The sequence below is a fragment of the Ciconia boyciana genome, chromosome 1, assembly GCF_034638445.1.
Source record: "Ciconia boyciana chromosome 1, ASM3463844v1, whole genome shotgun sequence".
NCBI classification, from domain to species: Eukaryota; Metazoa; Chordata; class Aves; order Ciconiiformes; family Ciconiidae; genus Ciconia; species Ciconia boyciana.
Genome location: NC_132934.1, coordinates 48,673,794 through 48,817,972, shown reverse-complemented (window position 1 = coordinate 48,817,972; position 144,179 = coordinate 48,673,794). Strand labels below are relative to the sequence as shown.

General features: G+C 40.5%; 3 protein-coding genes across 3 annotated transcripts; all 3 read left to right on the top strand.

The window, feature by feature from the left end:
* The first annotated feature begins 4,256 nt into the window (after nucleotides 1-4,256).
* LOC140648188 (uncharacterized protein C12orf50 homolog) lies at nucleotides 4,257-13,498 on the top strand. The gene is made up of 10 exons (XM_072854236.1): nucleotides 4,257-4,543; nucleotides 6,897-7,061; nucleotides 8,757-8,834; nucleotides 8,924-9,037; nucleotides 9,831-9,905; nucleotides 10,695-10,814; nucleotides 11,001-11,204; nucleotides 12,015-12,104; nucleotides 12,193-12,284; nucleotides 13,257-13,498. The coding sequence occupies exons 1-10, from the start codon at nucleotides 4,378-4,380 to the stop codon at nucleotides 13,320-13,322; spliced, it is 1,170 nt and encodes a 389-aa protein (XP_072710337.1). The 5' UTR covers nucleotides 4,257-4,377; the 3' UTR covers nucleotides 13,323-13,498.
* Nucleotides 13,499-25,231: 11,733 nt separating this feature from the next.
* Nucleotides 25,232-35,532, top strand: LOC140647040 (uncharacterized protein C12orf50 homolog). Its single transcript, XM_072851761.1, has 10 exons — nucleotides 25,232-25,421; nucleotides 26,468-26,617; nucleotides 28,977-29,141; nucleotides 30,839-30,916; nucleotides 31,006-31,119; nucleotides 32,775-32,894; nucleotides 33,081-33,284; nucleotides 34,096-34,185; nucleotides 34,274-34,365; nucleotides 35,338-35,532. Exons 1-10 carry the CDS (start codon nucleotides 25,232-25,234, stop codon nucleotides 35,401-35,403), a joined length of 1,269 nt encoding a protein of 422 aa, XP_072707862.1. The 3' UTR covers nucleotides 35,404-35,532.
* Nucleotides 35,533-46,817: 11,285 nt separating this feature from the next.
* LOC140643105 (uncharacterized protein C12orf50 homolog) lies at nucleotides 46,818-85,045 on the top strand. Its single transcript, XM_072848630.1, has 9 exons — nucleotides 46,818-46,899; nucleotides 48,570-48,719; nucleotides 51,083-51,247; nucleotides 52,946-53,023; nucleotides 53,113-53,226; nucleotides 54,884-55,006; nucleotides 55,194-55,397; nucleotides 57,168-57,259; nucleotides 84,938-85,045. Exons 1-9 carry the CDS (start codon nucleotides 46,818-46,820, stop codon nucleotides 85,043-85,045), a joined length of 1,116 nt encoding a protein of 371 aa, XP_072704731.1.
* Nucleotides 85,046-144,179: the final 59,134 nt, after the last annotated feature.

The following is a 144,179-nucleotide window of genomic DNA, read 5'->3' as shown; positions in this document are numbered from 1 at the left end:
TCCGCCGCCCAGCCCGGCCGCGGGCCTGGGGCAGCTCCGCTGTCCACAGCGGCGGCTCCCGCCGTGGCAGGGCCGCCCCGCCCCAGCCGTGCTCGGCGCCGCGCTGAGGCGGCCGCGGGGGGGCCCGGTCGCGCGGCCGGTAGCCGTTGGCGGTGCCGTTCCCCTGGGCGGGCAGCCTTTCCTCGGGCTGTCTCTTCTGCTTGCCAGGGGGCCGCACGCCCGGGCCTGGGGCATGGGTGCCCTGTCCCCGGGGTGTGGGCACCTCGCCGGCTCTGGGTTCGCCTCCGTCGGGACAGCTGCCTCCTGTTGTTCGCCAGCCTCTCTGCCTCGCCATACAACCTTGGCATGTGTGGTGGGTTGAGCCTGGCTGGACGCCAGGTGCCCGCCAAGGCCGCTCTGTCACTCCCCTCCTCAGCTGGACAGGGGAGAGGAAATACAGCGAAAGGCTCGTGCGTCGAGAGAGGGACAGGGAGAGATCCCTCACCCATTACCGTCACGGGCAAAACAGACTCGGCTCGGGGAAGTGATTTAATTTATTACCAATCAAATCTGAGTAGATTAACGAGAAATAAAACCTAAATCTTAAAACACCTTTGCCCCAGCCCTCCCTTCTTCCCGGGCTCAACTTCACTCCTGGTTTTCCTCTCCCTCCTGCCCCCGAGAGGCGCAGGGGGACGGGGAATGGGGGTTGCGGTCAGTTCATCACACGTTGTCTCTGCAGCTCCTTCCTCCTCACGCTCTTCCCCTGCTCCAGCGTGGGGTCCCTCCCACAGGAGACAGTCCTCCACCAACTTCTCCAACGTGGGTCCTTCCCAGGGGCAGCAGTCCTTCAGGAACAGACTGCTCCAGTGTAGGTCCTTTCCATGGGGTACAGTCCTTCAGGAACAGACTGCTCCAGCATGGGGGGTCACAAGTCCTGCCAGCAAAGCTGCTCCAGCGTGGCCTCCTCTCCCCATGGCTCCACAGGTCCCACCAGGAGCCTGCTCCGTCTTGGAGCCGGCTGGCATTGGCTCTGTCCAACATGGGGGAAGCTTCCAGCAGCTTCTGACAGAAGCCACCCCTGTAGCCCCCCTGCTATCCAAACCTTGCCACGCAAACCCAACACAGAATTCATTCTTCTGACCGTACCTTCTTCTGTGCCTCCTTTAGGCACGGCTATATGGCTACAAAGAGCCCCTGTTTGGAGAGCTCTTGGCGGTGTTAACAGTTTCTTCCTCTGGCTGCTCCTGCCCGCTGACAGTTTGTTATTCCTGGCCCTCCTCTGCTTTCCTGAATTTTTCCTGAAGTGACTTCGTACTTCTCCCCTGGCTTGGGTGCATCCACCGCTGAGCCAGCCTTGTAGCGTTGTGCCCGTGGAGTCACTGGCACCTGCTTTTCATTTACACATCTGCCACCCATCCCACTGGCAGACCAACAGCGTACAGTACAGCTGTGCTTTGGTGATTAGTCCCTCCAGTCCAGTGGTGGTGGTTTGTTTTTTGTTTTTTGGGGTTTTTTTTGCCAGGGAACCACCAGCCACATGCACTTCTGGTGGTCCTACAATCCACTAGTCCTTGTTCTTGAATTCTGCCTTGTATCTACCTCCCTTCTCTTTGGCTCCATCTGGAGCCTCATTACTCTTCAAGCGATGGCATCCTTCTCCTTTGAGGTCGCGGCTCCTTTCCCTTTCTGCACTTCCCATCATGTTTTACTCCTCAGTTCCCGGGTTCTGATCTAACCGTGCTCTGAAGTGTTCATCTCCAAGTCACTGATGTCACTCAGTGCTGTACATTTGACCCCATGTCCTGGGGATCACAGCATGGCCTACCATTTTCCAGGACTGAAACTTCATGTGCCCCCTAGACATTTTTTGTTCAGAGGCAGCCTGGGACCTGCCTGAGAACAGAGGTGTTAATTAGGGACACCAGTGTAGGCTGTTCGTTCTGCTTCAGCTGTGGCAGTGGACATCATGGAAGCAAGAAAAAGCAATGAACCCCAACAATGTAAGCAGTTAACAGCTAACAGTGTACTAACGGGAAGCAGCAAGTTTGCCCATCCAAAGAAAGAGGCGCAGTAAGAAAAACCTTGGGCACAAGGCTTTTGGTTAAAAAGAGTCAAGAATAAGGTTTGTCTTTGTGGTATCAAAGATTGCTTTCTAAGACCACAGCTCCTACGGCAAGAAGCTGGGTATTATTTAAGCCCTGCCCAATGGGTTTGTTCCATTTGACGTTCAAGAAACACCGCAATGGGAGACTCTTTGAAACGGTCCGATTTTCCATACTTTCCTCTGAAGCAATGGAGACAAAGGAAGATGTTCAAGCTGGACAGGTCACATAGCGCCATCATGCTAATGTCATGAGCTGGAGGAGCCATTGGCAACTGTGGAATGTGGCAACTGTAACATTCTATACCGGCTGGCAACTGCCTTCGTCAGTTCAAGCAGCCCGGAGAAGGTACCACTGCCTTCGTTCAAGTGGATTTTGCTGTCTGTTGGAGTTTTGTTTCGAAAAAGCAGCAGAGCTAAGGTGGTGAAGGTTCCGTTTTTGAAAGAACACTACTGGTTTCAGGATAAGATTAGGGTTTGCCTGACTGTTGACAGCTTTACCGTTTTCATGAATGTTCTGCCGGTATTAAGAGAGTGGAGGAGAAGCACAAGAGGTGACAATGGCTGCAGCTGGGAGTGACCGCTATTTCCACTGTTCTTCCCCTACGCACAGGTAAATGCTGTAGATTTGAGCGTGGTTGGTATCCTTGATTTTCTTGAGATATCCCTGTTGAAAGGGAGGTTTATTATGTAAAGTTAGCAGTTGATCTGTCGCTCTGTCTGGGTCATGGCCGCATCTGGAGAGCAACTATCTGATTTTCAGAAGTGGTGAGAAGAGCTAATGGTCATCTAAACAATGGAGAATTTCTCCTGTGAACTGGGCTCAGGTACTCAAGGAACAGCCAAGTTGAAAGCTGTGCATAAAGACCACTCATCACTTCCTTATTGAATCAACATTATATTGATTCCGAATAAATCGGCCATGTTTATAATTTCTGCTTCCAGCGAGTACCTGAATTTCTGCACAATCAGTTATTTAAAACCAAGTCCTTCAGAATGAGTTGGTCTTTGAAAGAAATCTTTATATTCCACCGGGTGAAAATCCAGGGGTGGGTGTAGGGCTCGTCGTTGCTGCATGCGTTCCAGCATCGGGGATTTAGGCGTTAATGCCTGGGAGATGGGCTTTGGCTCCAGACCCCAGCGTGTCTCAGTGGATGGCCCAGTTGTACTGACGACAGTCCGAAAGTGGCGTGTTTTGGAGATGCTGCTCCTAGACCCAGGTGTCAATGTCTGGACCTGGGTGAAAGTTACCTTCCAATATTCCAATAGTTTCAAGCCTGACTTTGTTTGCCTTTAAACAATTACACAGAAACTTGTTAAGAAATAACCGGCAGCCTGGCATTTACAGCTCTCAGCTGGCATGTAGTTCATATCCCGGACATAAACCTGAGTTTCTGTGTTCAGGGTAATGGTCATGAGCACTTGCCTCTTTGGAAGCAGGAGTTTGTCATGAGCGTGAGGAAGATACCTCCGGTTATAAGGATAAGTGAATTGCATAATCCGAGAGGATGCTAAAATCCGTAAACTTTAATAAGGCAGAGGTACAGAAAAATGATTTCAAGTGTGACTAACAAAGTGACTGTCGTTGTGAAAGTGCTCTCTCTGCAATATCGTGCAGACTTTTTAGCTGGCGACGTATTGATCAATAGAGGGAGAGCAGCGCTGTGATAATATGTATGAGTGAAGCAGCAATAATTACACAAATATTTCAACAAATCCAGGTAGCTCTTCTTTTGTCCCATTAGGCTTTTGTTTGTCGTCTATAAAAACAGCGGGGAGATGGTGTGAGCAGTGTAACGACAGTAGTCTCAGAACATCGATTCCCAAATTTTTAGTTTTCCAGTTTTTGTTGGGAATCTTTCTGGGATCTGTTTCTCACTCCTTATTTTCCCATAGGCCCATGTCCTTTAATAGTAAGAGAGCACTAGTGCAAGATGTGCGCTTGTGCAGCAGATTTCATTTGAGATTGACCCGATTATCCCATTGCGCAGGAAAGGAAACTCAGGCCCCTGTCAATTAAGTGACTAATAGATGTTTTTTCTTCCCAGCATCTCATGAAGAGCCTGCAGTACAGTAAGTAGACTGCTTTACTCCTATTCTTATCCAGGAACAGTTTGGCACCATGAAAGCTCCATTCACCTGACTCGAGATCACTTTAGAGGTGTCCGGAGCTTCAGATAACTTTAAAGATAACTGTCACTGCTCTAAAATAGCAGAGCGTGGTCCCCCAAAATCCGAGTCACATGTACTAGTCACAGCAGTGCACCATGTACTAATGCATTTACTCCATTTTTATGGTTATACTTCCAGTATCTGAAAACTGTTTTCTCCTGCAGAAAAAGTACTGCAACATCTCCTGTTTCTGGGAAACACAACCCTCAGGCTGTTTGAGGATCACTTGTGCCTTCCATCATAGCAAACCTCGTAATATAAATGGACTGTTTTTGCCACCTAGTAACAGTGAGTAAAAATATTTTCTCAACAATTTCTTCATTAGAGTAAGTAAATACACAAAAATGTCCTTCCAGTGCTTCCTTCCGGTGCTTACGTGATATATATTAAGGTGAAGAAATGTACCGTGGCAAATCAGTCAGGTATGATCTGCTGTCCCGGCAAGCTCAAGGCAAAGCAAGGAATTGTATTGGCATTTGCACAGGGTTGCCACGTGAATATTTTTAGCTGTCCTGTTACGGATCTTCCTAAGTATCAGTGACGTGAAAGATGCGGTCACAAATGGCAATTTAGGTTGCTAAGATCCGTGGAGTAAAAATGTTGCTTTACTTGGGTATTTGCTCGATTCAGTCTCTCTAGGAGTGAAAACGCTTAGTAGGCAGGCAATCATTTAAGAGAAATGAGGAGTAGCGTGTGTGGTGGGGGAAGGAGGTTGGCAGGGCCAGTAGTAGCAATACCTGTTGACAGAGCACAGCATGTTACATGGATGAGACAGCCCTTGTGCAGATAACATGAGATTACAGGGCTGTGTGTGCAGATGTATTTCCAGTTCATCGTTCTGAATACATTTGTCAGGCTTGAACATTGGATGCAGGCCACTGAAGTCCAGTAATAGTGCGTAAGGCAGTACAATAGCTGCAAATCAGAGTACTTCTGGAAAAACCCACCGTTACAATTTGGGTTTTTTCCTCAGTCCTTTCTAAGGGGAGCTCTTGTCTACCAGGGGGCCTGGTAGACAGCTGGAACCCGGAACAGGGTAAGAGTCCAGGGCAGGGAAGCAAGACAGATGTCAGAAATGGGGGAAGCAGGAGTGAGAGCAAGTCAGCATGACTTGTCATAGATGCGTGAGCAAGTGGACTAAACTCTAGGTGTTCCTGGGCCTTATCTCCAGAGCTGTGGACAGGTGTCGTCAGAGAAGGCCAGAAAGAGCTCTAGTCAGAAGCAAACACCTTGTGTTCCTGGAATTCCCTAGGAAAAGGCAGCCTGTCATATCTGGGCGTGTTGAGCCTAACTAACCCCAGAGGACCAAGGCAAGAACTTGAGCGCTGTTTCTAGGAGTGTCCATACTGCTTTTAGTGCAGTTCCCACATCCACAGCAACGGCCCGGGACAGCTAGTGCTGTCGTAAACACCACGTCGGCACGCTGTTGGGTGTGGTGCGAGTCAGAGACGATGCCCAAGAGGCACTATGGACAAGGGCATCCTGTTTAAGAGCAGCGTCCAACGATCAGAAGGAGAAAATGGACCCAACCCTTTTTCTTTTCACTGCAGCATGGATCAATTGAAAGGCCGTGTGCTCCACAGCAACATTGCAAACATTAAAACTGCATTTATTCATGTCAATACTTAGAAATCTTGTTCAAGTAATTTAAGTTTAATTTGGCTTACACTCCCGGAGCTCATAATACCCTGTTCTGGACACTGAAAAAGGCTCTATCAAGTTCAAGTGCTGTAGCTTACTTTCTCTTGCATGAGAGACAACAAATCGGATCCACAGGAGTGTTATTTAAACTGGGTTTAATATGACAGACGTGCTGTCATAGGCAAGCAAGAGATGCACTAGAATAACAACAACTGGCATAAAAGAAAATGCCCATGCTTGATCTTACTCCTTTAAAACTGGAAAACATATCCAGCATCGATATTTTTCATATAATGCACAGAATCCTGATTGTATCTATAGTTGCAGCTTGGTCAGCTTGAACAATACCAATAGGCTCACCATTTTTCATCACTTTTCTTTTCAGCCCATTGCATTTCCTGGCTCTCAGAAAATGCTATCCCACTAGTGAAATAGTTTTGCTGCAAAGATGATGGGTAGATATAAACTGCTAAGGAAAAGAATAGCTTTCCTGATCTTCTGATTAAGTGTCAATTATTTTCATGAACTTCATATTCTTTCTCAAAATCTACATTTTGTGCTTCGTAAAGAGAGTTGTGATTCAGAAAATGTTGATAGAAAAAAAATGCCCACAAGCTCAGAATGGGTAATCCTGTGCTTAGCACTGCTAAATCCTTCAAAATTGATGCCATGGGGAGCGATACAGGCCTGCCTCTTCTTCAGCATGTTTAAACTATTTTCACCAGTGGGGTCCCAAACTCATTGACTCCCTTCAGCACAGCTATTACTAAGCACACGTTTCCCTGTGTTGTAAGTATCTACCTGTTGTTTCATACTTTCTGTAGTTGGAAGATGCTCTTTTGCCAACCTCCGCAGAAGATTTTGCCTAAAAGGCACAATCTGTCTATGGAATGATTCCTTCAGTCTGATCATCATTTCAGAACTCTACCGGCTGCTCTGCACCTGGATTTGACCTTCTAGTTCCCTCCCAATAAAATAAATGTAATGTTCTCTTCTGCAGATGCCCCATTGCAACAGGGTGTCCAAGAAGGGATTCTGCAGCCAGCCCGTCGTCAAGAATCACTCAGAAAGCAAGAGAATATTCTACTACCAATTCACCCTCCACTGATTATAAACCTCAACGATGAAGAGGACGATGAAGAGGACGATGAAGAGGAAGAGAACTGTAAACAGTTTTTTCTTTCTTTGATGAGGAAGTAGAATGGGTTTTTTTGACCCTCACAATGTACTTCACAGTTGATTTATGATAATAACCCTTACATGTTTAGAGAAGAGTTGTTGTCAGGTTTTTGACATAGTTTCCAGCTAATCCCCAAAATCTTGGAACTGGTACTTACCAGATGTGAGCGAGGCAACACGTTCTAAGTCCTCTGAAGTGCCTAGCTGTATATTTCAATTGTGGTATAATTCACATACCTCTTTTTCACAAAATAGAGTTGGAAATGTGATCCACGCTTCAGATGGCCATCAAATACTCTTCCAAGTATCTCAGAATTTGGGGATGAAATTACAAGTTTAGGAGGTAGTTCTTTTCTGGGAAACACACTTTTGAACAGGGGCTGTACACACTCATCACTGAAGGCGAAGTCACAGGTTTGGTTACAAAAGACAGTTGTGTGACTTTGACTTAAATCACTTGTTTGACTGATTTCCTAAACTCTGTAGGCAGTCTCATTTTATGACAGAAAGTAATCCTTAATCGGCAAAGAGAATCCATACAAAACTCTTCACTAGTTTAAATGAATGTGTATGTGTATCTATTTTTATATATAGATATATATCTATATTAGCTTTTTAAATGTAGTTAAATGTAGCGGATTGATGCATGGACTCCGATCGAGGGGTAAATCGAAGACCCTTTATTGAACTATTACATGGCTTATATACTTTCTAATTGTTTGTACATGCGCTACTGAGAGAACTCTTATTGGTTTATATGTCTTGTTCACGCGTCCTTCATGCGTTCCTTCAGCTAATACAATTGGCTATCTTTTGCAACTTTGCAGTTCCTTTCTTCACAACAAAAAATCACGCGCTCGCCTTATCTCTCTCCAATGCTATCTGCTCCTACTCCTGACACACAGCCTCCTTCCCTCAGGCATAACCCAAACTCTCAGTACTTCAATCTTGTTAACCCTTCCACTCCTGCTATGCCTAATTCCTCCTCAGTTAAACGGCTGACTGTATTTCACTTAGAGATGAGAGCTTCATAGGGAAGGACTGAATTGCACATTCCCAGAGAGTGAAAGTGAGAGAACAACCTACTCTCACGCGTGCACTCCGCAAATTACTGTGCTCGTTCTCAGGCAGCCCCAAGCTGCTTTTCACCTTCCCCTGCCCTTCAGGTTGTCTGGCAGGGCTGCCTGTTAGTGCTTCCTAACTCGGTTTCCGTCTGAGTAAGCCACATGAATTTAAACAGTCTAAAAGTGGGGCTTTGCTGATCTTAGTAGCCTTAACTGAGACTGATGAGAAGCACTCACATCACCAGCTCTGCCAGCAGGCATTACGGGAGAGTAACTGTGGGCAGAGGTTTTGTGACAAGCACTCCCTGGAGACGTGTTTAATCACAAGATTTCCTCTTGAGTGTGAAAGATTATTTTGAAAATGAGTACTGAAGATCTTTTTGAGTTGTTTTAAATCAACACACGGTAGCTTCTTAACATGTGTTGGAACTGCAATTCCATTGCACTTGGAAATACCTCATATTAAGGAATCATTTTTCTGTCCAGAAGCAGAGGTTGCACTCAGAAAAAAAAAAGCCCGTGACCAAAATGAAACCCACCATGATATTTGATTATTAAGAATTGTTGAAGGTGGTTGTATAGATAGCTAGTAATCTTTTGAAAATTATTTCCTACAGACGTTTCTGATTGGGTGCCTAAGACTGATGCAGAAATTGAAGAGGAAAGAGCAATAAAGGAAATATGCTATAAATCTGGTAAATATGTAATGAGTCACTCTTTCCTAAACAGCAATGCTGCCAATATAGTAAACTCGGGTTATTTTTCCTTCTTGGGGTATGTTTAGGAGAGTATTACGGGATTCAGTACCCTCACGAACACCAGTCGACAAAAACTGTGCCTTCACCTCGGAACAATGAGCTATTACCCTTGGAAGCTACCGAGCGAGACTTGCAGAAAGGCAAGTACTTGTCATCTTCTTGGACAATGCTTACCGCTTTTAAAATTACTGTTACAGGGAGAAACTATTACATAGTGTGCCCCTCCTCCCCGCTTGTTTAATTTAGTGACAATAAAAGAGAGCATATGAGAAAGAGCATAAAAATACTTCAGTAATTTTTCCCCAGAGGTAGATAGAGATATATATGTAGTGTCACACACGTGGTGACTACCTGCGTCGACTGTAGATGGAAAAGGTAGAAATGGGCTATTAACCCTACGTGTACTTTCCTGAGATACACAACATAGGTCTTTCATATCATTTGTCTTCACCATCAAGATTTATGTACTCTAATTTTAACCATCCTCAGCTTAGGAATGTAGTTTAAATTTCTCACCTAGGCTCTCTGTTGCAAATGGAGAGAGCCAGGCACTCTCAGGGGGCTATTTACTGCATCATAAGATAGTGCCAAAGAAAGGTGAGACAAGTCCCTTTCCCGGAGGTGCTCCATGCTCTCTGCTGGCTGTCTTGGGTGTCTAGGTGACGAAATGTCACGATACATCACACTTTCGTATAACTAAATTTAGATGAAGTAAATACCACCTCTAAGTCTCTTATAAAAGGTAAGAAGAAGAGAGTTCCGTTTTTTTTGAATACTGGTCTTTATCCAACATAATTAAGGTCAAAGGAATACAAATTCATAAGTATTTACCTCCCTTATTATGTGTCTCCTTCATTCTTGACCAAGTGGCATGACCAAAAAAAATCTGTAGTAGATTTTATACTGAGTAATTAATATATAATTGCATTGTAGGCGAGAGTTATGTTCTTACAGTAACAACGCACCAGAGGAATCAGGAGATGAGTCATGAAAAATTGCTGGGCAGAAGTATGACCTGCTACTTTTAATAAAAAAGAATATTCTTGTTTGTTTTGTGTAAATTTCAGGAATAAATTCTTGATGATACTGTTTTAGGTAAAACAGATTTGAGTAGGATGAGGTGCTAATAAAAAAATGGGAATGGAAAAATTGTCTCCATTGCCAATACTACAGACATGTGAAGTCATGCTTTTTTGACCAACGCTTATGCCAGCCTCAATTGTTCAGTTGCATTTGGCAAAATTATTTTCGTCTCATTTCTACATTTAAAATGTTTTAGATGTATTTAGACTATAGACAAGGAAATCAGTAACAAATATATGAACAGAGCTTTTAATATATGTCTTGAATTAGAATTAGATAAATTCAGAGAAAAGGATAGAGATGTTTCCCCAAAGCATTTCTTCTACTGAGTTCTCTGAGGCTTTTGGTACTATGAAGACATGCATCTTGAAAATACCATAAATTCAGTCAGGTAGGAGTCATAAACTTCAGTCATGAAAAGTGAGCAGCTAAAGAACAAGCAGGTAATTTGTAGCTGGTTCTTTACTTTGGGGCCATAGTCTTCCTTAACCTGCATATGATGGTATTTTCTTAGAGAGCATGAGAGGCATACCTCAGTTACACAGGACAGGATCCAAAAAACTAACAACAGAGAAAGAAGAACATAAAAGGAGAGGGTAAAGGAAATTGCACTAAACTAATCACTAGCTCATCAGGTAGGAGGAAGAGAATGGCAGTGCCATTCCCTGTGCTTACACACAAGCAGCTACAACTTTCTTTCTGTTGCCTTTCCAGGTGATGGTAATACAATTCCTACAAAAATTAATAATGCAAAAGGAGAAGGAGGGAGTTCGGAAAGGAGAGCACCTACAGAGAGTATTCCCAGACCAGATCGTAGATCCTTTGGAAATGGAGGTAATATACTTTAGCATCAGCTTCGCGTTGCTGAACATCAAGCGATAAATAAAATACCCGAATATATTTGGATTGGGCTATCCATAAAGAACATGTTTTTAATCTTGTCTTCCAGCCTCCAGTCTCCTGCACTATGTCAAATTTTGAGTAACAGCACAACATTTTTTCTTGTTTTTTCACTTTTAGGAATTCACACTTCAGACCCCAAAGTAAAACAAGGTTACCAACAAAGGGGTCAAAGTAAGGATGATGAAACGGCTTCCTCCATTCCTTATGTGAGAGAAAGTGGAAGAAAGACTTATTTCAGTTCTTCAGAACCTCGAAGATCAGCATACGTCGTCTACCGTACTGTCACCGCCACTCAAGAACCAAAGCTCAATGGATCTGCAGGTGGGCTCCAGCTTAAAATGGAGGACTCTTAAAATGCCGCAAATATGCCTGTCTGTATTGTGCTGCTTTCGATTTTGTCCCTGCAGGTGAATATTAAGTTATTTAGGCCTAAATACGGGCAAGAGTACGTTTGACCCAGCATAATTTTCACACGTAGATTGCAGCAGTATCCACAGACAGAAATGTAAAGCTTTCTGAAGCTCTACAATTAGTCAGACAGAATATTCATCAACACTAATTGAGCCACCTCCATAGCAGGAATTAATTTCTCTGCCAACAAAGAGGCATGAATGCAATGATGTGCTGATGTGCACAAATATACCGATCCCCACTTTTACAGCATCTTGTATGTGACTCATTCTTTTGAAATATTTAATAATTTATTGGTAAAAAATTTAAATACTCATAAGTTAAGAAAGTGATGTCATCTTGCCCGTTTCAGTCATTGCTCTTAAGCTGGGCTGAATCTCCATCTTGAGGTGCCTCCCTGTCTTAATTTCCAATAAAAGGAACCTCCTTCAGACAGAGTAACCCCTACTTTCAGTTGAAGAAAGTTAAGTGAAGTGAATCCCAACATCACTGCTTCTTCTCGGGGACGAGTAGTTGTGGGTTTTTTCTGTTTTCTTTGAACGTTTGCTTTGATTCAATGTGGGCAGACGGCTATGGAGATTACAGGGAGAACATTCTTAATGTGAAGAATACATTTTACCAAATTTCCAGGTTCAAAAAGGATAGAGCATTTCAGTAAAAGGTGATCAGCATTCTTGTCATAAGAACAGCCATTACCATTTTTGCTACCTTTCTTTGCAGCAGTACCTGAGCCACGTGGTGGGAAATGCTCCAGACAAAAGAATCAGCTTGACACAAAGAGAAGATTTGGGACCCAAATGGAAAACTATGGTAATACTTACATGTTGGGAATAAACTGAAAATTGTAGGGGTCTTGTGCAATTACTAACTGGAATTAATGTGTATGTTTTTTCTATAGACAAATACACTTCAGGATCTTACAACGCACCAACTTGGAGGAACAGATATCCACGTGCAAAAACCTTCTCCAAGTTTAAAACAACCAGTCAGGTAACTGCTTGATAGAAATTGTGACAGTTCAGTCTTTTGAGCAGAAGCGACATGTCTCTCCCCACCTAGAAAATGTACGATTGCTCTTAAAACTTCCCCAACCAAACCCCGCAAGATTCTAAGCAATGCTGAGTAGTCCGAAAGAGCGGAGCATAGTTTCGTTTGTTTGCAGACATGTAATTTTGCCTGTAGAACTAACCCGTGATTTCTAATTTTCCACAATCTTCCTGATACGAAAGCAAAATAGGAAGCTGCCTTTAAAGCGAGGAGCTACAAGAAGTGGGTTTTGGCTTGTAGCACTGGACAAAGCGCAGTAGAGGCTGTATGAGTGTGATCTATTTGTCTCTCTCTTTGATTGCTCGTGAAGCGTCTGCAATAGCGGAACGATGCTCAGCCGAGGTCCAACTTCATAAGGGGACGCAGGCTCCAAAACATTCACCAGATGCCCTAAGGACCATTCATACATTTTACAGCTGCCTTGAAAGCAGAGATTAGAACCTCTATCTCGTGTCCCTCGGATGAATGGCCAAACCCTTGGTCTGCACTCTCTGCTTCGTTGTGACATTTCCTGCTTCTCTCCCATCTCTGTGTCCCCCACGGACGTAGCAGGGCAGTTCCATACTCAGCACGAGGCCGTTTTGATTCCACTCTGAGATGTAATTCTGTAGAGGTACCACACAGATGCAAAGCACCAAAAACCACCTTCTGTAACCCCTCACCAGGCTTGCTACCATATTTGGTTTCTTTGTGCAAGTACCACATGGTTCTCAAACATCTGCTTGGGAAGGTTTTAGAGGAAAAAGACTTGAAGGGTACCTTTTGGAACATGGGTGAATTAGATTAGGATGACAGTTTTTATTTCTGTTGCTTCTAGAAGTGAGGAAAGTTTACTTCCTAAAATGTTTCTGAAAGAGCATATAGTTTGACTCTAATAAACGATGCCCAAAATGTTCTGTACATCTATTTTGACAGCAGAGCCAAGAAGACATGGAAGTGAATCAAAAAGGAGAACGATATGTGGACAGGAGAAAGAGATGAAGTGAGTGCGTCAATTCTAACTTGAAGTAAGGAAATTATCAGCTAGAGATCCAAAGATGACAACAATGCAAATTCCAAAAGAAGACGTAGGAAGTACACTGTAACACTTAGAAACTGACAAAAATGGAAATTTGTGTTTAAGAAGAATGTTTGTATATTCATAAATGTAGCTAAGAAAAATAAAGATGCATTTTGTTTGACCTACACTATTTGCCTTGCTTGTAACAGGACTGTGATTAGTTAAAAGAAATTCCCCTGAGCTTTGACTGCCTTGAATTGACAAGCACCAAAGTATGCCTTGTTTGAACTCATCGTTCAGCTTCCAAGTTATTTGCAGAAAACTCTGCACCTCAAATCAACAAAGCATCTTCCTCTCTCCGATTCCTACCCCCGACTCCATCACCGGCAGCGCCCTGTGCACGGAGGAGGGAGTGATCCACAACACAGCTAGCCTGAGCAGGCGCAGGCTGTGCCGTGCCGTGCCGTGCCGTGCCGTGCCGTGCCGCGGCTGAGGGGACGGGGCTTGTTTAGCCTGGAGAACAGGAGGCTGAGGGGAGACCTTACCGCTCTCTACAACTACCTGCAAGGAGGTGGTAGCCAGGTGGGGGTCGGTCTCTTCTCCCAGGTAACAAGCCCTAGTGTAGTCAATCAGGAGCTGGTGGAAGGCTGGGACTTACGTGAAGTTGCTAAGAGGGATTCATGCTGGAATGTGGAACGTCTAATCAAGCATGACTGTCCCTGGGAGTAAAGCACATCCTGGAGAAAGATGTAAGCTAATTAAGATGATTTTGGACAATCTGAAACTGCAAGCGGAAGTGTGATAAGAAGCACCCTTTCATGAACTATCCTCATTAGAATACTAAAAATCACACCCCTTGAGCCTGAGACCCCGGCCCAAGCAGAGACCCCTCACCTTTCAGCAGGCGCAGAATATTCAAGTAGCACTCCAGCTCTCAGTTGAAATAAGAGAAATGTAAACCAATAGAAAACTGCTTTGTGTAATTAATTATGCATATGTATAACTAGAACATATAAACATTGTACCTGCACGACCGAACTTTGTGCTAGCTTTGTGGAATGACCACCTAGCACCCATCTCTGCGCAGACATGAAAGAAAATGCCTCTGCCCTGTGTGTATAATGGTGTCTCGCACACCAGGTAAACCACCTCACACTTGTGGGATAGCAGTTTTGGTGACCCAGATGGGACTGCGCTGTCAGCCTTGCCCGATTTGTCTTGCCGCATCCTACGGGGAGAAGAAGAGACCTGCGTGGACTCCAGCGCGCACCGACCTGTTGATGGGGACTCCTTCAGCTCCTCTCCTGCAGTCGGGTGGTAAGCGACGCAACGGTGCAATGCTACTGAAATGAGGTATATTTGGGCGGGGGGGATATGAGAAGAGTGGGATAGGGGCAAGATCTCTCAGGAAGCAGGCAGCATTTCTTCTGTTCTGGGCTCTGCATAAACGCATCAGGAACAATATGCAGCCGTAGCATAATGTTGTTTGTTTCTACATGCTGTTCTGTGCTGAGTAATGAAGGGAGACGTCCCTTGTTTTGGTTTGTGTATGAAACGCTGGGTTTTTTCGGGAGCGACATGGGCGCTGCTGCTTCCCAGGAGGCACCCCTTTGCTCTCCTCTACGGTGCATCCTGAAGAATTGGAATAAATTGCGGGGGGATCCCATGACTAAAAAGAAGCTAAAACGATAAGGTAATCAATGGTGGCCACAATACCAATTGGAAGATGGTAAAAAATGGGCTGAGAATGGATCCTTGAAACATGACACTATGTTGCAATTAATGTTGTTTTGTCGGAGAACTGAAAAATGGGATGAAATACCTTATGTGGATATGTTGTCTGCATTAAGAAATGACTGGAATATTAGGAAGAAATGTGGCTTAATGCATTCTAAGCATCAGATTGGAATATATGCGCTAAAAGAGAAAAAGGAACAATCTTCTTGTATTGAGTCGAAACAATCCAGAAGGAATGTATAGTACTGTTAGAACCGTAATGAAGACTCATAATCCCAACTGGGGAGACGTACAGGCTCTCCTCGAATATTTGTTTACCACTGAGGAGAGGAGAACGATTTTAGAGAAGGCTACAGAGGGGCTGATCCAACAACGGGGGGGAGGGGGCGGAGGGTGTGTCTAATACCAACATGTACCTCCCAAAAGAGGATCCGGAGTGGGATCCAAACACAAGTGAGGGATTACAGAGGGTAAAGGAATATCAAAAGTTCATTTTGTATGGGATTCAACATGGAGTGCAAAAGCCTAAGACTTTCTCTAAACTAGATGAAGTAAGGCAGGGGGAGAAGGAAACCCCATCAGCCTTCTATGAGAGATTGCGTGAAGTAGCTCGAAAATGGACAGATGCGGATTCGGAAGATGACAGCAATTCAAAGTTATTTAACATGCTGTTTATTGGTCAAGCGACAGCAGATATAAGAAAGAAATTACAAAAGGTAGACAGTGCGGATGGCATGACAATCTGAGTTATTGTCAATCCCACAGCAGGTGTATAAAGTTTCCCCAGCTGTTCCAGTCAAGCTGGGGAATGAAAGAATAGATTTTTTAACTGATAGTGCAGCCACACATTCTGCTGTAACTAGTTGTAGGGGACCCTTAAGTAGAACTAAAATAAGCATTGTTGGTGCAACAGGGAAAACAATTTTAAGGCCGTTTTGACAACCTATGCAATGTTCACTTGGAAATACGACATTAACTCATGAATTCCCTTATATGCCAGAATGCCCCCTACCACTGCTTGGATGGGATTTACTCTGTAAACTGAATGCACAACTAAATTCTTCTGAAGACTCTGTTCAGTTGCCTATTCCTGCCCGGAAAGCCCAGAGATGTTTGCTAACCGAGAAAGATCCTGATGGAGAAAGGAATATTCCAGAGGAAGTACTGAATGCGGTCATACCTCTGGTGTGGGCATCAAAGATGCCCGGACGAGCAAAGAATGCGACCCCGGTAAAGACTGAACTGAAACCAGGAGCTCAACCGGTAAGAAAGAAACAATACCCCATTAAGCTGGAGGCCCCAAAAGGATTAGAACCTATAATAAGCTTCTTTTTAGAACACGGATTGTTACGGGACTGTCCATTGGAATTTAATACTCCCATCCCACCTGTAAAGAAGCCCCATTCTTCTGAATATAGACTGGTACAGGACTTAGGAGAAATTAATGCAAGGACAGTAGATGTCCACCCTGCGGTTCCAAATCCATACACCCTCCTTACGACAATCGCGAACAGGAATACTCCCTTCACAGTGTTAGATTTAAAGGACACCTTCTTCTGTATACCTGTGGATGAGCAGAGCCAGACCATCTTCCCCGCTGAATGGGAGAATCCAACTACAGGACAAAGGACACAACCCTGCTGGACTGTCCTTCCCCAAGGATTCAAGAACAGCCCTACCTTGTGTGGTAACATACTAGCCAGAGAATTGGAAGGATGGCAAAATGATCATGATGCTGTAACATGGTTGCAGGATGTTGATGATCTGCTAAGTGGTTCTGACAGTTATGAGGCATGTCTGGAACCCACCATCAGGTTGCTCAACCTTCTGGGCTTGGCAGGCTATCGGGTTTCTAAGAAAAAGGCTCAGATTGGGAAACAAAAAGCTCCAATATATGGGGGTTGAACTCACCAAAGGACAGAGAGAATTAAGTACTGAGAGAAAAGAGGTGATTTGTAGAATTGCGCTACCTACATCAAAGAAGCAATTAAGAGGATTCCTGGGAATGGCCGGATAGTGTGGCTTATGGATTCCCAATTTTGGGCTAGTTGCCAAACCACTGTATGCTGCTGTGAAGGGACCTGAGGGGGTTCTCGTAGGGTCACCTGAACGTAGGAGAAGTTTTGATGAAATTAGAAGGAAACTCATGGAGGCTCCTGCTTTGTGACTCCCAAATTTGAGGAAACCCTTCCAATTATATGTACATGAACGACAGCAAGTGGTATTAGGAGTTTTGACACAAAAATTGGGGAGCTGGAAAAGACCGGTGGGATACTTTTCAAAGCAATTAGAGGAGGTCGGTAAAGGTTGGCCCGCTTGTTTGAGGGCAGTAGCGGCTACTGCAACTTTGATGGAAGAATCTCAGAAACTGACATTAGGACAACCGATTACTGTGTTTGCACCTCATGCTGTGTCTTCTCTCCTTGAGAATAAAGGGCATCCTTGCATCTCCCCAGGCAGGTTAGCTAAATATCAAGCTGTGCTGCTGGAACAAGAGGATGTTGTCATCTCCCTGACCTCTGCTCTAACTCCTGCTACCCTGCTCCCGATTTCCGAATCCGGTGAATTGCATCATGACTGCTTAACCACCATCGAACAAGTGTATTCTAGTAGGCCTGATCTGCGAGACAATCCCCTACCGAATGCAGAACTGGAGTTATTTACTGATGGGAGCAGCTCTGTGTTGGAAGGAAGACGGAAAGCTGGATATGCAGTGGTAACACGTACTCAGGCCCTAGAAGCTAAATCTTTGCCTAGTAATACATCTGCTCAAAAGGCAGAACTGGTTGCACTAACACGAGCTTTAGAGCTTAGTCAGGGAAAAAAAAGGCAATATTTACACAGACTCTAAGTATGCATTCGGAGCAGTGCATGCACATGGGGCAATTTGGAAAGAAAGAGGACCTTTAAGTTCACACGGGACTCTGATCAAATATGGGACAGACATAATGAAGCCCTTACAGGCAGTCCTTCAACCGAAGGAGGTTGCTACAATGCATTGTAAAGCGCATCGGAAGGCAAACAGTGAAATCACAAAGGGAAATCGAAAAGCAGACCAGTTAGCAAAAGAAGCAGCATTACAGAAATCAAAATTTGAAGGAGCTTTAATTCCAGTACCCCATTTGGAATTATCGCCCCCACAATATACTGAGAAGGAAATCAATTGGCAGAGCAATTAGATTGTTCCAGAAATGATCAGGGTTGGTGGGTGACACCACTGAAGCAATTATTACTTGCTGAAAGATGATGGAAATTCTACTCGAGAAACTGCACCAAGAAGCACACTCGGGAGCAGATGCGCTAGTGCTTATTGCCAAAAGACACGTCATTGGGCCAAGAATGCAAAGCCTAGCAGATATAATAGTTAAAAAGTGCGCTATCTGTTGCGCCAATAACCCCCAAATTGCAAAGAAAATGACGGGAGGAGTCGTAAAACGAGGAATAACTCCCGGGAATACTGGCAAATAGGTTTTACGGAATTGCCAAGGTGTAATCTATATAAATATTTATTGGTAATGGCAGGCACCTTTTCTGGTTGGCCCGAAGCTTTCCCTAGTTGCACTAACAAGGCTAGTTGCACTAACAAGGGATTAAAATTTTACTGAAAGAAACTATCCCCAGACTTGGTGTTCCAGAAGGTATATCCTCCGATAACATACCCCACTGTATTGCAGAAATAGTGCAGGGAGTTTCTAGATTTCTAGACATTAAATGGGATTTGCATACCCCTTGGAGGCCACAGGCCAGCGGCAAAGTAGACAGAATGAATCAAACTCTAAAAAGACAGATTTCTAAAGTGTGTCAGGAAACTCAAATAAAAAGGGGTAGATATTCTACCCATAGCATTAATGAGAGCACGAATTACACCCAGAGTTAGGGAAGGTGTTAGTCCATTTGAGATCCTGTATGGGAAACCACATCGAATCAATCATTTAACCCCGGAGCAAGACCAAATGCGTATAAAGGGACAGGCTGTAATTAAGAGTAGTTGATCTCTCTCTCGCAGAATCTATCCTCCCTGCATAGGTACCTAAACCAGAAGACTCCCATTTCCTGGGACACGCCAGTACACCCATTCCAACCAGGGCACACGGTCTACGTGCGAACTTGGAAAGATGAGCCCTTGAAAGAAAAGTGGAAAGGACCTTATACAGTGCTATTAAAAACTTATGCAGCGGTAAAGGTGAATGGGATCGACTCCTGGATTCATTATACTAGAGTAAAGGCGGCACCAGACCAGGACAAGGGGACCTCTATGCCAACTGCAGAACTGAAACTCCCACTAACCAGGGACTGTCGATGAATTGTATCAAGGTTTTTCTTTGAGAAAACTACTACTGAAGTTACCCCTAGGACACTCTCGGAAAGTGTTATTAATTTAGCATGGTTACAATGAAAATTGTATCTGTGACATTGATTAACCTAGCATTTACTTTTTTTAACAGAAATCTAGTCTTAAAACTGATCCAATCCTTTGGAAGAATCCATAACGTGATTGGAACGTTATGGAAGAATCCATAACGATGAAGAATCCATCGCGTGAGCACCTCAGGCGAACTATCCTCATTAGGATACTAAAAGTCCCACCCCTTGAGCTGGAGACCCCGGCCCAAGCAGAGACCCCTCACCTTTCAGCAGGCGCAGAATATTCAAGTAGCACTCCAGCTTTAAGCTGAAATAAGAGAAAGGTAGACCAATAGAAAACTGCTTTGTGGAATTACTTATGCATATGTATAACTAGACCATACACAAATCGTACCTGCGTGACCAAAGGTTGTGCTAGCCTTGTGGAATGACCACCTAGCACCCATCTCTGCGCAGACACGAAATAAAAGACCTCTGCCCTGTGTGTACATTGGCGTCTCGCACACCGGGTAAACCACCTCACACTTGTGGGATAACGGTTACACAACAGCAGTGTCCGTCCACCTTTGCAGTAGGCACTGCACTGTATATATCTGCCTCTAACGCCTGTCCAGTTAGAGTTGCAGCCGCCAAAACTTTAAATGGCTGAAAAGAAGACAGGCATTTTCAACCCTCATCGTGGCTATGTTACTGCCTTGTGCTCATGTGGATTCTTGCTCCTTGCAGCTGGTCTCTCTGCTGTGTGGAGCTGAAAGTCAATAGCACCGTGGTAGTGCAACACACAGACCAGCGGAAGGCAAGGCGGCAAGAGCAGCCTGCTGTTCAATACTTAGGACCAGTGCTGTCAACTAAACACTCTTCCGCTTACAAAGGGCAAAGAAAGAAGTGGTCCGGCAGTCTGAAACAAATATCCAGCCACAACTAGTCCACGTTTCTAGGAGGACTTCTATAGCTAGGACTTCTGGAACAGTTTCACTGCAAACATGTCATCAGTTCTGTTTGGATTCAACTATTTTTCTCTAGAGTCATCACCCTCCCTCCTCTCCCCCTATAGCCAGTTGTGACTTGTAAGCTGGTCACTGGCTCTTTCTGCTACCAAAACGCAACGCAAGCCCTTGTTTTGCAACAATCTCAAAATAGAACTTGGAATTCATAAAATGAGAACCTTCTACATGCTTTTGTTACATTACACGGCTGTTTTCTATTTTTGTAATCATATCTGTAACCATAATATACAGCAGATATGAAGATTTTATGAAGACTACATGAAAAAGAAAATTTTCAGGGTAGTGGCCTTCCCGTTGGCCTTCCCACCACCACCCCCCTTCTCCCCTAGCACTCATAACCCCCTGTATTATCCTGGCCTGCGCTCTGAAAAACAAAACAAATAGCACATACCTGTGCCAGAACTAATCCTCTGTCGCTTTTTCCGTATGCAGGAACAACGATGCAGTGAGGTACCCCTACATGACCATTATCAAGATGGTGTTGGTACTGAGAGTTGAACAATTAAGTTACTGACATTTCGGCAGTCGTTTCAGCTCTTCCATCCAGAAGTCAAACACCAACGGGAGAAACTCACCCAGATGGATTCCAGTTCACTATGCAGCCCACAGGCAGCAGTAGGTGCTGCCGCTACAATCGGGAAACACAAGTTGGAGGTCTAGAGCTAGACAGGTGAGTGCCACCTCAAGCTGTCCTGACACTGCCTCTCCATCTCGGGAAGAAATAACTTTGATTGGGCTCCATTACTTTCACCTTGGTAAGTATGCCACGTCTCACAGCCTCCAATCAATTCTTCTGTCAGAAGCCTGATATTCCTTTGACCACAAAAAAAACCCCAACAAACCCAAACCCAAAAAACCACAAAACAGAGAGACAAGCTCATTTCTTCCCCACAAGGCTCACAGGAGGGGGCGGCAGCATGGTTTTACACAAGCTCCCCGTGCGGTCATCTTGGAGTGGCCTCATTCCTCGCCAGGACTGTTCCCTACACTCAGAAAAAGCCAACACGACATCAGGGTGAACACCCGCGTGCACTGGGCAGGACAAGAGCGGCACAGAGCTCAAACGGCTCCCAAACCACCTTTCTTGCCCGCATTTAAGGGGGGAGCCCCAGGCAAACCTCTGCCCTGCATTTCGCCCAACATCTCCAGCCAAACCTCTCGCCACTCGGCTGTCCCCCTCCCCGCCGCCGGGCCGCGCCGGCCGGGTCTGACACGGGCGCTGCTGCTGCCTCTCCCCCGGCTCTGTTCCGCTCCGCCCCGCCGTGCGGCGCCGCTACCCGCGGCCCAGCGACTCCCCCCGGCCCCGGCGCCTCCCGCCCGGCCCCGGGCCGCCCCGGCCACCCGGCGCTCCCGCTTGGCCGACGGCTCCTCCTTCACCTCGCTCACGAGCAGACCCGGCACCTGCCGCTGCACCGCGCCCCGCCGCCTCACGGCCCCGCCCGCCCGCTCCCGCCGCCGGCCCAGCGCCGAGCTGCAACTGCGCCTGCGCCGCCCCGCGCCCGCCGTCGGTGGCCGCCCGCCCGCCCGCCAGGAGCCCCGCGACGGACCCGTGCGCCGGGGACGGCGGGGCGGGGCGCGGCCGCCTCTCTCCAGCGGCCCTCAGCGAGGCGGGGGCTCCGCCGCTCTCCGCCGCCCAGCCCGGCCGCGGGCCTGGGGCAGCTCCGCTGTCCACAGCGGCGGCTCCCGCCGTGGCAGGGCCGCCCCGCCCCAGCCGTGCTCGGCGCCGCGCTGAGGCGGCCGCGGGGGGGCCCGGTCGCGCGGCCGGTAGCCGTTGGCGGTGCCGTTCCCCTGGGCGGGCAGCCTTTCCTCGGGCTGTCTCTTCTGCTTGCCAGGGGGCCGCACGCCCGGGCCTGGGGCATGGGTGCCCTGTCCCCGGGGTGTGGGCACCTCGCCGGCTCTGGGTTCGCCTCCGTCGGGACAGCTGCCTCCTGTTGTTCGCCAGCCTCTCTGCCTCGCCATACAACCTTGGCATGTGTGGTGGGTTGAGCCTGGCTGGACGCCAGGTGCCCGCCAAGGCCGCTCTGTCACTCCCCTCCTCAGCTGGACAGGGGAGAGGAAATACAGCGAAAGGCTCGTGCGTCGAGAGAGGGACAGGGAGAGATCCCTCACCCATTACCGTCACGGGCAAAACAGACTCGGCTCGGGGAAGTGATTTAATTTATTACCAATCAAATCTGAGTAGATTAACGAGAAATAAAACCTAAATCTTAAAACACCTTTGCCCCAGCCCTCCCTTCTTCCCGGGCTCAACTTCACTCCTGGTTTTCCTCTCCCTCCTGCCCCCGAGAGGCGCAGGGGGACGGGGAATGGGGGTTGCGGTCAGTTCATCACACGTTGTCTCTGCAGCTCCTTCCTCCTCACGCTCTTCCCCTGCTCCAGCGTGGGGTCCCTCCCACAGGAGACAGTCCTCCACCAACTTCTCCAACGTGGGTCCTTCCCAGGGGCAGCAGTCCTTCAGGAACAGACTGCTCCAGTGTAGGTCCTTTCCATGGGGTACAGTCCTTCAGGAACAGACTGCTCCAGCATGGGGGGTCACAAGTCCTGCCAGCAAAGCTGCTCCAGCGTGGCCTCCTCTCCCCATGGCTCCACAGGTCCCACCAGGAGCCTGCTCCGTCTTGGAGCCGGCTGGCATTGGCTCTGTCCAACATGGGGGAAGCTTCCAGCAGCTTCTGACAGAAGCCACCCCTGTAGCCCCCCTGCTATCCAAACCTTGCCACGCAAACCCAACACAGAATTCATTCTTCTGACCGTACCTTCTTCTGTGCCTCCTTTAGGCACGGCTATATGGCTACAAAGAGCCCCTGTTTGGAGAGCTCTTGGCGGTGTTAACAGTTTCTTCCTCTGGCTGCTCCTGCCCGCTGACAGTTTGTTATTCCTGGCCCTCCTCTGCTTTCCTGAATTTTTCCTGAAGTGACTTCGTACTTCTCCCCTGGCTTGGGTGCATCCACCGCTGAGCCAGCCTTGTAGCGATAGGGCCCGTGGAGTCACTGGCACCTGCTTTTCATTTACACATCTGCCACCCATCCCACTGGCAGACCAACAGCGTACAGTACAGCTGTGCTTTGGTGATTAGTCCCTCCAGTCCAGTGGTGGTGGTTTGTTTTTGTTTTTTGGGGTTTTTTGCCAGGGAACCACCAGCCACATGCACTTCTGGTGGTCCTACAATCCACTAGTCCTTGTTCTTGAATTCTGCCTTGTATCTACCTCCCTTCTCTTTGGCTCCATCTGGAGCCTCATTACTCTTCAAGCGATGGCATCCTTCTCCTTTGAGGTCGCGGCTCCTTTCCCTTTCTGCACTTCCCATCATGTTTTACTCCTCAGTTCCCGGGTTCTGATCTAACCGTGCTCTGAAGTGTTCATCTCCAAGTCACTGATGTCACTCAGTGCTGTACATTTGACCCCATGTCCTGGGGATCACAGCATGGCCTACCATTTTCCAGGACTGAAACTTCATGTGCCCCCTAGACATTTTTTGTTCAGAGGCAGCCTGGGACCTGCCTGAGAACAGAGGTGTTAATTAGGGACACCAGTGTAGGCTGTTCGTTCTGCTTCAGCTGTGGCAGTGGACATCATGGAAGCAAGAAAAAGCAATGAACCCCAACAATGTAAGCAGTTAACAGCTAACAGTGTACTAACGGGAAGCAGCAAGTTTGCCCATCCAAAGAAAGAGGCGCAGTAAGAAAAACCTTGGGCACAAGGCTTTTGGTTAAAAGAGTCAAGAATAAGGTTTGTCTTTGTGGTATCAAAGATTGCTTTCTAAGACCACAGCTCCTACGGCAAGAAGCCGGGTATTATTTAAGCCCTGCCCAATGGGTTTGTTCCATTTGACGTTCAAGAAACACCGCAATGGGAGACTCTTTGAAACGGTCCGATTTTCCATACTTTCCTCTGAAGCAATGGAGACAAAGGAAGATGTTCAAGCTGGACAGGTCACATAGCGCCATCATGCTAATGTCATGAGCTGGAGGAGCCATTGGCAACTGTGGAATGTGGCAACTGTAACATTCTATACCGGCTGGCAACTGCCTTCGTCAGTTCAAGCAGCCCGGAGAAGGTACCACTGCCTTCGTTCAAGTGGATTTTGCCGTCTGTTGGAGTTTTGTTTCGGAAAAGCAGCAGAGCTAAGGTTGTGAAGGTCCCATTTTTGAAAGAACACTACTGGTTTCAGGGTAAGATTAGGGTTTGCCTGACTGTTGACAGCTTTACTGTTTTCATGTATGTTCTGCCGGTATTAAGAGAGTGGAGGAGAAGCACAAGAGGTGACAATGGCCGCAGTTGGGAGTGACCGCTATTTCCATTGTTCTTCCCCCTATGCACAGGTAAATGCTGTAGATTTGAGCGTGGTTTGTATCCTTGATTTTCTTGAGATATCCCTGTTGAAAGGGAGGTTTATTATGTAAAGTTAGCAGTTGATCTGTCGCTCTGTCTGGGTCATGGCCGCATCTGGAGAGCAACTATCTGATTTTCAGAAGTGGTGAGAAGAGCTAATGGTCATCTAAACAATGGAGAATTTCTCCTGTGAACTGGGCTCAGGTACTCAAGGAACAGCCAAGTTGAAAGCTGTGCATAAAGACCACTCATCACTTCCTTATTGAATCAACATTATATTGATTCCGAATAAATCGGCCATGTTTATAATTTCTGCTCCCAGCGAGTACCTGAATTTCTGCACAATCAGTTATTTAAAACCAAGTCCTTCAGAATGAGTTGGTCTTTGAAAGAAATCTTTATATTCCACCGGGTGAAAATCCAGGGGTGGGTGTAGGGCTCGTCGTTGCTGCATGCGTTCCAGCATCGGGGATTTAGGCGTTAACGCCTGGGAGATGGGCTTTGGCTCCAGACCCCAGCGTGTCTCAGTGGATGGCCCAGTTGTACTGACGACAGTCCGAAAGTGGCGTGTTTTGGAGATGCTGCTCCTAGACCCAGGTGTCAATGTCTGGACCTGGGTGAAAGTTACCTTCCAATATTCCAGTAGTTTCAAGCCTGACTTTGTTTGCCTTTAAACAATTACACAGAAACTTGTTAAGAAATAACCGGCAGCCTGGCATTTACAGCTCTCAGCTGGCATGTAGTTCATATCCCCGACATAAAGCTGAGTTTCTGTGTTCAGGGTAATGGTCATGAGCACTTGCCTCTTTGGAAGCAGGAGTTTGTCATGAGCGTGAGGAAGATACCTCCGGTTATAAGGATAAGTGAATTGCATAATCCGAGAGGATGCTAAAATCCGTAAACTTTAATAAGGCAGAGGTACAGAAAAATGATTTCAAGTGTGACTAACAAAGTGACTGTCGTTGTGAAAGTGCTCTCTCTGCAATATCGTGCAGACTTTTTAGCTGGCGACGTATTGATCAATAGAGGGAGAGCAGCGCTGTGATAGTATGTATGAGTGAAGCAGCAATAATTACACAAGTATTTCAACAAATCCAGGTAGCTCTTCTTTTTGTCCCATTAGGCTTTTGTTTGTCGTCTATAAAAACAGCGGGGAGATGGTGTGAGCAGTGTAACAACAGTAGTCTCAGAACATCGATTCCCAAATTTTTAGTTTTCCAGTTTTTGTTGGGAATCTTTCTGGGATCTGTTTCTCACTCCTTATTTTCCCATAGGCCCATGTCCTTTAATAGTAAGAGAGCACTAGTGCAAGATGTGCGCTCGTGCAGCAGATTTCATTTGAGATTGACCCGATTATCCCATTGCGCAGGAAAGGAAACTCAGGCCCCTGTCAATTAAGTGACTAATAGATGTTTTTTCTTCCCAGCATCTCATGAAGAGCCTGCAGTACAGTAAGTAGACTGCTTTACTCCTATTCTTATCCAGGAACAGTTTGGCACCATGAAAGCTCCATTCACCTGACTCGAGATCACTTTAGAGGTGTCCGGAGCTTCAGATAACTTTAAAGATAACTGTCACTGCTCTAAAATAGCAGAGCGTGGTCCCCCAAAATCCGAGTCACATGTACTAGTCACAGCAGTGCACCATGTACTAATGCATTTACTCCATTTTTATGGTTATACTTCCAGTATCTGAAAACTGTTTTCTCCTGCAGCAAAAGTACCACAACATCTCCTGTTTCTGGGAAACACAACCCTCAGGCTGTTTGAGGATCACTTGTGCCTTCCATCATAGCAAACCTCGTAATATAAATGGACTGTTTTTGCCACCTAGTAACAGTGAGTAAAAATATTTTCTCAACAATTTCTTCATTAGAGTAAGTAAATACACAAAAATGTCCTTCCAGTGCTTCCTTCCGGTGCTTACTTGATATATATTAGGGTGAAGAAATGTACCGTGGCAAATCAGTCAGGTATGATCTGCTGTCCTGGCAAGCTCAAGGCAAAGCAAGGAATTGTATTGGCATTTGCATAGGGTTGCCACGTGAATATTTTTAGCTGTCCTGTTACGGATCTTCCTAAGTATCAGTGACGTGAAAGATGCGGTCACAAATGGCAATTTAGGTTGCTAAGATCCGTGGAGTAAAAATGTTGCTTTACTTGGGTATTTGCTCGATTCAATCTCTCTAGGAGTGAAAACGCTTAGTAGGCAGGCAATCATTTAAGAGAAATGAGGAGTAGCGTGTGTGGTGGGGGAAGGAGGTTGGCAGGGCCAGTAGTAGCAATACCTGTTGACAGAGCACAGCATGTTACATGGATGAGACAGCCCTTGTGCAGATAACATGAGATTACAGGGCTGTGTGTGCAGATGTATTTCCAGTTCATCGTTCTGAATACATTTGTCAGGCTTGAACATTGGATGCAGGCCACTGAAGTCCAGTAATAGTGCGTAAGGCAGTACAATAGCTGCAAATCAGAGTACTTCTGGAAAAAACCCACCGTTACAATTTGGGTTTTTTTCCTCAGTCCTTTCTAAGGGGAGCTCTTGTCTACCAGGGGGCCTGGTAGACAGCTGGAACCCGGAACAGGGTAAGAGTCCAGGGCAGGGAAGCAAGACAGATGTCAGAAATGGGGGGGAAGCAGGAGTGAGAGCAAGTCAGCATGACTTGTCATAGATGCGTGAGCAAGTGGACTAAACTCTAGGTGTTCCTGGGCCTTATCTCCAGAGCTGTGGACAGGTGTCGTCAGAGAAGGCCAGAAAGAGCTCTAGTCAGAAGCAAACACCTTGTGTTCCTGGAATTCCCCTAGGAAAAGGCAGCCTGTCATATCTGGGCGTGTTGAGCCTAACTAACCCCAGAGGACCAAGGCAAGAACTTGAGCGCTGTTTCTAGGAGTGTCCATACTGCTTTTAGTGCAGTTCCCACATCCACAGCAACGGCCCGGGACAGCTAGTGCTGTCGTAAACACCACGTCGGCACGCTGTTGGGTGTGGTGCGAGTCAGAGACGATGCCCAAGAGGCACTATGGACAAGGGCATCCTGTTTAAGAGCAGCGTCCAACGATCAGAAGGAGAAAATGGACCCAACCCTTTTTCTTTTCACTGCAGCATGGATCAATTGAAAGGCCGTGTGCTCCACAGCAACATTGCAAACATTAAAACTGCATTTATTCATGTCAATACTTAGAAATCTTGTTCAAGTAATTTAAGTTTAATTTGGCTTACACTCCCCGGAGCTCATAATACCCTGTTCTGGACACTGAAAAAGGCTCTATCAAGTTCAAGTGCTGTAGCTTACTTTCTCTTGCATGAGAGACAACAAATCGGATCCACAGGAGTGTTATTTAAACTGGGTTTAATATGACAGACGTGCTGTCATAGGCAAGCAAGAGATGCACTAGAATAACAACAACTGGCATAAAAGAAAATGCCCATGCTTGATCTTACTCCTTTAAAACTGGAAAACATATCCAGCATCGATATTTTTCATATAATGCACAGAATCCTGATTGTATCTATAGTTGCAGCTTGGTCAGCTTGAACAATACCAATAGGCTCACCATTTTTCATCACTTTTCTTTTCAGCCCATTGCATTTCCTGGCTCTCAGAAAATGCTATCCCACTAGTGAAATAGTTTTGCTGCAAAGATGATGGGTAGATATAAACTGCTAAGGAAAAGAATAGCTTTCCTGATCTTCTGATTAAGTGTCAATTATTTTCACGAACTTCATATTCTTTCTCAAAATCTACATTTTGTGCTTCGTAAAGAGAGTTGTGATTCAGAAAATGTTGATAGAAAAAAAATGCCCACAAGCTCAGAATGGGTAATCCTGTGCTTAGCACTGCTAAATCCTTCAAAATTGATGCCATGGGGAGCGATACAGGCCTGCCTCTTCTTCAGCATGTTTAAACTATTTTCACCAGTGGGGTCCCAAACTCATTGACTCCCTTCAGCACAGCTATTACTAAGCACACGTTTCCCTGTGTTGTAAGTATCTACCTGTTGTTTCATACTTTCTGTAGTTGGAAGATGCTCTTTTGCCAACCTCCGCAGAAGATTTTGCCTAAAAGGCACAATCTGTCTATGGAATGATTCCTTCAGTCTGATCATCATTTCAGAACTCTACCGGCTGCTCTGCACCTGGATTTGACCTTCTAGTTCCCTCCCAATAAAATAAATGTAATGTTCTCTTCTGCAGATGCCCCATTGCAACAGGGTGTCCAAGAAGGGATTCTGCAGCCAGCCCGTCGTCAAGAATCACTCAGAAAGCAAGAGAATATTCTACTACCAATTCACCCTCCACTGATTATAAACCTCAACGATGAAGAGGACGATGAAGAGGACGATGAAGAGGAAGAGAACTGTAAACAGTTTTTCTTTCTTTGATGAGGAAGTAGAATGGGTTTTTTTGACCCTCACAATGTACTTCACAGTTGATTTATGATAATAACCCTTACATGTTTAGAGAAGAGTTGTTGTCAGGTTTTTGACATAGTTTCCAGCTAATCCCCAAAATCTTGGAACTGGTACTTACCAGATGTGAGCGAGGCAACACGTTCTAAGTCCTCTGAAGTGCCTAGCTGTATATTTCAATTGTGGTATAATTCACATACCTCTTTTTCACAAAATAGAGTTGGAAATGTGATCCACGCTTCAGATGGCCATCAAATACTCTTCCAAGTATCTCAGAATTTGGGGATGAAATTACAAGTTTAGGAGGTAGTTCTTTTCTGGGAAACACACTTTTGAACAGGGGCTGTACACACTCATCACTGAAGGCAAAGTCACAGGTTTGGTTACAAAAGACAGTTGTGTGACTTTGACTTAAATCACTTGTTTGACTGATTTCCTAAACTCTGTAGGCAGTCTCATTTTATGACAGAAAGTAATCCTTAATCGGCAAAGAGAATCCATACAAAACTCTTCACTAGTTTAAATGAATGTGTATGTGTATCTATTTTTATATATAGATATATATCTATATTAGCTTTTTAAATGTAGTTAAATGTAGCGGATTGATGCATGGACTCCGATCGAGGGGTAAATCGAAGACCCTTTATTGAACTATTACATGGCTTATATACTTTCTAATTGTTTGTACATGCGCTACTGAGAGAACTCTTATTGGTTTATATGTCTTGTTCACGCGTCCTTCATGCGTTCCTTCAGCTAATACAATTGGCTATCTTTTTGCAACTTTGCAGTTCCTTTCTTCACAACAAAAAATCACGCGCTCGCCTTATCTCTCTCCAATGCTATCTGCTCCTACTCCTGACACACAGCCTCCTTCCCTCAGGCATAACCCAAACTCTCAGTACTTCAATCTTGTTAACCCTTCCACTCCTGCTATGCCTAATTCCTCCTCAGTTAAACGGCTGACTGTATTTCACTTAGAGATGAGAGCTTCATAGGGAAGGACTGAATTGCACATTCCCAGAGAGTGAAAGTGAGAGAACAACCTACTCTCACGCGTGCACTCCGCAAATTACTGTGCTCGTTCTCAGGCAGCCCCAAGCTGCTTTTCACCTTCCCCCTGCCCTTCAGGTTGTCTGGCAGGGCTGCCTGTTAGTGCTTCCTAACTCGGTTTCCGTCTGAGTAAGCCACATGAATTTAAACAGTCTAAAAAGTAGGGCTTTGCTGATCTTAGTAGCCTTAACTGAGACTGATGAGAAGCACTCACATCACCAGCTCTGCCAGCAGGCATTACGGGAGAGTAACTGTGGGCAGAGGTTTTGTGACAAGCACTCCCTGGAGACGTGTTTAATCACAAGATTTCCTCTTGAGTGTGAAAGATTATTTTGAAAATGAGTACTGAAGATCTTTTTGAGTCGTTTTAAATCAACACACGGTAGCTTCTTAACATGTGTTGGAACTGCAATTCCATTGCACTTGGAAATACCTCATATTAAGGAATCATTTTTCTGTCCAGAAGCAGAGGTTGCACTCAGAAAAAAAAAAGCCCGTGACCAAAATGAAACCCACCATGATATTTGATTATTAAGAATTGTTGAAGGTGGTTGTATAGATAGCTAGTAATCTTTTGAAAATTATTTCCTACAGACGTTTCTGATTGGGTGCCTAAGACTGATGCAGAAATTGAAGAGGAAAGAGCAATAAAGGAAATATGCTATAAATCTGGTAAATATGTAATGAGTCACTCTTTCCTAAACAGCAATGCTGCCAATATAGTAAACTCGGGTTATTTTTCCTTCTTGGGGTATGTTTAGGAGAGTATTACGGGATTCAGTACCCTCACGAACACCAGTCGACAAAAACTGTGCCTTCACCTCGGAACAATGAGCTATTACCCTTGGAAGCTACCGAGCGAGACTTGCAGAAAGGCAAGTACTTGTCATCTTCTTGGACAATGCTTACCGCTTTTAAAATTACTGTTACAGGGAGAAACTATTACATAGTGTGCCCCTCCTCCCCGCTTGTTTAATTTCGTGACAATAAAAGAGAGCATATGAGAAAGAGCATAAAAATACTTCAGTAATTTTTCCCCAGAGGTAGATAGAGATATATATGTAGTGTCACACACGTGGTGACTACCTGCGTCGACTGTAGATGGAAAAGGTAGAAATGGGCTATTAACCCTACGTGTACTTTCCTGAGATACACAACATAGGTCTTTCATATCATTTGTCTTCACCATCAAGATTTATGTACTCTAATTTTAACCATCCTCAGCTTAGGAATGTAGTTTAAATTTCTCACCTAGGCTCTCTGTTGCAAATGGAGAGAGCCAGGCACTCTCAGGGGGCTATTTACTGCATCATAAGATAGTGCCAAAGAAAGGTGAGACAAGTCCCTTTCCCGGAGGTGCTCCATGCTCTCTGCTGGCTGTCTTGGGTGTCTAGGTGACGAAATGTCACGATACATCACACTTTCGTATAACTAAATTTAGATGAAGTAAATACCACCTCTAAGTCTCTTATAAAAGGTAAGAAGAAGAGAGTTCCGTTTTTTTTGAATACTGGTCTTTATCCAACATAATTAAGGTCAAAGGAATACAAATTCATAAGTATTTACCTCCCTTATTATGTGTCTCCTTCATTCTTGACCAAGTGGCATGACCAAAAAAAATCTGTAGTAGATTTTATACTGAGTAATTAATATATAATTGCATTGTAGGCGAGAGTTATGTTCTTACAGTAACAACGCACCAGAGGAATCAGGAGATGAGTCATGAAAAATTGCTGGGCAGAAGTATGACCTGCTACTTTTAATAAAAAGAATATTCTTGTTTGTTTTGTGTAAATTTCAGGAATAAATTCTTGATGATACTGTTTTAGGTAAAACAGATTTGAGTAGGATGAGGTGCTAATAAAAAAATGGGAATGGAAAAATTGTCTCCATTGCCAATACTACAGACATGTGAAGTCATGCTTTTTGACCAACGCTTATGCCAGCCTCAATTGTTCAGTTGCATTTGGCAAAATTATTTTCGTCTCATTTCTACATTTAAAATGTTTTAGATGTATTTAGACTATAGACAAGGAAATCAGTAACAAATATATGAACAGAGCTTTTAATATATGTCTTGAATTAGAATTAGATAAATTCAGAGAAAAGGATAGAGATGTTTCCCCAAAGCATTTCTTCTACTGAGTTCTCTGAGGCTTTTGGTACTATGAAGACATGCATCTTGAAAATACCATAAATTCAGTCAGGTAGGAGTCATAAACTTCAGTCATGAAAAGTGAGCAGCTAAAGAACAAGCAGGTAATTTGTAGCTGGTTCTTTACTTTGGGGCCATAGTCTTCCTTAACCTGCATATGATGGTATTTTCTTAGAGAGCATGAGAGGCATACCTCAGTTACACAGGACAGGATCCAAAAAACTAACAACAGAGAAAGAAGAACATAAAAGGAGAGGGTAAAGGAAATTGCACTAAACTAATCACTAGCTCATCAGGTAGGAGGAAGAGAATGGCAGTGCCATTCCCTGTGCTTACACACAAGCAGCTACAACTTTCTTTCTGTTGCCTTTCCAGGTGATGGTAATACAATTCCTACAAAAATTAATAATGCAAAAGGAGAAGGAGGGAGTTCGGAAAGGAGAGCACCTACAGAGAGTATTCCCAGACCAGATCGTAGATCCTTTGGAAATGGAGGTAATATACTTTAGCATCAGCTTCGCGTTGCTGAACATCAAGCGATAAATAAAATACCCGAATATATTTGGATTGGGCTATCCATAAAGAACATGTTTTTAATCTTGTCTTCCAGCCTCCAGTCTCCTGCACTATGTCAAATTTTGAGTAACAGCACAACATTTTTTCTTGTTTTTTCACTTTTAGGAATTCACACTTCAGACCCCAAAGTAAAACAAGGTTACCAACAAAGGGGTCAAAGTAAGGATGATGAAACGGCTTCCTCCATTCCTTATGTGAGAGAAAGTGGAAGAAAGACTTATTTCAGTTCTTCAGAACCTCGAAGATCAGCATACGTCGTCTACCGTACTGTCACCGCCACTCAAGAACCAAAGCTCAATGGATCTGCAGGTGGGCTCCAGCTTAAAATGGAGGACTCTTAAAATGCCGCAAATATGCCTGTCTGTATTGTGCTGCTTTCGATTTTGTCCCTGCAGGTGAATATTAAGTTATTTAGGCCTAAATACGGGCAAGAGTACGTTTGACCCAGCATAATTTTCACACGTAGATTGCAGCAGTATCCACAGACAGAAATGTAAAGCTTTCTGAAGCTCTACAATTAGTCAGACAGAATATTCATCAACACTAATTGAGCCACCTCCATAGCAGGAATTAATTTCTCTGCCAACAAAGAGGCATGAATGCAATGATGTGCTGATGTGCACAAATATACCGATCCCCACTTTTTACAGCATCTTGTATGTGACTCATTCTTTTGAAATATTTAATAATTTATTGGTAAAAAATTTAAATACTCATAAGTTAAGAAAGTGATGTCATCTTGCCCGTTTCAGTCATCGCTCTTAAGCTGGGCTGAATCTCCATCTTGAGGTGCCTCCCTGTCTTAATTTCCAATAAAAGGAACCTCCTTCAGACAGAGTAACCCCTACTTTCAGTTGAAGAAAGTTAAGTGAAGTGAATCCCAACATCACTGCTTCTTCTCGGGGACGAGTAGTTGTGGGTTTTTTCTGTTTTCTTTGAACGTTTGCTTTGATTCAATGTGGGCAGACGGCTATGGAGATTACAGGGAGAACATTCTTAATGTGAAGAATACATTTTACCAAATTTCCAGGTTCAAAAAGGATAGAGCATTTCAGTAAAAGGTGATCAGCATTCTTGTCATAAGAACAGCCATTACCATTTTTGCTACCTTTCTTTGCAGCAGTACCTGAGCCACGTGGTGGGAAATGCTCCAGACAAAAGAATCAGCTTGACACAAAGAGAAGATTTGGGACCCAAATGGAAAACTATGGTAATACTTACATGTTGGGAATAAACTGAAAATTGTAGGGGTCTTGTGCAATTACTAACTGGAATTAATGTGTATGTTTTTTCTATAGACAAATACACTTCAGGATCTTACAACGCACCAACTTGGAGGAACAGATATCCACGTGCAAAAACCTTCTCCAAGTTTAAAACAACCAGTCAGGTAACTGCTTGATAGAAATTGTGACAGTTCAGTCTTTTGAGCAGAAGCGACATGTCTCTCCCCACCTAGAAAATGTACGATTGCTCTTAAAACTTCCCCAACCAAACCCCGCAAGATTCTAAGCAATGCTGAGTAGTCCGAAAGAGCGGAGCATAGTTTCGTTTGTTTGCAGACATGTAATTTTGCCTGTAGAACTAACCCGTGATTTCTGATTTTCCACAATCTTCCTGATACGAAAGCAAAATAGGAAGCTGCCTTTAAAGCGAGGAGCTACAAGAAGTGGGTTTTGGCTTGTAGCACTGGACAAAGCGCAGTAGAGGCTGTATGAGTGTGATCTATTTGTCTCTCTCTTTGATTGCTCGTGAAGCGTCTGCAATAGCGGAACGATGCTCAGCCGAGGTCCAACTTCATAAGGGGACGCAGGCTCCAAAACATTCACCAGATGCCCTAAGGACCATTCATACATTTTACAGCTGCCTTGAAAGCAGAGATTAGAACCTCTATCTCGTGTCCCTCGGATGAATGGCCAAACCCTTGGTCTGCACTCTCTGCTTCGTTGTGACATTTCCTGCTTCTCTCCCATCTCTGTGTCCCCCACGGACGTAGCAGGGCAGTTCCATACTCAGCACGAGGCCGTTTTGATTCCACTCTGAGATGTAGTTCTGTAGAGGTACCACACAGATGCAAAGCACCAAAAACCACCTTCTGTAACCCCTCACCAGGCTTGCTACCATATTTGGTTTCTTTGTGCAAGTACCACATGGTTCTCAAACATCTGCTTGGGAAGGTTTTAGAGGAAAAAGACTTGAAGGGTACCTTTTGGAACATGGGTGAATTAGATTAGGATGACAGTTTTTATTTCTGTTGCTTCTAGAAGTGAGGAAAGTTTACTTCCTAAAATGTTTCTGAAAGAGCATATAGTTTGACTCTAATAAACGATGCCCAAAATGTTCTGTACATCTATTTTGACAGCAGAGCCAAGAAGACATGGAAGTGAATCAAAAAGGAGAACGATATGTGGACAGGAGAAAGAGATGAAGTGAGTGCGTCAATTCTAACTTGAAGTAAGGAAATTATCAGCTAGAGATCCAAAGATGACAACAATGCAAATTCCAAAAAGAAGACGTAGGAAGTACACTGTAACACTTAGAAACTGACAAAAATGGAAATTTGTGTTTAAGAAGAATGTTTGTATATTCATAAATGTAGCTAAGAAAAATAAAGATGCATTTTGTTTGACCTACACTATTTGCCTTGCTTGTAACAGGACTGTGATTAGTTAAAAGAAATTCCCTGAGCTTTGACTGCCTTGAATTGACAAGCACCAAAGTATGCCTTGTTTGAACTCATCGTTCAGCTTCCAAGTTATTTGCAGAAAACTCTGCACCTCAAATCAACAAAGCATCTTCCTCTCTCCGATTCCTACCCCCGACTCCATCACCGGCAGCGCCCTGTGCACGGAGGAGGGAGTGATCCACAACACAGCTAGCCTGAGCAGGCGCAGGCTGTGCCGTGCCGTGCCGTGCCGTGCCGTGCCGTGCCGCGGCTGAGGGGACGGGGCTTGTTTAGCCTGGAGAACAGGAGGCTGAGGGGAGACCTTACCGCTCTCTACAACTACCTGCAAGGAGGTGGTAGCCAGGTGGGGGTCGGTCTCTTCTCCCAGGTAACAAGCCCTAGTGTAGTCAATCAGGAGCTGGTGGAAGGCTGGGACTTACGTGAAGTTGCTAAGAGGGATTCATGCTGGAATGTGGAACGTCTAATCAAGCATGACTGTCCCTGGGAGTAAAGCACATCCTGGAGAAAGATGTAAGCTAATTAAGATGATTTTGGACAATCTGAAACTGCAAGCGGAAGTGTGATAAGAAGCACCCTTTCATGAACTATCCTCATTAGAATACTAAAAATCACACCCCTTGAGCCTGAGACCCCGGCCCAAGCAGAGACCCCTCACCTTTGAGCAGGCGCAGAATATTCAAGTAGCACTCCAGCTCTCAGTTGAAATAAGAGAAATGTAAACCAATAGAAAACTGCTTTGTGTAATTAATTATGCATATGTATAACTAGAACATATAAACATTGTACCTGCACGACCGAACTTTGTGCTAGCTTTGCGGAATGACCACCTAGCACCCATCTCTGCGCAGACATGAAAGAAAATGCCTCTGCCCTGTGTGTATAATGGTGTCTCGCACACCAGGTAAACCACCTCACACTTGTGGGATAGCAGTTTTGGTGACCCAGATGGGACTGCGCTGTCAGCCTTGCCCGATTTGTCTTGCCGCATCCTACGGGGAGAAGAAGAGACCTGCGTGGACTCCAGCGCGCACCGACCTGTTGATCGGGGACTCCTTCAGCTCCTCTCCTGCAGTCGGGTGGTAAGCGACGCAACGGTGCAATGCTACTGAAATGAGGTATATTTGGGCGGGGGGGATATGAGAAGAGTGGGATAGGGGCAAGATCTCTCAGGAAGCAGGCAGCATTTCTTCTGTTCTGGGCTCTGCATAAACGCATCAGGAACAATATGCAGCCGTAGCATAATGTTGTTTGTTTCTACATGCTGTTCTGTGCTGAGTAATGAAGGGAGACGTCCCTTGTTTTGGTTTGTGTATGAAACGCTGGGTTTTTCGGGACCGACATGGGCGCTGCTGCTTCCCAGGAGGCACCCCTTTGCTCTCCTCTACGGTGCATCCTGAAGAATTGGAATAAATTGCGGGGGATCCCATGACTAAAAAGAAGCTAAAACGATAAGGTAATCAATGGTGGCCACAATACCAATTGGAAGATGGTAAAAAATGGGCTGAGAATGGATCCTTGAAACATGACACTATGTTGCAATTAATGTTGTTTTGTCGGAGAACTGAAAAATGGGATGAAATACCTTATGTGGATATGTTGTCTGCATTAAGAAATGACTGGAATATTAGGAAGAAATGTGGCTTAATGCATTCTAAGCATCAGATTGGAATATATGCGCTAAAAGAGAAAAAGGAACAATCTTCTTGTATTGAGTCGAAACAATCCAGAAGGAATGTATAGTACTGTTAGAACCGTAATGAAGACTCATAATCCCAACTGGGGAGACGTACAGGCTCTCCTCGAATATTTGTTTACCACTGAGGAGAGGAGAACGATTTTAGAGAAGGCTACAGAGGGGCTGATCCAACAACGGGGGGGAGGGGGCGGAGGGTGTGTCTAATACCAACATGTACCTCCCAAAAGAGGATCCGGAGTGGGATCCAAACACAAGTGAGGGATTACAGAGGGTAAAGGAATATCAAAAGTTCATTTTGTATGGGATTCAACATGGAGTGCAAAAGCCTAAGACTTTCTCTAAACTAGATGAAGTAAGGCAGGGGGAGAAGGAAACCCCATCAGCCTTCTATGAGAGATTGCGTGAAGTAGCTCGAAAATGGACAGATGCGGATTCGGAAGATGACAGCAATTCAAAGTTATTTAACATGCTGTTTATTGGTCAAGCGACAGCAGATATAAGAAAGAAATTACAAAAGGTAGACAGTGCGGATGGCATGACAATCTGAGTTATTGTCAATCCCACAGCAGGTGTATAAAGTTTCCCCAGCTGTTCCAGTCAAGCTGGGGAATGAAAGAATAGATTTTTTAACTGATAGTGCAGCCACACATTCTGCTGTAACTAGTTGTAGGGGACCCTTAAGTAGAACTAAAATAAGCATTGTTGGTGCAACAGGGAAAACAATTTTAAGGCCGTTTTGACAACCTATGCAATGTTCACTTGGAAATACGACATTAACTCATGAATTCCCTTATATGCCAGAATGCCCCTACCACTGCTTGGATGGGATTTACTCTGTAAACTGAATGCACAACTAAATTCTTCTGAAGACTCTGTTCAGTTGCCTATTCCTGCCCGGAAAGCCCAGAGATGTTTGCTAACCGAGAAAGATCCTGATGGAGAAAGGAATATTCCAGAGGAAGTACTGAATGCGGTCATACCTCTGGTGTGGGCATCAAAGATGCCCGGACGAGCAAAGAATGCGACCCCGGTAAAGACTGAACTGAAACCAGGAGCTCAACCGGTAAGAAAGAAACAATACCCCATTAAGCTGGAGGCCCCAAAAGGATTAGAACCTATAATAAGCTTCTTTTTAGAACACGGATTGTTACGGGACTGTCCATTGGAATTTAATACTCCCATCCCACCTGTAAAGAAGCCCCATTCTTCTGAATATAGACTGGTACAGGACTTAGGAGAAATTAATGCAAGGACAGTAGATGTCCACCCTGCGGTTCCAAATCCATACACCCTCCTTACGACAATCGCGAACAGGAATACTCCCTTCACAGTGTTAGATTTAAAGGACACCTTCTTCTGTATACCTGTGGATGAGCAGAGCCAGACCATCTTCCCCGCTGAATGGGAGAATCCAACTACAGGACAAAGGACACAACCCTGCTGGACTGTCCTTCCCCAAGGATTCAAGAACAGCCCTACCTTGTGTGGTAACATACTAGCCAGAGAATTGGAAGGATGGCAAAATGATCATGATGCTGTAACATGGTTGCAGGATGTTGATGATCTGCTAAGTGGTTCTGACAGTTATGAGGCATGTCTGGAACCCACCATCAGGTTGCTCAACCTTCTGGGCTTGGCAGGCTATCGGGTTTCTAAGAAAAAGGCTCAGATTGGGAAACAAAAAGCTCCAATATATGGGGGTTGAACTCACCAAAGGACAGAGAGAATTAAGTACTGAGAGAAAAGAGGTGATTTGTAGAATTGCGCTACCTACATCAAAGAAGCAATTAAGAGGATTCCTGGGAATGGCCGGATAGTGTGGCTTATGGATTCCCAATTTTGGGCTAGTTGCCAAACCACTGTATGCTGCTGTGAAGGGACCTGAGGGGGTTCTCGTAGGGTCACCTGAACGTAGGAGAAGTTTTGATGAAATTAGAAGGAAACTCATGGAGGCTCCTGCTTTGTGACTCCCAAATTTGAGGAAACCCTTCCAATTATATGTACATGAACGACAGCAAGTGGTATTAGGAGTTTTGACACAAAAATTGGGGAGCTGGAAAAGACCGGTGGGATACTTTTCAAAGCAATTAGAGGAGGTCGGTAAAGGTTGGCCCGCTTGTTTGAGGGCAGTAGCGGCTACTGCAACTTTGATGGAAGAGTCTCAGAAACTGACATTAGGACAACCGATTACTGTGTTTGCACCTCATGCTGTGTCTTCTCTCCTTGAGAATAAAGGGCATCCTTGCATCTCCCCAGGCAGGTTAGCTAAATATCAAGCTGTGCTGCTGGAACAAGAGGATGTTGTCATCTCCCTGACCTCTGCTCTAACTCCTGCTACCCTGCTCCCGATTTCCGAATCCGGTGAATTGCATCATGACTGCTTAACCACCATCGAACAAGTGTATTCTAGTAGGCCTGATCTGCGAGACAATCCCCTACCGAATGCAGAACTGGAGTTATTTACTGATGGGAGCAGCTCTGTGTTGGAAGGAAGACGGAAAGCTGGATATGCAGTGGTAACACGTACTCAGGCCCTAGAAGCTAAATCTTTGCCTAGTAATACATCTGCTCAAAAGGCAGAACTGGTTGCACTAACACGAGCTTTAGAGCTTAGTCAGGGAAAAAAAAGGCAATATTTACACAGACTCTAAGTATGCATTCGGAGCAGTGCATGCACATGGGGCAATTTGGAAAGAAAGAGGACCTTTAAGTTCACACGGGACTCTGATCAAATATGGGACAGACATAATGAAGCCCTTACAGGCAGTCCTTCAACCGAAGGAGGTTGCTACAATGCATTGTAAAGCGCATCGGAAGGCAAACAGTGAAATCACAAAGGGAAATCGAAAAGCAGACCAGTTAGCAAAAGAAGCAGCATTACAGAAATCAAAATTTGAAGGAGCTTTAATTCCAGTACCCCATTTGGAATTATCGCCCCCACAATATACTGAGAAGGAAATCAATTGGCAGAGCAATTAGATTGTTCCAGAAATGATCAGGGTTGGTGGGTGACACCACTGAAGCAATTATTACTTGCTGAAAGATGATGGAAATTCTACTCGAGAAACTGCACCAAGAAGCACACTCGGGAGCAGATGCGCTAGTGCTTATTGCCAAAAGACACGTCATTGGGCCAAGAATGCAAAGCCTAGCAGATATAATAGTTAAAAAGTGCGCTATCTGTTGCGCCAATAACCCCCAAATTGCAAAGAAAATGACGGGAGGAGTCGTAAAACGAGGAATAACTCCCGGGGAATACTGGCAAATAGGTTTTACGGAATTGCCAAGGTGTAATCTATATAAATATTTATTGGTAATGGCAGGCACCTTTTCTGGTTGGCCCGAAGCTTTCCCTAGTTGCACTAACAAGGCTAGTTGCACTAACAAGGGATTAAAATTTTACTGAAAGAAACTATCCCCAGACTTGGTGTTCCAGAAGGTATATCCTCCGATAACATACCCCACTGTATTGCAGAAATAGTGCAGGGAGTTTCTAGATTTCTAGACATTAAATGGGATTTGCATACCCCTTGGAGGCCACAGGCCAGCGGCAAAGTAGACAGAATGAATCAAACTCTAAAAAGACAGATTTCTAAAGTGTGTCAGGAAACTCAAATAAAAAGGGGTAGATATTCTACCCATAGCATTAATGAGAGCACGAATTACACCCAGAGTTAGGGAAGGTGTTAGTCCATTTGAGATCCTGTATGGGAAACCACATCGAATCAATCATTTAACCCCGGAGCAAGACCAAATGCGTATAAAGGGACAGGCTGTAATTAAGAGTAGTTGATCTCTCTCGCAGAATCTATCCTCCCTGCATAGGTACCTAAACCAGAAGACTCCCATTTCCTGGGACACGCCAGTACACCCATTCCAACCAGGGCACACGGTCTACGTGCGAACTTGGAAAGATGAGCCCTTGAAAGAAAAGTGGAAAGGACCTTATACAGTGCTATTAAAAACTTATGCAGCGGTAAAGGTGAATGGGATCGACTCCTGGATTCATTATACTAGAGTAAAGGCGGCACCAGACCAGGACAAGGGGACCTCTATGCCAACTGCAGAACTGAAACTCCCACTAACCAGGGACTGTCGATGAATTGTATCAAGGTTTTTCTTTGAGAAAACTACTACTGAAGTTACCCCTAGGACACTCTCGGAAAGTGTTATTAATTTAGCATGGTTACAATGAAAATTGTATCTGTGACATTGATTAACCTAGCATTTACTTTTTTTAACAGAAATCTAGTCTTAAAACTGATCCAATCCTTTGGAAGAATCCATAACGTGATTGGAACGTTATGGAAGAATCCATAACGATGAAGAATCCATCGCGTGAGCACCTCAGGCGAACTATCCTCATTAGGATACTAAAAGTCCCACCCCTTGAGCTGGAGACCCCGGCCCAAGCAGAGACCCCTCACCTTTCAGCAGGCGCAGAATATTCAAGTAGCACTCCAGCTTTAAGCTGAAATAAGAGAAAGGTAGACCAATAGAAAACTGCTTTGTGGAATTACTTATGCATATGTATAACTAGACCATACACAAATCGTACCTGCGTGACCAAAGGTTGTGCTAGCCTTGTGGAATGACCACCTAGCACCCATCTCTGCGCAGACACGAAATAAAAGACCTCTGCCCTGTGTGTACATTGGCGTCTCGCACACCGGGTAAACCACCTCACACTTGTGGGATAACGGTTACACAACAGCAGTGTCCGTCCACCTTTGCAGTAGGCACTGCACTGTATATATCTGCCTCTAACGCCTGTCCAGTTAGAGTTGCAGCCGCCAAAACTTTAAATGGCTGAAAAGAAGACAGGCATTTTCAACCCTCATCGTGGCTATGTTACTGCCTTGTGCTCATGTGGATTCTTGCTCCTTGCAGCTGGTCTCTCTGCTGTGTGGAGCTGAAAGTCAATAGCACCGTGGTAGTGCAACACACAGACCAGCGGAAGGCAAGGCGGCAAGAGCAGCCTGCTGTTCAATACTTGGGACCAGTGCTGTCAACTAAACACTCTTCCGCTTACAAAGGGCAAAGAAAGAAGTGGTCCGGCAGTCTGAAACAAATATCCAGCCACAACTAGTCCACGTTTCTAGGAGGACTTCTATAGCTAGGACTTCTGGAACAGTTTCACTGCAAACATGTCATCAGTTCTGTTTGGATTCAACTATTTTTCTCTAGAGTCATCACCCTCCCTCCTCTCCCCCTATAGCCAGTTGTGACTTGTAAGCTGGTCACTGGCTCTTTCTGCTACCAAAACGCAACGCAAGCCCTTGTTTTGCAACAATCTCAAAATAGAACTTGGAATTCATAAAATGAGAACCTTCTACATGCTTTTGTTACATTACACGGCTGTTTTCTATTTTTGTAATCATATCTGTAACCATAATATACAGCAGATATGAAGATTTTATGAAGACTACATGAAAAAGAAAATTTTCAGGGTAGTGGCCTTCCCGTTGGCCTTCCCACCACCACCCCCCGTCTCCCCTAGCACTCATAACCCCCTGTATTATCCTGGCCTGCGCTTTGAAAAACAAAACAAATAGCACATACCTGTGCCAGAACTAATCCTCTGTCGCTTTTTCCGTATGCAGGAACAACGATGCAGTGAGGTACCCCTACATGACCATTATCAAGATGGTGTTGGTACTGAGAGTTGAACAATTAAGTTACTGACATTTCGGCAGTCGTTTCAGCTCTTCCATCCAGAAGTCAAACACCAACGGGAGAAACTCACCCAGATGGATTCCAGTTCACTATGCAGCCCACAGGCAGCAGTAGGTGCTGCCGCTACAATCGGGAAACACAAGTTGGAGGTCTAGAGCTAGACAGGTGAGTGCCACCTCAAGCTGTCCTGACACTGCCTCTCCATCTCGGGAAGAAATAACTTTGATTGGGCTCCATTACTTTCACCTTGGTAAGTATGCCACGTCTCACAGCCTCCAATCAATTCTTCTGTCAGAAGCCTGATATTCCTTTGACCACAAAAAAACCCCCAACAAACCCAAGCCCAAAAAAACACAAAACAGAGAGACAAGCTCATTTCTTCCCCACAAGGCTCACAGGAGGGGGCGGCAGCATGGTTTTACACAAGCTCCCCGTGCGGTCATCTTGGAGTGGCCTCATTCCTCGCCAGGACTGTTCCCTACACTCAGAAAAAGCCAACACGACATCAGGGTGAACACCCGCGTGCACTGGGCAGGACAAGAGCGGCACAGAGCTCAAACGGCTCCCAAACCACCTTTCTTGCCCGCATTTAAGGGGGGAGCCCCAGGCAAACCTCTGCCCTGCATTTCGCCCAACATCTCCAGCCAAACCTCTCGCCACTCGGCTGTCCCCCTCCCCGCCGCCGGGCCGCGCCGGCCGGGTCTGACACGGGCGCTGCTGCTGCCTCTCCCCCGGCTCTGTTCCGCTCCGCCCCGCCGTGCGGCGCCGCTACCCGCGGCCCAGCGACTCCCCCCGGCCCCGGCGCCTCCCGCCCGGCCCCGGGCCGCCCCGGCCACCCGGCGCTCCCGCTTGGCCGACGGCTCCTCCTTCACCTCGCTCACGAGCAGACCCGGCACCTGCCGCTGCACCGCGCCCCGCCGCCTCACGGCCCCGCCCGCCCGCTCCCGCCGCCGGCCCAGCGCCGAGCCGCAACTGCGCCTGCGCCGCCCCGCGCCCGCGGGGCGCGACGGCAAAGGGAGTCGGTGGCCGCCCGCCCGCCCGCCAGGAGCCCCGCGACGGACCCGTGCGCCGGGGACGGCGGGGCGGGGCGGGGCGCGGCCGCCTCTCTCCAGCGGCCCTCAGCGAGGCGGGGGCTCCGCCGCTCTCCGCCGCCCAGCCCGGCCGCGGGCCTGGGGCAGCTCCGCTGTCCACAGCGGCGGCTCCCGCCGTGGCAGGGCCGCCCCGCCCCAGCCGTGCTCGGCGCCGCGCTGAGGCGGCCGCGGGGGGGCCCGGTCGCGCGGCCGGTAGCCGTTGGCGGTGCCGTTCCCCTGGGCGGGCAGCCTTTCCTCGGGCTGTCTCTTCTGCTTGCCAGGGGGCCGCACGCCCGGGCCTGGGGCATGGGTGCCCTGTCCCCGGGGTGTGGGCACCTCGCCGGCTCTGGGTTCGCCTCCGTCGGGACAGCTGCCTCCTGTTGTTCGCCAGCCTCTCTGCCTCGCCATACAACCTTGGCATGTGTGGTGGGTTGAGCCTGGCTGGACGCCAGGTGCCCGCCAAGGCCGCTCTGTCACTCCCCTCCTCAGCTGGACAGGGAGAGGAAATACAGCGAAAGGCTCGTGCGTCGAGAGAGGGACAGGGAGAGATCCCTCACCCATTACCGTCACGGGCAAAACAGACTCGGCTCGGGGAAGTGATTTAATTTATTACCAATCAAATCTGAGTAGATTAACGAGAAATAAAACCTAAATCTTAAAACACCTTTGCCCCAGCCCTCCCTTCTTCCCGGGCTCAACTTCACTCCTGGTTTTCCTCTCCCTCCTGCCCCCGAGAGGCGCAGGGGGACGGGGAATGGGGGTTGCGGTCAGTTCATCACACGTTGTCTCTGCAGCTCCTTCCTCCTCACGCTCTTCCCCTGCTCCAGCGTGGGGTCCCTCCCACAGGAGACAGTCCTCCACCAACTTCTCCAACGTGGGTCCTTCCCAGGGGCAGCAGTCCTTCAGGAACAGACTGCTCCAGTGTAGGTCCTTTCCATGGGGTACAGTCCTTCAGGAACAGGCTGCTCCAGCATGGGGGGTCACAAGTCCTGCCAGCAAAGCTGCTCCAGCGTGGCCTCCTCTCCCCATGGCTCCACAGGTCCCACCAGGAGCCTGCTCCGTCTTGGAGCCGGCTGGCATTGGCTCTGTCCAACATGGGGAAGCTTCCAGCAGCTTCTGACAGAAGCCACCCCTGTAGCCCCCCTGCTATCCAAACCTTGCCACGCAAACCCAACACAGAATTCATTCTTCTGACCGTACCTTCTTCTGTGCCTCCTTTAGGCATGGCTATATGGCTACAAAGAGCCCCTGTTTGGAGAGCTCTTGGCGGTGTTAACAGTTTCTTCCTCTGGCTGCTCCTGCCCGCTGACAGTTTGTTATTCCTGGCCCTCCTCTGCTTTCCTGAATTTTTCCTGAAGTGACTTCGTACTTCTCCCCTGGCTTGGGTGCATCCACCGCTGAGCCAGCCTTGTAGCGTTTGTGCCCGTGGAGTCACTGGCACCTGCTTTTCATTTACACATCTGCCACCCATCCCACTGGCAGACCAACAGCGTACAGTACAGCTGTGCTTTGGTGATTAGTCCCTCCAGTCCAGTGGTGGTGGTTTGTTTTTTGTTTTTTGGGGTTTTTTGCCAGGGAACCACCAGCCACATGCACTTCTGGTGGTCCTACAATCCACTAGTCCTTGTTCTTGAATTCTGCCTTGTATCTACCTCCCTTCTCTTTGGCTCCATCTGGAGCCTTATTACTCTTCAAGCGATGGCATCCTTCTCCTTTGAGGTCGCGGCTCCTTTCCCTTTCTGCACTTCCCATCATGTTTTACTCCTCAGTTCCCGGGTTCTGATCTAACCGTGCTCTGAAGTGTTCATCTCCAAGTCACTGATGTCACTCAGTGCTGTACATTTGACCCCATGTCCTGGGGATCACAGCATGGCCTACCATTTTCCAGGACTGAAACTTCATGTGCCCCCTAGACATTTTTTGTTCAGAGGCAGCCTGGGACCTGCCTGAGAACAGAGGTGTTAATTAGGGACACCAGTGTAGGCTGTTCGTTCTGCTTCAGCTGTGGCAGTGGACATCATGGAAGCAAGAAAAAGCAATGAACCCCAACAATGTAAGCAGTTAACAGCTAACAGTGTACTAACGGGAAGCAGCAAGTTTGCCCATCCAAAGAAAGAGGCGCAGTAAGAAAAACCTTGGGCACAAGGCTTTTGGTTAAAAAGAGTCAAGAATAAGGTTTGTCTTTGTGGTATCAAAGATTGCTTTCTAAGACCACAGCTCCTACGGCAAGAAGCTGGGTATTATTTAAGCCCTGCCCAATGGGTTTGTTCCATTTGACGTTCAAGAAACACTGCAATGGGAGACTCTTTGAAACGGTCCGATTTTCCATACTTTCCTCTGAAGCAATGGAGACAAAGGAAGATGTTCAAGCTGGACAGGTCACATAGCGCCATCATGCTAATGTCATGAGCTGGAGGAGCCATTGGCAACTGTGGAATGTGGCAACTGTAACATTCTATACCGGCTGGCAACTGCCTTCGTCAGTTCAAGCAGCCCGGAGAAGGTACCACTGCCTTCGTTCAAGTGGATTTTGCCGTCTGTTGGAGTTTTGTTTCGGAAAAGCAGCAGAGCTAAGGTTGTGAAGGTCCCATTTTTGAAAGAACACTACTGGTTTCAGGGTAAGATTAGGGTTTGCCTGACTGTTGACAGCTTTACTGTTTTCATGTATGTTCTGCCGGTATTAAGAGAGTGGAGGAGAAGCACAAGAGGTGACAATGGCCGCAGTTGGGAGTGACCGCTATTTCCATTGTTCTTCCCCCTATGCACAGGTAAATGCTGTAGATTTGAGCGTGGTTGGTATCCTTGATTTTCTTGAGATATCCCTGTTGAAAGGGAGGTTTATTATGTAAAGTTAGCAGTTGATCTGTCGCTCTGTCTGGGTCATGGCCGCATCTGGAGAGCAACTATCTGATTTTCAGAAGTGGTGAGAAGAGCTAATGGTCATCTAAACAATGGAGAATTTCTCCTGTGAACTGGGCTCAGGTACTCAAGGAACAGCCAAGTTGAAAGCTGTGCATAAAGACCACTCATCACTTCCTTATTGAATCAACATTATATTGATTCCGAATAAATCGGCCATGTTTATAATTTCTGCTCCCAGCGAGTACCTGAATTTCTGCACAATCAGTTATTTAAAACCAAGTCCTTCAGAATGAGTTTGTCTTTGAAAGAAATCTTTATATTCCACCGGGTGAAAATCCAGGGGTGGGTGTAGGGCTCGTCGTTGCTGCATCCGTTCCAGCATCGGGGATTTAGGCGTTAACGCCTGGGAGATGGGCTTTGGCTCCAGACCCCAGCGTGTCTCAGTGGATGGCCCAGTTGTACTGACGACAGTCCGAAAGTGGCGTGTTTTGGAGATGCTGCTCCTAGACCCAGGTGTCAATGTCTGGACCTGGGTGAAAGTTACCTTCCAATATTCCAGTAGTTTCAAGCCTGACTTTGTTTGCCTTTAAACAATTACACAGAAACTTGTTAAGAAATAACCGGCAGCCTGGCATTTACAGCTCTCAGCTGGCATGTAGTTCATATCCCCGACATAAAGCTGAGTTTCTGTGTTCAGGGTAATGGTCATGAGCACTTGCCTCTTTGGAAGCAGGAGTTTGTCATGAGCGTGAGGAAGATACCTCCGGTTATAAGGATAAGTGAATTGCATAATCCGAGAGGATGCTAAAATCCGTAAACTTTAATAAGGCAGAGGTACAGAAAAATGATTTCAAGTGTGACTAACAAAGTGACTGTCGTTGTGAAAGTGCTCTCTCTGCAATATCGTGCAGACTTTTTAGCTGGCGACGTATTGATCAATAGAGGGAGAGCAGCGCTGTGATAGTATGTATGAGTGAAGCAGCAATAATTACACAAATATTTCAACAAATCCAGGTAGCTCTTCTTTTTGTCCCATTAGGCTTTTGTTTGTCGTCTATAAAAACAGCGGGGAGATGGTGTGAGCAGTGTAACGACAGTAGTCTCAGAACATCGATTCCCAAATTTTTAGTTTTCCAGTTTTTGTTGTGAATCTTTCTGGGATCTGTTTCTCACTCCTTATTTTCCCATAGGCCCATGTCCTTTAATAGTAAGAGAGCACTAGTGCAAGATGTGCGCTCGTGCAGCAGATTTCATTTGAGATTGACCCGATTATCCCATTGCGCAGGAAAGGAAACTCAGGCCCCTGTCAATTAAGTGACTAATAGATGTTTTTTCTTCCCAGCATCTCATGAAGAGCCTGCAGTACAGTAAGTAGACTGCTTTACTCCTATTCTTATCCAGGAACAGTTTGGCACCATGAAAGCTCCATTCACCTGACTCGAGATCACTTTAGAGGTGTCCGGAGCTTCAGATAACTTTAAAGATAACTGTCACTGCTCTAAAATAGCAGAGCGTGGTCCCCCAAAATCCGAGTCACATGTACTAGTCACAGCAGTGCACCATGTACTAATGCATTTACTCCATTTTTATGGTTATACTTCCAGTATCTGAAAACTGTTTTCTCCTGCAGCAAAAGTACCACAACATCTCCTGTTTCTGGGAAACACAACCCTCAGGCTGTTTGAGGATCACTTGTGCCTTCCATCATAGCAAACCTCGTAATATAAATGGACTGTTTTTGCCACCTAGTAACAGTGAGTAAAAATATTTTCTCAACAATTTCTTCATTAGAGTAAGTAAATACACAAAAATGTCCTTCCAGTGCTTCCTTCCGGTGCTTACGTGATATATATTAAGGTGAAGAAATGTACCGTGGCAAATCAGTCAGGTATGATCTGCTGTCCCGGCAAGCTCAAGGCAAAGCAAGGAATTGTATTGGCATTTGCACAGGGTTGCCACGTGAATATTTTTAGCTGTCCTGTTACGGATCTTCCTAAGTATCAGTGACGTGAAAGATGCGGTCACAAATGGCAATTTAGGTTGCTAAGATCCGTGGAGTAAAAATGTTGCTTTACTTGGGTATTTGCTCAATTCAGTCTCTCTAGGAGTGAAAACGCTTAGTAGGCAGGCAATCATTTAAGAGAAATGAGGAGTAGCGTGTGTGGTGGGGGAAGGAGGTTGGCAGGGCCAGTAGTAGCAATACCTGTTGACAGAGCACAGCATGTTACATGGATGAGACAGCCCTTGTGCAGATAACATGAGATTACAGGGCTGTGTGTGCAGATGTATTTCCAGTTCATCGTTCTGAATACATTTGTCAGGCTTGAACATTGGATGCAGGCCACTGAAGTCCAGTAATAGTGCGTAAGGCAGTACAATAGCTGCAAATCAGAGTACTTCTGGAAAAACCCACCGTTACAATTTGGGTTTTTTTCCTCAGTCCTTTCTAAGGGGAGCTCTTGTCTACCAGGGGGCCTGGTAGACAGCTGGAACCCGGAACAGGGTAAGAGTCCAGGGCAGGGAAGCAAGACAGATGTCAGAAATGGGGGGGAAGCAGGAGTGAGAGCAAGTCAGCATGACTTGTCATAGATGCGTGAGCAAGTGGGCTAAACTCTAGGTGTTCCTGGGCCTTATCTCCAGAGCTGTGGACAGGTGTCGTCAGAGAAGGCCAGAAAGAGCTCTAGTCAGAAGCAAACACCTTGTGTTCCTGGAATTCCCTAGGAAAAGGCAGCCTGTCATATCTGGGCGTGTTGAGCCTAACTAACCCCAGAGGACCAAGGCAAGAACTTGAGCGCTGTTTCTAGGAGTGTCCATACTGCTTTTAGTGCAGTTCCCACATCCACAGCAACGGCCCGGGACAGCTAGTGCTGTCGTAAACACCACGTCAGCACGCTGTTGGGTGTGGTGCGAGTCAGAGACGATGCCCAAGAGGCACTATGGACAAGGGCATCCTGTGTAAGAGCAGCGTCCAACGATCAGAAGGAGAAAATGGACCCAACCCTTTTTCTTTTCACTGCAGCATGGATCAATTGAAAGGCCGTGTGCTCCACAGCAACATTGCAAACATTAAAACTGCATTTATTCATGTCAATACTTAGAAATCTTGTTCAAGTAATTTAAGTTTAATTTGGCTTACACTCCCCGGAGCTCATAATACCCTGTTCTGGACACTGAAAAAGGCTCTATCAAGTTCAAGTGCTGTAGCTTACTTTCTCTTGCATGAGAGACAACAAATCGGATCCACAGGAGTGTTATTTAAACTGGGTTTAATATGACAGACGTGCTGTCATAGGCAAGCAAGAGATGCACTAGAATAACAACAACTGGCATAAAAGAAAATGCCCATGCTTGATCTTACTCCTTTAAAACTGGAAAACATATCCAGCATCGATATTTTTCATATAATGCACAGAATCCTGATTGTATCTATAGTTGCAGCTTGGTCAGCTTGAACAATACCAATAGGCTCACCATTTTTCATCACTTTTCTTTTCAGCCCATTGCATTTCCTGGCTCTCAGAAAATGCTATCCCACTAGTGAAATAGTTTTGCTGCAAAGATGATGGGTAGATATAAACTGCTAAGGAAAAGAATAGCTTTCCTGATCTTCTTCTTCTGATTAAGTGTCAATTATTTTCATGAACTTCATATTCTTTCTCAAAATCTACATTTTGTGCTTCGTAAAGAGAGTTGTGATTCAGAAAATGTTGATAGAAAAAAAATGCCCACAAGCTCAGAATGGGTAATCCTGTGCTTAGCACTGCTAAATCCTTCAAAATTGATGCCATGGGGAGCGATACAGGCCTGCCTCTTCTTCAGCATGTTTAAACTATTTTCACCAGTGGGGTCCCAAACTCATTGACTCCCTTCAGCACAGCTATTACTAAGCACACGTTTCCCTGTGTTGTAAGTATCTACCTGTTGTTTCATACTTTCTGTAGTTGGAAGATGCTCTTTTGCCAACCTCCGCAGAAGATTTTGCCTAAAAGGCACAATCTGTCTATGGAATGATTCCTTCAGTCTGATCATCATTTCAGAACTCTACCGGCTGCTCTGCACCTGGATTTGACCTTCTAGTTCCCTCCCAATAAAATAAATGTAATGTTCTCTTCTGCAGATGCCCCATTGCAACAGGGTGTCCAAGAAGGGATTCTGCAGCCAGCCCGTCGTCAAGAATCACTCAGAAAGCAAGAGAATATTCTACTACCAATTCACCCTCCACTGATTATAAACCTCAACGATGAAGAGGACGATGAAGAGGACGATGAAGAGGAAGAGAATTGTAAACAGTTTTTTCTTTCTTTGATGAGGAAGTAGAATGGGGTTTTTTGACCCTCACAATGTACTTCACAGTTGATTTATGATAATAACCCTTACATGTTTAGAGAAGAGTTGTTGTCAGGTTTTTGCCGTAGTTTCCAGCTAATCCCCAAAATCTTGGAACTGGTACTTACCAGATGTGAGCGAGGCAACACGTTCTAAGTCCTCTGAAGTGCCTAGCTGTATATTTCAATTGTGGTATAATTCACATATCTCTTTTTCACAAAATAGAGTTGGAAATGTGATCCACGCTTCAGATGGCCATCAAATACTCTTCCAAATGTCTCAGAATTTGGGGATGATATTACAAGTTTAGGAGGTAGTTCTTTTCTGGGAAACACACTTTTGAACAGGGGCTGTACACACTCATCACTGAAGGCGAAGTCACAGGTTTGGTTACAAAAGACAGTTGTGTGACTTTGACTTAAATCACTTGTTTGACTGATTTCCTAAACTCTGTAGGCAGTCTCATTTTATGACAGAAAGTAATCCTTAATCGGCAAAGAGAATCCATACAAAACTCTTCACTAGTTTAAATGAATGTGTATGTGTATCTATTTTTATATATAGATATATATCTATATTAGCTTTTTAAATGTAGTTAAATGTAGCGGATTGATGCATGGACTCCGATCGAGGGGTAAATCGAAGACCCTTTATTGAACTATTACATGGCTTATATACTTTCTAATTGTTTGTACATGCGCTACTGAGAGAACTCTTATTGGTTTATATGTCTTGTTCACGCGTCCTTCATGCGTTCCTTCAGCTAATACAATTGGCTATCTTTTTGCAACTTTGCAGTTCCTTTCTTCACAACAAAAAATCACGCGCTCGCCTTATCTCTCTCCAATGCTATCCGCTCCTACTCCTGACACACAGCCTCCTTCCCTCAGGCATAACCCAAACTCTCAGTACTTCAATCTTGTTAACCCTTCCACTCCTGCTATGCCTAATTCCTCCTCAGTTAAACGGCTGACTGTATTTCACTTAGAGATGAGAGCTTCATAGGGAAGGACTGAATTGCACATTCCCAGAGAGTGAAAGTGAGAGAACAACCTACTCTCACGCGTGCACTCCGCAAATTACTGTGCTCGTTCTCAGGCAGCCCCAAGCCGCTTTTCACCTTCCCCCTGCCGTTCGGGTTGGCTGGCAGGGCTGCCTGTTAGTGCTTCCTAACTCGGTTTCCGTCTGAGTAAGCCACATGAATTTAAACAGTCTAAAAAGTAGGGCTTTGCTGATCTTAGTAGCCTTAACTGAGACTGATGAGAAGCACTCACATCACCAGCTCTGCCAGCAGGCATTACGGGAGAGTAACTGTGGGCAGAGGTTTTGTGACAAGCACTCCCTGGAGACGTGTTTAATCACAAGATTTCCTCTTGAGTGTGAAAGATTATTTTGAAAATGAGTACTGAAGATCTTTTTGAGTCGTTTTAAATCAACACACGGTAGCTTCTTAACATGTGTTGGAACTGCAATTCCATTGCACTTGGAAATACCTCATATTAAGGAATCATTTTTCTGTCCAGAAGCAGAGGTTGCACTCAGAAAAAAAAAAGCCCGTGACCAAAATGAAACCCACCATGATATTTGATTATTAAGAATTGTTGAAGGTGGTTGTATAGATAGCTAGTAATCTTTTGAAAATTATTTCCTACAGACGTTTCTGATTGGGTGCCTAAGACTGATGCAGAAATTGAAGAGGAAAGAGTAATAAAGGAAATATGCTATAAATCTGGTAAATATGTAATGAGTCACTCTTTCCTAAACAGCAGTGCTGCCAATATAGTAAACTTGGGGTTTTTTTCCCTCTTGGGGTATGTTTAGGAGAGTATTATGGGATTCAGTACCTTCACGAACACCAGTCGACAAAAACTGTGCCTTCACCTCAGAACAATGAGCTATTACCCTTGGAAGCTACCGAGCAAGACTTGCAGAAAGGCAAGTACTTGTCATCTTCTTGGACAATGCTTACCGCTTTTAAAATTACTGTTACAGGGAGAAACTATTACATAGTGTGCCCCTCCTCCCCGCTTGTTTAATTTAGTGACAATAAAAGAGAGCATATGAGAAAGAGCATAAAAATACTTCAGTAATTTTTCCCCAGAGGTAGATAGAGATATATATGTAGTGTCACACACGTGGTGACTACCTGCGTCGACTGTAGATGGAAAAGGTACAAATAGGCTGTTAACCCTACATGTACTTTCCTGAGATACACAACATAGGTCTTTCATATCATTTGTCTTCACCATCAAGATTTATGTACTCTAATTTTAACCATCCTCAGCTTAGGAATGTAGTTTAAATTTCTCACCTAGGCTCTCTGTTGCAAACGGAGAGAGCCAGGCACTCTCAGGGGGCTATTTACTGCATCATAAGATAGTGCCAAAGAAAGGTGAGACAAGTCCCTTTCCCGGAGGTGCTCCATGCTCTCTGCTGGCTGTCTTGGGTGTCTAGGTGACAAAATGTCGCGATACATCACACTTTCGTATAACTAAATTTAGATGAAGTAAATACCACCTCTAAGTCTCTTATAAAAGGTAAGAAGAAGAGAGTTCCGTTTTTTTTGAATACTGGTCTTTATCCAACATAATTAAGGTCAAAGGAATACAAATTCATAAGTATTTACCTCCCTTATTATGTGTCTCCTTCATTCTTGACCAAGTGGCATGACCAAAAAGATCTGTATTAGGTTTTATACTGAATAATTAATATATAATTCCATTTTAGGCAAGAGTTGTGTTCTTACAGTAATAACGCACCAGAGGAATCAGGAGATGAGTCATGAAAAATTGCTGGGCAGAAGTATGACCTGCTACTTTTAATAAAAAAGAATATTCTTGTTTGTTTTGTGTAAATTTCAGGAATAAATTCTTGATGATACTGTTTTAGGTAAAACAGATTTGAGTAGGATGAGGTGCTAATAAAAAAATGGGAATGGAAAAATTGTCTCCATTGCCAATACTACAGACATGTGAAGTCATGCTTTTTTGACCAACGCTTATGCCAGCCTCAATAATTCAGTTGCATTTGGCAAAATTATTTTCATCTCATTTCTACATTTAAAATGTTTTAGATGTATTTAGACTATAGACAAGGAAATCAGTAACAAATATATGAACAGAGCTTTTAATATATGTCTTGAATTAGAATTAGATAAATTCAGAGAAAAGGATAGAGATGTTTCCCCAAAGCATTTCTTCTACTGAGTTCTCTGAGGCTTTTGGTACTATGAAGATATGCATCTTGAAAATACCATAAATTCAGTCAGGTAGGAATCATAAACATCAGTCATGAAAAGTGAGCAGCTAAAGAACAAGCAGGTAATTTGTAGCTGGTCCTTTACTTTGGAGCCATAGTCTTCTTCAGCCTGTATATGATGGTATTTTCTTAGAGAGCATGAGAGGCATACCTCAGTTACACAGGACAGGATCCAAAAAACTAACAACAGAGAAAGACGAACATAAAAGGAGAGGGTAAAGGAAATTGCACTAAACTAATCGCTAGCTCATAGAGGTGGGAGGAAGAGAATGGCAGTGCCATTCCCTGTGCTTACACACAAGCAGCTACAACTTTCTTTCTGTTGCCTTTCCAGGTAATGCTCATACAATTATTCCTACAAAAATCAACAATACTAAAAGAGAAGGAGAGGGTTCAGGAAGGACAGCACTGACAGAGAGTATTCCCAGATCACATCGTAGATCCTTTGGAAATGGAGGTAATATACTTTAGCATCAGCTTCTCATTGCTGAACATCAAGCGATAAATAAAATACCTGAATATATTTGGATTGGGCTATCCACAAAGAACATGTTTTTAATCTTGTCTTCCAGCCTCCAGTCTCCTGCACTATGTCAAATTTTGAGTAGTAGCACAACGTTTTTGCTTGTTTTTTTCATTTTTAGGAATCCACACTTCAGACCCCAAAGTAAAACAAGGTTACCAACAAAGGGGTCAAAGTAAGGATGATGAAACGGCTTCCTCCATTCCGTATGTGAGAGAAAGTGGAAGAAAGACTTATTTCAGTTCTTCAGAACCTCGAAGATCAGCATATGTCGTCTACCGTACTGTCACCGCCACTCAAGAACCAAAGCTCAATGGATCTGCAGGTGGGTTCCAGCTTAAAATGGAGGATTCTTAAAATGCCACAAATATGCCTTTCTGTATTGTGTTGCTTTCGCTATTTGTCCCTGCAGGTGTCCTCCCAGCAGGGGACAAAAGAATGATGTTGCTTTTGGTGGTATTTTTCCACAACTAGGATTTCACTGGAGTTTTGATTACGATGGATTTATGATTATTTTCATTATTTACAATATTTTTCATCTTGAATAAACAAGGGCTTGGCTCTTATTCAAACTTCTGTTCTCAATTTAAATGTAGTGTAAATTTGGGAGATTTCTATTATTATTTTTTTCACATTATTTATGTCGGACAGAGGACTGAAATAATTCTTCCTGCCGTTGATGCAGGATGACATTTTCCTTCATCATTTTTCCATCTTTGAAATACTCTACCGTCCTCTTGATAAGATGTACTATTTCAAAAATTTGAGAAGAGCCTACAGGTGGGATTCTGGGTCTTGTATCTTTTTCGCAGTCTGTTTCAGATGTAACTGTAATTTTACATCTTTCCCTTTATTTTTAACTTGTTAATATAGCTTCACATAATCTAGTATGTAATTTGGGTTTTATTTGCCTCTCTACTTTCTGTTTCCATGGTTACTCTGGATAATTGTGGTTTTTCATCTGTCACTTCATCAGGAAATGTAGTGGTAAATAATTGAAATAATTATAAGTTAAGAAAGTGATGTCGTCTTGCCAGTTTCAGTCATTGCTCTTAAGCTGGGCTGAATCTCCATCTTGAGGTGCCTCCCTGTCTTAATTTCCAGTAAAATGAACCTCCTTCAGACAGAGTAACCCCTACTTTCAGTTGAAGAAAGTTAAGCGAAATGAATCCCAACATCACTGCTTCATCTCAGGGATGAGTAGTTGTGGGTTTTTTCTGTTTTCTTTGAACATTTGCTTTGATTCAATGTGGGCAGACGGGTATGGGGATTACAGGGAAAACTTTCTTAATGTGAAGAATACATCTTACCAAATTTCCAGGTTCAAAAAGGATATAGCATTTCAGTAAAAGGTGATCAGCATTCTTGTCATAAGAACAGCCGTTACCATTTTTGCTACCTTTCTTTGCAGCAGTACCTGAGCCACGTGGTGGGAAATGCTCCAGACAAAAGAATCAGCTTGACACAAAGAGAAGATTTGGGACCCAAATGGAAAGCTATGGTAATACTTACATGTTGGGAATAAACTGAAAATTGTAGGGGTCTTGTGCAATTACTAACTGGAATTAAGGGAATTAAGCTGGAATTAACAGAAAACCAGAGTATTAATAACATTAACTTTTAACCAAATTTTACAGAAAGTGGTTAGTCGTTAGGCAGCATACTCTCATGCAAAATCAACTGCCTAGCACAAAAACATCGTCTTGCCTTGCATCCAGTGCTTTGGCAAGCTGAGATAAAAAAGGAGACTGGATTAGGGATTCGTTTAATCTAAAAGCAAGTGATCCCTTTGGGAAGACTTGCAACACAGGAACAGTCACTTTGGTCAAGTCAAGAATGTCCGTAGCAGAATTACCTCATCTGGAAGATCCTGTGAGCCTGATGGAAACGCTGCAAGATTACAAATGATCTTTAAAGTCCTAGAGAGAAAGTCGGTGTTTAAGACTAGCTTGTATTTCAGAGATGACATGTGATCCACCCGATGCATTAATGGATACTTCAGGTAATGTAATATTTAATTCCCAGATTGTGCTAAGAGTGCCTTTCCTGAAATTGTAGCTGAAATTAAGAAACAATGTGTATGTTTTTTCTATAGACAAATACACTTCAGGATCTTACAACGCACCAACTTGGAGGAACAGATATCCACGTGCAAAAACCTTCTCCAAGTTTAAAACAACCAGTCAGGTAACTGCTTGATAGAAATTGTGACAGTTCAGTCTTTTGAGCAGAAGCGACATGTCTCTCCCCACCTAGAAAATGTACAATTGCTCTTAAAACTTCCCCAACCAAACCCCGCAAGATTCTAAGCAATGCTGAGTGGTCCGAAAGAGCGGAGCATAGTTTCGTTTGTTTGCAGACATGTAATTTTGCCTGTAGAACTAACCCGTGATTTCTAATTTTCCACAATCTTCCTGATACGAAAGCAAAATAGGAAGCTGCCTTTAAAGCGAGGAGCTACAAGAAGTGGGTTTTGGCTTGTAGCACTGGACAAAGCGCAGTAGAGGCTGTATGAGTGTGATCTATTTGTCTCTCTCTTTGATTGCTCGTGAAGCATCTGCAATAGCTGAACGATGATCAGCCGAAGTCCAACTTGATAAGAGTTGACAGCGGAGATTAGAACCTCTATCTTGTGTTACAAGTTTAAGTCTTAAAATGTTTCTGAAAGAGCATATATTTTAATCTGATAAATTATGCATAAAGTGTTCTGTACATCTATTTTGACAGCAGAGCCAAGAAGACATGGAATTGAATAGAGAAGGAGAAAGATATGTAGACAGGAGAAACTGATGAAGCAAATACTTCAACTTACAAGAAAAATCCAAATTGAAAGAAGGAAATTATCAACTGGAAAAAACAAAGATGATAAAATTGCAAATTCTCAAAATAAGATGTAGGAAGTACACTGTAACATTTCAAAACTGATTAAAAATTTATAAAGTATGCTGTAGTATGGTCACATATTCACTAAGTTTAATCTGTTATGAAAATTTGATAGTTGAAATGATTTTTACAGACTGTGGCTCTACACCACAAGACTGATAGTAAAAGCTGTCCATGAAGAGGAAAAAATCCCTAAGCAGAGTCTTCCACTATTTTATTTGACAGATGTTTTAAGGCCTAATTCCTAATATGAATAAATACTATTAGTTTTACTTAGCAGTTTCAAGGGTCTTTAAATGTAAACAGCAATAGTAATGCATTCTAGAAAGTAGCTGTTTTGGTCTGAAAGCCAGATTGTTAGGTGTTTCTGCTATTTGCCAGATGTATGGGGATTCATTCTGAGTTTGATCTTGAGATTTTGCCATTTTAGCAGTGTAGCAGAACTGTGTTATGAACTAAATGAACTTCACAGCAAAACTCTCAGAATTAACTGAAATATTTTTTACACACATTTTAAAGTAAAGTATAATAAAGATTGGTTAAAGACTGAGAGGAAGGCTGGTAAGAAGGATACTTTAATATTGCTTTTTGAAGAAACAAACCTCATACTTAATAGTTATGTATATGTGGCTTCATATCTTTGTCTCAGATGTTTTTCCATTTTTTCATTTACCTGACCTTTGGTCATTCTTAGGACATAATCAGTTTTGGAGGAGAGCCCTTCAAACTTCTTTCTGTAACACGGGGATCCAGTAATTGTCTTGGTGGCACCCGTAACTGGGAATATAAAAGCGTTTTGCTTCCTTGGAGGCTTTTCTTCATTGTGACTGTTTAGAACATGAGGATGGATCAGATACCTTCCAGAGTGCCTTCTAGCTGAAATGATTCTATCGTTGTATGAGAAATATAGTAATACATTTCTCTGTCCTGCTTTATTGAGAATATCTTGCTTAAACCTTGGGTGGTAATGGTGTGATTTTTATTCTATTCAGAAATTTAATTTTTAATCATTTAAACTTAAAAACCACTGTACTGATTAAAACATGTATGCAGTTAGGCATCACTTCCCTTATCTGAGAGAAGAATAGAAAAATCTAGAGTATCTGATTTAGCCAAGAGTTACAAAACGTACAAAACAGACAAGAAACATCTTTTTAAAATCAAGGACTAAGTGTATTGAAAATGTTTCCCCCCCTCTAATTAGACATTGGAGTTTCAAATTGTAGCGCATGATGCCTTGTGGCAACATGTTATATGTTTTCTGCCTGAGTCAATTTAAAATCTTAATTCAGAGGGATATTGTGTCTAGTTATATATGGCCTCCTGCCTGGCGTTGCCTTCACCTAACAGTGCAGTGAGAAGAAATTCTCATGTGAACATCCTTTTTGTTTGAAAGTAGAAATGAAGAATAGAGTTGGCTTCTTTGGGAAAATCCTGTAAGAGCTCAAATGACCAAAATGAGGTAACTTTTCCATGGACGGGATCTGCAGGGTGTGCTGGGCCGTGGTCGGAGGCCCATTCGATGCTGTACAACTTGGGGTTTCTAGCATCTGAAGGGTCGTATAATTATCTATAGTATCCTGCTTTTCTTTTTAGTGTGATCTCAAAGTCCCAGCATCTTAAGAGATGCTTTACAGAATCTGAGCATCTTTCTGGCTAAGATCGTAAAGAACTAGCAACTCCTGGTGCAATTTATCCCATGTCCCCACCCTGAAAAGCCAACCCATCAAGCCAAAGCCAAAACAAAATTGTTTTCTAGCATCTTAATATGCCAATATTCCCAGCAGAGGATTGAGCTAAGTGTCAGGCCCAGCTCAAGGGAAAGACAAATAAATGCAGGAGGAGAAGGTTGTGGCCATGATGGCAGTACTTGGCTGATCCTGGATTGTTGTGGAACCACAGCCTCAGTACATTATCTCTTCCCTTTTCACTGGAGCTTTCTGTAGAGAAATTACAAATACTGTTCTCTTAGTCATCATTTGCTCAACCCAGCAAGTCACAGATACTAAAAAATACCTCATAATTATACAATAAATACATGGCTCAATGAGATACTAACAGTTTCTGTGAGGTGTTAACTACTCTTGACTGAAATCAGAGGAACCGAAGTGATCAGTGCTTTGTGTGATCAAACCTGTATTTAAGATTTCCCTTGCACAGCTTCAAAGGCACTAAGATCTACTAAAATAATAAAAAGACGTGCGTGTTTTCCAGATCACAGATGCATCCATTGTCATGCTACTTAATCCCCTTCTGCCTGGTTGTCTCTGTCATCAGGGCCCCAAAGAGGAGTCAAAGGAAACTGAGGATATCCAACATGTCATGCAGCGAGGCCCTAAAGATTGCATTTCTGTGTTTCCACATACTTGCTGCATGACAGAACCCCCACGCTGGTTTAAACTAACAGTACTTGAAAATAAATCCTGAGATAACGAGCCAAAGATCAGAGGCAGAGGGCTATTGAAGGAGACTTGAACTTGCCCTGGTATAGTGTATGCATATACATAATCTGCTGCTGAATTGAAAGGACCAGGGAAAAGAAATGATTTGTTGCTTTCACCTTATACATTTTAAAATATGCTAATGTTTTCCCAGATGGTACTTCTAAAAGCACATCAGACATCTAGCATAGGTGAATCATATTAGATAGTAAACAGATTAACAATGGTACCACCTGTATTTTATTAAAAGTTTGCAAAGCTTCTAGCCTGAGATCCTGCATTGCTGAACAAACTTATATGGCTAAATTAAAACCACTAATTCCCAGCATCTCAGCAGCACTGATATTTTCAATAAGCTGTTTATTAATTAAGGTAGCAAAGTCCACCTCAAGTCAACACCCGAATGAGAAAAAAACTGGTAGTTGTAAAATAAAAACTGAACGAAACTTCCCTGGGAATTGTAGAGATTGCTTAAAAAAGAAGGATTTTGATAATTTCCTCCTAATGACATTTGCTGATAAAAGCTCCCTTGTATAGCAATACTTTACTTAAATATATATATATTTTTTAAAAAAATGAGTCTGTAAATTATTTAACTGTTTCTGCAGTCACTAGGTGTCAGTGCAGTCACAGGAATGGGCTCGAACAACGCCCAGGAGTGAACCTTCATTAGAGTGCGCTTGATTCCAGCTCTCCAGAGCTAAAGCTTCTCTGCAGTGTTCTGCAACGGCTTTAAATTAAGAGAAAAGGGCTGAATAGGCTTGTTATGTTTCCTAATGGCCAACTCAGGGGAGAGGCATAACAACCTATATTCAAAATTGCTAAATAGCTATTTCTTTGTCTTTTAAAACATAGTGATGAGCTAATTCTACTTCTCCCTCATCCTGCATGCTTTCCAAAAGGCATTTCTATTATCCCCTGATCTGGACAGCCTTCACCACAGCTTCTTCTCAGGGAAACAGTCTTTGAAAAGAGGTGTTTCCACCTCTTGAGAGTCTCCTTTAACCTTTTCAGTCTGGAAGCCTTTTAGATAATTTTAAATGTGTTTGCTTTTCACATTCTGGGTTTTTTTACAGGTGAAAATAATAATAGAAACATGCTACTTTGTTATGTAATATTTGAGACACCTGAGAGTACAACTATTATGCTTAAAATACAAGGGAAGTCCTGCTACTTCTTTCCTCTTTTTATTTCCTAAGAAAAAGGCAGTTAGGCAGAACTAAGTACTAAAATTTACAGGACATTTTGAGAAGGTAAGGTGAACATCCAAGACTCTTTACTTGGTTTAAAGAACACCTATACAAAAGACACTTTTGGTTGTTTTATGACACATTTTGCTTCCCCTGGACAAACTCAATGTCTTCAAAGGTTGGTATCCTTGTTGTTGGTGTTCATGCATGATGAAGGCTTATTCATTTCCACTGTGAGGATAGAATGTGCTTCTTGCCTCTTCACAAGTCCTTCTGCCCCCCAGGAGAATCTGCAGAGCAGATTTTGAAGATTATGCTACCCTAGAGGAGTATACACCAAGCACAACATACTCTGACATGACCCATGGTAATTCTATTGACTTCAACACAATTATTCATATTCTTAAATTTGAGTGTATTATTTTGACTGATCACAGCAGAGTGGCTTCCAAGGTTTTCATGGCAGTATGCATTGCAGCCTGCCAAATTGATATTGCTCTTGGAGATGAACGAGGATGTAAAATCCAGCAAGACTTTAACTTTTGAAGCAAAATTTGCCAACTGGGCAAATATAGTAGAGAATTGTAGGAGGAACAATAAATCATGGAAATGTGACAATCAATCAGTTGCAAGTTAGATAAAACATGCCTCGTACCTGCTCTTTCAGTTGGCCAGTGCCAATCAAAACCTTTGTTCTGTTGGCATAGGGAGTACCTGATGGTGAAGGGAAGATAGAAGTCTTGAATACCTTGTGCTCATAAATACCTGACCATTAACATTTGGAAATTAAATATTTGTTTTGGGGGATTACTCAGTTTATTGCATTATGTTTACATCTCTAGGTCCTTCTCATAGGCTAAAGCACGTGTCAGCAGGAATAGTACCACTACAGCTTGGATGGATGGACTGCTGAACTAGACACTGATATGACTTCTCATGTCACTGCCAGCTGTCAAGAGAAGTCTTGAGGCTGTTAAAGAACTAAACCCGAATAGTTTGTGGCTGTATTTTTGTGGCCAGTATAAGGAATTGAAAAATATAACCAAAATATTTTGCAAATTACTTAAAATTGGATCTTTGGGAGAGGGAGTTGTTCAACGTTTTGTGAAGTGATAATCATGTATTCCTTAGTGAAAATGCCACATGACAGTAGCACTGACATGCCTGGTACACTAACAGTAAAATTTCCTTCAGGTAAGGCAGCTGCAATGTTTCAAGTCTAGAAACTGGCAGATGTTTAGCATTTCTTACCTTGAGGCCACAGATACCTGCTGTTTGATTTAAGGCATTTGAAAAACTATCAGCATGGCTTGAACTGAAGTTGCTGTAGAATAAATAGCCGCAGCAGCTGAACTCTCCTAATTTCCTATTGTTTTATTTGCCCTAGAGTGCACTGCACTATTTTAAAGTGACACACCTCAGGGATTCACAGCAGACTCTCCTCCCCTTATTTCAGCATGACTGATCCAACATTTGGTTTGCTGGAAAAAGCTGTTTTAAAAGCCATTATTTTAAAATCCCTAGAATGGTACACACTAACGTTATTTAAAAGCCAAGGAATAGCAGTGCATAAGATCTACTCTAATAGACTAGCAACCACTTTTTATTAGGGTACATAATGGAAGTAGGTTTTAGCTTACCAGATCATATAATTTATCTCTCAAGAATTTGATATATGACTCTCATCAGAGCTGCTCTAGAGAAAAACCAATCCCTTAATTCCCATGTAAACTCCAGCCAAACAGTAGCAAAGAGCTAATGTCATGAAAGTAAGGTTTCCTGATTTTTTATATATATTTTTTTTCAAATGTACACTATTTTACTGTTGCTAAAAGTACTATTTTCCATGTTACATGGCTTGTTTCAGTGACATCCTTGTACTGTAAATTCATAACCTGTACCTCCTTTTTCTTAGACTCTACAAGTTGCAATGCCTGCAATTTGTAGTCCCTGCATGCGCAGGATATCTGTGCTGATTGAAACTCTACAGGATAATAAACTATGATTTCTTCAGGCAGATTACCAATCCAGATATCCCAATAATCCGTTTCCAGGAGTGACCAAAAGAGGGTGCTTCAGGTAAAGTGCAGGCATTTCCAAAGCAGGGAAATAATGAGCAGTACATGCATTGGAAAGTTTCTTTGTTTAGTAGTGATCTTATGGCTTGAAGTAATCCATTTTATTTTCTTTCCAAATATATTTTCCTCCTGCCTAATATAATTGGAATGGTGAGTTCCACAGCTTTTTTTTTGTGATTTACTAAATGTATTCTTTTTTAAAATCAGGTTTTAACTTCTTGACTTCCCTTTCCATTAAAAGATGTGCCCTTTTTCTGTAAACAAGTAACTACACTGAAGACAGACAATCGGTATTTTTATTCTGTTAAAAATTCTGACATTTCAAAAAGGTTATAATTCAATATTTCATTTTGTGCAAGTCATGTCATGTCTGTGTGTGTGTGTGTGTCCCTACCCCCTTGTCCTTTTTGTGAAATCAGAGCAGTTTGGTATCTCAGTTCTTAGGAATTTTATGAAGCCACTATGCCTGTGTTCCCCTGAATCCTGCAAGGGCAACTTTCCACAAGCTGTTGTCAGAGAACTGGGAAATTGTAAAAATTTCTTGGATTTAAGGATAAAGTAGGGAGTTCCCCAGATTGGGGCAGAAAGTTGTAATTGTGCATATGAGAGTGCTCTGGGGAAAAGATGCATTCCCAAGCACTCCCAAAATAAATTTTTTCCTGCAAACCTTTACCATCAGGACAGTGGGCCTCAAGAGGATATAGGCTACTGTGTCTTTTCGCCTATCCCACATAGATGATGATTGCACATCACTGTCCCTATGACCATCACCCTCAATGAAGTGTGATTTTTGTTCCTGCTCATCCATTTCCAGCTTTCTTATAGGCGACATTGCTGTGCCTGCTGCCTGAATCGCTGCTGACCACTGTAAAGGCCCAGTGAAGGGTGAGGGAATGACAGGCTTACTCACACAGCTGCAGTGTACCTCTGAGAGGACACCTTGATGGCCTGCTCCCAACCCTCACAGATCAGGAAGATGGGTTAATAACATCCTCAGAGTCTCTGCAGTTGCTCTGCCCCTTGTTGTTTGGAGATTGTATCTAGAGGATGAGGTGACATCCAGCCTGTGGGGCAACATTGTCCTGAGGACAGGGGATGACCAGCAATGGATGCAGGAAGACCTTTGGATGTGGAGGGGCACAATGGAGGCCTTCTGCCAAGAACTAGCGCCATGACTTTGGCATTGCTCAACAGCATTTCAGGAGTTACAGTTCAAGATGGCGGCTGTCACCCTGCATAGCCTTATTACACCCAACCTGGCTACTCAGCAACTGACAATTTTGAGGTAGGTAAATACAAATGAAGACAGCAAAAGCTATCATCAAGGTATCTGTAGCCATTCTCCAACCCTTTTCTTATGGAAACATGAATGAGATCATCCAAGCCTTTTGTTACTGGGAATGCCTGAACTATTAGGATTCTGCAGATAACATGCACTCCCAGTCCAGCACCTAAGCCACAGGAGCAGACCTAAACTGTGAGGTCTACCACTAAGTTGCTCTTTGGGCTTCAGAGGACTATTGGTGCAGATTCACTGTTGTCTTAGAAGGCTTCTTGGGAAAGACACAGTGCCTGCACCCTTTGGTTCACCTTGGATTCTAGTCTGTGTGTGCCTACTCATTTCCTTTATGATGAGGAATATGCTAAATGAACAACGAAGGATGGTATGTGCTCAAGCCATATTCGTGAAATCTTGAGAAACTCAACTTGGGGGGATTTAAGACTTCCTGCCTTTCTACAAGCACAGTGCTATTGGATCCAAAGCTCCCAGAACACTGGAAATTTTGAGTTTCAAATTCTTGGCTGTCCCTAGAGTCACTTTGCCCTGGAGTTTTGAACCTAAATAATCACTTGTCCTATGTCTGAGGAGGTCTGTGACACAAATCTGCCACAGAAAGTTGGGATCCCAGATAGCCTGCTTGGAGGAAATAAGGCATGTTTCTAATTGGAGAAAAGTTCTTGACAGGCAGAAACCTTGGCTGTGATTCCTTTGAAATAATTTTTTAAAATGATACATTCCCACAAAATACTTCTGTTTTGAAAAATTCACATTTTCTACTGGAACTAGGTGGTTAGAAAATTCCCATCTCTCCCTAAGTTCAATTTATTGAATGTATTATTCATGGCACCCTAAATAGTACCTCTCAAAGCTAAACTGTCCCAGTCATTTCATTCTCCACATAATCAATGTTTTCCCAAGCCTCTCTTCATTTTTGTTGTCTGTCTGTAAACCTTCTGCCACATCCTTTTTTGATGAAGTGATCAGCGCAGAACAGTGGTTCAGAGGAAGCTCTCGCATTGATTTATATGATGGTGTTCACTTTCAATATCGTTTTCAACATCGCTCAGTTTGCATCTTAACATTCTGTTTGCTCTTTTGATCGATGCTGTCTATTGAACAGAGACTGTTATTGAGTTGTTCAGAGAAGTATCTGAGTCCTTTTTTACCCTCTGTGGTTGCAGGTAATTTAGAGCCCTGTAAGGTGCATTAGTAGGTCAGATTATTCTTTCCAATGTCTATCATTATCTTTTCTTTCTGAGCCCTGTGAGGCAGCCAGGCGGTGGTACTGCAATCAGGCTTCCCCCGAAGGAACGCAGCTTGAAATTTGGTCTGGGAGTCTGTGAGCACACTGCACCAGTAGCCATCCGGGAGAGGCAGGGAGGTAATGTCTTCCCCACAGAGACCTGTCCTCTTTGTCATCAGTGTGACCCCCCCTTGCTCTCACAATTACACACTCCAGCTGCAAGTTTCCAGTGGAGCGAATAGTAAGGAGAAGGTGACCTGTCCTTAGTTTTCTCAAAGAATTGTGCCTCAGAAGCCTAGGCTTTACTGCAGACTGTATGATGTACAGAGAAATTATTTCCTAGTAATACCCTAAAAATCATCTGATACATAACTGGTCAGTGCTATGGCTTAGGACAAGACATGGCAAGATAACTTTCTTAATTTAAATTGCTAATCCCAGTCCTATAAAACTGTCTGTGGCCTTTGCTTAAATGTTCTGTTTTTAAGGGACCTGAAGGCTTTCTGAAAAACTAACCTCTTGGCTGCTGTGGAAATGCTCAATGTTTGGGCTTTTGTTATTTTTTTATTACGTGCTTTTAATTGGCCTTTCTACTACCTGTCCGCAAACTGTGCTATGAGTTGAGCGCATCAACCAAACAACACAGTCTGTCTCCTACAGGCAAATACAAAGAGCACAGGGAAAAAAAAATGCAAAATATGGTACTATGGAAATTTTTTTTGCCACCAAAAAAAAAAAAATATTAGAGTGGTCAGCATGGAAAGACTTTTAAATGGATAAATGATACAGATTTAATGGATGAAGATTTTCTACATCTAGTAGGCAACTGCTGAGAGATCAGTTTAGCCTCTTGGGCTTTTGCAGCGTAACAGTTTGCTGCTTGTAAAACAAATAACATGGATTAAACTAGATTCATTTTTCTGGCAGATTAAGCAGCTGTCTTCTGTCAGGTTCCCTGCTCAATTCTTCTTGCCAGTGCTTGCTCACAAAAGAAATTTGTCAGCTACTAAAGCATTGAAGTAGGAATGATTCTTTGCATACATTTATAGCTCAATATCAACACAAGTTATATTTCCAATTTATCTTTCAATTACTTCCTGGAGCAGTACTGTCCAGGAGAGAGCCTACTCATCATAGCTTGCTCAATCATGTCCTGGAAGTGTGATTAAAAGCAAGTGTTAGAAGAAACTCTTCCTCTAGAGGAGGGGCATTACACATCCTACTAAATGTTGCTCTTGCAAAGGGATGTAAATATGATATAACTGAGTGTTGCCTCTGAATAATCTCCTAATATTAATGGTCAACCCACTAAAAATACAAACCCCAAAACCCCAGTCTTATGAGCTACTAACACTAAAAACTCAACCAGGCCTCCAGAAATATCAAATTTTTAGTTTTATTTTTCTTTCCCAAGGAATGATCAATATTGAAAATGAGGAGGAATCAAATTAACTTCTCTTGACTCCTGTGCAAACTCCACTCTTCTGATTAATTTATTAACAGCGCCTTGGCAAACGCAGGGCCTGCAGTCAGGATTGCTGAGGTATAGCTTAGCAGAGTTTAGCAGGTAAGCTTGTTAACGAAGCATGAGAAGTGGCAGCACCCTGCTCAGCCTCTCTGCTGTGTTGGAGGGGAGTGCATAAGCGTTGCTTATTTTGCATAAGTTTTTTTGTAGCTGAATGGCCTTTAACTGCAGAAGTGTGAGAGTGATTGGGTAAATGGCGCCTTCCCTCTAAGGTGAGACTTCCGTTATCCTTAGGTGAGACAGTGCTTTTCTGCTCTCTGATTTCTCCCCTCTCACCTGCCCCCAGGATTTTCACTTACAAACAAATGTAGAATGGCTACACCATTCCCGGGGGCACCAGGGAGGACAGTTGTTTTGGTCCAGGTCTTAAGAGGAGAGTTTTCTTTGCAGTGTGAGCTGTAAATTAGACAAAAAGAAAACTCTAGGTAGCATAAAAGGCTGCAGCAGTTTACAGTCACTTTCCGAGGCATGATCTGGGGACTGGGGTATGGAGGTACTCAGCAGGTGAGGAGAGAGACGTGATGAAGATTTAGCCTCATTTCTGGAATAAAAAACCAAGGTAGCCACATTAATCGAAGTGTAACAAAGATAACCAAAGTGCTAGGTGTGGGCCAGGTCGAGGCAAAGCATGAATCACAGAAGTTATCTGGGAGATGTTGGAGGCAAAATAGCTGAGGAAGACTGATCCTGGGGGAAAAAATCCACTGGATAGCTCAAATTATGTACTACCTGACCCTTTGGCAACTTCTGCTTTATACAGTCCCCAAGCATGAATAGGTACCTGGGCTGCCAGGTAGATACAGTGAAAATGCACCAGGGAAAGTCCTCAGGAGCAGCTGGATGGGAAGCTGGTCAGACATGAAATGTGAGAAAAGCAGCAGAGCTTCTGTACCTATTACAGAAGCCGGAGGTACCTCTTCTTAGTACTGTGAATTGCCTTTTTTATTTAGCTTTCTGTCTGTAAAGAATGGGAGCATCCTTCCCTCTGCATCCTTATTGCATAGTACATTGCAGGTGCTCATTCTAATGGTGACCTCTGTGATTATCATCCCAAATCCACTCCTGCCTACCTAGTGCGTGTCACCTGTTTGCACCCAGGGGTTTATTAAGCCATTTAGATTATGTTTAGATTATATTAGACTTGCTTCTCTGACAGAGTTTCTGAAACTGTAAGTGTTTGGTTAAATAGGGAGGGAGAAAAACATTGAAAATGGAAGGAAGGAAAAGTCTAAAATAAACAAATAAATGAAAATAGGCACATGGTTGAGATGTTCAAGAAAGTGCTAAGAGGTGAAGGAGATGCAGGAGAACAAGTCAAGGGGAGGAGGAAAAACAATGTTGTGAATTTGATGCAAATAGGTGTTATTTTATGACCACTGAGTTTGGACTAGATGCTTACAACTACAGCTTCTAGCCTACGAGTGGCTCTTATATATTAGAAAGTTAAAAGTTAGGAAAAGAAAAGAATGAACAACTTGAGGTTTTTAAAGAGCTTTTTCTGGAAATACATCCTGAGATTGAGGACTTTTGTGGGTCCTTTGATACTTAATAATAACTGAGTACTTATTGTAACTTGGGAAGAGGGGGCAGAATTCGGAAAAGGAGGTTTGTTTTTTTTTGTTTTCCTCTTGTAGCTGGCTGCCTACTTTTTCATAGCATTTATGGGAACTTTGATATTTTGTTATACTCTTGTTCTTCTTTTGTTCTACAAGTTTCTTGGCAGTCAAAAACATTATTTTGCACAAGATGGAAGCAAAGGTACAAAAACATGAAGCTTATATGGCCGTTTCTTTTGGGAGCTGGTTTCTTTCTGAAAGAAGATTAAAAACTAGAACAAATCATAGAGTGTAGCTATAAAATAAAACAGAAGGTAACTGTTTATTTATACTTCTGGGTCTTTGAATTAAAATAAATCCTGCTATTATAATTGCTTCATTTGAGCTGCTAAGTAGTGATCAAAGTCTTATTCTGTCTCACTATCTTCTGCCCTTGATACTCTGTAGTGAAGTAGAGAAAAAAGCGCTATTGTACTTTACCCAACTTTTCATAAATGTCTGCTGTCACCATTGTGTCAGTACTTAATAAATAAGAAATAATTTTATTTTGCCAAAAGAAAACAGTTCAACAACAATCAAGACATTTCTTTTGTGGCCAGTCTTCTCTGGCCTTGCCTGATCTTCTCCTGTGAGACTCTTCTATATCTTTTATGAGGTTAAACTCTCAGGTCTTGCACGGTTCTGCCTCTTGAGGTCTCACAGGCAATCATTGTAATTATATTACTTTCTGTCCAACCTTCGGTCTATGAATGAATCACTCATGAGCTGAATGCCATTATATAATCTCAACTTCAGAGTTTAAGAAGATTAAGACTTTAATTTGCATTGCATGATATCCACTGTGGGCAAAAGGATGTGCTGGAAATGGAAGTGTTAGCATTGGTGAATTATGGGGGAAAAAAAAGTAGGATGCTTGTATTTAAGCTGTTGTAAAATACAGATTGAGAGAAAATAGAAGTGTAAATCTGTCAGAGTGAAGAAAACAAAAACTATTTAGTGAAGAGGTAATCAACACAATACAGCCTCTTTAGTGAAATACAGGCAGATACAGCATAGGATTTAGTTCACATTATACCAGGTAGGCACAACCCACATATTCCTGTAAACCAGGAAGTAACTCTACAACAGAGTGAGTTTTTTTCACCAAGAAATAGTAGCTGTGTGGGGGCTCCACCAGGAATTCCACTGGCAAATGTTGCCTCTTAAATACATTGATGCAGTGGACCTCTTAGTTTGCTCTTTTCTCCTTCATTGGTGTTGATGATGTTCTAGGGTGGGCCACAGACTGTGGCTCTCCTGAGTAATCAATGTTAAAGCCATCCTGTACTACTGCTGCAATTATGACGAGGATTGATTTTTTTCCTATCCACCTGCTTTAGTCTAGTTCTATTTTTTCTCCTTCTTCTTCCTAATAAATATCCAGAATTAATCTATGCCAGATACTACAGTTAATTGCATTCACTTCTTAACTAAACAGGGCGGACTACAGTATAAGATCTAAATTATACATGTTTATTTATTAACACCTTGCAATTTTTGCATGAAGGAATGTAGATGAATTCCAAATATTACGTGCAAATTCAAACTACTTAGGTGTAATGGAGTGTGGGAGAGAGAAATGCTTTTGCCTTCTCCTCTTGCAAGCAAAGAAGTAACATATAATTGCATACCTTTGTAACGAGGTATGTTTTGACAATAAAGAGATTTTTGGCAATGGAATAAAGTGACAAATAGGCTCAACTGTTCAGGTTAGAATAAATGCCCAGACTTCTGTATCTCCACACCTCACTGCAGGATCATGCACTTGTTGTCAGCCCCTTTCTGTTCCCCCAGCTATTTTGATCCTTTTGGTTACTGACTGTGGTACTGACCAGAGGTGTTCATAGGCTGGGCTAGGTATACTACATGGTTTCTGAGAGATTCTTTATTGCACGCTGAGTATGTCTGATGTGTTAGGTTTGCTAAGTATGCAGAGATCAAAGGTAAGCTTAACACTGAACTTACTACTGTGTATGATTTATCTGAGGAATACCTGCCTTTTCAGAAGGCTTATAGCTTATGCTGTTGGATGTCTGAAAAAAATGCAAGTATCACAACAACACAAGGAAAGTTATAACCTTGTGTTTTGTTTTACTTGAGATGGAACATAGGATTTTGATGTCTTCTGTGGGACAGCTGATGATAGTAATGCCTTTGACTGATGGACTTTGGGAAAGAGAGAAGGGAGAGGAAAACCAGAGAGAAAGAGGCCTTTCCGAATATGTTATCATAGAAATGCGGTTTTGTTTCCTAAACTGAAAGAAGAATGGGAGGAGAGAGTGACAAATACAGCTTTCAAATTAAGGTCATTGTAGCATACTCTTTATCTCAATAGGTGTATTTAAATATCTTTGTTTTGGGAGCAGATGACCTTAGAGAAATCCTTTTGAAAACTCTCTCTTGCCCTGCCTGGCAAATTCCTGTGGCAGTTGACTTACTGATGTGTGCTGTTTCAGTGGCAGTTAGGCTCTTATTTACAAATATTAGACAAAAATCTGCGTAACTTCTCCCAGGGCCAGTAAAAGGGATGGTTAAAATATAAAAGTGCCAACGTTTGAGTGAGTGTGCATGATAGAAAAGAGGATTTTGCAAGTTCTTCAGATTAATCTTAGAAGGAATATAATGCATAAATTTAGGAGAGGAAATAACGTGAGTTGTTTGTAACACCTGCTAGGTTCTGCAACATGGTGCTGCAGAAGTCTCAGTTGTAAAGCTTGCAAAAGGAGCTGCATTTTGGGTACCTTCTACTCTTTAGAAACAGATCCTCTTACTCCTATTGTTTATTTGCATCGTAATACTTGTGAACAGAATGTGTAACATGCACAAGTCACAGTTAATGGTATATGGATATATTCCGTTCTATCAACACATACACACACACACAAATATTTGAATTCCAAAAATAGCTTTTTTCCCCTCAACCAGAAGTATAATTTTTCTTAATATGAATAGTCTTGTTATAAAAGGATACAAGCATATAACTAAATGGGGTTTAATGAAGGGTGAAGGTGAATACTGAGTACAGTATTGCCTGTGAGGATGGATTCATTAGTGAATAAACTATTAGTTTCTGGGGGATTAGCAGCTGTTAGAGATGAGCTGAACAGATCCTTCCTTAAATAATTATAAGGCTGCTGAGAATCATGCAGGATTTATGATGTTAGATAGCATGGATATGGTGAAGTGGATAAGGTATTTATTCAGGGAGACAAATGCACAACAGATTTGTTTCTCCCCCATATTTTCTTCAGAACTCCCTCTTCTCTCTTCACCTTTTAAACAGTCCTAGCCTGCCAGCCTTACTAAAACACTTCTATTTTTAAAATTTTAGATTTAACATTATTAACCATTTAAGATGTTAATAACATCTGTTGCCCAAGAAACACTGCAAGTATTTTAGTGGAATCTGCTCCTTCATGTTAAGATAGGAAATCCCTGTTTTAAAGGGTCTGTAATTGATAGCCACATAAATGGTGTCAAGTGCTTTTTCAGTTCAGCTCCAGGTTTAGCCTGGCTAACATTATGAACCTCTGTATTCGTGCTTGGGTTCCAAGAGTTGGAATTAACTGTGTTTATGTTACTGACAAACACTCACAGAGCAGTAAATGGAAAGAGGAGGAAATTTCAGATGCACCAGCTTAAGATGATAGAAATACATGAATGCACAGTCTATAAGCATAAAGACATTGGGATTATGTAACTATTAACTTCCATTAAATATAAACTGGTGATCTCCTAGTTAAAAAAAAAAAAGCCAACACACACAAATGGAAAATGATTGTTTAATTAAACTATGCTGACTTTTACTGTGGTTATTGTACTGACACTATTTTTGTAGAATGAAGTAGGGGGATGCTAGATTTGTCACTAGGCTCTCCTTCAAGGAATCCTTCACTCTCTCTCAGTATCTCAGTCTTGCCTTAGTTCTTCAGCATGTTTGTCCTCTAGTTTTGGTGCAAATAAATGTATATTACAGATTCCTGCTCTTACAGCTTCACAGGATTTTTTTTCATATCTGTATTATACAATGCATACAAGCATACTTGACAATGAACTGTTTAGTTATTTGCAATTTGTTCTCTGTTTTCTACCAATGGGAGAGTAACAGGACTTGTATGTGCTTATGTTTAATAAAACCATTGAAGCTTGGACAAGATTTTCTACTCTAATTTTTTTTGTTGTGTTTTTTCTTTATGAAAATATCAGTCTCAAGAACTGTAACAGAACATTTCGCAGCATTTATACAGCAATCTAATGGACTAAGAGGAAAACTCCTACTTTTTGCATACAGTTAAAAAGACACTTCATGGTTATCCTGCCCTTGCAGGACAACTGTCAGAACTAGGGTTTAAGTAATAGTGTCTGATATAAATGCCTTTCTTATGCTTTTTTTCATAATTAGAAATGGTCAACATTGACACTCCAGTTGAAACGATTTCCTTTTCTTTAAGAATACATGGTAAGGTCTTTATTGTTGTGGTTTTTTTCAGTCTCCTGGATGGGGGAAGGTTTTTTTTTACATTTGGGCTTAGTTTTCTAGAGTTTTACTCATTTTTTCACATAAAATGGTACTTCAGAAACCTTTAATGTGTATTTTATAAGATTCAAAAGTAAGTTTACTTTCTAAGGGCAACTGCTATCTCACTTGCTTTGAAGTGCTATTAATGATACCTGAACTGTACATCATCGATACTGTGACCTTTCTATAGGCCTGGTTCTGGATCATTAAAGCTATGAAAAGCTTTGCTGTTAACTCCAGTGAGCATCAGAAGATCCATGCTACTCATGCTTATAGTATTAATCTCCTTCATAAGAAGGCAGTATAGGATCAAAACATATATGATTAATTTTTTATAAATTTTATATTTCTCAACTTCTTAGCTTGTTTCCACCTCCCACAATGTATAAAGCTTTCATGACTTGTGCTGATCTGGATTTGTAAAGTAATTATTAAAAGCCTTTGATATTTATAAGAGATCTGAAACATTTCTACAAATTAATAATTGATTCCCCAAGTGATTCAATCCCACCAATTTGTAATAAATATTTAAGATTTCCATGGAATAAAAAGGGTTGGTTTCTTGGTTTTAATTTTGCCTTCATAGTTTTGAAGTTTGAAGCAGGAGGACTTTTAATAAAACTCAACGTGTTTTTATCTATGTGGATTTTAATGCGTACTATATATATTTGTCTTAGTGTTGGCTTGCCCTTGAAATTAACAAAACGAATCAGTTGTTCTATCTCTGAAAACATGCATTAGGCCAGGCTCCAATCCTGCAACAGCTTGCACGTGTCCATAATTTCACACACTCGAAATCCTAAACTGTAGGTGAATGGTCTCAGAGAGGATTATGAAGGCTGATGAGGATCTTTATACAGTGTGCTGAGAGAACTAGAACTTCAGAAAGTGAATAAAAAAACATCCCAAGCTTGGCTGGAGGCCACCTATAGCTGGTGGGAAACAGTAATACATCTAATCTCCATTTCCTCTGTGGAGCTTCGGTGCTGAAGTCAGACCATTCTTTGGCAAAAGATGTGATTCTGCCTGAAATTCAGAAAGCAGAATCTTATCCTGAGAGTAGTTCCCTAACTTTTTTCAGCACTCTATGAAAGGACTGATAAGAGCTAATCACTGAATTTTCAAAGCATGAAGGTAGTGACAGTGTGGTACTGCCTTCCTCTTGAATTATTTCCTGACAGTTAAAATAATAGGACATGGAAAATATGGCTTTGTTATCTCATCTTCTTTTAAATAACTCAGGGTTAACTTAGCTGGAGAGAAAATAGCCAGGATACAAGCACACTCTGCTGAGAGCTCTCTTTCTACCCACTTTGGGCCACTTTGGGATCTTTTACCAGTCACAGAGAGGCTTTGCAGCAATTGCTTATGGGTCATTGCACACAATAGATAGCTAAGATTAATTAGCTAGGAGGCTACGTATTCAGGTATTTACCAGGTCCAATGAAGGGAGTGTCTGCCAACCCAACAGCTGCCTGTCAAGTGGGGAGGTATTAGCTTCTGTTGCTCTTTGGTATAGGCTAATCCTTCATGCTGTTGAGTTGCTGTCTTATTTTCTGCTTTGCTGGTTTTTTTCCCCCCTTGAAGCTTTTTACCCTTTTATGTTGGTATTTTTACTCTTAAATCATTGACCTCCTTACTGTCCCATCTCAACAATATTTGCACTTCTGAAAATGCCTTCACATGAAATTTTGTCTAGCTCACTTCTAAGTCACTTCTTGAATTCAAAGGTTTGAGACTTGAGATTTGTAGGTGGCTCATTTGCACTTTCAAAGCTTCTTGATGAAATAAAATATGTCAACAAGGAAGGGTTTTTTTGCCAAAATATGAAATATTTTGCCCTCTTTGATCCTACCATATGGGGCCACCTAAGCATTGGCAAGGCTGTTATCTTTGTGGGCTGAATCTTCTGGCATGCTCTTTCTGCTTTTGGAAAATAATATACAAGCATATTTTAAACATAGCTAAAAAATCCTCTTTATTTCAGACAGTTAAGGAATTCTACAGCATACTTTTCTTTCATGCCACTGTCAAGCACAATCCTGTATTGTCATGGCAGCTATTCACAAAGCTAATCTGGGTCCTCTGCTTACAAGGTCCTTGCCAGCCTGGGCAAGATGCTGCTGTTAGCATTGAGGCATTCTAATGTTATTACTGCTTCTCTTTAAAAATCAAAGCTATCTTTTCCTTTAGAGAGACTTAAATTCATGAAGCTGAGCTCAAAAAGGATGTCTAAATCATGTAGTCTTACCTTCTCGGTAAGACAGGCTATCAAATTTTACACTGCTGGCTTACACGAAACCCAAAGACTTTAAGTTCTACACTGCTTGCAGTAGGATGCTATCTGTAATTCAGCGCACTAGGTCACTTTTGTTTGAGGTCTTTTACTATGCACAATGAAAACACAGCTTAAGAGCTTTTATATCCTTTCATGTCAGTATTTTTCCTCCTGAATACTTGAGCCACTCACTATCTCAACAACTACACTCTGTTTTTACTTTTATTATCTGGAGTGGCTTTAGCTTACTAACTTTATTTCAGTTTAGCAACAATGTTCTTAGCAGATCTGAGCATTGGCCACGTAGCTGTGCTGTATCAGCTGAACCCCTGTGCGGAGAGTTGCAGTATCAGTGTCCACATAGGAGGAACTGATTATGTGAGACATGATAGACAATCAGAGTAGTGCCTGATGTTGCAGACATGACTTCATTTCCCACATAAACTCAATGTTCCTGGTTTAGATCTTTTAAGGTTATTGTTACCTCTTTTAGAAGATGTTTTGAAGAGTCATGAGACAATTACTTACAAGATTGTTGAAACCCTTCTGACTCAATAGACTTGTATCCTAAGGATGTAACCTGCATCTGAGTTCTTGGACACAGGTCTCAAGTATTTGGCTGTATTGTGCCAAACATCGTAGCACTGTGATCATTTATTCAATGATTCACGCTCCTCTTTAACAGTAACTTTCTAATTATTTACTGCTCTTTTGTGAGGTTACAATGTGATTTACATCTGTTTCTGGGACAGTATTGAATACATTTGCTGTATAATTATTTGCATATACTCTCTTTTGATCCATGCTTTCCATAAAGATGCATCCATAATTAATGTCACAGGTCTGTATTTATTTCCAGAGATAAAGAAAGTATTAATTCCCATAGCTCATATGGACCTGCAGGGGAATAGCAGTTCTTAGATCTAAATAAGCTATTCAGCATTCCCCTTTGGTATTATTATTTTTTTTTCCAGAGCAACTACTGGAATATGTACCAAATGAACATATTTAGCACTAAAATTAACTACATTCAGATAACTCATCTGTTTAAAAAAATCCTGAGAAACACATGCACGTAGATCTTTGCAACTCTGAATGTAAGCAAAACCAAGGGAAATACAATTGCTGAGTACAATATTGTAATAAAACATCAAAACACATAAAAACCTCAGTCACCAAGGTATTGGCTTCATATGGACTCATAATTAATTCATAGTCTGCCTCAACTGCGGCTGGGGGAAAGGACATAAACAAGGAATGTGGAGTTTTGTTGTTTTCCCCTCTGTGACTTCTTTTCTGCCAGATTCCAAATGAAATGAAACCAAAGCTGGCACTACACAAAATTTGATTCACATGAAACTTCAGACACTAAAGCCATTAAGCATACATTTCCTAAATAAAAAATGAGTTGTCTGCAAGCTGCCTTGACATGGTCTGCAAAGTCTAGTACATAAAAAACCCAGCCCAGTGAATTGTCAAATGCTACTGAAATAAATAAAAAGAAAACAAACCTCCTCTGCCCACTTCTTCTTTATTTTCTTACAATTTCTGTGTGGATATAATACTCCAGATAAAATAGACAGTTATAAGCCTGAATGCAGAAGCAGAATGATTTTCTATACGACCAATTCATTGCAAAAGAATTTGAAAAAATGAGATGTAATCATTTACTATTTAAAAAAGTGTTTACACCATTTCAACTTTTCATCCAGCAAATGAAGAACTAGGACTCTTGCCTCTTCCTTGAAGATGTTAGCTGTAATCATACCTTCTTAAAGGTTAAGTCTCTTTAGCATATCCTAGGTGTCCAAACTATGGTACTCAGAAAGAAACAATGAGTTTTTTGGATATCTTCCTGTCTAGGCACTAGTAGAGTTTTCTAACTGGGATCAGAGACCATGTTTAAAGCATATAATGGGCAACTTATAGAGCAAGGCAACTGTTAGTTAGTTTCAATTTGCTATGCTTAAGCACGTCCACTGAAAATAATTAGAAGTCTATAAATCAAAGCTCTTGAGAACTACTGGTATGACTGTAACTAATGCTACTATGACTCTGCTTATCTTGATGGAGTCAGACAGTGCATTTCATCTATTCTCAATCAGCTGTAGTTTTGTGCTTGGATCCCACAGTGTGTATGTGGGGCTAGTGATTAAAATAAACATCTAGTTATTATCATGTTGTAACCTGAGCTCAACCGACTCACTGCTGTGCAAATTCCTAATAATCTGTTTAACTGATACTGCCATGACATCCATTGCAGTGGTTGACAATAGTTGCAGTAAGGTCCATGATTCTGTCTGACAATTTCCTCATCTATAAATAACCCACAAAGAACATTAATAAAACAAATGGTTAGTGAACAGACCTTCCCCTCTTAAAAAGCTTTCACTGGCACAAATGACAGAGTTATGATGTCCCTTCTGTCTCAAAAGAAGAAGATGTGCACCAGAAATCAATCAGCTCCAATGAAACAAAATATAATATAAAAATAAAAGAGAAGGAAATGTTTTTACCTAAGGAGAAGACAAATTCAACTTTAGGGAAGTGCTATTATTGTTATGTAGAAGATATTTGGAAAATGAGAAGATAAGCTACAAAATGATACCTCAAGTAGCAAAGAATACAAGATGTGCTATACTATAATAACTGTTTTTATTTTCAACTACTTGTGCTTTTGTATTGACCAATTAAAAACTTTTCAAAGGACAGGCTTCTCAATACAGAAGTGGTGAAAAGTCTTTAAACGGAATTTCAGTAAGGAAGAGTCTTTATAAAGTGTTGGTGTTCTTACTGTTAAACCCTTATAATCTTGATCTTGTACATTTAAGGGGAGAATCTTTTGTCTGTATTTTATATTTCATATGAGAAGTTCTGTGTACTATGCATAACAGATAAGGAATTTGCATGTCAGATCAAGAATTAGAAAAAACAGACATGTAATCCAATCTTAAAATGACATTTTAGTTTCTCTCATGTTTTTAGTCTCAACTTGAAGCTTTTTTCCAAATGTTTGCATGTTCTTTTTTTCACTTTTATGGGGTATGATGTCTCTCATTTGTACAACATGAGAACAAACCGTAAAACTGGAATTGAGAACAGCAATGGCTAAAGAGGAAATCTAATAGAGGACTGTTTTATAACACATAAGTTGTATGATAGTGAGGAGTTCTGAATTAAAGCTTAACCATGAAAAATTTAATAAGTTATAACAAAATGCTGCTTACCAGTTCTTTCTTTAATGATAAACTATATGAATGAAGAATGTACTAAGATACAGTGTAACACCTTGCATAAGTTATGAACCCTACTATATCTTGTGCTCTTTTTTTTGCTGAGTGAAGGAATATTGCAAAGAGTGTACTTATGTAAGTGGGCAAACAGGACATTATTAAAACACATTATTTTTTCTGGAAATCAGCACACTAGTTATTTTGTTACTCATAAATACCATGTGAGTTACATGAAATCAACTTTTTAAAGAAAGCTAACATATATCTGAAATATAAGGCAAAAACTAACTTTCTTAGATCCATAGTTTACTACAAAAGCAAGGAAAAAAATCTTTGTATTTGGTTTTGTGTTTGTTTTATAAATAACTAAGGAGGCTGCAGCTTTAGGTCTGAGACAGGATGATTAGACTGCTGAATTTAGTCACAAAGGCATTGCTTAATCCCACTGGTATTGCTAATAGTAGTATTCTTAGATCATCGTCAGTGTTAGAGAAATTATCTTTTGTTTGCCAGCTACTTGTCTGATTTACATACAGTCTTCTGGAAATGTTTTATGGGGGAGAAACAAAGTGAAGTATAGACTTAACCAGCTTCAGAATTGGAAAGATCAATGTTGGAGAGAGGCAGCAAATTTAAAAATGTAAGAGGAAGTTTACATGCACACACTGAAATATATACTCTGTGTAGACACAGAAAATCTTGGATATTGAAAAGGTTTATCAAAGTCAATGAGAACAGCCAAATTTTGTAACTGTAAGTATGTACATAAATCTTTGCAGGATCCAGGCCTGTGTTAATAAGACTTGTCATAGTTTTGTTTCATGATGAAATGCTATTTTTGGACAAAATAAAACATGTCACTTTGAGAATTTCTCTATTTCAAAATGAGTTGAAAACAAAAAATGTTATCTATAGATATACATATTTTTAAAAATTGAAAACTAGTTCGTTTAGTTTTCCTTGAAAATGTAATATTTACTGGAAAAAAATCACCACTGATTTTTCCTCACCTCCTGCCTCCCTCTTCACCTAAATTAGTGAAAAAAGTATCCTTAATAAAACACCTTTTTTTCTAAGGCACTTTTAAGTTAAGGTTATATGTTGCTCTTTTAACATCTATGAATAATATAATTCCCTTTAGACTATAGGTTTCACACAATGACATAAATTCTAATACTGCATGCACATATGCAAGTTTAACGATACCATTTTGAATAGTTGTCAGTACTACAGTTAGGAAAACATATAGGGATACAGTTAAATGTCAGCAAATTAAAGACCTAGGGGTTAACATTTTACCTTTACTCTCTTGTAGCAGATTATTTCCCAACTTGCACCTTTTCAGTAGGGCAAGAAAGTTTAATGGCAGATTTAGTCAAGAGAAATCCTCACATTAATTTTATAAAATGTGTCCTGGGAACATGTCAGGTGGTTTCAAATTTAGGCAACTCTTGTCCTTTTGTCTTCATTTGCAATACAGTAACTATCCCACTGGATGTCTAAGTTTTTGACAGAAACAGATTATAAGCAAGAAATTGGAAGCATGTTCGTCCTCTGTCAGAAACACACACACCTTTTTCATGCCTGACTGCAGACTTTTCTCCTCTGGATATGAATATGTGCTTTGGCTAACGTGATATTTCTAACCCTCTTTCAGTAAAACATGTCTGTGTCAGCTTCATAAGCTTCCGTTGGTCTGTACTTACAGAAAACTTTCTTGGGGTAGCATCTTTTGTTAGGAATTTGCATTTTCTGCTCCCAGGTTGCACTGTTGACAGTAGTTTTCTGTGATTCTACCTATCCTCCCACAATGTGCGTAAATCAAAGGGATCTTAGCTCACATTCCCTACTTCTTCCCTGAAATAATACTTTTCAATCTTTGCACATTCGCTTTCTGCATCTTAGATCCTGGCCTTTTCCATGCATGTACAGTGCCAGAAGAAAAAGGTGCTATAAGGAGAAGACAATGTGGTACACAGGCACATAGACTTATAAGCTGGTGGACTTTGGATACTTGCTGAATAGAAAAGGTCTGTGTTGGTGGTGGAAAGGAAGCAAAAGAAAGACTGAAGGCTGGCCCCTGGTTGACATCAACCCCGAGGAAACGCTCAACACTTCTTTTAATATCACATAGACAACCCCTGCAGAGTGAACCATGTTAGTCTGAAAAACATTTCAAAATGGGGCAGGCTGTTTGTGGGCGACGCTTAACTCAGCCCAGAAAGGAAAGTATGGAAGCTGAAATGTCAGCTCTTCTTCTGGCTGTAGATTGCTTGTATCTCTGTTAATTATGTTAACTGTTAAATGATAATTAAATTAAATGGCAAAACTGTTATAATTTTTTGGCAGATGTTTAGGTAAGATGAGTGATAGCTGGAACTAGGCTCCCCTGTCTCTGAGTTAATGAACCCTCTAAGCGGAAATATAAAGCTTGTTCAGGTGATGATAAAAAGCAGTAGCTGAGTAATGATGACAACATAGCTAACAGGGCAGTCTGCACAGCAGCTTTGCTCAGGAGGGGCAGAAGGAAGAACTCAGTGGTTTGGAGGACAGGGAAGCTCAGGGAGTGTTTAGCTCCTGGGAGCAGAGGATGTTTCTTTGGTAGCCGTCCTGCACTTTGGAAGAGCAGTTGGCAAGTTTGCTAGAGGCAAATAGCTGAAGGCTTGCTGTGTGCGTGCCTCTCAAGGCTATGTGAAAAGTGTGTGAACAGGCTTAGAAAGACCTACCATGCCCAGGTGAGGATAAAGGGCAGGAGCTTAATGACTTGCAGGCAACCAAAAGGGCAGTTTGCACTGGGAGTATGTATTGGTGAAGGTGCAGAGCACCTCACGTCAGCCTATTCCTGTTGTCTTGATATGCTTGTATATTTCACATGTATTGGTAGCTAGCCTAATAAGTGTACAGCTGGGTAAGAGAAGAGCAATCCTAAGCATTGCTTCAAAAGAGAAAATAAATTAATATAAAATTCCAAAACCCAATAAATTTTGAGCTCAATATGAAGGTAGAAGGCTGCTAGATTTATTGCACGAAGTGCAATAGATACTGTGTTGGGCAGCCAAATGCCATGCCAGTGGCAAGGGCTTCAAGTAGGATGTTATAAAACTGAGAGATTGGACAAAAGGTGGCAGCTGAGCTTCAGTTTTGACTACTTTAAGGTAAGGCATCTAAGGAATGCATCCAGGTCGACACAATATTAAATTTGCAATTGGTGTTTACAATTCAGGAAAGAGATCTTAGAGTCATTTTTGACAGTCCTCTGAAATCATTGCCTTAACATGCAGCAGCAACCAAAATGGTCAACAAGGTGTTGGACATCATCAAGAAGGACGTGAAGACCAAGACAGAATTGAAATGCTGTAAGGAGACAAGAAGAGTTAGAAAAAGGCAACTAGAACCATCAGTGGGGTAGAACAGCTGCCTAATGAGGAAAGACTGGGACCTCTCAGCTTAGAGAAGGCTGAGGAGGAAGTTAAATTTGGAGCTGTTATTCACTAAGTCCCATAATACAAGAATTAGAGGGCACTTGAAACTAGAAAAGGTTGATTTGAACAGGTAGAAGAAAGTAATTCTTTATACACTAGGCAGTGAGCCTCTGAATGTTGCTACCACAGGAGGCTGTAGAAGCAGAGGGTATCACCAGGTTCAAAAAAGAATTAAGCAGATTCATGGAAAACAGTTCTGCTAATGGAAAATAAGAGACTAGGCAAGGATGCACTCTCTAGTATCACAAATATAGTAGTTGCAGATGCTGGGAAAGTAGAGGGGAAGCAGATGTAAGAAAATGTTCAGGCTTGTCTCCTCCCCTGAAGTAACGTCTCCTGTTGCCACTGTGTGAGACAGAGTACTGTGCTAGATGAACAAGTTGCCTGACCCTGGAGGGTACTTATTATGTTCTGATATGGGTGATCTTAAGCTGGAGTTTCTGGACTAACAATAAATACAGATGAGTATTCATGAGAAAAAAACTGTGAAGTTCTAACATCTGTTTGAGGACATTTTAGGGCCTGACCTGATCCACGTATGAATGAATGCACCAGAATAGCTCATCAGTGCTGAAAACAAGCGTTAATAGGACTCTTTCTTGCTCTGTGGTCTTCATAAATCATGGTATCCTAGTTTTGGATGATGAAAGTCAACTTTGTCTTATAGGCTTTCTGTACTGTAATGATAAGACCATAGCATGCGTACAATACAGAGAGTATATAGGAGATATGTCACTTAAACAGAGAAAAGATATCTAGATATGGGCAAGGAAAGATAAAAAGGTAACAATGACAAAATACTCTTTCGCAATACTGGAAAGAGGTCCTGTGGATACATTTGAAATTTCTGTTGTATGTCATTAAATTTTCTAAGTTTGTTCATCTGTTTTATATTTTTCATTCCCTGTGATTTTCTACACTTGTGCATCATTGTAGATAAAAATGATCCTTCCCTTTTCTGTTGCCCTTGTGAAAGGATATCAGCTCTGATGCAAATAATCTAGGAAAGAGTTAATTCCAATACTGAAATTGTACAGCAAATATTTTTCAGGTCACTTTGATAATAGTACTATCTTTTCAGCACTACAATAGCGGTACAATGAAAATAATTTAATTGCCACAGATGAGGCAATGCGGTGTCTTTATACATATAAACTAAACTAAAATCTTCACACAAAAGTTTATATTTTGTACATTTATGGCTGTGCCTCTCTGGCTGAGCATATCTTAGTTATTTCATCCATGCATGGAAATTATTGCCTTACAGCTGTATAAGCAGTGAAAATCAGGTTGACTAATTGACTAATCTCTTCCTGTGTTTGTTTATGTTAATAGGTTTACTCAATTATGCTATCCTAATGTGGGCTGGAAAAGACTGACTTTGTGATTTTAAGCAGTCTTGAGAATAGTTAGTTTTTCTAGACCACACCAAAGATTCAGAGGGCAGTTCACCCCTTATTGTTTTATAGCTACTCCATAATGCTTCATTATAACTGTGAGAGACAGTTTTGACAGAATAATTTTGACAAAAGAATCAATTATTTCTATACATAGATAAATGCTGCTAGCTCTTTAATGAAAAGGCTTCTTTGATAAAGCAGGTTTAAGAGAGACATGTGAAAATGTGCAGTTTTATGGAGAGATAAACTTACAATGCAACAACATAGTTGCACAAAATTTCTGTATCCTGACATAAAGATGTACAAGTGATTCTTATCTGCTCTCTGTAATTAGTTCACTGAACTTTCTATGTAGCTGATGATGAGATCCAGTTGATAAGAGCTGTTAGTCAAAATGATGTTGGTGACTGAGCTACTTGAGGTAATTGAGGATAGTAGGATTAGTGTTCCTTCTTGCTTGTGAGGAGCAGGTTGAGTGGCCAGAGCTCTGTGGCTGCTGGAAGGTGGTTACTGAGTCCTGGGGAAGCTTCTGGCTTTTGGAGGTGTACCCCCACAAATATTAGTACAGGATCATATGTTAGGTAAGTATTTGGATTTAGACTGTAAGTTTATCTTGTCTTTTCTGTTCCTAAGCATGATAAAACTGTGCTGTATTCCCACAGAAAAATCTGGGGTTTTTTTCTTTTTTTTCTTTTTTTGCTTCTCTGATTCCCTAGAGAACAGCTGCAGCACGTATTACCAGCCTTGAAGACTCTGTTCAGGATCTGCACAGCCCAGTGGAGATGGAGTGGGCATATTACTTGCTGCTGGATATATCTAGGTGAAACAAACACCACTCCCCCTCCTGCCCCAAAAGCCTTGTTAAGCTGGCATTCATGAATTAGTGCTGTAATGATATGGCTAGAGCGTGAGGCTTCTGTGCAGCTGGAGAGGTGTTGGCAAAATGTTAATAATTCAAGTGTCAATGTATTTGGCACCCAGAAGGTGCCACCAAATAATCTGCAGGCCAAAACTTAGTGCCAAGGACTCTGTGAGGAGCAAGTAAAGCATCCTTATATGATGCCTCTCTGGGAAACATTGGGATTTTGCTCCACAGAGTGAAGGCTTAGCCAGACAGCTTGCCTGAAGAAGCTCTGGATGTTTTTCTTCATATGGGCCTTGAGCAGAAACAAGGAAAGGAAAAACAATTTTGCAGAAGAATCTGGGCAACTGATCAGGGAGCAAGACTTAAGGAAGATGACTTAGGAGGCTTATTGGAAAATTGCATGTAGAGTTCAAATAGAAGAAACAAACCATAAAGCCTACAAAGTGTCATTTGCTGTTCATATAAAATGTTTAATTTTTGAAATGAGGAAATAATTTATAAGATCTAAATATGTGAATAACTTCTGTGGAAATCTAGTGCTGGGTTTCCAGAAGAAAATACCTCATGCTAATGTCAGTAAGAGGGAGGGGGGAAAAAAAAGCTAGCTCATATACAGACAGAGGTCCTTTGTGTTGTCTAGGATACTCAAAATGGGCTCTCATCTAGGCAGCAAGAATATTGCTTTATCACAGGGGAACACCAAAAGCAGCTAATGCTGAAAATCCATTTTTTTGTTGTTATGGTCAAGGTGTTCAGTTTTAGGAAACTTTTGAAAATGAAAAACTCTTCTCCTGACCCTTGTAACTATTGCATACATTATGTTGCACAGCTTGGGATGAAGGGGAGGAAACTGTTTTCCAGATGGTCTCCTCCTCACTGTATCTGAGCACAGCTTTGACATAATTGGCAATCTGTCCCTGCATGGTCCCTGCCTGATGGAGGCAAGGAAAAAGAGATGGTGGTGTGACTGATCAACAACCCCACCACTGTGGCAGACTGCTCAGAGGAGGTGGGCACAGGCAATTGGCTCATGTAGCTCAGGGAAGAAAGTAAGGAGTGACCACAGCTACTGCAAAGAAAGCTGAATTCAGGTCAACACAAAGGGGACTGAAGGGTGGGCTTTGTTTTAGATCAGCTGGCGGTATCAGTTGAGTGGATCAACTGCTTGTGTAATTGATTTTTTAATTTTATTTTATTTTCTTCACAAGTTAATTAAGAATGTGAATGTTTTCCTGAGCTAGCCAGACCAGCATGGAGGAATTGTATAATTTGCTCAATAGGGCATAAAAACTGAACAGCCAACAGAATGAACTTTGAAGATAGCAATGGGCTTGAGCTGGATTCAACTTAAGTATTCCCCCCTGGTGACTGGGAAAAGCCAGTGCCATGATAGTGAACATATAAAGACCAGTAATAGAAATCATATTCGTATTGTGATCCAACTGTATGTTGAATTGCTATGTTCTGCTTGTATTGTGATTTTGCTACATTGCCATATCCCTCTGCTAAATCAAAATCCAGTGTAACATAAAACATCTTCAAATAAGTAAGTTTGATATTAAACATTAAACCCTTCTCGTGTGAAATGTCTAAAGGAAGCTGCTCAGAGAGTAATGGGCTCTGACAGGGCATACAGGATAAAAAGGGGTTTTATTTTCAAAGTCTGTTTTTCAGCTCCTGTATACACATGTCAGTCTGAGGAGGGGGGAGAGGAGGGGGGAGTCAATGAAATTGCCAGTGTGCTATGTTCAGTTGTTATTTCTTGATGTTGCTTTGTGTTGAAATTAATCTTACACAGATGAGTGTTCGTTATGCAAGTAAGAGAATAGTTCTCTGAAAGTAAAGGAATACAGATTTATGATAATGGATGATCAGCTACTTTATACATAAACATGTTTAGTTTGCCACTAGGTGCCCCCACAACCATAGGAATGTTAATTTTAAAAGACTGATACAATAAAATGTTTTGAAGAAAGTGTAGGCAGTTAGAAATTTTTCTGACAAGTATTATTTATGCTATAGCCTATATCAAAGATCCAATAATGCTATAAAATTGTTGGGGTTTACAAGTTATGTAGCTTTAAAGTGCTTTCTAAATGCAGTTAAACTAAGTACTCTTTTTTTTCCCTTCTGCATCTTGAAATAGTCCATTATCACCATATTTCTTTTTTTTTTTTTTAAATGAAAACTGAGTCGTATGTATAAATGGTTGTGCAATTAGGTTGGTATGTCAGTCATAGCTCTGTATGGGATCAGTTACCAAAAAGAATTATTCTTCCAAAATGGAAACTTCTATCTAAATACTAATTCAAGGTCATATATGTAATTTTTTGGCTGGGACAGGATAGCCGAAGACCAGGGATATGAAAGTTTTGGCTTCTATGCAACCAGCTGTACTTGTGACAGCTTAGAAGGATTCAAGTCACTACTGACTGTATGTTTAGAGGTCTAAATAAAATGACATGTTGGCTCATTAGAAACACTTGTTACTTATATTTTGCTGAGTGGTGGACTATGTTAAAGTAGCAGAAAAAGGTTGTAGAGAGGGAAAAATAATTTGGTTTTGTCCCTGTGTTTACACTTTGACATGCCTCATTAACTGGATATGACCAGTTAATGCTGCATTGATGCTTTTACAGGACTGTTCATGTGTTAGCTAGGGGTCTGTTCTTTCTGTCAATTCTAAACCTTATGTTTGATAGTGACACCAAAAACTATAAACTATTGAAAAGAGCCCTATGAGAAATCTCTAAAGCTGTGGTAAGCACTGAACACTTACATATGAAAGTTATTATTATTTATCTTGCATCCTGCTATGTGTAATTAATTTAATCAATATTTTGCCATCATCTTTTCTTAGCATGGTAGGGAATAATAAAGTTTTACAGAACCATAAGATGAGAAATTTGAGGGGAAGAAATGGACACATTTGATTTGGGGCAAGCATCACTCCAAGTCTTCAGCTGTGAGGGCTAGAAACCTCATTCACTGCAAAATAAACATTTGTATTTCCAGAGACAGAGAATAGACTCTTAATCCATGTAGTCCATCAATCAAGAGCACAGCTCAAGAAAACAGCTACTTAACTATTCTTTGTGTTTGAAAATGAGAATGGTTAAGATGGTGGCTGCACTTTGATTTGTATGCCTTAGCTTTTCACTTCATGGTGGTTTTGAAAAAAAACCAAACCCACAACATTTTATCACTTGGTGCTCTATATAAGCAGTGTATATCAACTAAGGAGTTAATTTGACAGCAGGACACCTGGAATAAGACCTCTTTAATACTTTCTTGTGTGATTAGTATAACTTTCTCGAGAGTGAAGTGGTTCCTGGCACTCTCACAATTGTACTTTGATCTTTCATTCTCCTTGTCTCCAGCCAAGCAGCTGCATCCTTCTTCCCTCATCTTGAGATACTGCTGTAGTCATCTCTCTCTGGCCCCTTTGAGGTGGGGAATAAACAGAGGAATGTTGTTGGGTGATGGGTTGGAGTGGTGGTAGGAGGAAGGGCTGTGGATGGGGCCAGTGGCGGGGAGGGAGGTGGACTGTAGAAGATGGTACTGGGGTGATGTTGTAGGGCTTGCAGGCTCAGTAATACAGCACTACTCGGACTAACTGAACTGTTCCTGCCTTCTCCCTCCAGCTTCCCATTTTGTTACTGTCTTCAAGGAATGGAAAATGACCATGGGTTGGGAGGTCCAGGAGATGTAACCTGTCTGGCTGTATGGAATAGGCAGAGTGGGCCTGGGCATGGTGTTATTCCACTGCCTTTGTGCCTTTTAGGGATGTGGGTGTGCTGGATGTCTGTTTTTTAAATGTCAGGGGAAGTAGTGAGTGGAGCTGCCAGAGCTGACATCTACCCTCTCACTAACGTAGGCAGACATGTGTTGAAGCTTCTCACTTCAGTTCACTGTTCAACTCCTTTCTCCCTTCTACTTTGTAATGCCTTTTTTTTTTAAAGTAGAAAATTAAAAATAGTTAACCCAGTTCCAAGGAAACTGGATGCTCTTTTCCTACCTCAAGAAACATTCCTGTAGACCTTATCTTGACTAGTCAGTGTTGCTTCTCCTTCGGCAAGTGCTGGAAAATCGGAAGGAACTATTAAGAAGTAAACTTTAAAATAATAGTTATTTAGTTTATAAGTTGTTCTCACAGAATATGAATTTATATATTTGGAACTAAAAGTGAAAACTAATATAATTTCCCAAAACCTGCTTGTGCATTCTTTAAAGATGTTATTTTCATTTCAGGAGGGGAAAAAAAAAACAAACTTCTTTTGTGTTAGGACTGTGACTAGCCAGAGAGCTTAGAGATTACATCTCAGAAAATTATTCCTCTTTCAGGAGATTAAAAAATGCAGATTATCTTAATATATTAATTTAATTACTTCTATCCTCTAATTCATAATGTATAAAAGAAGTGAAAATATCAGTGGGGGAAAGGCAAAGTGTGCCTTGTCATGTGTGTATGTAACCTTCATATATGTGGGGTAAAGAGGTAGAAGGTATCTATTGTTGACTTTGTATTTCCTTTCTAATGGCATGGAAATTCCATAAGTGAAATATTTAACAGCTGGGTAGTTAGTTCACAAAATAATAGTGAGCACTATAAATAATTACCTAAGTTTCAAAAATTTATGCAAATTAGCTGATGTTAGCAGATCTTAGAGGAAAAATCAGACAGTTGGATAACTGGAACAGACAGATTATCATCTGCAGTGTCATCACAGTTTGAATTTTGTGTAATATTTCTTGTAATGCAACTCTAGTTTGTGGTTGTCTTCTGTGACTTATATTTTCTTTCTGTGAGGGTTATGGAATATTTCGTGATGAGAAGATTGATAAGACAGGTCACCTTTGTGAAATTTTTCATTCATATCCTAAAATCACATCTGTTATGTATTTATGAAGAATTAATGAGCTAAGTGTTACCATTTCAATTTTTCATGCTGCTTAGAAATGGACTGAGTGCATTCAGACATGGCTTGAAATATTTAATCCAGCTGTAGTACAAATACAGTCTAATGTGGTGAAATCTCTAGAATAGTTTTTTATTCATATCTCAAGGGCAGAGACTGCTTGTTTACTTTCTGCGACATCTAAAATTACCCCCTTTAGACTGACTGGTGAGAGGCTTTGTAGGGCAAGAATACCTGATTCCAGAATCTTTAAAAATGTAGCTATTGCTTGTACTTTATTTCCCACCTCTCCCACACCTAGCTTTGTATGAAGAAAGGCACTGACTCCTGCATCAATACTCATATCTCTTTCCTACCATGTAATTGTTTAAACTGGAAATCACTAAAAGCATGGAACATACTTTTCTAAATGTTTGTACTGGAAACATAATAAAGGAATCTGATCTTTAAGGCTGTACTGCAATGATGATTTCTAGATAAATAGTATATGTCTGTGCCCAGTAGAGAGGGAAGTAAAAATGGGATAAACGTGAAAACAAATAACAGGTGAACTGCTCTGTAACTTAATATTGTTTTTTCTTGTAAAATCTTCTGTGTTTTGCCCAAAAGACTTATTGGCCACTTCAGCTGGGGTACTAAAATTGAACGAGAATGTCTCAGTGTGTATCAAGCTGGCATCTGACAATATCCATATAGGTAGATATTGTATGTCATGATATTTTGTACTGTGGAAATGTCAGCATATATTAAGCAGAAAAAAATAATTGAATTAGTAGTCAGACCAAAATATTTATTTATATAAAATCCATTCAATTTCCCTAAATTATACAGATAATGGCAAAAGAAAAAAATTTAAAGTCCTCATCCTGCAAGAGCCCTTTCTGGACAAAAATGTCCTCTCCGAAGAGTTCCTGTTGTGTTTCAGACCTTAGTTCAATAACTTATCTCCCTGACTATACTGAAATGCTGAATATTTTAGAACTGAAAGCCTTTTATTTATTCCCCTTGCTTACTTCATTTCAGTTTTTGTAGGCTTTGTTCTTTGAGTCACTGCTGACTTGCATGTTAGGACTTTTAAAGAAAGCTGCATCTTAGCATCTTACCTTGGGAACACAAGTGAGCTAATTTTCCACCTAATGCTAAAGTAATATAAATTACCTTTTACTAAGTATTCCTTGTTGTTTTGATTTCCTTGAAGCATAATGGGGAAACCATGAATACAATTTCTTGTGTAATGGGTCTGACCGATACCTTCAATCAGTAGAGAAAATAGATGGAATAAAAAGGAGTCAGAGTCCATCAGATCGTATTGTACTAAATATCACTACAGAGTATGTATGTTGAGAGCCTGACTGCAATCTCCTGTGAGCTGTTCTTCGTTCTTTGCCCAACATCCTGTAATTTAGACCTGAAGAGCTAAATTAAGTTTGCTTGCAGAAGGTCTGCTGGTTGCACAAAACAGCAACATCAGTACAAAGGGAATTTTCTCTACTCTCATCAGACTATCAATGGACAGTAGTACTGCAGTATCTTGCATGTTTAAGAATAGGAAAGGAAGGGAGGAGAAGCAGGTGATTAGTTTTTTGTAGCACTTTCAGCTAACTCAAACCTGCAACTGAGAGGAGCCCAGGGGAGCAGTGCCAGCCCTTCCAGCACAACTTCTTTGGCTACCATGGGACTTTGTAAACAGGCACTTCTCCTGACTCTGCCTTATAGCTGACTCATATTCCTCCATACAGTGAGCACCTGCAGATCTGAGTAGTTGCTCTGAGACATTTTCTTCCAACAGGGAAAAGTATGTAACAAATTCATAAGCAGTGCAGAAACAATCCAGTGGTGAAATAAGCATTTAGTATCCTTCTAAGGGCATAATTTCTGCCCTGTGAGGGGGGAAGAAGAAATCATTGCATTCTATTTCAGTTCTTGATTATTTCCATTCTTATTTCATTTTACACTGTTATAGTTATTAACAGTTTACACTGTTAGTATCTCCTACTACCTGTGTCTGATTTCTGGGTATTCCTACCAGCGTGATTTGAATTCCATGTGGGGGTTGTTTTATTGGATCATGCATTAGGTGAAGATAAACCAATAACTCTGGTTTCTGTGGAGCTGGAACATGAAACGAAAAGAAATCTAGCTTTGATATTTGAACAGAAACATCTCAGTCTTAAAAGTGGCTAGTCACTTTAATGTTTACCTGACCTAAGGATGTATTATTGTTCATAAAGGATAGCAAATGATAAAACCTAAACATACTGCATGTTACAGCTCTTTTTTTCTTCTCAATGTATGAGGCACGTTGCTTCAGTAACCAGTACATCTCTCCTTGTCCTCATATTTGTACAATATCCTGAAGGATTTAGGAAAATGAGCGGTCTGAATCATTCATTGAAGGGTAAGCAGAAATATTGTAAATGGCAAGCTTACAGGAAACTACCTGAATTTTCTAATTTTCCTGTGAATTATTTCTGTTTCATCTAGAATTGGTCTTAATCAATAAGTAATCATATTTTATCATCAAAAGTGTATTTATAAGAAGTTAAAGCACCTCCGATCAATTAACACATTCCTCTTCATGGTGCGTTATGTGTTTTTTGTTTGTTCTTGAGTCTGTCTAGTAATAATGAAAAAAGTTATTCAAGTACTGGATCTAGCTATTACTTTTCCTAGGTGCAAAACTTTATCTGTGGTAGTCTCTTTAATATTTCATAGGAAAGTAATAATTAAAGAAAACTTCTGTTATGTATTTGAGAGGGAAACTTTGACCACTTTGTCTGAACTTTCTCAAAAGGCAGCCCTTGTGCAAATACAAGATTAAAGAGGAAACTAAGGTTTCAAGTCCTGAAGATCCACTAATAGAGCATATTTTTCTAGTGTGGCTTCAGACAGAAAGTCTACAGTGTGTACTCTTCAAGGCCTTTCTGCAAGCAAACCAATGTGTTGTCAGTAGTGATGATTGGGAGATCTTCAAAAGTTCACTCCTAATCTGAGCTAAAACACTAAAGTTTGAGCACCTGTTGTTTGTCATCTGGATAAGACACTAAAGGAGATGAGCTATTCTTCAGTTCTCAGTGTCTTCAAATTAAATCTCAAAGCTTTGGGCTAAAACGTTTCTTCCAAAAAGGCAAAATACAAAAAGGTTAATAGAGGGAAACATAAGGTGGAACTTGATTACTTAATGAACATATAGGAGACCAGATCTTTGGAGCAGATCCAGTCTTTGGAGCAGAGTTGGAACAGGCTAGGCAAAGCAAAATAGATATTGTAATTCTAATGGCTGAGGAATTTGAAAGCCAGGGAGGTGATGTTGACATGTTGTGGGAGAAAACCTGGTTGCTGGAAATGGTGACCCAGTTCAACGGAAGTCTTTAAACTTTTATTTAAGAGTTGCAGTCTGGGCAGCTTGTTGAGATAGTGGTGGTGTCTTTAGTTGCAGTAGCTACAATGGTACAGTAGTAACATGAACAGAATTGCAGCCCTGATTCTTATAAGCACAGGATACAAAGCTATTATTTTTTTCCATCTTTTCTTGATCTGCTTTTGTCATTATATATGGAAGATGGAAGTAAGAGCACAGGGCTGCAGCTATGGCTCCAACAAAAAAGGGGCCAGGACTGAAAGGTTTTGGCAGCCCTCACTTTCCTTTGGCAGCCCCTTTGCAGCCCCACAAACACTGGGGCTCTGCACTTTCTCTCTCCAGAAACTAACTGTAACCATAACCCTAGACAGAGCTCTGGTCCAACACAGACCTCCATCTATGGCTCCTACACAAAAGTGGCCAGGACTGAAAGCTTTTGGCAGCCCTCACCTTCCCTTGGCAGGCCCTTTGCAGCCGTACAACCACTGGGCCTCTGCGCTTTATCTCTTGCCAAACTCTTACCCTAATCCAGAAGGCATACATACTCTTGTATATCATGTAGGCTCTCAAGGAAAGGCCGGGTAGTTAGACTTTACTTTGGAAACATGTCATGCTATTGTTTGTCCACCCCAAGAACATACTGTGCTAGCAAATCCTTTTTCCAAAAGGGAGATTTAAGTCAGAAGTACTGAGCACTCTCCTTGTGGCTTTCTACTTCAATAATGGCTAGGCTCTGACTGCAGCTTGTCAGGCTTTGTGACGTCTAAAATCCAGTCTTGTGGAGAAAAATATGATGAAAGTACTGATTTGTCTCTTTCTCTCCTAATATGATTCTTGCAGTTTCTGCTCCTGTTTTGCTGGATGAGAACATGCTAGTCTATGCTTCATCTTGAAAATTAAGTTCACTCTTCCAAATAAACCTTTTCCTTTCTTTTTCAAATTACCAGTTGTTAGATGTTTATCTGTTTAATGAATCCTATGTGGAACTTCCAACTGACTATACAAGTGTTCAAAAAATAAATTCTCTTTTTGTTGAACTTAACCGTTCATGACTTTGCCAGATGAGGTTATTTGTGGGCCAATGATGGCTGATGGTATTGTTTTCTCCTCCTTCCCAAGAGCGATTAAATTCCAGAACCTTACAAGTCAGTGCCAGAATCAAGCTGCCTACTTAGTTACAGCTGAAAACATGCATCTGCTCAGTATCAGAGGCACAGAACAAGATAAACACTTGCATAGGTATGCTGAGCTATACATGTGACATATTAAAATTGCATTCATTTACATATCATAGCTTTGATTTTTTTTGTAATTATTCACTGTAATTTTTTAAACAGCTCTTGTTACTATATTATGCTTTGCTGTGCTGTTTTATTTTACCATTTTGCTTCATTTTGTAAGTAAATGTGTTGCAATATAACAAGATTTGCTATACAAAAATCTGTTAATTTGGCAACTTTTTAATTGCTTATAAGCCAGTCATAGACATGTTGCTAATAGATGTATCCAGATGGATTTTTAAGGAAGCTACAGAAAAGGTATGGAAAGGAAATACACCAAAAAAGCTTACCCTGTGTCTCTTGTGGTGCATCCTCACTGTACAAAACTGCTTGATGAAAGAAACATTTATTAAGGAGCTGCCACTTCTTGTTTCATTATAGAGGTTTATAAAAATTCTTGACAGTGCCCTTCAGAATTTGTCTTCATTTTCTGGGGGAAATTTCACATTTGATTAATTTGTTTAACACTTATTTGTCCCAGTGCTTAATGTTCACTTAGATTAATCTTCTGTGAACTGGAAACTTTCTTACTGTTTTTAGTTGCAGTCCATTCAGATTTAGCGTGTTTTGTGATGGAATAGAATTTGGTGCTTCATGTCTAGCATGATTCTATGGTTTAGTTATGTTTTTTAATACCTTCTAGCTCAATATGACTTCTAAGGACTACTCTGAGTAAGCACGTAAAAAATCCTGAGTTAGTATAGTTATATTTTTTATAACGGACAGAAAAAGAATTGTATAAATGTAGCTGAAGCAATATGTAGATGTTTTTTCTTTTCTGTCAAATTCCTCAGTATTTTTTTAACAAATTGTGATTTTGCCTTCTGCTGTTACTTAAGCCTCAGAGGGATCTAAATTTTGCTTATTCTCTTATTTACCTCATCAGACGTTTACAAAATGTTAGTTTGGGAGCCTTTATTTTTGGAGCTGATGGAGGCCTGTCCCCCTTCTGGAAGTAGGCTTATCATCCATGGTGCATTTGGCTTTACATCAGCATTTTACTAGATAGGCAGATCTAGTTCCTCTTTGATGTGTGAAGGGTGTTTGTTCCCTCATGGTTTCATCTGAATTTAGAGGCAAGCAGGCAAAGGAGAAGCAAGACACAGTGACCATAGGTTTGTAATTCTCTGTAGCAACTTTTTTTTTTTTGTCTTCCCCTTTGGTCTTCATTTGCAGTAGCTGATAAAGAGAATAATCTGGAAAACTTGCTTTTACTTACTAGGAGAACTAATTATTCCTTCCATGTCTTCTGTTGGATACCTGTAGTGGTTGTGAAAGAGTAAGAAGATCCATCCTGCAGCTGACTGAGAAACTTTGCTAGTTCCTAGATCCTATAGCAGTGAACGGCAATAAGTCCCACTGAAGCTGGAGTTGACTGAATCCTTACAGATAGTTTGGGAGTCCATAGTGGAGATGGATTGTTTGTTTGTTTGGGTTTTTTTGAGGATCAACATAAGTGATTGCCCCTTTATGGGCATTTTAAGGTAGAAAAGAGTATTTCCAGTCTAAGTACAAGCTTTCTGGGAACTGTTGTTTCTGTAGAAGCTATAGAAGCTAACAGAAGATGTGGGGTAAGGGCACAGGATGTGGAAAAGGGATGTTTGTTTAGAAAGGGAGAGAAAAAAGTAATCCAAAAGCAGACTCTACCATCTGAAACTCCAGAAATGGGGATTAATAAAGGTCTCTGGGTTGTTTGAAAACACCTGAAAAAATTTTAGGGCTTTTTTTACATAACTAGTTACAGGCAGTTAAGCATTTCAAGGGAGAGTTAATGTTAGATCTAAAACATCCTGAAAAGTCCAGGAGAGAGTCTCACAAATCAGCTTGGCTGTGGAGCCAGTTGGACTCTGAGTCACCTTAAGAGAGAGCCTTGAAGGAATGTGGGAGCAAGCTATGGACAGATTGGAGGGTATATTTGTAATTTCAAAGGGATTACTTTAGATTTTCTGTGTTTGGACTTTGACTAGAAAATGGCTGAGGATATTTTTAAACCCTTTGACAATTACATGGGGTTCTTGACTGCCCAGTAGGCTAAAATTATTGTCTGTCTTCAGTGAGCAGGAAGACTAACATCTTGAGAGATGTTCTGAATTGATTTTGGATGTGAAGGATAAGTCACGTTGTCAGTGTTTTGACTCTTTGGCATTCTGCTTGCCTTGTCTGAAAATTATTGATCTGTAATAATAGCTAAGAGAGAAAAGATGAACAGTATGATATAAAGTACACATAACTAACTTTCCATTTATATACCAATTCACACACCAAATAATAGAGCACTGAACAAGAACAGAAAATTAATGTGGATCCATAGAAAACTGTGGAATGTGACTGCTTTTTAGACATGCTTTCCAAAAAAATTATAGCTGCATCCAGTAGCAAGGCTTTAGTTTGCTTTTCTATAGACTATTTTATTATTATTTAGAAAAAGCCCAATCACAGTTTTTCACACATAGTTACAGTTGTAATTATTAATTATGTTGACCTTTTGCAGAATAATTCAAAATTCCAGCTGTTCTCGGGGGTTACAAACCCAGCTTGTGAAGTAAATTTTTTTTTTTTTTAAGCTAGAATGTCTTGTGAATTCTAACTACTGAACAAAACACCATACGTACGGTCTGTGTATGTGTGCATATTACACCTTTTGAAACAATAGTTTTAAAATGTTGCTCCACAATGTTTCATAATACAGAGACAACATTGCTCATAAGTATCAGTTTGGTAAGGGGCTCAATTCTGTGAAGATTTTCAAAAGTAATATGGCAAGTTTGAGGAGGGTGTAGTTCAGGCAGTCTTAACTTAAATACTTGGCACACGCCATTGTCTTTGGACAAAACCTGACTATACACCTTCAGAAGCAAGTTCTGATATCCAGGCCCCCCCTCAGGGCACAGCTGGGCCCCTCAGCTAAGATGGTGGCACCCATCTTAGCTGGAAAAACATGTTTAAGGAAGGGCAAAAACACTGGACCGAGAGAGAGGAGTGAGGAAAAAAACACCTGAATGCAGTTTCAGTGTTTCCCTTTGGTATTTTACTTCAAATATAGGTCTTTGACTTTGCTGCCTGAGATCCAAACCAAACTTTTTTAATATTCCACTGGTTACAGAACATCAGATTGATAGAAATTTCAGTTTACCCATTACCTACTATATAATTTGCTAAGGTTAAGTTTTTGAACCTATATGTTTTGCGAAAGGAGCACATTAAATGAACAATGATATAAAAAGAAGTTGCAGCTGTGTGGGAGAAACAACATGCTTTTGTATTTTCCCCTATTATGCTCTCGCCTATTGCATCTCGGTAATACTTTCTGAGAAAATAGCATCTACAACTAACATTTCTTATTATCATGTGTCTTTCTTTAAAAAGAGCGTTTCTTTTCAAATCCCTCCTCTTATCCTGTACTGAGATTTGTTCAGTTTCAGACAGGTGGTGCTGGCAGAGATTCTTTATCTGCTGCCCAGAGATTGCCCCACTGAACCAGTAAGAAAAGACTCGTCAGAATCTGATCACCCCCTCAGCTCGGCAGAAATCTTGGACAGCAGCTCCTGGCTCTTGTTTTCACTAACATAGCAGGGGTATCTATTATCCCTGTATGCAGCAGAACAGTTGAGGTCAAAAGGATACATTTACGACCCACTTTTGATCTTCTGAGAAAAGACAAACTTTCCAGTTTGTCACACACTTGCGGAAATCAGCAGATTCGTCAACTGAAGGCTGGGTAACTCTAAATGGTTATCTTAAAACATTTGATGCAGCAGATGTGTAGATGATAAAGCAGCGTCACAAATTTAGGTCATTATTAACTAGATGTGAACAATTAAAGACAAAGATCAAGCCAGCTGAATATTGTTTTTTAATTCTTTACTATTGTTATTGTAATATTGTGTCTAATCTTGCATAAATTTGAATTTTACTGGCAGCTGTGTTTGATCATAAAAAACCCCAAACTAAAACAAAAAAACTGCTATACATCAAGGTCTTATAAAAGTTTAAAATACTTATCTGTTCAGGGAGAAAGAACAATAAAATATGTTACTCTGACCAAAGATAGCTTAGCCAATAAAGTACAAATTTATTCATAAAGAATTTGGCTTTACGTCTGTGAGTTAAGTATCAGTTTACACATTTAAGGATACCTCTCTTTTCTTTTAGATTACTTTCATTTTGCTAGACATATTTTAAAAACAATTTTGTCTATGTAAAGATCTTGATGATTGCCCTTTGCAATTTTTTACAAATGTGAACTGTAGAGGTTGTGCACTTTAAAAGCAAGGAAGTATCTTTGGAAAGAAAACCTTTGGAAAGAAAACCTCAGCATAACAGTGAGGACACTGAAAATGGAAGGGAACCAGTCTTTCCCCATCTTTTTTATATCTAATGCTTGCTGGGATACTCTGAGGGAATTTCAGGACAGTAGCAAATATATACAGTTATGCTGGCCCTTTTTGTTAAACTCTGTCAATTTCTTCTCTGCACAGGACAAATTGAACTCTAAGTATTTCCTTGTGTTAGCTGGGTTCGTTTTCTCCTCAAGGAGGACTGATGGGACTTAAGTTGTTTAACAAGTAATGACCTGGCTGAGATTTGCAGCATCAGAGCATGTATCTTAGGCTGTTCTCTTCAGGGAGGAATTGAAGCACATTGTTTCATCATATTCCACAAGAGAGGGGTTACAATTATCTCACAACAACCACACGCACCATGGAGTAATTACCGTTCCTGGTCTAGTCGTTGCAATAGCATAATTCACCAAATTAGTTCTTGCATTTTAAGGAAGCTGCAAATTAGCATGTTTGAGCAACAGACAAATCTGACTACATGGAGAGGCGTCCCCTCATGTTGCCTTGATTACATTTTTTAAAGACATTAAGCTCCTTTTTAGCAAGTAATTTGTCATGCCTTCTTACTTTTTTTAGCAACTTTCATACTTAGACTTGCTAACAGTTTGATTAAGGAGCACAGTAATTATGTCTACCAAAGACAGGATCATCCTGCTACTCTCTCTGTTTGAAACCAAGACCTAAAGAGGTGGGAATGGGGGAGGGGAAGTTGAATGAGTCTCTTTAGAAAGGATGCTGTTATCATCCTAACATCTATAGCAATTGCTTTGACTGGCGTTACCTATGGGGTATGTTGTTGGGTGCTGTCTGTATATGTTAGTTCTCTGAAGTGCTTACCAAATGCTTAAGGACTCTATTTCTTTTTCCACTTTCAAGAGCGTTCATCTTGTGCTGACACTAGGCAGGGATGTCCAGTTGGACTCTGTTCAATCCATTTGAGCCTTCTAGAAAGTGAAAACTCTAGAAGTTTCAGAAATTACTCCTAATGTAAGGATTATTTGCTATCAGAGTTTATTCTAGTATTCAAGTCCAGCTTTACTAATTGCATTGTTGCTTTTAGCAGAGGTAATTGTTTAAATAAATGATCCATTCAGAGTACAATACCTTCCATGGTGAATGACTTGGCCTTTCAGATGGGATGTACTGACATCTTCAGGGAAATGCAATTCTTCTCTTTTTTTCTGAGCACAGCTTGTTCCATTTATGATCACAAGATAACTTCAAGTATAAATCTTTTCCCTTTGCCTTTAGCTAAGAAAACTTGAGGAAAATAAAGCAAAGGTCTGCAGGTAGATCATATTCTGTAAAGAGGTATAAATAGGAAGCAGTCTCCTTGTTCCCTGGTTAAAAGACTGCCCTAATTTATTGGGGCTCTTGTTTTTCAACAATTCCCTTGGCACCAACAACTAACTGCATGGGACAAGGGTCTGTATGTGTGACTGCAGTCCCAATGCTGCCTGAGGCTTGTGTGCCCATCACTGAAGCCTTCCTTCAGACATGTAGTCTTCCTTCAGTCATCTGTCTCTTGGGCTGCCTCTCTCTCTGTTGCCTCCCTGGTGCCCCTCTGCCTCCATCTCTCTAACGTTCTCTTACTCTGTCATTCTCTGTTGCTCTGCCTCTTTCTCTCTTTTTCAATAGCACCTCAAAAATATTTAATCAAATTTGTCCTAGAGATTGAGATATGAACCAGTTTTGATCTGGGAAATCATATTTTTTGTTCCCTGTGAAGACTATATACATTCTGTATATGAACAGATAACTTGAACAGGTTCCCCTGATGCATCTGAGTTCAAAGGAGAGCTTGGGGACCTGAGGTAACTATACATTTGCTCTGTGACTGTGGCACAGTTGAGATGTGGTCTCTGTTTTATGAGCTGTGGAAACAATTGGTTGTAGACTTGTGGGTGTGCCTGGTTATTTTTTTAAGTGCTGAAGTAATTAGAAATCTGGAAGGTTTGCTTTTAAATTTTTGGACTCAAATAAGTAAGTTAACTCTCATTTCCAAAGTCCATTTCAGTGTGAATTTTAGTTTTGTTTCTATGCTAGCTGATTATAATCTGAACTGGGGAGACATTAAATGTTCTTTAAAAAATGTAATTTACCTCTGTCTAGCTCTCTCCTTCTCTGTCTCCATCCTTCCCTTCATTTGTATTATGTAGTAGTGAAATGTCTGTAAACTAAGAGTCAATTACCTATGGGTTTGAATTTCAGATATGACAGACTTGCTCCAGTTCCCCAGCTTCCTAGAATGTGCAGAGGCAAGTAGTGGTTGCTGTCTTGTGGAAAAGCTGTGAGCTGGGAATTGAAGGCGGTTAGTAGCATAAAGGAGGCAGAAATATTTCTGAGCAGCTTGTTGTTAACGTCAGTTATTCTCCTAAGGACTCCTTATTCGGGAGCATGAGTCAATAGCCTTGTGAATTATTATCTTGTCCAGAAAAAGTATAGACCTGAATTGTGTCCAAACACTCTTAAATATTGACCTACAAGATCATGTAGTATAATCTGCATAACAGCCGAAGCTGTGTGAAGTAGTGACCAAGGCAAAATAATATATATGTATATATTTTTTTCCTCTAGATGTACACTACCTTCCCAGCCACACACAGTAGTCCTTCCTCTTTAATTGAGAAGATAATACATAGGTGACCTCTCAAGAGCAGTGTTAATTGCACTACCATATTTGACAAATGTAGCTCTATCTTCATTTTAGAGATATTGTTACTGTAAGATACTTAATGATTAGAAGAATTTTTAATCTAATTTTTTTTTTTTTTTTTACTATGTAGTTTGGCATCAGCCCATCAGAAACACAGATTTTTTTTTTAGTTTTTAAGGGCCTGAATAAGATGGCTTATGTTTATCATTGCAATTGCTTTAGTGGTGTGTATGATTTGGTGATCAATACTTCTGAATGTTAACTAATTATTAAGTAAACTAGGTATGTCATGAATTATATTAGGGTGTTTCTGATTTTAAATTAATTGAGCTTAAAGAACTATGAAATGTGAATTCTGGGTAATAGATTTTCTATATGAACATACAAAAGGCAGATAGCTATGCATCTATTAATTTATTTGAATAGCTATTCAAAGAGCTCTGTAGTGAAGGATGAACCCTACAGCTAACTGTATTTTTTTTGATTGAATAGTCATAAATATCTTCTAGGAGTAGTAGTGAAAATAACCAATGTTTTTTGAAGAGAATAACCAGATATGTTGCTGTTGCTTGTCTCAAGTTCTGTTTAAATCAAAGAGCCAAAGAGGGTAAATAAAATATATTTGTGATTTTCAGAAAGCTGGATTCTGTGACTACTGTTTTGCTAAGCAAAACCATCATTCTATCAAATACACAATATCAAAAAGCACTAAAAAATTACTTGGAAAAGGAGCAGAAGAAATTAAACTGGTTGAAAGTAGTTTTGTGTAAATTCTGGAGTTTTAGAAAGCAAGTCAATAAATAACACCTCACCCATGGTCCATTAACTTGTGTCTATTAAGGGAAAAACTGAATAAGATCAGATGCTGAGGATATTGAACTTTAGTCTTGATTTTAAGATATGATCCTAGACAAGGTTAAAAGTCCAATTGCCTGTTGCTAAGAAGCTAATATAAAATACAGGCTTACTAATTCAGGCACTGGAAAAGATGTGTTCACTTGATTGACTGCTGCATGATCCAAAAGATTTGGTACATGTAGAAATGGAATAATTACAGACAACTGATAGCAAAAAAAAAAAAAGGATTTCAAAGATTTTCTTGCTGAAGATGATCCTTAGAGTATTGATAGCACAGAGGGATTGATCATGCTCAGTATTTCCGGTAAGAACTGCAAGAATTTTTTTTTTTTTAAACCAAGTCTTAGATGAACCGAATATGCTAAAGGCCAGGATTTAAAAAATTAATTATTATTTATTCTTCTTTATTTCTCTCTAATTAGCTCCCTAAACAGTATTTGTATACATATTATGTTGGCGGGGCTCATAGAGAGGGCTTTAAACTAGGTTCGAAGAGGGAAGGGAATGTAACCAGGCTCACTAGAGAGGAGCCTAAGGGTGGCATGCCAATGTTGGGAGTGAAATTGATAGCCCAGCTCAAGTGCATCTACACCAATGCACGCAGCATGGGCAACAAACAGGAGGAGCTGGAAGCCATTGTGCAGCAGGGTAGCTATGACTTAGTCGCCATCACAGAAAAGTGGCGGGATGACTCTCATGACTGGAGTGCTGCAATGGATGGCTATAGGCTCTTCAGAAGGGATAGGCAAGGCAGGAGAGGAGGTGGGGTGGCTCTGTATGTTAGGGAGTGTTTCGATTGTGTAGAACTTGGCAATTATGGCCATAAGGTCAAATGCTTATAGGTAAGGTTGAGGGGGAAAGCCAACAAGGCAGATATCCTGCTGGGTGTCTGTTATAGACCACCCAACCAGGATGAAGAGGCAGACGAAGCATTCTATAAGCAGGTGGCAGAAGTCGCACAATCGCTAGCCCTTGTTCTTGTGAGGGACTTCGACTTACCAGACATCTGCTGAAAATACAACACAGCAGAGAGGAAACAGTCTAGGAGGTTCCTGGAATGTGTGGAAGATAACTTCCTGACACAGCTGGTAAGTGAGCCTACCAGGGGAGGTGCCTTGCTTGACCTGCTGTTTACAAACAGAGAAGGACTGGTGGGAGATGTGGTGGTTGGAGGCCGGTGGTTGGAGGTGGTTGGTGGTTGGGGCTTAGCGACCATGATATGATAGAGTTCTCGATTTGTGGTGAAGTAAAGAGGGGGATGAGCAAAACCACTACCATGGACTTCCGGAGGGCAGACTTTGGCCTGTTCAGGACATTGGTTGAGAGAGTCCCTTGGGAGACAGTCCTGAAAGGCAAAGGGGTCCAGGCTGGGCATTCTTCAAGAAGGAAGTTTTAAAGGTGCAGGAGCAGGCTGTCCCCATGTGCTGTAAGACAAACTGGCGGGGAAGACGACCAGCCTGGCTGAACAGGGAGCTTTTGCTGGGACTCAGGAAAAAAAGGAAAGTTTACCACTTTTGGAAGGAGGGGTCGGCAACTCAGGAAGAGTACAGGGATCTCATCAAGTCATGCAGAGAGAAAATTAGAAAGGCAAAAGCCCAGCTAGAACTCAATCTGGCCACTGCTGTAAGAGATAATAAAAAATGTTTTTACAAATACATTAACAACAAAAAAAGGCAAGGAGAATCTCCCTCCTTTATTGGATGCAGGGGGGAACATTGCCACCAAGGATGAGGAAAAGGCTGAGGTACTTAATGCCTTCTTTGCCTCAGTCTTTAATAGTCAGACCAGTTATCCCCAGGGTATTCAGCCCCCTGAGCAGGAAGACAGGGACGGAGAGCAGAATAAATCCCCCATAATCCAGGAGGAAGCAGTTAATGACCTGCTACACCACCTGGACACTCACAAGTCTATGGGGCTGGATGGGATCCACCCAAGAGTACTGAGGGAACTGGCAGAGGAGCTTGCCAAGCCATTCTCCATCATTTATAGGCGGTCCTGGTTAACAGGGGAGGTCCCAGACCACTGGAGGCTTGCCAATGTGACCTCCATCTACAAGAAGGGCTGGAAGGAGGACCTGGGGAACTACAGGCCTGTCAGCCTGACCTTGGTACCAGGGAAAATTATGGAGCGGTTCATCTTGAGTGCGCTCAACAGGCATGTGCAGGCCAACCAGAGGATCAAACCCAGCCAGCATGGGTTCATGAAAGGCAGGTCCTGATTGACCAAACTGATCTCCTTCTATGATGAGGTGACCCGCCTAGTGGATGAGGGGAAGGCCGTGGATGTTGTCTACCTGGACTTTAGTAAAGCCTTTGACACTGTCTCCCACAGCATTCTCCTAGAGAAGCTGGTGGCTCATGGCTTGGATGGGTGTACTCTTCGCTGGGTAAAAAAGTGGCTGGATGGCCGAGCCCAGAGAGTTGTGGTGAATGGAGTTAAATCCGGTTGGCAGCTGGTCACAAGTGGTGTTCCCCAGGGCTCTGTGTTGGGGCCAGTCTTGTTTAATACCTTTATCAATGATCTATATGAGGGGATTGAGTGCTCCCTCAGTAAGTTTGCAGGTGACACCAAATTGGGTGGGAGTGTTGATCTGCTTGAGGGTAGGAAGGCTCTGCAGAGGGACCTGGACAGGCTGGATCGATGGGCTGAGGTCAACTGTTCGAGGTTTAACAAGGTCAAGTGCCAGGTCCTGCACTTGGGCCACAAGAACCCCATGCAACGCTGCAGGCTTGGGGAAGAGTGGCTGGAAAGCTGCCCAGTGGAAAAGGTCCTGGGGGTGCTGGTTGACAGCCGGCTGAACATGAGCCAGCAGTGTGCCCAGGTGTCCAAGAAAGCCAACAGCATTGTTGTGGTTTAGCCCCAGTCAGCAACTAAGCACCACACAGCTGCTTGCTCACCCTCCCTCCCCGGTGGGATGGGAGAGAGAATTGGAAGAGCAAAAGTAAGAAACTTGTGGGTTGAGATAAGAACAGTTTAATAATTGGAACAAAAAATAATGATAAATTGTAATGAGAAGGAAAACAACAAGAGAGTGAGAGAGAAACAAAACCCAGGGGAAAAAAAAAACAAACCAGTGATACAACCCCTCACCACCCACTGACCGACGTCCAGCCAGTCCCCGAGCAGCAATTGCTACCCCCAGGCCAACTCCCCCTGGTTGATATACTGAGCATGACGTCATATGGTATGGAATAGCCTTTTGGCCAGTTTGGATCAACTATCCTGGCTGTGCTTGCTCCCAGTTCCTTGTGCACCCAGCAGAGCATGGAAAGCTGAAAAGTCCTTGACCAGTGTAAAACCACTTAGCAACAGCCAAAACATCAGTGTGTTATCAATATTATTCTCATACTAAAATCCAAAACACAGTGCTATACCAGCTACTAGGAAGAAAATTAACTCTATCCCAGCCAAAACCAGGACAAGCATCCTGGCATGTATCAGGAATAGTGTGGCCAGCAGGAGTAGGGAAGTGATTGTGTCCCTGTACTTGGCACTGGTGAGACTGCACCTCGAATACTGTGTTCAGTTTTGGGCCCCTCAGTACAAGAAGTACTGTTGCTGGAGCAACAGGAGCTGTTGCTGGAGTTGCTCGAGTGTGTCCAGAGAAGGCAACGAAGCTGGTGGAGGGTCTGGAGAACAAGTCCTATGAGGAGCAGCTGAGGGAACTGGGATTGTTTAGTCTGGAGAAGCGGAGGCTGAGGGGAGACCTTACCGCTGTCTACAACTACCTGAAAGGAGGTTGTAGTGAGGTGGGTGTTGGTCTCTTCTCCCAGGTAACTAGCGATAGGACGAGAGGAAATGGCCTCAAATTGCATCAGGAGAGGTTTAGATTGGATATTAGGAAAAATTTCTTTACTGAAAGGGTGGTCAAGCATTGGAACAGGCTGCCCAGGGAAGTGGTGGAGTCATCATCCCTGGAGGAGTTAAAAAAAAAGTGTAGACATGGCACTTCGGGACATGGTTTAGTAGGCATGGAGGTGTTGGGTTGACAGTGGACTAGGTGATCTTAGAGGTCTTTTCCAACCTTAGTGATTCCATGATTCTATGATATTATCACTTATCAGTACAGATTTTTATCAGTAAGATAAAAATCTCACTCTTTAAGATATTTTTTCTTAGGGAATTATACAACTAGTATATAAACTTTTTGTTATAAATCAAAATAATAACTTTTAATTATTTGAACTAAAAATATTCTACATGTCTTCCAATGCTTTTCCTATGATTTAATTTTTACTTTCTAATATTTTACCCACTTTAAGTATTTTTATTACTTATTCATCACTAATGCTTCCCCTCTGACATTCTCTGAAGTCAATGAAGTTCAGTGAGTTTCACAGATGTTGGATTCAGGTCTGCAAACGCTATAGGACATACAGGGTTATAGCTGGTGAAATTTAAAATCTAGTTTTAAGTTTACTGTAAGTTTCAGAAAAAAATAGTGGAAAAGCTTACATTTTATGTAAAATTTATCCTAGTCCTGAAGTGGTGAAACACGTATATTAAAAAGGAATTGTAAGATGATAAATTTGGGTAATGTCTATAGTTCCTTTCTTTCCCTGGAGACTTCCCATACATACTTAGCACGCCTTCAAGAATGGTTCATCTCAATACTTAGAAAAATGCGCATATGTATATCAGGAGACTAGCTTGGCTGAATAGGGAGCTCATGTCCAAGCTCCAATACATAAAGGACATGTAGTAGAGATTCAAATGAGGACAGGTTGCAAAGGGGGAACTTAGAAACATTGCCTGGGCCTGCAGGGATGGTGTCAGAAAAGTCAAAGCTCAGTTAGAATTGAAATGGCAATGGATGTTGCAGGCAATAAGAAGACCACCTACTGCTACATAAGCAGTAAAAGAATAAATGAAAATCACAGAATCACAGAATCGTATAGGTTTTAAAAGACCCTTAAGATCATCGAGTCCAACTGTAAACCTAACACTACCAAGACCACCACTACACCATGTCCCTAAGCACCTCATCCAAACGTCTTTTAAATACCTCCAGGGATGGTGACTCAACCACTTCCCTGGGCAGCCTGTTCCAAGGCTTGACAACCCTTTCAGTGAAGTAAAATTTCCTAATATCCAGTCTAAACCTCCCCTGGCGCAACTTGAGGCCATTTCCTCTTGTCCTATCACTTGTTACCTGGGAGAAGAGACTGACCCTCACCTCTCTACAACCTCCTTTCAGGTAGTTGTAGACAGCGGTAAGGTCTCCCCTGAGCCTCCTTTTCTCCCGGCTAAACAACCCCAGTTCCCTCAGCCGCTCCTCAGAAGACTTGTGCTCTAGACCCTCCACCAGCTTCGTTGCCGTTCCTTGGACACGCAAATGGCCCGTTTCATCATGGACCCACAGTCATTTAGTGATGTAGAGTATGCAGATAAGGTAGAGACATTCAGTGCCTTCTTTGCCTCTATATTCACTATAAGGTCTCCCAAAGTTTTGTGCCTGGACACAGAGTTCAAACAGAGGAACAACCACCAGTGGAAGTTGATCAAGTCAGAGACCTCTATTACTTTTAAAATGGTGTACAGATTGAGGGAATTCCCAATGATTGCATAAAAGCAAATGTTGGAGTCATTTTTCAAAAAGGAAAATGATGATGGAGGGAACTACAAGCCAGTCAGCTTCACTTTTTGTCCATGAAAGGGTCTTAAAAATTACTTAAGAGAAGTTTAAAGTTCTTTGTAAGAAAAAGGTATATACCTATGTCTATATTTTGTGTTAGCACAATGTTAGTGCAGTTTCTTTGCATCTTTAAATAAGTCTTGATGTCTTGTATTTTAACACCCTAGTCTGAAATACTTGAGAATAGTGGATTTCTGATAGAAGTAGCTTTGATAAAACCATTTGCTTTAAAAAGTCTTTACAACTTGGAGATTTCCACACTTGCCTCATCATAAACTGAATGTCAAGCTATTTGTAGAATATGCCATAAGTTATTTTTTTCTTTAATGTTTGTGAAAAATGTAATATGGGAGAAGAAAGTTGGGCAAGAATTACTTTTGTTTTTGCCTGTGGGTAGAGAAGATATTTTAGTAGAATCTGTGGAACCTGCTAATTTCATCACTTCAGAGCCACTCAAATTCTTGTGAAATAGGATCAAAGATCATACTAATTGTGAAATGCAGTGTTTTATATCCATTTAGAGTGGCCAATGTGTACTCCACACACAACTGTTGTAACAAACTATTGTTGTGTCTTGCCAGGAATTTGGAGATTAGAACAGGGAAGAAATAAAACATAAAAGTAGATACATTGTCTGCTAACTATATCTTCAGAAATCTCCTATACTGTTTCTAAACTTGCTTGTGTCAGCATTGTGTTCTATTCAAAAGAAATAATTAACCCAGAAGACATTCTTATGAATTGTGAGTCCTTTGGGGAAATAAGTGAGAAAGGGCAGGCTTGTCCCTGAATGTGAGACTTGTGCTTGACTTCTAACACTTCTGTGGTACTGTGAAAACATGTCACACTCCTTCAATCTGAGAGATACCATTGCTTCTGATACCAGTTGTTGGATCACATCTAGAATACTTCATCCAGTTCTGGGCCACACAATACAGGGAAAATATTGATAAACTGAGGAAAGTTCCAGCTAAGTATGAGGTGAATGTATGTAAACTTTTGAATTCAAAATTCTCTTAGACTCCTTCTGGAACTGGTCCCCCACTTGTATGGACAGATATACTTTTCTCTCAAACTTATGTAGACTAATTTAGCCTGATAGCAGGTTTTACTTGAGAACCATGAGAGATCTGCAGTAGGAGTATAAGTTTCTTTAATGCCTGGCAACTAAGGTCTATTCAAAGATTATATTTACAGAGAAGTGATAACCAGTGTTAATAGAAATATAGAGATGTAATAGCTAATACAAAGCTGATAACAATTTACAAGTCTTTAGTAAGTCAAGTCTTTTCAGGTGTGATCTTCCTACGTGTCAATTGAATGGTTGTCTTACCTATTTATTATTTTTTATGTATAAATTAATAAATGGGTAGATATTTTGAGGCAAGGCAAGAATGACTCATGCTTTAAGAACAGCAAATGTAGCTTGGGTATTGCAGAGGAAAGACCTCAAAGTAACTGTATATGCTGGTGAATAACATGCTGCATAATAGTACTTCATTTTTTTTCCCTCTACAAACTTTATTTTACTTTGCTGTTGTTGTGTTTTCCTTCTCTGAGAATTACTGTTTTTCACAAATCTCAGGTGACCAGGTTTTTTTCACCCCCCTTTGATTTCTGTTTTTACCTTCAACTTAAATTAGTTGCAATAAATCAAGTAACACAATGTGACTACTAATGTTGGATAAGATGAGCAAGCCTCCATAGGGACTACAAAAAGGTGTTGTGGGGGTGTGCTTTAACAGGTATGTTGACAGACTTTTTTAAATATCCAGTTAAATAGCTGATATATTAAAAAAAGCTTACCTAGCTGACATCTGCATGTATTATGAACTACTGTTTTTTTGTTTCCTCACTTTCCATCTATTCAATCAGATATTTAAACTTTTAATCAGAAAAACAGTCAGTCTGTTTTTGGCATTTCCATGCTGTGTATAACAAGAAACAAAGAAAAAAAGGACAACTTCGGTTGTAACAACCTGAAGAAAGAATGAGCTTCTAAAATGGTCAGATTCCAGAAATTAGATAGGACAGATAGATATACTTAACAGACTGATACTAGTAATATAATGTAACATTGCAGTCACATGGAAGTCATTTCCAGAAACAAGAAAAAGAAGTGAGTGGGAACAGGCCAGCATGGATTTACCAAGAATAAATCAAACCTGACCAACTTGATTGCTTTCTGTGAAGAGATGTCTAGGTCTGTGGACCAAGGGTGAGCAGCGAATGCATGATAGCATCAACTATTTCAACGATATGCAAAAGTCAGTATTTTATCTGTCTCTATATGAATGTCTAAATGCGTGTTCTTTATCTCTCTCCTTACCTACATCACAGTTACTCTTAAGATTTCTACTTCTCAAAGCTTTCATAGTACATGTGTATTTACACACATGTGTATAAATTGACATGACAGTGAATAATGGGTGATTGTATTTTCTATGCAGTTTATTGTGCTCTCTGTAATGTCAGTCATTATTCTATCTGACATGGATAGCATTTTCAGATTGATGTGTTTAAAATTAATGAAGCATTCCTTTTCTCAGTGAAGAAGCTAATAAAGAACATTTTTCTGTATGAATTATATAGATGAATTAATACAAATCAACTTAATTTTCAGAGTTTTGTGATTTTTCTTCTTTCTAGCAATGCATCCTAACATTTAGAGGTTGAAAGAGCTGCAGTGACTGGAATACTAAATTTCAATGAAAAGTTTTTTTAGAAAAGTAAACAAAATGATGTCCTTCTTCAAGGAAGAAAAAGGAAAAGCTTAATGATATGTATCAGCCTTTCATTGTAAAAAAACAAGTTTAAATTTACAGATTTTTTTTTTAACAAGGAAGAATTTAGGAGTTCAGTTATCCACATAATTGAATTTGGTTTTGAAAGCTAACAATGTGGGGTGGTTTTTTTTGTTTTGTTTTGTTTTGGGTTTTTTTGAGAAGATTACTGGTATAGTGAGAGGTAATTTCGGTAGGTGGAGGACATAATCTTGTATGTCAGAACTGTGGTACATTGTCCAATCATATATATTTTTCTTATCTTCATATGTGTGTGTTGGATAAAAAGGCATATGTATGACAGCTGCTGATTGTGGAGAATCACATACAACACGAATATGACTGAGAACCTACAGATTCTTCAATAATGTGAGATGAAACTTGGTATTTGCCTTGAACTGTAAATTGTTTCAAGTGCAGCTCTTGTTAAAAGAATCACAAGAGGGTAAGAATTGGAGACAGAAAAGCCTTGAATACAAAAGGGTACAGACTATTAGTTAGTCTGTTTGTTGTTTGCCAATAATTTTACCAACTTGCTGTTCATTATAGTAACATTTTGAGATAAAAAAGGGGAAAGAGTCTTCAAATCTTGTCTCTAAATATCAATCTTGGAACTAAAATGCACTCTACTATCTCCTAATGAGGTCTATGTAATTAACAGATATACTAGAATATTGTTACTTTTTAAAGTCTTTACATATAAACAGAATGTTTTAATGCAATGACACTTATCAGTTTTATGCATTTTTAGAGTTTATTTTTCCCAACAAAATTATTCTCTGAACAGATGATAACTGATTTACTCCATTATATTTGTGCTTGGGAAAATCTATTATTTCCCATCTTTTGTTTTTTTCATCTGATGACCCTTTTAATGAAGAATCTCTGCCACTGTCCCAGTTTCTCGTTTTCAGTAAAGCATGGCTCTTTACACAAGATTAACCTGTGGGTATTCTTTGGTATTTTGGGGAGATTAGGTTCAATTATATGCCAGTGTGTGGCACTGGTTTTGAGCATAGCATCTGCACTCTTAAAGAGTGCCTACAAAATTATTTCCAGGAAATAAAACAAGCTCAGTCTGACCATGCTGCAAAGTAGCCTGCTCTTAACTGCAAGCATTCAGTGGGCTCATTAGCTTGGATACAGTACTATGTTAGATACAGCTTGAGGTCTCTGGCTAGGAGCTGGCTTGGGGCAATAGTGTGCCTGACAGGTATGTCTTTTATTTAACCACATAAATATTCTTAGGCTTACAGTTTTTACAAAAATAGTTGGTTAAAAATAGTTCTATTCTTGTAAAATATTTCATTCACTATACACATGTGTATGTGTATCTACATACACTTGCAAGTGTATATTTGACTGTTCTGATCTGGATGATAAGGTTTTTTTTTAATGATTTATGCAATAATGTCACTGATCTGAAGTGAAAGGGTGAACTGTTTAGCCAATAGTGTATTTGCATATTAAATTATTTGCATACGTAATGCCGCAGTATAGACTGGAACACATACTAGTCTTATGAAAAGGCGAGTAAATAATGTGGTTTTTAACACACAAATTCCAGCAGACGTGTAGGATGACTAACACTTGGTTGAATGTTTTACACACATGGGTAACTCAGTCTTGCTAGTGATAAAGCAAGCTAAATAACTTCAGTTCTCATCTTCTTCCATCACCTTCCAAAGTGTCCAGAAATACTGACAAGTTATTTCACAGTTTATTGGGAAGGAACTGGAATAATTCATGCAGAAAGAATCATAGGATATGTTTCTAGAAGACTGCAACAGCAAACTGCAGTATCTGTCAGGAAATAGTTGCTCTCAGATATGGCTTTTCATTTTGATGGCCTACACTAAGTAACCTTGAGCACTCTAATCCTCTGAGCTGACTTTGTAATAAATTAACATCCAAAAAGGATTACATGTTTAACTCCCACCAGGTGTCTGACTGAGTTTCTTTGCAAACTTGCAAACTTCAGAGAGAGCAATGTTACAAAAGTCCTTTTATAATGTTAACTTTTAGATCTTCCCCTAAATTACTTAACTATTTTGAACCCTTACACTACCTAGAACGTACATACCATCTTCTTTTTTCTCATCTTTTTTGTTCCTTAAAGCCTGCCATTCCTTTCTAAATGTCATCTTGTACAGCTGCCAGCTATACAAGCATAAGTGCAGAAAAACTCCTATGACTGTTGCCTATTAAAATTACACTGAATTTAGATGATCCTGTCATTGAAACAACATCTGGGCTACTACATTCCTATTTAGTTCTGCCAAACAGTTTGGAGTAACAGTGTGAATAGAGAATACGTTTCTTCTAGATATGCAGTAATTTATCTTTGTTGCGCTGCATGTGTAATTATGCAAATATTACCTTTGGAAACTTATTACATTGATTATGGAAAAGAATACAGGTGATACAATGCTCTCACTATGTTAAATGTACAAAAGACAATAGTACAAGTGAGAGTAGAATTTGTGATTATAATGTTCCTACATATTTCTAATCTTCCTAGGAATACACCAAATAAGGAAAACATAACAAAAACAGCTGGAAGAATCTTCTACTTTTATTATAAGCTTCATAATTCCCTCCCACCTTACTTTTTCTATCTTTTAGTATTCTTTAGCCATTCTGAGTTCAAATTATGAACAGTTTGAAAGAGGGGGCTCTCTCCTCCAGACTGGAAAATCTTTCTGTTTAGGATCTCCTGAAGCTTCTTAATAAGAAGTATAATTTAATATACAGCATTAAAAATTTCAGGTCCACTACATTAATTAATCTGTTACAGAAATTAGAATATTTAGGAGTACTGCTCTCATCTCAGAGAGTAGCAGAGAAGCAGCTACTAGAAATCTAGATCAATATTAAACTACTCAAATCACACTTTTAAATTTGCAGAACAGTTACTGTCAATAAGAATTTGTCCTCTTCTACAACAGGATGCAGCAAGCTGGATTACACTTCCAATGAAGTTATGATCTCAGCCGCAACACTGGTGTAAATCTTTAGTGATTGTAGTTACTTACAAAAGACAATGTAGAGGACACCACTATCTAAAATGTAGACTGTTAGGGGACTAAGAGGAAATTTAGGTAACAGTTTCATTTTAGAAATAGAAGTTTATTGGCTCTGCTGTATATACGTAAGAATCATGGAGTTGTAATCTGGTTTGGAAGGGTTGTCCAGACTCTGGCTACACTGTATCCTCCAATTATGTAGCTGTAGACAGAAGTGAGCCCTATCATTGCCTGAGCCTTCTCTTCTTCAGGATGAAAAGGCAGAACTATCTCAATATTTCTTCATATGTCATGTTCTCCAGCCATCAACAATCCCAAGGTGCACTTGTTCCAGTATGCCAACGTTATACTTGTACTGGAGACCCCTAAACTGGACGCTTTCCTCCAGATGCATTTGCCTGGACCGGCTGGCTACGCTCTTGCCGATACAACCCAGGATGCTTTTGGGCTTCTTTGCTGCAAAGCCACACTGCTCCTTTGTGTTCATCTTGTCTTCTGCTACAACTTTCAGATCCTTTTCTGCAGACCTGCCTTCTACGTAGTCAGACCCCAGCCTTTGAGTCTGGCAGTCCAGCAAATTTTCTGTCCACCTCATTGCTTATCCAGCCTGTAGCTCATGGATGTGGTGGTAAGAAGACTATGGGAAACTTTTAGAGGCCTTGCTAAAATCAAGTTATAAAACATCCACTGCCCTCCCTTTGCTCACAGCACCAGCAGCTTTGTCACAGAAGACAATGAAGTTGATCAGGCATGACTTGCCCATGATAAACCCATGCTGGCTGCTCTCAATCACCATGTCTTTCACATGTTAAAAAGTGTCTTAGAAGAGGATTTGCTCCGTAGCTTTCCCAGAGACTGAGGTAAGGCTCCTTCTAGCTCTTCTTGAAGATGGGTGAGGCCTTTGCATCTTTCCAGTCAACAAGAATGTCCCCAGTTGCTGTCACCTTTCAAAGGTAGCAGAGGGTGGGCTTGCAATGACATCAGTCAGCTCCTTCAGCACCCTTGGATGCATCCCACCTGGTACCTGGCACTTGTGCATGTCCAAGTGGGTTAAGTGATACCGAACTCTTTCCTTCTACTACACGCTCCTTACCTTTCCTTTTGCTACTGATGCACACACCTTTCATTTTGCTTTTCTCATTTTCTCTTGGTAATTTCAGTTCCAGCTGACCTTTGGCTTTCCTGACTCTGTTGCTACATTTGCAGGCAATGTCTTTGTACTGTTGCTTCCATCTTATGTCCTACCCACTTTTGTCCATCTGAGCTGAGACAGGAGCTCCATGTTCACCCATGCTGGCCTTCTGCCGTGCTTGCTTGACTTCCTGCACACTGGAAAGGACCTTTCCTCTGCTCTGAAGAGACTGTCCTTGAAATTCAGCCAGCTCTCCTGCACCCCTTTGCCCCCTGAGGCAGTTTCCTATGGGATGCTGCCAAGCAGGTCCCTGAAGAGACTAAAGCTTGTTTTTCTGAAGTCCAGGATTATAATTCTGCTGTCAGTCTTGCTCAATTCCCTTAAACTCCACAGTCTCAGGGTCACTGCAGATCATATTCTAAGGATATTGTTATTGGAAATACCCATAATAAGATTAGGTGTTGCTGAGAGCTATAGCTGTGAAAGTATTACAGATAATGTAAATTAGTTTACTAGAGAAATATTTCTTATAAAAATATTGAGAGAGATGACCTCCAGATGGCACAAGAAGGAAAGCTGTAATGGTTGTCCTAGTCTACATATTATATCAGTTTAATGTATAATGTTAATTTTACTCTCCTGAAATTGCACGAGCAAGCCAAATAACTAGAAACTGGGTTTAATTAATGGCAAAATGATCTCTGCATCCAGATATGAGAAAGCAAGTAGTAGTCAGGTTAAATTATTTTAAGGTTAAATTATTTTAAGGGAGACAGTTCACAGACTAGGAGCTTACAAGGACAAGTAAGGATGTTACAAATATATGGTCTTTCCCATGGTAGAAGATTAATTTTAGTTCCGAGTTTTAGAAATAAGTGTCTAGAATGGTGTAGGATAGTTGATCCTGGTTTGGACTATGGGGATGAAATACCCTATTTTTAAAAAATGTTCTTATGATTGATGACTTGGCTTCCCCTGCCCCCTTTTCTAGCGTGCAATAGAAATGATTAGTTCCTCCTGGTTTTATCCACTCTCTCTGTTGTGGAATATATTAATGCATTTATCAGGATTACTATTTTTTTAAATGTACATTCAAAACACCCTCCTCACATTGTTATGTGGTTTGTGCTATTTTCCTCATGTGTCCCTATGCTTACCTTATCAATTTTCTTCAATTTGTAGTTCCTGATTTGCTTTCATTAACATTGTTATGCTTTCTGCCATTCATTGTAAGCTTTTAATTTGGCTGCATTTTTAATCCAGTGTGACTTTGTTTTTTCTCCTAATCCAGTGTGATCTCTTTTTTTGCATATCTTGTGGAAAATCTTAAGTGATTTCTATGTATCAGACTACTTGTTTCTTTTTTCAGATGATGCTTGCTGATTTGTGAAAGCACTAGTTCTTAAAGCACCACATCTGTGTATTTCAGCAAGAGACTTTTCTTTTTTTTTTTGACTGAGTTTAAATCATGAGCACTTGCTTCTGAAATCTCACAAATTATCCGAAGGGAGGGAGTTTCTCCAAACCCTGTGAAAATAGAGAAGACAGATTTCAGTGTTTTACCTCTTGCTGAATGCCAGATGTGAGAGAGATACTGTGAATGTTTCAGCTATGAAAAAGTTCAGTCGGAGCTCGCATCATTTTATATGCTAGAGAACTCACCATGAGACATAGATCTATAGAAATCCACAGTTTTGGTCCTGCCACTCCCAGATTCACTTGTCAGTGCTGTGATGAATTCCTATTCTTAGTAAAGAAAGGTCTGGGATGTACAATGCTACATCCAAAGGAAGGGAAATTTGAGATGAGAGTATCTGTCTCTGTCAAAGAGTTCTGAGAATTTTATTCCAGAACTAACATTAACATTGAATAAGACGAGTTAACAAATCACTATTAATCATACTGAAGTTACTCGTGACAGTATATGCACTTTTTACGCATTACAGTTAAATGTTAAAGCACAGTATATTTCCTGACTTTCATCCTGCCCTGTTAGCTGCAAAGGACACCAGCAATCCTGAATTGCTCTAACCTTATAAGGGCACTGCAAGGTAAAATGGCATATGTGGTGAGGGAATCAGCTGGCCAAACAGCTGATAAATGCAGAGTTGATGACATAGGTCAAGTCAAGTTTAAATTGACTCTAAACATTACGGCAGACTGAAGTTTCCCTCCCATATTTCAGATGCTGACTGCTCAGGCCTGAAGTTTTGATTCAAGCACAGATGTGGGCTGACTATTACTGTCTGTAGGAGGCCTGGCTTTAGGAGGAGTATTATTATGTCTTCAATGGGTACTGGTTATCCTTTAGATAAATTGCCAGAATTGCTTTCAAACCACTAGTTGAGGCCTAAACTCTTTCTGAATTTTCCATAGAACATTCATGTTTATAAGCAAACAAAAATATTTCTCATATATTTTTTTCCCAAAATTTTTCCCCACACTTTTGTTCTCAAACTGTAATGAAATGTGCAGTTTGTCAATATAATATATATGAAATTTTATGTGCAAGTTTATGTAATTTATACTAAATGTAGAAATTGAATTTTATGAAAGGCAAGACACATTTGAATGTATATTATCTCTTCCCTACCTTTGGAACTTTTAATATCCTTCATTTTGCTCTCAAACCTCAAGGTTAACGCTTCAATACCTTTTCTCATAACCCAAAGAATTACTGTTGCTGCTGACTTACATATTCCTTCAATACCAAATCTTAAATGGAAGGAAAAAAATATCTTTTTCTTTTTGATATTTGCATACCATTTTCAATGGTTTCCCTAGCCAGCGACAGAACACAAAAGTAAAATTATATTGAATAAATCCTCCTTCTTCAAAAAGTGGTATGAATTAATAATAATAATTAAATATGATTTTTGCATGTAAAATTAGCTTAAGAAAAATAGAAAAAAGATCTATAGATATTTTTTTTTCCTGTGTGGAGTGAGGTGTATCTGCTTCTAAGAGTTATTTAAGCATATACTTAACATAATCTGTTTCATAGTATGTTTTATTTTTGTATCTATCCAGTTAATAAGTTTAGTAATGTCCAAATATCATATAAAAAAGACCTTTGTCGTTTAGCTTCTGTGTTTTTTCCTCCTGTTCTTTCCTTTTTGTTGTGTTGTCTCCTTTTTATAAGGAATAATACAGATTCAAGCTAGATTTATTTTTGTTTAATTATTATTCTACGAGACATAAGAAGAATGCTTTGGTAGAAAACTTTCTTTTTTCCCCCTTCCCTTTGAAGAAGGTATGGGGTTTTCTAGTGATTTGTACCAACGTAATTATTTAGAAAGAAATTTGTTTAACCACTACAAAGTAACCTAAAGATAACAGTTGTAGTTCAGACAGGGATGAAGCATTGTCTCTTTTTCATCTGGCTATAAAATTACTTCGGTTCTTTTTAAAATTGTTTTTGAAAATAGTTATGAAGTAGAAACCCACTACATATTTAAAGTACATAGTCTGAGCTGCTAAAAAGATAAATAATTTTTATATTCTGTCATTGATTCTTGACAAAAATATGCCTAAGGCATAAAATGTGAAACTTCTGTTTGAGTTTGTTAATATTTTCAGTATAGCTTCATAAGTGATTGTGTTGCATTATTGTTTTATAGAAAGATTAATACACCAAATCCTTTTTCCCCTCCTTATTTTCTAGAACAAGATTGAGAACACAAAAAAGAGAAAAAAAAGTGCACTTTTTGCTAGGTAGGGCAGATTTTTGGCATGGAGGAATTCTCACTGATAACTGCTACTTGCTGCTGCTGACCAATATCATTGGTATTTCCTTTAGAGAACATGTGCTTTACATGCATAGAATTGAGAAAGCTCAGAGAAAAACATCACAGTAGAAAGAGTTTCTAATCTGGGAAGACTTTTTCTTGTTGTTATAAAAATAATACTAATAAACTCCATAAGGGGGAAAAAAAAAGCAGCAAGGTTTTAAAACCTTTTTTCATAAGGCTTTGGTTTAGTACCTGTGTATATAATAACAATACTGAACGTCTCCAGAATGAGTATTCCACATGAAAAAAAATATCCCAGAGACAGGCTGAATGAATCCTCTCTGAGTTTAGACCTGATCATATGCTTCATAAAACAGAGATGGTTATCAGCATAATGTTCAAAAGAATCACAGAATCATAGAATACCAGGTTGGAAGGGACCTCAAGGATCATCTGGTCCAATCTTTCTTGGTGAAAGCACGGTCTAGAGAAGATGGCCCAGAACCCTGTCCAGCCGAATCCTAAAAGTGTCCAATGTTGGGAAATCCACCACTTCCCTGGGAAGATTATTCCAATGGCTGATTGTTCTCATTGTGAAAAATTTTCCTCTTGTGTCCAATTGGAATCTTCCCAGGAGTAACTTGTACCCATTACCCCTCATCTGTTCCATGTGACTCCTTGTAAAAAGGCAGTCTCCATCTTCTTTGTAGCCACCCTTTAAATACTGGAACATGGTGACAAGGTCTCCCCTAAGCCTTCTTTTCTCAAGGCTGAACAAACCCAGTTGTCTCAGCCTTTCCTCATATGGCAAGCTTCCCAGTCCTTTGATCATCTTTGTGGCCCTTCTCTGGACCCTCTCCAGCCTGTCCACATCTTTTTTGTATAGCGGGGACCAAAACTGAACACAGTATTCCGGGTGTGGCCTGACAAGCACTGAGTAGAGTAGGATAATGACTTCTTTATTTCTGCTGGTGATGCCCTTGTTGATGCAGCCCAGCATCCTGTTGGCTTGCTTTGCCACAGCAGCACGCTGTTCACTCACATTGAGTTTGTTGTCCACCAGGAGCCCCAGGTCCCTTTCCACAGAGCTGCTCCCCAGCCAGGTAGATCCCAGCCCATGCTGCACTCCTGGATTATGTTTTCCCAGGTGCAAGACCTTACATTTGTCTTTGTTGAACTTCATAAGGTTCTTGTTAGCCTGCTCTTCCAGCCTATCCAGGTCTTCCTGAAGGGTGGCTCTCCCTTCCAAAGTGTCTGTTTCCCCACTCAGTTTGGTATCATCGTCAAACTTCATCAGGGTGCACTTGATCCCATCATCCAGATCACTTATGAAGATATTGAATAGCGTGGGCCCAATATCGATCCCTGGAGGACCCCACTTGTGACAGGTTGCCAGTTTGAAAAGGAGCTATTTACCACCACCCTCTGGGTGTGGCCTGTCAGCCAGTTCCCCACCCACCACACAGACCACTTGTCTAGACTGTAACACATCAGTTTATCTAGGAGGAGGCTGTGGGAAACCACATCGAAAGCCTTGGAGAAAACTGAAGGATTTGGGGGGTGGGGTCCAAAGTAGCAATGCTCATGCCATTGCAACCAACTAGGGAATAAGCCAGGCCAACCAAAGCAGCGACAAATGTTCCTTAGCTGCCTCCCAAGATGAGAACCAGAAGACCAACCACCTCAAGTATATGTATACCAATGTACGCAGCCTGGGGAACAAACAGGAGGAACTGGAGCTCTGTGTCCAGTCAGAAAGTTATGATAACATAGGAATAACTGAAACATGGTGGGACAACTCACATGACTGGAGGATTGTGATGGATGGCTATAGGCTGTTTCATAAAGACAGGCAGTGAAGAAGAGGAGTCACGCTCTATGTTAAGGAGAACCTTGAATGTGTAGAAGTCAGCTACAGCGATTGTGGAAGCCCTATTGAATACCTCTGGGTCAAGATTAGAGGGGTCATCTCCAAGAGGGATCTTACAGTAGACATCTGCTACTGACCTCCAAACCAAGACGATAAGGCCAAGGAAGCAGTATTTGGGTCACTTAAGCAAGCTTCTGGTCAACAGAACCTGGTTCTTATGAGTGACCTCAACTACCCAGACATTTGTTGGAAAACAATACAGCAGCTCACATGTCATCCATCAAGTTCCTGGAATGCGTAGAGGACTGCTTCCTCATACAAATGTTAGATGTGCCAACCAGGACTGAGGCACTGCTGGACTTGCTACTCACAAACAAAGAAAACCTGCTTTGTAATATCTCGGTTAGTGATAACCTTGGCTGCAGTAATTACAATATTGTGGACTTTGGGATCCTGCAGAGCATGCTGAAGGTTAGTACTAAGACAAAGGTTTTTAGTACTAAGAAAGTATTGTCTTGCTCACATAATAATTTTAATCCTGGACAAGAAAACATTGAAAGACTAAATAGGGATTTCTTGTCCCAGGTGAGATGAAAGAATGAAAAATGTTACAAGGATCCAGAATACTTTTGCTTTTTCCTTGAAAAGATGTCTTAAGGTGGTTGCAATAATACATCCTCTGGAAATCTCTATGGTTGCAGTAACTTACTCAGTATTGGTTTTTGTGGGTAGAAAGTCAGAGGAGAAGGTTCATTGCGTAATGAAGTAAAGGAAGATTCCTTTTCTAAGCTTACAGCTGTGCATCTCATGCAAGCTGAACTGGCATATCATTTTGAACAGCTAGTGAGTATATGACTTTGTCTCTTTTGTGTAGATAGTGTGGAGAAACTGATAGAACTCAGGGTGAGAGGATTTGGCTGACCCATTATCATAGAGATGAAGAGTGAAGGATGTGTATCTTTGTACTGTACTACACACATCCTCCAGTTGCTTTGTTTTTATTGCTGTAGACATGAAGACAAATACTCAGATCCACACTCTTCACTCGATTCTTTTAACATCTTCATGGATCTTGAGCAGGAAAGTCAGTTCTGCATCTGCAAGCACATTGCCTATCATTCTGAATGATAATTTGAAGTGAGGAAAAAAATAGAGAGCTCAGTCATTGATTGTGAATTGTGAGGGCTCACAATCATTTGGTGATTTTAGTAACAAGTAATACCCACGTATTAAGAAATCCAGAGAAATAGAAAAGGTGGAGAAATATGTACTTCATTTTCTCTCTTAGAAAATGCTCAAATGATAGTTACAGCAGGGTGCAGGCCATAACTTGAAATCTAAAAATCATTGCCTGAAGAAGAGAAAATCTGCCCTACATCTCTGATTTCAAACTGCCTGCTGCACTGGTAGTAACACGGAGCCATATAACTTTTGTGTTCAACTTTGACAAATATCAAGAAGTAATGCGTAACACGGAGTTTATACTGTAGTGACAGTTTTATGAAACTAAGTGGCAACCTCAGATTTTATGCATCAGCAGGACATTGACTGATAGATGTTGCAGGTCTCTAAAAATAAATTTGCTCTAACTTTTTTTCTGTTTATATGTACGTCACCAATGGTAGCGTAGGACTGCAGCAAAAAACATGAGAGATTTTTACTTCCCCAACTTGTTTTCCATAACTTCAGAGACTTTAAAAGGGTGAAATAAACCCTTGACAGTTCTGCTACCTCAGCTAGCTTTTATGTTAACTTCCAGTCTTATAAATTGTGGCAACTGTGTGGCTAGATATCACCACCGCAGAATAAGGGAAAATTACAACAGCATCCACTGATGAACTTTCCTAAACGATATGCAAATATGCAAATGCCTCAGGCTAATTTCTTGCACAGCACATTAGTAGTGCTCTAAATTATATTGAAAGGGGATTGTTTTTGCACTATTTGCTATGTTATGACACCTCTGCCAGAAGGAATCTGTGAAAAAGAGTATGTTTCACCACCTGAAATAGGGTGTTACCTCTTTGTCTTATAAAAATTTGGAAAGGTGAATGCCCATGCTATATAATTCTGGATACTTTCAGTTGTGGTCTTTGGGGAACATTCTTCTCCATTGCCAAACTTATCATTATGCAAATATGTGCAAACAAAATATTTGAGAAAAGGCAAAACTTATTTCTGTGTCTTGCCATAATTCATAGAATATAATGAGTATTAAGTAAAAAATATATTTTGAGGGTGACTTTTCTCATGGTGCTAATGATGGTACTTTTTTCTGTTCTTCAGGGAAAAATTCTGTAATAGCCTGGGATTTTTTGTTTGATTAGGGTTTTTTTAGATCCGTTAGACATGAGTCCTGACTTTTTTTCCAACCTGTTGCTGAACAGGTTCAGCAACAGTAGATTATTTGGTACTGGGAACCCCAGATGTTACTAGGAGGTCTTTGCACTATAGGACTTATGAAATGGATCTAAGGTTGTTTATTACCTGGTGAAGGTGTCAGGTACCTATGTCTTGCAACTATGGAGGGGCATCTGATTAGTAGATCTGAAAATGTCTGTATACTAGCTCACATAACTTGTCTATAGACCATAAGTGGGACTATTCTTCACATTATCTTTAGCATCTTGTGCATCTCTAGACCACTTTGATGGGGAAAAAACCCTAAACCTCCAGAAATACTCCTAAATGCTCTTTCTTCTCACCTTTCTAGAGTTATTTAAAAAACCTCATGAGAGATAACAGGATGGGAAAAAAAAGGTAGTGTCTTTCCTCTTGAGTTTTGCATCAATATAATGGCAATTTGGTTTTGATTCACAAGAAAGATATAGAAACAGTGTTTTAATTACACGTACAAGTGGTGTACAGCTACACACCATATAAATGGTATACAGCATTTTTTTCTACTGTTTTGAAAGTCCTATTGTCCCAATAAACTTTGCTGAATATCTGCAGAAGAAAGATATACTTTTCTAGATTTATGATTGTCATTTTCAGAGGGCTTTTGATTATTAAATGGTGTACTTTTTATCTTGTTTGCTTTCTTCCTCTCCTAGTTTATAATTTGGATTATTAATTCTACTCTCTGTGTAGTCCTCTTGACACTGAAATTTGTAGCAACTGGGAGAACTTCTGTTCATGTCTAGGCAAATATTTTCCTCAGTGTGTTAGGCTGCTGCTTCTGCCTTCTGAGGCTTTCTTCTTTGAGAATTCCACTAATTCTTCCTGAGTAGCTCTTCTTTTTCCTTAAATATAATGTAGGCTAAGACCCCATAAATGCTACTCTGCATAGCCGGTCTGCTGCCACAAATGATAGCTGGATAAGATTCCAGCTGTTTCTACTTAAAGCCTTGAAAAATTAGATAATAAAGCACAAAAATGGTATAAAATATCACGTATTTTCTGGCTCCTTTGGACCAAATCTAATAGCTCTGATAGATTCTAAGAACCTCTCATTCTCTGGAATTCTTTACCAGATATATGATTATATGCTGCAATGACATCTCTTCCATAGGGATCTAAAGCAAAAATACATATCACTTGACCATCTAATACAATGGCCAGAGAGCCATCTGGCACCTGGTATTTGAAAGAAGAGACAAATTAACATCATCTTGAAACCACATGAGCATGTGAGACTTTGGGCTGATCACTGTCAAAGATGTCATTGCACTATTTCTACACAAAACATGAGAAAAAGTAGTACAAATATCAAAACACTGCAAAAAATAATATTTAGAAATGTGTAATAGGACATGTGGAGGAAAAGCATGTGTTTAAAGTAATTCTGTTTATGGGGGGTTGGGTGCTTTACCGTTCACAGTAAAGAGTATTCCTGTGACAGTGGTTGTCAATGTCATTATTTCAAAGATATTACTATAACTCACTATTTTTTTTTTTTAACACTGTAACGGAGTGGTAATGGAGAATATGTGGATTGTATCCTTTATTTCATAAAAGGTCTTCTGTTCAGAGTGCTTTCCAGAAAAATAAGAAATGTGCTTTCAGTCACCTCCTCTGCTGAACAGACTTAAACACCCAGTTTGTTCTTTCCAAGACTACTTGGAAAGCAAGAAGCCAAGCAATGAGTATGCATCCCACTGTCCCTACTGATAGTATGAGACTGGGCAGAAAGACTTCTGTAAAGGCATGAGAGAGACTCCAGCTCAGTTCTTAGAGTACTCAGTGTGGAGAGGGAGTCTTGGTTCCAGTTTAGAGCCAAAGGGCAGGAGCTGACAGGTTTTGCATCATGGGTTTTAGCTTGGAGGTATTAGTTATTTCCTTTTTGAGCTTCAGATTCTGCTAAAGTCTCTGGTGGTGGTGGCAGTGACTGTACCTGATCCTGCATATATTTTTAACTGCTGCAGAAATGACTGAGGTCTGTGCTATGGAGAGGAAGAGACCTCACTCTCATGTGGCTGCTGCTCAGTTTGACGTTTGAGCTCTGCTTGGATTTAGGTGGACTGACTTTAGATATTTGTCTTACAGATGAAAAATCATTGTCTTATGGATGAAAAATCGTTCTCTGGATTTCCAAGTGGAACTATGCTCATACTGGTATTGGGTCCTGCTATAATAATGCAGAAAGAAACAATTGATCTTTGTTTTCTATTGTCGATTAAGAAATGCAAACCTTGACTCTGCATTTTTAGGTATTAATATGTTTACTAGCACGTTATGAACAATATGCTACAAATTTAACCTAGGTAGTAGAACTACAGCAGTTAACATTATTAATTAATAGTATCAAGTTGTTAACCATGATTTTAAATGCTATGTCATTTTTCATTGCAGTAAAGAACACTGGCAGTTTTCCCATGGCAGGCTGTTCTGAAGAAGTGACAATTTTGTGATCATTCTTGTTTCCAAATATTGAAGACAATTGCAACTGTTCCAAAAATATGCTAGAGAAACTACCTCAGGCAATAATTCATGTTTAACATTTAAAAGTCATTAGAACAGTGGAAACTCGTTATGTATCTTAATACATATATGTTTCTGTTAGAAAGACAAACAGATGTAATTGATCTTGAAATTCTGTCTGTTGTTAACATTAAAATGGAGGTACATGCTGGACAATGCTGTTATGTCTGATATTTCAGAACACTGCACTGACAGCAGTTGTCAGGAAAGACTGAACGGCTGTCATGGGATGCACACAATACCTGCTAGCAGGCTAACCTGGAAGTCCAGTTCAGCAAGGTACCTAAAACATGTGCGAACCTTAAATGTCACCAAAATTAATAGGCTTTAAAGATGAGTTTAACCTGAAGCAAATAGTTAGTTACTATACTGAATCATTATTTATGTAGGTTTTATTTCACTGAGTGGAAAAAAATAGCTAAGAAGACTGATTCTGTAAGTATTCCTGTAAACTCAAACCCCAAACTGTTCTGGGTGGCAGATAAGGTGGGTATCAATGACGCTTACTCCTTAATGTAGGAAATGCTTTCAAAGCATCATAAAAACACCCTATAGATAGCTAGAATTAAGTCAGTCTTTACTGGTAGATCTTCACTTATCCTTACCCCTGCTGAAACCTTTCAAATTCAAACCTTTCTGAAAAACATAATGAATTTTCTGTGCTGTGACTAGAGTGAGCCTTATCAGGTAATTATGTTATGAGATTCCTACTAACAGAAAAAAATCATGATCAAAATTAGTTTAATCAGCCCATGCTTCATGTACATACAAAACTTGAAATGCATAGTCAGGCTTCAGCATTAGATGTAAAGTTGGTACTCTTAAAAATAAATTCTAACCTGTGTGAACTATAAGATCCTCTGTGGTTGCACACAAGTAACAGTGCAATTTTGGTTCTTATTTAGTATAACATTTGGTAATGCTGAAGAAATACGGAATGTTAAGAAGACACTCGGGCTAGGATAATTGCATTCTTGCATTCATGCATTCTTAGTCTGGCATTCAGCCTCACCTAATATGCCAGTGTAACAGGGCATGATGTGCTGTCAAGATGATTTGACAAGCCTGGGAAATTTCAAAGACAATATCTTACTGTGTAAGATGTTTTAATTTATTAATACACTTCCAAGGAATTGTTTCAATATGCTCACCACCCTGTTTGCATAGTCCATTGGAGTTAGTGAGCACAGCAGCATCGCAATGTTTGTTTCCAGCAGCTTGGAGCTGGCAGCATACAGGGAACCACGGGGAGCAAATAGCACAGGATCTATGACTGATTTCCCTTTACCTCTTCGACTCCATATTTTTAGTTTCCATAATAATGCCTCATAGCCTTAATCTTGATTAGATCATCTGACTGTTATGAAAATATGAATACTAATTGTGGAGAATTTTTTTAATGTGAAACTTACATTTTTTCAAACTTTGGCAAAGAACTGGGATACAGCTCCTATGTTTTCCTCAAGATAAATTTCTGAAAACTTAATTTGAAAGGACAAATACTTTTCTTTGCTCCTGAATGCCCTCCCTGCAAGATTAAATGACAGTTGGAAATACAAGTAAACCTATTCCTCTATCCCCTGACAGACAAAACTAAAAAAAATCCTACCAATCTTGTTTAATAGTATGTAATTATAGATCATGATGGAAGGGTAGTGCAAGTTCCCATATTATTATCCAAACTCAAATGTATTATACAGTTTCCACAATTTGTGCTGAAGTAATCTGTATGTTACCATTGAACAAGGAATTACTATGAATAGGGAATTATAGGAATATAGCTATATCTAATCCCAGGTCTTCCAAATCTATTGATGCATGAACAGGGTTACCATATATTGATTGAGGATCTCCTAGATGACCATAACATGCTGTTTATCATGTGTGAAGGAGTCTGATGTTTTCTTGAAGCACCAAACCTACTCCGTCTCCACATTGACGGTATACACAGATTATGGCCATTACATCCAGCATTTTCAGAGAATGTTAGACATACCTTTGATGTCCTACAACTACAGTGTGTGTATGTCAGATGTTTCTGGATGAATGGCAGCCACTGGTGAAAAGTTTGATGCTATTAGCTATGTAATAAATATCATATGGATAACTTGCACATCTGGAAATCCAAGGTAAACATATCAGTTCCTCAAAATTTGCACAGAAAGATTTCCAGATGGAAAACAAGCACAAGTGAGGGAAAGCAGTGCTGTGCAAGTGAAGAAAAAGGTAGTCAGACTGTGTTTTACAAATAGAAACGGGCTGACATTCTTCACCAGGAGAGCCAACCACTTAAGGATGTTCTAGCAATTAAAAGCGGTTTTTTTGTTTGTTTGGTTGGGTTTTTTTAAGTAGAAAGACATAAGAAGTAAATGATAAAGGTATGTAGGGAGAATAGGACTCCATTTAAACGGAAAGCCAAACCTCCTTCCTCTTTTACTCTGCATGCCTTTTACTCTTAACAATAAATGATCAATGTATAAGCTACCTTTGGAAAGCTAGAAAGAACATTTTGCCTGCTGAATAGATGTCATAGTTGCACTTTGGTTGGTAATAAGAAATTGCATTTGCCTATGAATGGGAATACAGAGTAAATTTACTCTTTTTTACAAATATCTTATAAATAGTCAGTGAATTCAGATAAACAGGAAAGAGTGGCTGTAGCCATTCCTCTGTAATAGTTCTGTGGATGCAGTGTGGGAACAGAGCTCTTTGGGGGATGCTACTTTGTTACATCCCACTAACACTGAATTGTCCTCCCCAGAAGTTAGGTGGAGCTGCAGTAGCTTAAACATCACCTACAGCAAATCCTCCATGATACTGTGGCTGCATATAGATGTATACAATGTTTTTTAAACTTGTCTCTTACATATGATAATTGAATAGTCAAAGGTCTTGAGTTCTATCAAATGGAAAAGTGCAAGATACTTAGGTAACTTTTTCTCAGATAAAACTTGCAAACTGAGGGACATAATTTTGTGCGGGAGTCAGGAAAGCTCTAAATCACATGGCAGTTATGATATTAGAGTTGCATTAATGCATTGCATACTCATGAATAAAAGGTTATTCATGTTGTATTTATGGGTTATATTATATTTTTTGTGCATCTTTAGCTGTTTGTTTTGATATTGCCATTAATCTGTCTTTTCAGAGGTTTCTTACAACATTTACCAGCCCTTAGCTGGTTCTGTCACAATTTATGAACAAACAAACAAAAGACAATAAGAGAACAACACAACCTGTTTTGTGATCCTGCAGGATTTGTAATCAGAATTTCTTTCTTCTAGCTTTCTTATGGGACCTAAAAGTTCTTTGAATCTTATGTTGCCTGGAAAGATGCTCATTTTTTTGATATCTGACTATAAGGTCTCTGGAAAAGCAGCCAGGTGACATTGAAATACATGAAATTTTGCATGTATGGTTACAACAGGCAGACACAGTTTGATGTTGGTTCAGTAGTTGATCTGTGTGGACATAAGTACAATTATAGAGTATCTCAAGCTGGAAGGGACCCATAAGGATCATGAAGTCCAACTCCCTGCTCCTCTCAGAACTACCTGAAATTAAATCATATGACTAAGAGCATTGTCCAGATGCTCCTTGAACTCTGACAGGCTTGGTGCCATGACCACTTCCCTGGGGAGCCTGTTCCAGTGACTGACCACCCTCACAGTGAAGAACCTTTTCCTAATGTCCAATCTGAACTTCCCTTGACTCAGCTCCATTCCCTTTCCTTGTGTCCTATCGCTGGTCACCAGAGAGAGATCAGCACCTCCCCCTCCTCTGCCCCCTTGAGGAAGTTGTAGACTCTGATGAGGGCACCCCTCAGCCTTCTCTTCTCCAAGCTGAACAAAATTAAGTAAACTTAATATGTTGGATTTCAGTATATGTACGTGGCATGTTATTATATGGGTCATTTGCAACTTCTCCCAAGTTGGCTGGATAAAAGCTGAAATGAGCTGATCTCTTTCCAAGATAGTATTGCACTTAGAGCTGTTCTGAGGATAGCTTTGTCAGAAGTCCTGCCTTCCCCTGCAGCTTGGAAGTTTTCCCTGAGCTGAGCAGGCAACTAGATGTCTGCACATGTCAGAAGCTGATTGTCCAAGACCCTAATTTATGATTCAAGACAAAATTCTCATCTCTAAACATCTTGAAGCTTTGCTAGTAGAGTAGTGATAGGCTACTTGGTGGGGTAGGATTACAAGCTTGTATGTTACTAGTTGTGGATAATTGCATGCTGCATTTTGAACTCACTTTAAATCCACTTCATGCCAGCATAACGGTGCAAAGTGCAACAGAGCGGAACCAATCTGTCCTAGCTAATACCAGATCTCTAGATGTGTATCCATGGTTTTAGGCTTGTTCTAGGATCGCATCAATAGTTATTATCTTTTTGTTTACCAATGTAATAGTTTATATAAATTTTCATAATTTGTTGCTCTTGATTCCATAAGAGTCTAAAGTAAGAGAGATATACCTGTTAATAGGGAAAAAAAAAAAAGCTTCTTTGTAATAATAAAAAAAAAAGGTATTTAAAAATTCAGAAAATTATTCATTATCCTGGTGGCTTTGTTGCTCATTTGACAAAACACTGAGGCACTCTGAACTTTTTTTTTCAGGAACTTTTTCTTTCTAGTACAATATAGTATCTGTCAATGCCTAATCAGATAAGTTGCTATGTTTCTTAGAAAATGATACCAAAAGAAGGTCAGCAAGTAACAAAAATGTTTTGCTTTGTTAGATATTTTCCCATAAAATTACTTTCAGTTTCCCTTCATATCTTTTGTAAATAGACATTTGTCTTTAATAACACTAGATATTGGCTACTTCTGATATAATAAGTCTTCATAGCAAATGGTGATAATCATATTCACAGTAGTTCTTAAATACATTAACTTATATTAGTTTTAATTCTGATTAAAAATCGTCCAGAATTATTGCAAGGTTTGGTTTGGTTTTGTTTTGTTTTGTTTTTCTGTTGGTTTCAATGGAGTTTGGGTTTGAGCCTAATGATCTGAACTGCTTAGGTCATTTCAGTTGAAAATGACTGAGAGTGTGAAAAGTTACAATCCTTATTCCCAATTTTTAATTATCTTTGAGGTTTTTTTGTATCAGTCTTTTCTAAAACTTTCACCATCATGACTGAAAACTGGCAAGGGTAACAGAAATTTCTGATTACTTCATTTTATTTGCCAAAAATAAGCCAAAAGCCACAGAATCTTGTTGTGCTGATATATATCTTTGATATCAGTAGTAGCTTAAACTAATTAAGAAATTATGTTTCCAGAAAAATAACTTTTCTTTTTTCCATTGCATTTTTCTGGTTGTACTCTGGTAACAAAGCACATTACACTATCAAATTTTGAATTAGGCCCCTTTACTCTAGCTGATACTATATCTATCACTTCATTACTTTTATTGTAAATTTCATTAATGAGGTCAAGGAAAAGTCTTATGTTATTGTTTGAGTGTCTCTTTTTTTATGAATTAATTTTGGTAGGAATCAGTTCTAATCATTTTTGCTATTGCTTGTGTGAGTATTTTGCAGACTGCATTAATTAAGAAAATTGGCCTATAATTACTGCAGTTACCCATATCCTACCAGGTTTCAAAATTACAGAAATATGATCCTAAGAGAGTCAGGCAACTTTTCAAATGCTGCATTATACATGCTACACTAAATGCCATGAAAGACTTGACTAAAATATTAATGCACCTCAGCTGGAAAACTTAATGTAGCTTTCTGCAAAGAGCTTTGCTTATAGGCAGAATTATTTTGGTTGAATTTTCAGAAAAGTCTTCAGTTTTGAAGGTCGGTGTGTTCTGTTTTTCAGCAGCTAAACTGAACCAGTTGATACAAGCAGAATACTGTTTTTCATAGTAAACACCTAATAGCAACTTAATTTGTGTTTGCTTCTGCATAAATTTCAAGTGGTGGATAGAAGTGTCATGGAGACATTTAAGTCAGGGAGAAGAGGAAAAAAGAACTTCTTAGAAAATGGCATTTCTCAGAACAGCAATTTCTTCAGCAATAATGAAAAAGTTAGGTGATTTTAACAGCCTATATATTGCTATATGTACTATTTCTATATTTTTCTCTTATTTTCTTTCTTTCAATATAATGTCCATATAAACAAAAAAGCAAATAACATATGACAGTATGACATATAAAGAATCCTGAACGACCTCTATATTTGCTGTTACTGTGTCTGAGCTTTTGGCTGCTAGTGGTGACTTCAGTGTGGTGCAATCAACTCGTACCACATTGTTGGTGCAGTCTCAGGTCCTGCAGTACCAGGTTCCTGAGGGAAGGGTACTCAGGGCAGGGCAGAGCTGTAAGACTGGCTTCTCTCCTGCTTCTGGAGGGGGTAAAGAGGAGAGAGAGAGTGAAAGGAAAGCAGCTACAGAAAGTGCAAATTCAGCCCCAAGGCAATACGGTGATCCAGACTGTTAGACTTTGGCCTTTTGTGCAGTTACCAAAGTCAGACATTATATAGAGCCTATAAGTTCCTCTGCTGCAATGATTTTTGTCTGTAAAACACAAAGGTCATCCTGGCACTTGATTCCTAATTAAGACTTCTTATCTGAGTGGTTGAAAAAGTAGGTGACAGGGCCATGAGCTCTGTGCTCTCTCTGTGGATCTCTTGCATCTTATGGAAAGTCTACTAGTCTAGTTTTGTCCCCATTTCTTCCATTGCCAGTTGAACTTTATGCATTTTCAAAAAGATCTGTTTATCCCTGGATCTATTATTTCAGGGCTGGCACAAACCCTCTATTCTTATCTAACATTAATCCCTTCCTTACTATACTAAGGAAGATAATTTTTTTTTTGCTATGACTTTGTTATTTTTGTGTTCACGTGCTATTTTATATTTGTGTTTTAGCTTTACCTGTTCCATTTTCTGAGACTTTGTAATAGGATCTGTTTGCCACCTGCCTTCTGACCAGGGCAGTCACCCATAGCCCCTTTGACAGACTGGTGTCTCAATGCATTTCAGGGGGAAAAATATAGACAGGCTGAAAATAGTTTTTACCCTTTTACCTTATGGCAACTTTGTACTTCAGTGGTTCAGAAGAGGCAATGGAGGATTTAGTGCCAGTTGCAGGTGAGCAAGGGTCAAACTCTGCTCTCTTAAAGCAACCCAAACCTTCCTTGTGTCTGTCTGTGACACAGTCCTACCTCGTGAATAACTGGGGTTACTACTGAACATGACAACATGTAGCAAGTGGTCAGAATTTCCTTATCCCCTGTGAACACCTATTTTTTGGAATTTCCAGAGGCGAAGATCAAGTATCTCTCCAGACAATAGATGCAAACCAAAAAAAAAAAAAAAAAAAAGAAACATGAAACAGCTGACTAAAAGCCTAAATGCTGAGAGGAATTCAAGGAGGAAAGATATAGGGAGATCACATCTTCAGAAACTCTGTTCCTTAACTTACTCGATATTGCAAAGAGAAAGACTGAATGTAGAATTTGTCCCTTATGCTCTTGGATGGGTTTACAAGGAGCATGACTCTTTGGCCTAAGTAATTTTACACTTTTAGTCTATGTGAGGTGCCCAAAGACCAATCTTATTTTCTCCTTTAAGAACCAATGAGATAACATAATAAAATTTTTCTTTTCCATTTCCATTCATGTGATGTCTCCTAGAATTGTGAGTAATCTTTGTTCTTTCTGATAATAAAAAGCATACATATTTGATATGAGCCTATTTCCAGACATGATATAGTTCTGTATATGCCCGGACTCGAAGAATTTGGCATATTTCTGGTATAATCTTAGCAAGACAGGATGAGTTATAATCTGTATTGAAATTCTGAAAAATATATGAAATTTGGATTCAACCTCTGTATTGCTGAAAACCCAGGGCTTCTAATTTCAGATATTCAAAAACTTTTAGAATACTAGAAAACATTGCCAGCAACACCATCACCTTTGTTTTAATAGAGTGGCTGCATCTGTTTCTTTTCAGGAACCCAGTCCTATGGCTTAGTATTAGGATTACTTGCGGTGTGTCTACCATACTGGTTTCCTCAGACTCTTTTAAGCACTTTCCCACCTAGTTTTGGGTCCCATTTAGGTTTAGACATGAGCTACTCAGTTCTAGACAATTCTGAATTAAAAAGAAAATACATCTAGTTCTTACAATATTCTAGGGTTAAGTAAGAAAGAATACTTATCCTCTTTGTCCTTTTCTGATGCTTTTGCTGGATGGCTTCATAACAAGACTTTCGTTAGTTTTAAAATCATCTTACTAAGAGGCTTAGTGGAGAATCACTTTACAGAAACTTCATATTCTGAGAGAACGCACTAAAATTGCTACATAGCACTTCTGTGTGGTAACACATCATCTTTTAGAAAATTGTCCCATTCTGAAGTTGCTTATCTATTCTCATCCACTTTTTTATTTCTTAGCTGTTCACATTTTTACTGTTTTTGTGGTTTATGATTGCTTGCTTATTTCTTCATCAATGCTTATTAAGAAGTGATGGGTCTTCCTCCACCCCCCCCCCCCTTTTTTTTTCATAGCATTTGAAAATTTTTAAGTGTGCCCCACAATTTTTTCATGAGTGGGAGTTTTACTACTCACACTGAACAGTTCCAGCACACTCACAAGTTTACATTCCTGTCAGGAGCTGCTGATGTAAGAGAGCTCTAAGGTCTTAATGACAGAGTTTGCATTATAAAAAGGGAGTTACAATGCATAAGCAATTGAATGCATCATATTGAATTCTGAATTTAAAGTATGGAAATATTAAATGAAGTATTTTTAATCACTGAAAAGGAAAAGGATCTCTTAAACCTCAGAGATTAAGTACTAAGAAAATTAATCAGGATAGAAAAAACCCCACGTGTTTGCAGTTCCTATTTTGTGTAGCTAATGACTTGAGTAACCTAAATAATGCTGGCAGTATCAAGCTGGATTAGCAAATGTATATGCCAGCCTGACTGTTCAGCATGTCTGCACTGATGAAAATAAACATCTTGTGGGAAAAGGCTGAATTTGCAAAGGCTTCAACCTGCATTGTATAACAGGACATAACTTTTTAATATTTCTGATGGCCTAAGATGAATTCTAATGAACAGATTTTTATAACCTAGATCATTAAATGGACATAAAGTGTTCCTCTGGTAAGTGTTTGTGGAAAGGATTCTTAATAAATGAATCATTAAACCTTTGAGAGCTTCTTCATGCATTCATTTACATGCATTTATAATAAAGCAAGCATGGTTTGCTGGAATATAAACATGAAACCTAGAATTCAAACAAATTAAGGAATATTTTCTGCTTTTACTTTCTGAGTAAAGCAGCGCTTGGATCACTTTCTTCAAGGCATGAGAAGACTGTCTCTAGAACAGACTGGAGAAAAAAAATGAGGAAGAATTGTATCTTTCATATGTCTGCTTCCTACAGAAGTGTCACTAAGGTGCTATTTCTGGACCCAGATGAGAGTAGACAATAGCCTGTTGGATGGGGCACCCACTAAGAGCTGGAAAGCTATACAGTCCTTGTGCACTTGATTCAAAGCAGGAGCAGGAACAAAGTTCTTCACCATCTGAAGCAAATGACCTACATAACAGGATATGGAATGAATATCTGTTGAGCCAGAGGAGAATAGATGATTTATGTCAGGTAGAACAACTGCAAAAAGATATTACTAGGAAGTATATTCATTAGGGCACTCTTTGAATAAACAGATTTGAATCTTTATCTCCAACAACATCTGAATCTGAATATCTCTTGTAGTGCTTGAATGCCATCGATCTGAGGTTACTGAGAGGATGGAGGCTTGTAGCCCCAAAGTGCAAATCAGCTGTAACCAGCTAATAAAACATTGACTAGATTTGAAATTTACAAGAAACTCCTTTTGGAAAAAATTGCTAAGCCCTCTTGCCAATTCCCCATAGTTTTTTGGTGATGAAGAAAGGGTTTTCTGCAAGAAACTATAACATGATTAATGTGTTATAAGTTAACTGTTAGATGATTGAGGAAGAGCAAATTTCCTTTGAACTGGAGCTTTATGCTAATTTTATATCCTTCACTATGAAAGAATTTTCATCAGTCATGATTCAGTTTTTATTTTTCACCTGGGAATATCATTATATGAATACATAGTATTGACAATACTAGAAAAGATACTAATAAGGAAAATTGAGTGGCTTAATGGTACAGAAAAGAACTGAAATCAGCCTTGACCTTGGTGAGCTCTTCTCTCAGATCTTCTCTGTGTTCTCTCATCATGATTTTTAGGCAGCACCACACTTCTGTACTAAAGAGATTTTCCATAGTTCAGATTAATCAAATGATTTGCTTATATGTGTTCTTTCCTGAATCACGTATTGAACTACATTTGTTGTCTGTCAGAAATTTCCTGACAATTTAATTAAGAAGCACAAAGCCATTTAAACATTCCCCTAAACTGTTTACCAAGAGTGGAAACTGATGCACTTTCTATTGAGAAACTCAAAATCAAACTTTGAAACCTTAATATTTTGCTATGTACTATCTTGCATTCTAAAACCAATTCACACTGAGTGACACACAACTCCTGTGTGTTCTCCCTAAAACATTCCTACCAATGATGTGTACAAGGTAGTGACATGGTGTTTTGCATATAGATTAGCAAAGCATCATAAATTATGAAACCATCAACTTTGCTCTGTTCAGTAGGGCAGTTCTTCTGCATACAGCACACTAGGACTCTAAGTGCTCATCTTCTTGGTGTACCTGTACAGAATCTCTACAATATAATACACTGAAATATTTTTTCTTCCCTATTTCCATCTGTATTTTCATAATAACCAGAGATCATGATGACTAGATGCTTTACATTACACCTTCTAATTTTTTCTCTGCTTTGGATTCCTGTGTTTTTGTGGAATTTCTAGTATAAACAAACAAACAACCAACAACAAAAAAACCCAAAACAAACTGATATAGGTCCTGTGCTTCTGTGCTCTCCCATATTATGGAATGAACATATAGAGAGGGATCTATACCAGGCAGGTGAGACAAGGACCAACAGCTAGGGCTGGCTGATAACAGAAAACATACACCACTTAAGGTAAGGCATACCATAACTGGGAAACAGAAGATACCAAACTGAAGTTCTTGAAAAGGGAAGTGGTAAAATGCTGAGCCAAATGGCTGGGTTGAGATCCTGGCCAAAAACTAGGCTAAAGATCTGTATTGCAAGGCAGAGAAAGAGGAAAAAAGGGAAAAGCTAAGGCAAATCTGGAGATGGTAACAAACAGATGGGAGGCTGAAGTAAGGTAAACTTAGGCCAGTCAGACCAGGAAACAAAATAACAGAACAAGTTCTGAAGTGCGCCTGCAACTGAATGACATATTTCATGGATTGCAGCTGCTTGGATTGTGTCATGTATCTGATGGGGAGAAACTATGAGTGTGGCTAAAAGATCAGTCTGAAACTCTCAAATAGACCCAGTAAGTAAAATTTATCTGGTCTTAAATATATGGGAGTGAACTCTGCAATACAGAAATGTCTAGCACAGGTCAACGCATCTCCTAGAAGGATGGTTACTGAACATTGCATTTTTCTTTCCATCGCTTTTATCACCAGGTTCTTTTCCTCACTGTTTTAAATAAATATGATATTTATACTGCTTTTTTTTAATTTTTAATTTAAAAATCTAACCCCAAACTTATCATTATTGTTATCAAATTTTGGTTAGACTGTGCCTCAGATTTTTTTCCAAGATGGATAAATTCAAAATACTTCAGCTGAAACCAGAGGTGCTAAGCTGGTGGGTTTTTTTTAAGGGAGTACTCTACTTTAAATCAAATATTTTTATGTGTGTTGGATCAGAGGTAAGCAGTTATATTTTTTTTCTTTCTATGGAAAATGAGTGGCCCTACTGTGGCTGCTGTGAAGAAGATCACATTCTGAGCATCAGAAAGCATTGTGTTGTACCTACATGGATTTTTGTAGTCTATGTTATTTGTTTGCTCTTAAAAATAAGCATGACAATATATAATAATTGACCTGCAAAAGTAAGTTAATTGTTCTTTTTCAGCCATCCTTTTCTCTCTTTCCAACTTGTGCATTCCTTTGACATGCTGAGTACTGAAGAGTTCCAGTAAAATAAAGGACTTCAACATAACCTAATCCTGTGTCAGCCTTGTGAGAAGAGGCTTGATAGTTCTTTTTGCTTTGTTGATTTAGGTAGAGCTAGATACTGGTTATTCTGCTGTCAATAATTCAAGTATTACACCTCTGTTTCTCTATTCTCCACCATATTGCTCAGCAGTGAATAAAAGAGTGAGGGCTGTCTGTCAGCCTGTCAGGCCCATACAGCACTCCAGCTGCTGCACTCATCCAGTCACCCTCCATCTCCAACATGAACGAGAGTTCTTGCTAAGTGTGGTGTAATCTGAAAAGTGGTGCTGCCTTGAGATGATCCATATTTATTCATGCATGCTGAATTCCCCAGCAAACCTACTCAGAGAATCTTTCCAATGCTTACCATTACAAACCCTGTTTTGGTTATGGTGGTCAGACACGTTATTGAGGTCTCTTGATTAAATTAGTAGCTTCTTGGTTATTTTTTTTTTTTTCATTCCAACTCTTTATACCAGTCCAAATAGTATTTTGATAGTGTTTTGGCAATTTTAACATTTAGCTGTATACTGAATTTAGGAGTGTTACAGTTCCATATGTATAAGAGTAAAAGTGAGAATTAAATAAGCTTTAGAATATTATTTTACATGAATGTTTATAAAATAATTATAAACTAAGATAATGCTTTTTTTCTCAGAGCTCCATTAATGAACTTCAATTTGCATATGTTTCTGCGTTGTTGTGTTTTTCTAATGACCAATGATGTATTGGAATGTATAATCATACTTTAATAACCTTGTTAAGCTTTGGTGGTGTAAATCACTGATATTGAATGATTTGAAAATGCTTCTTAGTTCAAAAAAAGTGATGTGAAAAATAATTTAATATAGCACATAGATGCTATTTGAGAATATTTTTGCAAACATTAACACAGTTCTTTTTTACAGCAAGACTAATATTGTATCATTCTGAACTTTTCAAAATTATCAAAATTTTACCACTTCCCTCAACTTTAACACGATACCATCTTGGACAAATGTTCCTTTCTGTTATGAGCTCTAATTTATTAAAAAAACCCAACTCTGTTCAACGACATGAACCTGGACAGTATAAACAGTGCAGAATTATTCTATATTTCTTTTCAAAACTCTACTGAAATCTTGATCTATTTAATTCTTCTTTTTTGGGGGCGGGAGGGGGTAACGAAGGGGAAGGAATACTGAGAGAAAGAGAGGAAATAAATTAAGTGTTACTTTTCACTTGTAGACACCTAGGGAAACCTTGGACTAAGAAAAATCTATTATAATGCTAACTGTAGAAACAGCTGGTGATGACAGCGTGAGTCCATTTTTCCCCTCTAATGAGTAAGATCCTTAGCAAAATTTTGCTTGAAGATACTAATAAATCTATTCTGTGAAAAATCTGTCATGATACAATACTTTACCTTACCAAGAAAAAGTTTTTATGTTTTCCTTCCCTCATTCATTACTTATCTACTTATCTAGGCTTTAACCTTTCCAACATCCCCTGAGTTAACTTGCAGTACAGGCTTTTCTACTATGATTTATGTATCACATTATGAAATATTCATAATAAAGTACACCTTTATTCAAATAACCCCCTAACTCATTTTGATTTGCCCTTATATATATATATTTTTAAAGTAGTTGATGACATTTTATTCACTGATGAAACAAAACCACTTCTGAAGTGCATAATTTTATCAATGCCTCTTTTATAAGTAAGTTGCTGAACTTGGCTGACAAATATGCATAAGTAAAAAGTTGGTAAGCTTAGAAATAAGGTAATATTCTATTTTCTCATCACCACATGAATTAATATTATTGGTGTCAAGAAATATAACATCTTTTTGGCCAGCACCCACCAGCTTTCTGAACTGAGACACATATGGCCAAGGTGGTGGTAGCTTGTGCCTGGAGGCTGGAGGACTTCGGCTGCCCTAGGGCCCAGGAGATCTGTGTCTCCTTTCTGCCAGCCAGTGTATAATTTCATCTCTGCTTCTGCCTGCTTTCACGCTGTGAGCCTATTTTCTTTGTTTTGCCAGAAAGCCTTGTACCCAAATTGAACTGAAATGGAAAATCAGTCATTTTAAATAGAGACTATCTGTCTAGTGCATGCTAGCTTACTTTCAGGGACACACTTGTTACTGTGTTAGAGCTCATCAGAAAAGTTCTGTTGAAATGTTTTGCCATAGTCAGAATCTTGGCCAGAAATAAAATTGATTTTGGTGAGGTCACTGATAAAAATGAAATAAAAAATGTTGAATGAAAAGAGTTTATAACATCTTTTCATTTATTTTTACATTATCTTATTATGCCAGCAACAATGTAAAATATGACACATGAATTGTAATTTCCATTGGAAATGATGTTTGCTTTAATTTCATCCATTTACATAATGCTTTTCTAATGTGTATTCCACAAAAGATATTGAAAACTTTGAAATGTTGAAATTTTCCATAAAATTAATATTTTCAGTTTTTTGATCAATAACAAAAAGACCACTAACATTTAGGACAAAGATAAGACACTAAAAGGCAAAATCTGATGCATGGTATCTGACAATGTCTAAATGAACCAACACGGGGAAGAAACTATTGCAATTGTAATTAGACAAATTATTTCCAGGTTGTCAATTATTGCACATAACCAATTAAAACCAGAACTAAACCACAATAAAATAATTATTAATGAAATAAATATTTACCTGTAATAGATTATTTCTAATATCTTGAGGTTTTAATTTTTAAATCAATATTCTATTGACTGAAACAAAACGTTTACCCAATAGGAGGTGTAGTTTCTTGTCTTAAGTCACCAGAAGAAAGTTCTATAAATAAAATGGGAGATGAGTTCATCTGGAGAGAAAATTCACTAGAAAATGTGAAAAGGAACTGATAAAACTGCAGCTTTGCTAAATTGCAGGTTTGTGATACAGATTGCTGTAAATCTGGAACAAAACATTTTGAGTACATAGAAATATTTATCTTTAATTGGAAAAATATGTAAATGAGACAAGTAGACATATCCAAATTATATTTTATCTCAAACATTTTTTTTAATGCAGTGATGTCAACATTGTCTTGATTAAAGGGGAACATCAATGTCTAAGCATAGCAAATAATCTTGGAGGCAGAAAATCCAGTTGGCTTTTTTTATCTTCAGTCTACTGGAGATAATTAGAAGCTTGACAGTCAGCTAAAGATACTTTAACAGTCATGTCTTATCTCACTGCTAGAGGTATGTTATCCTTGCAGCTAACGTAATCTGACTCTTCTAGTCCAAATTCTTATGATTTTGGAGAGAGATTAGGCCTTTCTTGTTTGTTTATCTTTTCATTAGTGAAGAAACTATATGTGGTATCAATACTTAGAATAAAATAGTAGCTTCCATTAGAAACTAGAATGTTAAGGAATTGGGTGTTACTCTTCAGTGATGTAAAGCATATTAATTATAACTTAATGACAATTATGAGCCTAGGAGAACTATGCTGGCTTACTGCAGTTAGGGGTTCGAAATAAGTTGTGGATTTCTAGGTTTTTAATCCAACAGTACTGCTGTCTGCTGTTTTTTTTGCCATAATGAAGAATGGCAGGATTGTCATCAATTTGTGTTATATTTTCTGGGGTTTTATCGTTTGTTTGTTTTTATAGCGTTGTGGGGTTTTTTTCCCACCTGAAATATTTTGACTGATGAATGGGAGAGATTTGAAGCTGCTATATGCCTTAATTATTTCTCCAGTGTAGACTCCTACTCTGACACCTTTTAAAATACTGTGTTTTGATCCTTTCTACCAGCGACACAGGAAAAGCAGAATTTGACCAGAGTTAATTTTTTAAAATTTCATCACAGAGCAAGACAACTGCATTAAATACACACCTCTTAATAACATAATGCTTCTGTAAAAGGTGCAGTTAAAACACTTCACCATTTTTAACATACCGAATGATATGATGCTGCTGTTGTCACTGTTATGTGGTTACTGAGATGCATCCAAACAAGTGAGGGCAAAAGTGTCTGACTGTGTCTTTATATCTGTGGATGGTTTGATGATATTTAATGTAAAACGATAACATTATATGATCTGACATGTTGTGTATTTTTCTTCAGTAGAATTTTTTTTAAAAAAAATATTTTATTGAATTGCTAGCATTTGACCTGGAGCCCATGTTGCTTCCCTAGCAGGCAGAAAAAATATATTTTATGGAAAGCATATTTCTGGGTAATTTTAATGATGATAGTGTAATGAGCTTTAAGGTGGGATTCATATTCACTTTGTTTTCTGGTCCAATGTAACCACATAGCTTCTTCCCATGTGGAGCGGAGAGAGGCTCTCTAGAGAGCAATGATGAATTACCATTTCGAAGTCAGGAGGGAGACATCCAAGGTCCAGTTTCTATTCAGTAATCACCACTGAAAAGGGCATTAGCCCCTTCTTAAGCTTTTCTTTTGGGGGGGTAAGGGCACACGTCTGTGCTTACTCCCTCCAGCCCATACGTGCAAATCTGTGTTAGACACTCATGTTCTTACTCTTTATATTAAATTTATTTTCTGTGATACTTTTGCAAACTTATCCAATATAAATACAAATCTGAACTTTTTAAAGTATGTTGAAAACGTATACCTTTTATATAAGCATATAAAGCAAAATCCTAAGAAAACAGCATGCTAAATACTGATAGTTCTCTAAGAAAGTCTGTCATCAACAGTCAGTGCTTCTGGAGTTAAGAACCAGACCATAAACACAAATTCAGCACATTTTATTGTATACCATCACATTCTCCTCAAAGTGAAAGAAAAACATTAAAAAAAAAAAATTATGATTCTGCATCACACTAACATGCAGAATCGGATGGGAGTATAACCTTCATATTCTGGTTATGTGTTTTCCTTGAGGCATGCTCTTCTCTGTTTCTCCTTTTTCATTATGCAATATAATCTGCATTTTCTCTTTTTTTTTTTTTAGCCTTTGTACTTGAATTAGTCTTCAGAAACTCCTTCAGAATTCATAAGATAAAGCTGAAACCTTTTTTTTAAAGGCTCCTATCTTGTTTCCAACTAGTCTTTTGGGAGAAGGAATATTTCAAAATGTGTTTCTGGAAACGTACTAATTTCTGTAGTACCAGCAAAAGCATCACAATTATATTTATTATGCCCTCTAATGTAAGTTCTAAAATATTGCAATTCCTGTGGAAAGCTCTGTTAAGCTTTTATAACTAAATAAGTAGATGGATGAATGCATTGTTGCATAGGGCAAATTAATCATTGAGTCCCTCGCTACTAGAGCAGACCAGAACAGTTCTGGTCCTCCTTCTATTTGAGCCAGGAAAATGCTGCTTCAGGATGAGAACATTAGTGATCATAAAATACATTTTACATATTTGAAACTGTGCTGAACTGACTGTAGAAGCTTTAAAAGACATGAAAATGCTTTCCAAAATGTGTTTACACTTTCAATATAATTATTACTCATCCCAGTCCTGATTTCTATAGCACAGTTTTTTCTCCAGTGGATGATTTTATAGCAAAGATTTGTTCAGTAGAAGATTTTCATATAGAGGGATATTTTAATCCAATAAATGGCTGTTTCTTTGGAGTTTGTTGTGGGGATTTATTTTAATGTTTCTGTTGAAAATGTCTTTTGTTTGGTTGTTTGGACTATTGCTTTAGCCCCTATACCAGACTGCTTAAAATGTAACCTGTAGAAATGCATTTGAAAATGAAGCTATTTCATTAAAGTTCTTCTTCATGTGCACTTTCATGTTTCTTCACATGTAGAGATGTCAATCATTTTAATATGAATTACTATCTGCTATGTAAGAGCATAGCTTTGGGTAGGAATGAGCAGAGAAATTAATGAATCTACAAATAATAGAGGTTCCAGCTTAGATAAAAAATCAAAAGCTAATTTGAAGCAAATCTTCTTTTCCTTAGTGAAATTCTGTTCAAGAATAAGATACCTATATTTAGATGTTCAAATATGAGCAGTAGGTGCAAGAGAACTATTCAGCTCACACTGCAGGGCACTCACTCAACAGGATTCAGTTGCTTTAATATCAGTATCAAATGCTGTTTTAAATGTCCTTGAGCGATGCCTCCCATTTCCAGCAGTATTTACAGAAGGATGTAGGTCTCTTAAAGATCCTGGGTCATGTCAGTTGTACCTAGAAGTAGTTTCTGGAGAGTCATTTTGCTGACTAGTCAGTACTGGTAGCGGTAGCCTTTAGTTGCCTAAATCTAAGTATCAGGTGCCATTTTAGAGAGACTCAGTGCCCATGCCTGCAAGACATGACATGGACAGAACTGCTGAGTTCTCACAGATTTGTATCTATGGCTAGAGACTGAACCCTCTTTCACACTTTGACATGTTTTTTCTCTTTTTTGGAATGATCTTCTCAGGGAAATAATCTGCTAACTTGAGTTTAGCCTAAGTATAAATATTTATTCTTAGTTTTTGATGTATCCATTGCTTTTTTGTT

Coding starts and splice junctions, on each gene's coding strand:
- LOC140648188 (XM_072854236.1), top strand. CDS start 4,378: ATGGTTATACTTCCAGTATCTGAAAACTGTTTTCTCCTGCAGAAAAAG. Junction 8,835..8,923: donor GGAAATATGCTATAAATCTG/GTAAATATGTAA, acceptor GGGTATGTTTAG/GAGAGTATTACGGGATTCAG. Junction 12,105..12,192: donor GACCCAAATGGAAAACTATG/GTAATACTTACA, acceptor TTTTTTCTATAG/ACAAATACACTTCAGGATCT.
- LOC140647040 (XM_072851761.1), top strand. CDS start 25,232: ATGCGTTCCAGCATCGGGGATTTAGGCGTTAACGCCTGGGAGATGGGC. Junction 29,142..30,838: donor CGATGAAGAGGAAGAGAACT/GTAAACAGTTTT, acceptor TATTTCCTACAG/ACGTTTCTGATTGGGTGCCT. Junction 32,895..33,080: donor TAGATCCTTTGGAAATGGAG/GTAATATACTTT, acceptor TTTCACTTTTAG/GAATTCACACTTCAGACCCC.
- LOC140643105 (XM_072848630.1), top strand. CDS start 46,818: ATGGCCGCAGTTGGGAGTGACCGCTATTTCCATTGTTCTTCCCCCTAT. Junction 46,900..48,569: donor TGTAGATTTGAGCGTGGTTG/GTATCCTTGATT, acceptor TTATACTTCCAG/TATCTGAAAACTGTTTTCTC. Junction 48,720..51,082: donor GTTTTTGCCACCTAGTAACA/GTGAGTAAAAAT, acceptor TCTCTTCTGCAG/ATGCCCCATTGCAACAGGGT.